General features: G+C 41.0%; 11 protein-coding genes across 18 annotated transcripts; 6 read left to right on the top strand and 5 right to left on the bottom strand.

Moving 5' to 3' along the window:
- Positions 1–586: 586 nt before the first annotated feature.
- Positions 587–3273, bottom strand: camk2n1a (calcium/calmodulin dependent protein kinase II inhibitor 1a). The gene is made up of 2 exons (XM_026168389.1): positions 2718–3273; positions 587–1902 (listed from the first exon to the last, which is right to left on the bottom strand). The coding sequence occupies exons 1-2, from the start codon at positions 2884–2886 to the stop codon at positions 1829–1831; spliced, it is 243 nt and encodes an 80-aa protein (XP_026024174.1). The 5' UTR covers positions 2887–3273; the 3' UTR covers positions 587–1828.
- A 2272-nt stretch (positions 3274–5545) lies between these two features.
- LOC113022701 (trypsin) lies at positions 5546–13653 on the bottom strand. Its single transcript, XM_026168385.1, has 5 exons — positions 13368–13653; positions 12101–12260; positions 10342–10483; positions 9957–10223; positions 5546–6046 (listed from the first exon to the last, which is right to left on the bottom strand). The coding sequence occupies exons 1-5, from the start codon at positions 13507–13509 to the stop codon at positions 5870–5872; spliced, it is 888 nt and encodes a 295-aa protein (XP_026024170.1). The 5' UTR covers positions 13510–13653; the 3' UTR covers positions 5546–5869.
- A 340-nt stretch (positions 13654–13993) lies between these two features.
- LOC113022702 (trypsin-like) lies at positions 13994–26050 on the top strand. 3 transcript variants are annotated; one of them, XM_026168386.1, is made up of 6 exons: positions 13994–14146; positions 20105–20173; positions 20814–20964; positions 21158–21299; positions 24947–25204; positions 25507–26050. In XM_026168386.1, exons 1-6 carry the CDS (start codon positions 14101–14103, stop codon positions 25654–25656), a joined length of 816 nt encoding a protein of 271 aa, XP_026024171.1. In that variant the 5' UTR covers positions 13994–14100; the 3' UTR covers positions 25657–26050. The 3 variants fall into 3 exon arrangements, with proteins under 3 accessions (XP_026024171.1, XP_026024172.1, XP_026024173.1); XM_026168387.1 differs by lacking the exon at positions 13994–14146 and adding an exon at positions 18787–18825; XM_026168388.1 differs by lacking the exon at positions 13994–14146 and adding an exon at positions 19081–19182.
- A 203-nt stretch (positions 26051–26253) lies between these two features.
- On the top strand, positions 26254–28745 carry LOC113022700 (cytidine deaminase). The gene is made up of 4 exons (XM_026168384.1): positions 26254–26593; positions 27412–27523; positions 27942–27999; positions 28239–28745. Exons 1-4 carry the CDS (start codon positions 26407–26409, stop codon positions 28377–28379), a joined length of 498 nt encoding a protein of 165 aa, XP_026024169.1. The 5' UTR covers positions 26254–26406; the 3' UTR covers positions 28380–28745.
- On the bottom strand, positions 28693–39863 carry LOC113022699 (dnaJ homolog subfamily C member 16-like). The gene is made up of 15 exons (XM_026168383.1): positions 39437–39863; positions 39185–39251; positions 38901–39046; positions 38401–38576; positions 33638–33822; positions 33393–33497; positions 32898–33056; positions 32679–32809; positions 32280–32457; positions 31737–31919; positions 31528–31604; positions 31183–31263; positions 30945–31040; positions 30210–30380; positions 28693–30087 (listed from the first exon to the last, which is right to left on the bottom strand). Exons 1-15 carry the CDS (start codon positions 39622–39624, stop codon positions 29607–29609), a joined length of 2424 nt encoding a protein of 807 aa, XP_026024168.1. The 5' UTR covers positions 39625–39863; the 3' UTR covers positions 28693–29606.
- Positions 39864–41100: 1237 nt separating this feature from the next.
- b3galt6 (UDP-Gal:betaGal beta 1,3-galactosyltransferase polypeptide 6) lies at positions 41101–44129 on the top strand. Its single transcript, XM_026166435.1, has 2 exons — positions 41101–41434; positions 41738–44129. The coding sequence occupies exon 2, from the start codon at positions 41748–41750 to the stop codon at positions 42765–42767; it is 1020 nt and encodes a 339-aa protein (XP_026022220.1). The 5' UTR covers positions 41101–41434; positions 41738–41747; the 3' UTR covers positions 42768–44129.
- Positions 44130–44193: 64 nt separating this feature from the next.
- LOC113021721 (protein FAM107B) lies at positions 44194–47961 on the bottom strand. The gene is made up of 5 exons (XM_026166433.1): positions 47851–47961; positions 46642–46675; positions 46301–46457; positions 45443–45584; positions 44194–45300 (listed from the first exon to the last, which is right to left on the bottom strand). Exons 1-5 carry the CDS (start codon positions 47872–47874, stop codon positions 45199–45201), a joined length of 459 nt encoding a protein of 152 aa, XP_026022218.1. The 5' UTR covers positions 47875–47961; the 3' UTR covers positions 44194–45198.
- Positions 47962–50033: 2072 nt separating this feature from the next.
- tmem167b (transmembrane protein 167B) lies at positions 50034–52839 on the top strand. The gene is made up of 3 exons (XM_026168382.1): positions 50034–50219; positions 50921–51052; positions 52147–52839. Exons 1-3 carry the CDS (start codon positions 50210–50212, stop codon positions 52227–52229), a joined length of 225 nt encoding a protein of 74 aa, XP_026024167.1. The 5' UTR covers positions 50034–50209; the 3' UTR covers positions 52230–52839.
- A 2820-nt stretch (positions 52840–55659) lies between these two features.
- On the top strand, positions 55660–79743 carry mapk14b (mitogen-activated protein kinase 14b). Of its 3 annotated transcripts, none has more exons than XM_026168379.1 (12): positions 55662–56128; positions 61586–61715; positions 67850–67908; positions 68777–68888; positions 70518–70547; positions 70902–70949; positions 71078–71192; positions 72026–72097; positions 75073–75152; positions 75682–75760; positions 77376–77549; positions 77630–79743. In XM_026168379.1, exons 1-12 carry the CDS (start codon positions 56010–56012, stop codon positions 77695–77697), a joined length of 1086 nt encoding a protein of 361 aa, XP_026024164.1. In that variant the 5' UTR covers positions 55662–56009; the 3' UTR covers positions 77698–79743. The 3 variants fall into 3 exon arrangements, with proteins under 3 accessions (XP_026024166.1, XP_026024164.1, XP_026024165.1); XM_026168380.1 differs by lacking the exon at positions 75073–75152 and adding an exon at positions 74484–74563; XM_026168381.1 differs by lacking the exons at positions 75073–75152; positions 75682–75760; positions 77376–77549; positions 77630–79743 and adding exons at positions 74484–74563; positions 74978–75064 and having other exon boundaries at positions 55660–56128.
- A 1858-nt stretch (positions 79744–81601) lies between these two features.
- On the top strand, positions 81602–105052 carry srpk1b (SRSF protein kinase 1b). 3 transcript variants are annotated; one of them, XM_026168375.1, is made up of 16 exons: positions 81602–81730; positions 82366–82420; positions 94722–94849; positions 95948–96056; positions 98676–98763; positions 98855–98942; positions 99607–99713; positions 99881–100046; positions 100598–100623; positions 100727–100949; positions 101088–101495; positions 102137–102231; positions 102374–102481; positions 103177–103246; positions 103412–103504; positions 104621–105052. In XM_026168375.1, exons 1-16 carry the CDS (start codon positions 81718–81720, stop codon positions 104803–104805), a joined length of 1962 nt encoding a protein of 653 aa, XP_026024160.1. In that variant the 5' UTR covers positions 81602–81717; the 3' UTR covers positions 104806–105052. The 3 variants fall into 3 exon arrangements, with proteins under 3 accessions (XP_026024160.1, XP_026024159.1, XP_026024161.1); XM_026168374.1 differs by lacking the exons at positions 81602–81730; positions 82366–82420 and adding an exon at positions 85545–85765; XM_026168376.1 differs by lacking the exons at positions 81602–81730; positions 82366–82420 and adding an exon at positions 88945–89498.
- A 583-nt stretch (positions 105053–105635) lies between these two features.
- Positions 105636–109268, bottom strand: lhfpl5a (LHFPL tetraspan subfamily member 5a). 2 transcript variants are annotated; one of them, XM_026168377.1, is made up of 3 exons: positions 108857–109259; positions 106971–107207; positions 105636–106808 (listed from the first exon to the last, which is right to left on the bottom strand). In XM_026168377.1, the coding sequence occupies exons 1-3, from the start codon at positions 109257–109259 to the stop codon at positions 106798–106800; spliced, it is 651 nt and encodes a 216-aa protein (XP_026024162.1). In that variant the 3' UTR covers positions 105636–106797. The 2 variants fall into 2 exon arrangements, with proteins under 2 accessions (XP_026024162.1, XP_026024163.1); XM_026168378.1 differs by lacking the exon at positions 105636–106808 and having other exon boundaries at positions 106918–107207; positions 108857–109268.
- Between the last annotated feature and the right edge of the window lie 3268 nt (positions 109269–112536).

The following is a 112536-nucleotide window of genomic DNA, read 5'->3' as shown; positions in this document are numbered from 1 at the left end:
GCTGGAAATGTCACGTCTCATCAGCATTGCTCACGCCTTGGTGCTCCTGCACCATTCACATCTCCGGCAGCGGAGTTGAGGGACGACTTGATTAAAGAGAGAAGCTGAGATTTTAAATGCAAACAGACATTTATTGCATTGGGAAGCAGTGGTGTACATTTTCCCCACAAATTAATTTGCAGTACTGTAGCACTTCATGAGATCAGAGTCTGTTGTGCAGTTGTCCAAGCAGTGTGTCAACTTTCCTTTTCGACAAATCGCTACAAAGTTTCGATTCCAGGCTCTTTGATGGGATTACTCGCTCATCATGCCGTCTCCTTCCATATCTGCTCTTTCCAAGGAGTAGGATGCTACTTTCTCACAGTGGAAAATGCTGACTTGCCAGATAGGCAATCCAATAACAGGAGAAACTGTACAAGGAACATATCCAAAATTTTAAGCCAAGCTATCTGCTAATGTCTCTCTTATACAAAACTATATTTTTTGTGTTTTTGCTACAGATTTAAAACAGTTTTAACAAAAAAAAAAGCAACATCAAGTACATCATTCCTTATTGTAAACCACAATCAACACTAACAGTAAATAGTACTTTGTCATAATCTTTATTACAAGATATTAGGCCACTGTACAAATCAGTGTGAATCGTACAGTACAACGCAGAGTTAAGACTGTTTCTCGAGGTTTGTCATTCAAAGCTGTATACGAGGTGCTTCAAGAATACACAAGATTTTCAGAATTTTCTGCCATGCATGCATGATTTTATATTTGCCATGCATGAGTCGGTATTTCAGTGTTTTAAGAAAGAGCCCTAAAAAATGGCAATCCAACAAAACAATTAAACTCAACGAGTAAATGTATAAAGCACGAAAAATAACAAGTTGTCCGGTACAGTATATCCCTCATGAGATTTGGCACACACAATAATGCACAATGCAATATAAATAGTCTTTTTTTTTTGTTATCAATAAGGTGTGTACAGTCAAGTTACAGTATCAACCAATCCAGGTGAAAGCCTGGGAAGCTTACAAACAGGTGGGAGGTACACGGTATATAAATGACTCGTTAGCTGCAAAGTATGGTAACAAAAAACACTCAGGCAACATCAAGAATTGTTAAGTGAAAAAAATATCACTCTCGTTTGCTCACAGTTTTCTCAACATACAAAAAAAAACACTCCCTCAGGCCTTAAGTCACTGCAAAAGACATGTTCCCAAGGATCAATAATAAATAAAGTCTTCAACACGAAACAAACCAGTTTACCAATTCCCACTTTGTGCAAGAAAATATGGGCTACCCTTTCCATATTTACAAACTGCTATTCATTTGCCCTCGCTCAAAATGAAGAGCAGAACAAATGGTACCACAGGTTTGATTGATAAGATATAGGAGAATTGTGTGCTTTAGGTTTTATATTAGATTTTTTTTTGTATCCTGTCCCTGATTTCTGCATTTCGACAGCATTGCCTCCTGCCTTAACCCCCCCCACCACTGCACCCCTTGCCCTCCCCCTTCCCCATTGCCTTCCCCTGCGTTTGTATTTATGGCAAAACCCTGTAGTTGAGGGTGTGTGTGTGTGTGTTAGTGTAAGTGTGTGTTGGGAGTGAGGGGGGAGGGTCCACTTGGGGGTCTCCTTTGCTGCCATCTCCCACCCCTGCCAGCATGTGTCATCCGGACAGCCATGACTGACTGGGAGAGGAGGGTGTGGAAGTGCTGCTTGCTGCCACATGAGAGAAAGTGCTTATATACAGTGTCTTTGGATTAAAACTGGTAAATATCGCCATAAAAAATTTAAAGAGTGTCTTTTGAGGGGGGTGGTGTGCTGACCACTCTAAGCCTCTGCCGGGGTCTTCTCTGTTCCATTTTTCTGCGCTTCGTCGTCGCCATTCTCATCCTCAATCACAACTGTGGATGACAGGGGAGAGAGTTAATGAGGGGAGGGGAAGGGGGGGGACTCATCTTGGTGTGGCGTCTTGAAAATTCAACATCGACACAAGGGTGTCAAAGCCCTGAATCGTTAGTGCTGCAACTGTATGAGCATAAGTGATTTGTGCATGCATGAGAGCGTAAGCCCATGCAAAAAGAGCGCGATAACCACGAATGTGCATCGGCGCCTCTGATGCATATTTGGGAATGTGCAGGTGTGACTGTGTACGAGTGTCGGCTGTGCACCCACAGGTGCAAGTCTTATGTGTCTTTGTGTTTGCCCATGTCTCTGTGCACTACTGTATATAGAACTATGTCTGTCTAAATGTCTGTGCCACCACAACTGAGCCTCAGTTTTCAAGGACTATCTACCTTGGTAGATATGCAGGAATGCAGGACACACAAAAGCACATACATGGCCAGCCTGACTTGATCATGCAAACACAAAAATCTCCATCACACTGCATAGAAAATTCGTTCAGCCATTCATCTGGGAGGGGACAATCAGCACAACTCTGTTGAGCAAGATTCAGGAGGCATTTAGCGGCACGCACTGCGCATCCAACTTGTGTAGCAATGCGAACAGAATAATTAAAAAAAAAAAAAAACAATACACACGCATGCAAACAGCAGACTGGTTCGCTGACCATACACTCGACTGAACATCTCGTCAAGGCAATAGTGTTGCCGATCTGGTTTCTCAGGCAAACATCCTTAAATATGGTGCACTAACAGCCGATGTGCGCATTCACCACATCACCATACAGGCGAAAACGCCTTAATTATATAATTACCCCGTTTGCTCCTGCCTATTTGCCCGAGTTTCGGCGGACGTTTGTTCTGTGAGCCGTTGAAGAAGTTGTTGGTGTCTTGAAGACGACAGGTGAAGGAAAGGTGTCCCTCGTCGCCCTCATTTCCATAATGACTCATATTTTCTTCGTTGAAAGGCAACACTTCCGACATCTCCAAATGCGTCTTTATCACCAAGGCGCACAAACTGAAATGTATAGCTCGTCGCCAAGCTTGAACCGGCTCCTTCGTAAAAAAAACAAAAAGGGAAAATAAACAATGAAATCTGCTGGCACGACCTAGCCCTTTCTGCGTGCCCAGAAGACACGTGTCTGTCTCCGTAGGTGCGCGACAGAAATATCAGTAACTCAAAATGTCCTCAGTTTCCCTGCTCGTGGAGGCTCGGCAACATTATTCAAAGAAAAAAGAAAATGGGGGGAGAAAAAATCCACGGGCTTTCTCTCTGTGCGTATTGCTTTGGAAATGGAGGCGCGCGTATAACCGAGCCGTGAAGCGCCCGCTGGTTTTGAGCGGCTGAACCCGTCGCACGGAAAATCTGAGGAAGAAATGCAAATTGAGGAGCGATGCAAAACACGGATCCCGGGGACACCTGGCGAGGGAGCTGTTCGGGGGTTTTCTGGTGCAGCCCAGAGAAGCCAAGTCCAGTTGGAGTGGTGGTGTAGTACTGCCAATGCTCCTCTCTCCTCGAATGTGGACGCAATAAAAACAAATGGCGATTTGAAATTCGAAGGTGGCACGTAAATGGAAATCGATTCATATCTTTATGTGTGGAGGGGGGGAAGCAATTCCGATTGCGCCACCAGTTGACGAGCACGAAATATTAAAAACTCGAGCCTCTTTTATTAATTTTCAGATTTTTATTATTAGGGTTCGTGGGGTTTACGAGACCGTCAAACCTCACCAGATGATGGCAGTCTTTTCACAGGCTGGGATGTGACTTTTGGCCCCGTGGCGCACTTTAAGTTCCCAGCTGAGGCCCTGGTGCTGTTTTCACGTTATCGCCCACAGTATCTCGGGAAACTGCACATCAGCATTTTGGAGTGAAAAGCACGAAGGTTAGCATAAAAAAGCAGTGACTGTGTTTGTTTAAAATATAATCCATGTTACAGAAACGATGGCTAAATATCAAGTAGACCCCCCAGAAAGAAAACAGTATGTATGAATTTTTTTCTTCATAACATAATTATTCCAAATACATATGCTGTAATAGTATAATAGGATCCACACTGAGAACATTTCGCCTCATGTTAGCAGAGAAAGCCTGAAAAGGTGTTTGGTTAAACTGATTCCTCTGGAACTTCTTTTACCACCCACTGCTGTCTACTGTTTGCATTAATCTCACTTCTATAGGTATGACAGTACAATGGACTGTCTTACAAAACAGACAGGGCATGGAGGAACGGACAGGTATTCAGTCTTGAGATAGACTATCCTTTCTCAGAGGAACTTCCCTAAATATCATTACACAGACAATGAAATGAAAAATGATATTGGAGCCTGCAGCAGAGCTAACTTTTATGTGCCGTCATGACACACCTCCTCCCTTCGGAGCTGAGGTTACAATGATTTTATCAGAGGATCCTTCTTTCATATGAGAACATCTCAAAGAACAATATTTTTCACAAAATGTGGTTACATCGCCATCAAGACTGTTTTTGGTCTTAAAGCTCCCAAGCAATGAAGACAAGTAACCTGATAAAATAGTAGCAGTAAACCCTTGAGAGTGTTGGATTGGGAAAGAGTGCATTTTCTTCTTGCAAATTCAATTTTTTTGTCTGCTAAATCAAGTATTTGTCATGTTTTCTTTCCTAAAGCTTCAGTGCAGCTGCTGAATAAGGTTTGATGCTAACACTATACTGAACTTGGCTCAAGTATGTCTTCATGGAATTAGAGCTTTATGACTAGTTAAATTAGATTTTCAAAAACAAAAAGAAAGAATAAACACTGCAGTAGTTAAAACTCAGATGAACTTCTCTTTCAGGCCTGTTTGGGTGTGGTTTGTTCAAATAAATGACTCCATATATTGTCATCAGATACTGACTCAAATGCTGCCTCAAATCCTTCATTGTTTTTGCTATCTTGCATTTATCAGAGTCACAGTGAGACAGGAAGGCAGGAGGGAAGATTGAGGGAGATGCCACGCAGCAAGGTGTAGAACCAAAGGGTGCTACACGTGGCTCTGAAGTGCGAGCTGTGGGGGAAGGATTTCAAAGTACAGACAGGCACGTGCCTGCTTTTAAACAGAAATGAAATAACAACTTGTTACAATCAAGGTACGCAGAAGAGCATTTCTGAATGCGCAACATATTACAGCGTAGCTGTATCAGTGATTCAGGCTACTGATGGTGATGTAATGGTGTGGGGGATATTTTCTTCGCACAGTTTAAGCCCCTTTTGTACCAGCTGAGCATGATTAAACACCACGGCCTACCTGATTATTGTTGCAGACCACATCCATCCCTTTATGATCACAATGTACTCATCTTCTGATAACTTGTTAAGGCAGAATAACTGGACATGTCACAAAACTCAGATGATCTCACTGTGGTTTCTTGAACGTGATAATGAGTTCTGCGTGGTCAGATGGCCTCCACAGTCACCAGAACTCAGTCCAGTAGAGCACCTTTAAGATGTGCCACGAAAAAATGGGGTCCAAGCAAGTTTTAGCATTTAATGAATTACTAGTTGAGTGTATACCACACGAGAAACTGATTAAAAATAAGTGTTTGTGTTTTTGTTTTTTTTTTAGAAAGTACATGATCAGATCTTTCTATTTATCTTTTTTGTACAAAAGTCAAACTATGACCAAAACTGATTTTTGTCATTCAGCATTCAGAGCTGACACAACTCCACACCAGCCCCAGAGTGTTTTATTGGCATCAAAAAACTTTCACAAATCTGTGAGCTCTATTACATTTACAGTAACTGTAAACGGTGCACATTCTAGTGAATCCTATAATCATAGTAATTATTTCAGAATATCCAGCGTTTAACTATATTCAAAAGGTGATCTGAATTATCACTGCAATGTTTTTCTCAACAGCCACTGCAGCTTCCAACAGAACCACTTCCTATCCATGCTAACTTAAATGTGTTTATGGGAATGTTTCCTTTCAGGCACAAATGGCTCCTTTCATTATCTCCACGGTTTGAAGCAACGCAGGTATGACCCGTAGATGGTTTGATCTATCCACCGGCGGAATCTGGACACGGCCGTGTAGACTCCAGGAAACTTAGCATCACCACAACCATTGCCCCAGGATACAACTCCATAGATCCGTCTGTCACACACCAGCGGTCCACCGGAGTCGCCCTGTAATAAATAACAATAAAACCCTTCTATTAGTTCCCATTTCACAATGTGACTCCTGGAAAAGTTTTTTGTTACCATAGTATTGATGTAAAGCTTCTTTAATTTCCCTGATGTTACATGATACACAAAGTAATACAAAGTGTCTGAACATGGGCGCCTCATAGGAGACTGTTTCAAAAAGCATTTACCGCCCAGGTGGGTCAGATATCCCAGGCATTGAAGGTTACTTGCTGTTGGTCTATTTTAGCTCAAAGAACAACATCAACTGATTCCCAAAATGCATAAATGTGAAAACTTTCTTATAAAAAAAAAAACAAGCAACAAAAACCTGAAATCGTGTAAAATGTGGCTATTGCTGTAAAAGGGACATGAAACAATACAGATATAACAGCTCATTTGCACCACTGAGCCCTGCTCCCTAAAACTAAAATAGCTGCAACACTGTCTGTGAAGCTGGATTTAAGAAATAAGTGCTTAAAGTGAAACTTTTAAAAACATGTTTAGTGCATCTTCTGTCAGTACGCGACGTCATGTGCTTGGTTGGTTGCGGCTAAAAGACTTACTTTAGTTTATGTTAGTTAACTAGCAACAGAATCAATAACCCACAGGAAAATAACAACACTAAAACTAAAAATCAGTTTAAGGGGTTCACTTTTGTGCTGCCCCTGGCTGCAACAATGAGTTTTATGTGAAGAAACCGAGGATACACTGTCTACTTTCACTCTCTCTCTTTAGCTGTGGCTGTTTGCTGTTTGGCTAGCTGCACTCAAATGGGAAAATCCACCTGTTAGCCGTAATGTTGAGGTTTGTAGAGCACTTTATAAATAAGAACAGCGAGGAGGAGTGTGAAGTCCAGAAATAAATAATGAGAAAACATGTTTTTATCTTGTGACTTTGGCCTATTGTTTCTTGGCTAATAACCAGGGGTGCACATAAGTGGTCCGCAGGTGCGGAAAATAAAATAAAAGGCGCGCACCAGATAAGAAGTTGCAACGCGCGTTTGCGTACATATAAAAGGCACTGTTTTTTGTCAGCTAGAGATGCACCACATCTCTGTGCGTTCATCATTTGTTTGAAGCAGGGTCGCCTCCTGCAACCACTTTTCCACCTTCTTTTGTGGTTCGGACTCCTTCTGACATTTCTTTGGAGGTGGAGGAGCACCAAAGTAATTGCTTAAAGGAGCTTGCTTCTTCGACATCTTTAAGAGTTCTAAACAAATGTCTGTCCTCCTCCAGAAAATCTTATGTACGCAAACGTGCGTTGCTACTTTTTATCTGGTGCACGTCTTTTATTTTGACAGCGAATGCGCACCTGCGGACTACTTATGTGCACCCCTGCTAATAACCCACATGATGTTATGCAGTTGTAGCTCCTGTAAAATTAAGTATAAGAAGGTGAAATTGTTGCCCTTCTTACAGTAAAAATTAGTTTACATGTTCCAATATTTAAATGTGCAGCATTGTGCAATAGTCTTGAGCCACCCATTGCATTTTCATGTTTTTCTTTCAAACATTTTTTCCAAGTTTTTGTTTGGGCATTGGCTGCTTTTTCACTCATTTGGGATGTGTCATTGGTTTTGGTCCCTGGGTTTTCAGTGTTTGTGAGTTCATATTTCCTTTGGATTGTGAGAATGTTTTATGTTTAGGTTTCATGTCTCCTTGGTGACTTCTTCGTTTTTTTAATTACCTTTCCTGCACCCTGTTTGGATTTTGCTTCTTTATTGGAAGAAGTCCTGCATTTAGGCTCCCCTCTGGGCTGAGTTTCTGTATTCCTTGTTTAGCCAGTATTCAGTTTCCAGTCTATTCAGTTGTCGTGTTATTTTCAAGTTGTGTTTAGCTCATGTTTTGTATAGACGCTTATGGTGTATAGCCGTGTTATTTGGGTCTGATCTATTCTTTTTTCCACTGATTGTCGAGCCTTCAGTTCTTGTTAGTTTCAGTTTCTGCTGACGTTCCGATTTGCTTTGAGTTAGTTTCTCTTTGTGTTTTTTTGTGTTCCAGTCTCATCTGCTTTTGACCTTTTTCTGTGCTCCCCCGTGTTAAGTTAACCATTGTTTCCCATTCAGATGTGTCTTTCTGTTTTATTTTGGTAACTGTTCTTCTCTTTGTCTGGCGTTGTGTTCACTTCCCCCACCTCATTATTCCTATAGCTTCCAGCTGTGCGTCCTACTTGTTGTGTATCTGCTTATTATCCTGTGTGTGTATATATTGTCTCTACCTCATTTCCTTGCCCCCCTCATCCCTATGAGTGTGTTAATGCCAGACCTGTTTTACAGAGAATCTTTTATTACTGAATGATTCAGTTCATGTTTGTGCCACAGTTTCATGAGAGAACTTTTTTTTTCTATGAATCATACAAGCTTTAAAGGGGCACCTAAGTCAAGATGTGAATAAGGGTTGTTTCTAACAGACAACTTAGCAAACAACCAATTTATCCTTAGCTAGATAAATTGGTTTTATCTGGCTAAAATGTAAACTTTTTGCAAGAGCTTAATCAGAAAAGGTTTCTGTGGAAGGGTGGCTGTCAAAAAGCCATTTTTAAGGTAAGGGAAGAGGGAGAAAAGACTGAGGAATGCCAGATTATACAAGAACTGGACTGAAAATCAGTGGTGACAGGCCTTATGGGCGATGAATCCAAATTTTGTCTACAGCTATCTTGGCGTCAACATGGTGGAAGCATTGCAGCCAGTGATCTTGTCAAAAGTGATGGAATTATGAACACAGACGTATCATGGGATACCATGTAGACAGCATCTGAATGGCAACAACTGTGTTTTTAAGGATGACAATGATCTCAAACAGCAAAACCATATCTGGATAGAAAAACACCTGAACACCGTCAGTCATTGCATCAGCCTCCCCAGAGCCTGGACCTCAACATTACTGAAGCAGTGTGGGATCATCTCGATAGAGACAAAGGCAGCCAACATCTAACAGGTGCTGTGTTTCAGTAATTCACTGCACCTGTTTCCCATTTCTTTTTAGCAAAATATAAAGAAATAATGGACGGCTTAAGACTTTTGCATAGTACCATATCTCATGTATAATGCACTGCATGTGTGAAATACTCACATGTGGCTTTTAGGATGTAGTGGTGAAGACAAATTCCAACTGGCCAACAAGGTATGGATTTAAACTTGACTGAGTACAGCAGGTCTGCTTTTCCTTTAGAAAAGTTCTTTCTGTTTTTTGTTTTAATACTTATCTTTGAATCATATTATTAAAAATCATTATTATTGCTTGAAAAAAAACCCAACACACAAGGACTTTGTCAAACACACAGGTTTTACATAGAGTTTATTTTAAACTAGTCATTCTCTACTTTGCCGAAGGTGAGACATAGCTTACTCACATACCACACGCTGAATTTCGTGTAAATTATTCTTTCACACCAACGACCGGGCTGAAACTCTTTCACGGTGCAAATAACCAAATCATAGGTTATTTTTGCTGCTATGTAAGCGTTTACAGCAAAACTCCAGGTTTTCAGTCGTGTTGCTACTTTAAGGGTTGCTTTTCTATCTCTTATGCGATTATTACAACTGCAGTAATGTTTCAGGACAAACAGGCATGTCTCCTTAATAAAAGCTTGTAGCTCGAACCAACACTGACATGATCAACTGTATCCTTACACTGTCGGGGGAAAGAGGTTTCCAGAACTGTGTTATTGTTTTGCTCTTAAGTGAGATGATAAAAGTAGGCTCAGCTTGTGCTGTGTGATCACCATGGATGGTACCTCTGAGAGTCTATTACTTCAAAATGAGTTTCTTGCCTTTTCAAAACATCAAATGAACATGCTTGGCACAGAGGGCCGCGGCGGTGTCCAACACTCACTTAGCTTGCAGCTGAAACTTTTAAAAACATGTTTTTTTTTCCTGATTAGTGAAAGGTGGTGTCTTTGTTCTTTGTACCTTGCATGCATCTTTGCCTCCAGTGCTGTAGCCAGCGCAGATCATGTTTGCTGTGATGTTTCCATTAAAGGAGTCGCTGCTGTTACACCTTGCAGTTGAGACAATGGGCACTGTGACTGTCCTGAGTGTGACAGGCACCTGGCCTCCTTCCAGACTATTGTAGCCCCACCCAGACACCCGACACACGTGGCCTTCAGCTACACCTGTCCCCTGCCTGGGAAGAGGCGCCAGCGACACGTATTTGTTCAGAACCATGGGAGCCCGCAGCTGGACAGAAAATTGTACAGTTTCCACGTGAACATGTTTTTCTTTTAAAAAAAGAAAGATGTAACAGATTAAACTTTAACAAACCACTGGTAACTTTTCTGCACCGATTCTGTGGCACCTTAATGAGCATGATGTCTGCGTTGTTGGTGCTCCTGTTGTACAGGGGATGGATGACCAAGATGCGGGGCTTAGCGTACTGCTCAGTACCCTCAAAGATGTTTACCTTGTAGTCGCCTGCCACTATCATCATTTGCTCTGCCCTAAAACACAGAAATCCATGTTGCATCACATTTGTTAACAGAGCACTAAAAAGATGTAATCGTGTAATCGTGATCTCTTTGAAAGAGGAAACAAAAGAAGCCTTTTCCCACAAATAATATAAGCTTAATTAACTATTTTTTTGTATTTTACTAAATGAATGAAAGACAAAGATAAAGTAAAACGACCTGAATACAAAGTCAAACTCGAAGTGTGCACAGGGCTTGATCGTGACCACCATGAACTGCTTGTCTGCCAGTGAACAATGGCTTACTGTGAGCAGGCGGGGATGGGGACAGTGTGACAGAAATATGGCCAATTTCCTACATCCAGACAAGATCACACTTCACCGTCTTTCTCAGTGATGCGCCAAGGTCAGCTGACTAAATCGCATCTGTGTGCTGTTTGACTTCCCACTGGCCCCCATAGAGGTTGAGTTTGTGTCCTGACGTTACCTACCCACAGCAGAATGAATGTTTGTGTTTAGGCATCTGTTGGGACCATCTGCTCGCAATAGAAAATCATGCCAAGTTAACTCTGAACCACAGTGTACTGAAAAAATGCCAGAGAAATGTTCCCGTCTGTGAAAGTGTTTCAGATTTATGGTGGAAGTGTACATATCCTCATCCTTGATTTGTGGCTGACAATCCATTCTTTTGATCAGCTACATCTGAGTTCACAAAAATGAAGGCTGTAGAGTATAGCCAGCCCACATTTGGAAATGATGCACACAACCTGCAGTGCCTAGTGGACATTCCAGGTTACGTAGATAACCCTCTGATGTATTTACCACCTTCGGTCAAGCAAACTGCACCCTTGGCTCCCATAACCTCTGAGCTTAAAGTTAACATACTTAGTTGCTGCTTACTTACTTCACTTGTTCTTGCTACAAGTTGCTGAATTTCTTGTACCTTTTGCAGTCCCTTGTTTGCTACGATGCTGTTACTCTCTTACTGTGTGGATGCCCATAAATATTACATCTATGGCCATGCTGGTGGCTCTCTGAGGCTCTCTTCTCTCACAGCGAGAAGGTCCTGCGTTCAAAATCCAAGCTGTGGCATTTCTGTGTGGAGTTCAGGTTACTGTGGCTTCCTCCAACAGTCTAAGACATCCATGGGCTTAAGTTAAATGGTGTTAAACTGGCTTTAGGTGTGAATGTGAGCCTGAATGGTTGTTTGTCTCTATGTGTTAGCTCAGGAAGATTGGCAACCTGCCTCTCATCCACCCCCCTTCGACCCTTAAGTAGATAAGTGGAAGAAAATCGATGCATGTTTACTATGACGTACTAAGATCCCCTTGTTACCATAGCACTATACCTCTTTGAAACGTCCAGCCACCAACTCTTATGAAATAATAAAACTGAGAGGAAGGCTGTGCTCAATGATATTTGTTACTTTCACATAAGCTTCTTCTTTTTTTTTTTTGGAGTTTAGAGGTATGCTACAGTATTTGAGTGCTAAAAGTTTGAACTTAGGAGATCGACCAAGTTATTGCAGTATATGCTGTTGTTTGTAGATTACTCAATTAACTAACTGATAAACCGTAGTTGGATTTTTTTAGACACATGAAACTTTAGAAGTCACAGATTGCTGCTAATGGCAGATCTTGAAGATTCTTACCCGATGTTGCAGTGCGCTGCAGTCAGGACCCAGTACCTGTGAACTAGTGATCCACCACAAAAGTGTTGGCCGCTGGTGCTCTTCAGTGACACGAGGTATTTGATGGAATTTGGTGCAGCGGTGTGACCACCTACTATACGGCTCTGCATGAGCACACGGCCTGTATGGAAACATTAGCAAGCCAAGAAAGGAACATAAGTTGCGCGTGTTCTGTTTAACTTATCTTTGAAAATGAATAGGATATGAGGAAGTGGACTTTGTGAAGATTAGACACAAACGAGACACGGACTAACTCTCAGTATCATCACGCTGAGACATAAATTGCCAAGAGTTTTTCGTAAGTACTAAGATACGTTTCTCAAGACCTTTGATTCTTCCCCCAAAACATTAAAAACACACAAAAAAAAATTCAAATAACATTTACAACATTTTCTGACAGTGGCTTAATTATAAAAGGAAACTGTACAATTTGTAAATTTTGAAAGATAGCTACAAAAATGTCAAAACAAGATGCAAAAAAGAGAAATGGACTCCCAGCCACCATCTCCCTCTCCAGACTCTTTTTTTGTTAACAAGGTGATGCACTGAAACATCAGCGTACACACCCATCAGAGCCTCTGCGCGGCGGCAACAGAGGATCTGATGACATTAGGTCTTTCACTTGTTACTGCTTCCCTCATTCACAAAAGAAAAAGAACAAATAGATTATATGTTATATATATTTTAGATTGCATAAGACTCATATTACATGTTCCTTCTTTTTTTTTTTTCAATTTCATCCACAGTATACTCTGTCTCAGTTGCTCACAGTCCATCTAACATTACTGAACTGAATTTGCTCTCCCTCCTCTGCCTCCCAGATTGCTGCCATCCAATGTTGGTATCAACCTTCAGCACACCCGTGCACCCATGTACACTCTACCTTTTATCAGTCCCCCCCCCCCCCCCCCCCATCATTAGCAACAAACTATGCACCGTTTTGAGCTGAGTTGAGAGTTTTAAACGATTTCTGTGCTTTAGGTGTGTTTAACTTCTGCCTCCTGAGGAAAATAAAAGTGCTTGCAGAAAGGTTAAATGATAATTTACCATTTAGGGTTTTGCTAAAAGAGTGATTGATTCAATAAATTAGCTTAGGCACACATCTGGGAGAATGGGAGCTAATGTTTTAGTAATGTGGAAAAACTCTGATTGGATATAATATTTTAAATCAAAGAAAGCTTGAATCTTTTGTTAGCAAAACTATAAAAACAAAACATTAGATACTCACTGTGGACTGCCATAAGCTCCAACAGCACACAACATAAACACATAAGCAGGCTCGTCATAGCAGAAGAGGTTTTTGAGCTGTTGCACCATACCAGCTGCTGAACCACTGCAGTGTCCTCTGCTCCTGTCTGCAGCCTGGTCATTCATTCCTCACAGGAAACAGTGGGTGTCAGCCCCACCAACCTTTATCCTCGAGTTTCCTTGAGGAGTTTTTAATTTCATTGTTGATCGTGCAGCAGCGCGAACCAACACTGTAACATTGATTGAGGAGGAAAAAGAGGCGAGAGAGCAACAAAGTTCACATTCAAAACGTATCTCCTATCACAACTCTTCCTTCTGACCCTCCTGACTTGTCGAAAGGCCTTACATTGTTACTATGGCAACACTGTGGTGAGCAGGTTCATCTATACTGTATCAGGGTGCTCTGTCTGTGTCATCATCCAGGCTTATCCCTGTTGAAATGTTTCAATAGTCTCTCTCTCTGTGAGTAAGAGTGTGTGTGTGTGTGTGTGTGTGTGTGTGTGTGTGTGTGTGTGTGTGTGTGTGTGTGTGTGTGTGTGTGTGTGTAGACTCGTAGCAAAGCCAAGACAACGCAGAGGTATTCTACGCACAAGTGTTTCTCTGTGTGAGTCATCATCCATCACTGAATCCGTGTCAGCAATGATAATAACATATTATCATCAGCCCGATGATGATCATCACCACCCTTCTGGCAAGTCAGCATCGTCCACAGCATGGAGGGAAGAATCTCGCCTGACCTCCTCTTGTCCCACATTTACAGTAAGCTGAATAATTGATGCTTCGCCTAGCAGAATAGGAGAGGGAGAGCTTTGTGTGGCCTCCAACTGTCAGGTGTTTCCTGGGCCAACACTAACCCGCCTTCATACAGTAATTTTCTTTCTCCCTTTCATAAATTGCTACAAAGCACATAATTTAAGTAAATGGTATGGAACTATTGTAATACAATGGTAATATAAATGCATTGTTAAGAGGTCAGTTCAACTAATGAGATAAAACCACTGACTGTATACAAAAGATGGACAAAGCCACCCTCATACCACACAGTTACTTAGTTTTAAAGCCTTGAATAGCTTTATGGTTCTTCCCACCTCCATAATTTGGAGCCAGTGACTGTGCTTAAATGAGAGGACAGAGTGTTAAGTTACCACACGTTACCTATCAGTTGATTTAATTAAAAAAGCATCAACGTCACAAACACAGTAAAGAGGTCCAGTTCAGCTCACTCAATGAAGCCTAGCAGACAGCTACCAAATACAGCTCCTTGTTGGGCCTCGGCTAACGTCAACTTTAAGCTTGTACAGGTGTTATGAAAGAGTAAATTAGCTCGTTCGTCATATAATTAGACATACATTTCATTCCCACTGGTTGTGTTTATCAGTTTTACAAAAAATTCAAGCAATGATCAGTTTTATATTGGGGCGTATTTCTTTTTCGTTAATAGAAAAAATCAGGGAATTGGTAGAAAATGTTTTGTTATAACCTTTTTCCCCCCAGTGTCTGATTTGCTAAATGTCAACTCTTTAAATTAAAACCAGGACATATGTTTTTGCATCATTATTTGTTTAAAATAATTATTAAAACATGAGAAATGTGTTTTTAAAACTATTTGATTCATTCATATGCTTTAAATTGCACTGTAAAAAAATGCGTGAAAAAGCAAAAAATGTTCTGGAAATTTTCTCCCAGTACATTTGACACTTTTTGTGACATTTTCCATAAATGATAAAAGTGTAAAATTGAATGTTTATACATAACAAACATCGAAAGATTTCATTTCCTTCATCTGAGGTGATTTTAAATTCAGTGTGGTAAGTTTCTTCCTCTCTAATTCAGTATTTCTCTAATGTCATTGTTGGTACAAATGCTGTTATATTCTTGGATACTTGTTTTATATATTAGTGTTTCAACAGTTTAGAGAAAATTTGTTTTAATTTATTTAAACATGAGTCCATTGTCATAGTTCATTATTATTATTAGTAGTAGTAGTAGCAGTGTTTATATTGTACAATATGAAAAAAGTGTTCTTACATAGTAATTACATAAAATCATGCAATTCACATGATATTTTTAGAAGTAATGGAACTAACCACTCTTATATTCTCTAGGTACAGTATATATTACACTGAGTATATAAATACACTTTTCTACCAGATTAACCATGTGCAATACTTGTATGAACAAAGCAATGATGTGATGGCTCGTTTTGATATGATTGAGTGGTTTGAAAGGATGGGTTCCTACTGAAGTTTGTGTCATTTGATCCATGACAATTACATTTGGAAAACTGCAAAGTGCTCCGTTCTCTTTTCATTGCTATTACAGCGTTACAACTGCAGTATTACATATAGTTATATATAGATAGTTTTTTTTTTAATCTTTTGGGAAGATAAGGTTATCCTCTACTGAGAAGCTGAAGAGAGAAAGGCTTCATATTTATAAAAACACCTACCTTTATCTTAAATACAGGATTCTCTTTTTCTCCTAATCCGTCCTGTCAACTGTGTGATTTTTGTGTCATAAATCTTTTAAATGTTGGCAGACATGCAATGAAAATTTCTAGAGAGGAGTCTTACATAAGGATGATTAGTAATTCCAAATTCAATGTAGTGTGGATTTATGGTGAAAAAAATATTTACCCTTGATGATATCAGCACACAGAAATCCATCAGACTTCATATTTTTAAATCAGATAGACATAAGACCTCAATGTGAAGCCTTTTTTTCAAGCATGTATAATCTTATCTGACTTCTATGACACGATTTGAGGGCATAGTACAGTTGTAAAACAACAACAACAACAACACTGAATTTGAATTGTTTGAAATTCAGTCTTAACTCTGACAGTTAATGGATCCATGGATTTCGCTGTGTAAGCGAGTTGAATATTTAGAGAAAAGTAACACTGGTCTTTTGGTTTTAGTTGATATGAAGTTTAAATTTAAAATCAATCAGTTATGGAAATAAAAGACAGGCTGTAAACAATTTTTATTTATGAAGCTGAACCTTTTAATGTGGAAGTCCGTGACAATTAACTACAGACGTTGTATGGGACCGACTCACTTTGGGAAACAGCCTCAAGTTGCCATTAAAGAAGCTCACCTTTCTCAGTACTTGAGCTTACTGATCATCACTTGTGCCTGGCAGTGTAGGCGAATTAGGTATTATTTTCACAAATATCTTTTTGCCATGTAAATTTATGCAGATGCTCCTCTTTAAGCTATCCATACTGTGCATGTACTTTTGCCAAAGTCATCTGTCCTGCTCTGTCGCAAACACACACAAAGAAACCCTGTTTGTCGCATCGGCTTTGCACCTGAGGGAGAGCTGAGCATGCTATCGCCTTTCACCCTCACAGTTACAATGACACCTTGGGGAGTGAAGACTATATGGAGGTTATGGCCTGCAAACGAAATGCTCCAACGTGTGGGAACTCAGAATGGAAAAAACCCTTCTGGGAACCTAAATGAGAATGACACCTGGGAAGAGAAAACTCAGGGAGGAGAGGAGAGGAAGGATACAGTGTATACCTGCTCGAGCAGGCTAATCAACACAGGCAGGCTGTGGCACTGATTTCTCAGCTATGACAGTGAACATTTCTACAACACTAAAAAACATTACCCATAAGCTGTTACGATGTTTTCAAGACAACATTTGAATCAACTGTTCAAAGGATGTTTGAAGGATGATGACGAAAATGAAAAAGTTTGTTTTTAATTATAAAACATTTGCAAAATGTTAGCGCGCTGTGAAAAAGTAATTGCCCCCTTCTTAATTTCTTCTTTTTTCAGATATTTGTCACACTTACGTGTTTCAGCTCATCAAACAACCATTAAATCACAAATTAACTGCATGTTTTGGAAAGCTAAGTTCAATTTCACAATCCACACCCAGGCCTAGTTACTGCCAGACCTGTTGGATCAAGAAATCACTTAAACAGAGCCTGTCTGATAAAGTGAAGCAGGGTAAAAGATCTCAAAAAGAAACTCATCACGCCACGATCAACAGAAAGTCAGGAACAAATGATAAACAAATTCATTGCCATCTATAAGCATGGAAAAAGCTTTGGGACTCTAGTGAATCACGGTGAGATCCGTTATCCACAAATGGCTAACCCTAAGCCGACCAGAATCCTGAAAGAGAATGTCCGACCATTGGTTCATGCCCTGAATGCACCAGCAACACACCACCAAGTCCAAACCCCCCCAAAATGAAACAAAAAGTAAAATGAAAAACTGTACGTTTATCCTGGAACAAAAAAAAAATATTATGCAAATAAGAGTGGGCTAAAATTCCTCCACATTGATGTGAGAGAGTCATTCTCAGTTATCGCAAATGCTTCATTCCAGTTTTTGCTGCTAAAGGTGGCACAAGTAGTGGTTTTTAATTTAGGGGGCAATTACTTTCACACAGGGTCATGTGGGTTTGGATATCTTTTTTTCCCCTTTAATAAATGAAATAATCTAAAATATGTTTTGTATTTACTGCGGTTATGTTTGTCTAATATTAAAATTTAAGATTTGCCAACAAAAACAGAACAGCCTGCAGTTTTTTACAGATGTGGTGTGGGGGAGCTGTTAAGGTAAGAAATTGTTCTTTTTAAGCTCGTCTGCTTGTCCATCCATAAACCCCTTTGGTAAACTTTAGTGACAATACTCACTGCATGCTTTATTTTCCCAGGTAATAAACTTTGCCATACTAGGACTGTACTGTAGTGGTGCTGTTACTTCACAGCAAAAAGGTTCTGGAAACCTGGTGGATACCTGGAGTTTGCATGTTCTCACTGTTCTCCACTACTTTGGCTTCCTCCCACATTCCAAAGACATGCATGTTCGCTTAATCTGTTAATCGCTTAATCTGATAATCTGTCAAAATTAAAACACTGTACGAATGTATGGCTAAAAGAGTGGTCAGTAGAAAAGGTTCTCCTCCAAGTACTCTGGCTTCCTCCCACAGACATCGATGTTAGGTTAATTCATTAGAAACTGGCCATATGTGCAAACACTTGACAATTACATAAGCTTACATAAGAGTCAGACTTGTTATTAAAAACATTTTGAGAATGTTGGGTCCTAATGGTTGAAAATGTGACACGTTTTAAAAGGTTTACCACCAAAACTTTTACATTTTCCTTTTTTAAGAAAACACCAGAAGAACAGTTTAGAGCAAACACTGAATCATATCGCTCTGCAAGTGTTTTAGAACAAAAAGATGACGATGGTGTCTTTTTATGTGGACCTGTGTGTGCAGGGGGAAGCAGACGGAAATGCTCTCACGCTCATCTCAGTTTAACGCAATTTCTGAGAATAAAATTTTCCTTGTCCAGGTAAAGAATAAATGCTGTTATATGTTCTGCCACATCTCAGGTTGATATCAGTCCTCATACTCGTGCTTTTGTCCTGCGCTCTCTAACACCACTGGATATACTAACAAGATGTCTGGTAGGTGTATTTTATCATCTCTCTGGCTTGTTGGGTTTCACCATTGCACAGCAATACTTTGTCTCCACCACTAGACAATAGGCTGAAGCTGTGAGAACAAAGGCCCCAGAAAGAAAGGTGTAATGAAAGACAAGGCTGGGGATGTCTTTTTTTTTCTTGTACTAGGTCAGACTCTCCTTTCTGTGTGTGAGAGAGAGACATTTAGATAAATGGTGTATCATGGAGGGGAATAATGAGAGTGACAGGTATGAACACAATATAAAAGAGGCCCAAGTTCTCAGACTTGTCTCGGTGTGAGAGGATTGTGTTAGAGCGTGTGTCCCAGGCTGTGCGGATTTATACTCGACTCCCAATAAGGTGAGGAAGCCTTGCTTATATAGTATTGCTCATTAGCAGCGCGGGTGTGGAATTAATGGCAGTGTACCAGCTGATTGTGTAATAAGAAAGTAAAGCTTAATCTGGATTTTCTTTATTTTTAATTAAAAGTTCAAATGACTCCATTTAAATGTAGAACTTGGACAAACTTTATGAATGACTTCTGTGTTAATGCCCATAACTTCACCGCACCATTGTATTCATAAAATTCTAACTTTGCAGGAGTTCATATTGCCACAGACGACATGTGTTGAGACTAGATTTCCCTTTGTGAGGTTTTGAGTACCTTGGCAGCTTTTTGTACGTGTGTGTTGTGTGTTTGTGTAGCGATTTTGTGTATTGATACTGTCACTACTATGCTACATAGATCACAAAACTCTGAGATAAAAGTTCTAAGATGTGATGAATAGTTAGTAAATGATGCTGGTAGTAAGAGTGCTAATGCAGCCTGTGTGAACAACTTTATTTGATGTATTGATACATATAATTTATTAGCTCTGGTATTTTTTTTAATTCGTGTGTGTGTGCGTGTGGAGTGGATACACTTACAATTTTAGGAACTTACAACAAATTGCGTTTATATGCGTTGGCATGTTTCTAATGTCTGCCTGTGCGTGGACTGATTTGGTCATTATGTTTGTGAAACCATCTTGCAACCTTGTTGTGTTTGGTTACAAATGATCGCACACGTCACATGAGTTTCCTATTTAGGGATTTTGGTTTTGTGCAAAATAATACCAGAATTTTTCAATCAAACTGATGATTTTACCTCATTAGTCTGTGCAGATTATAATTGACAGCGTATGAGATTAAAATGTCTGTTTTTTCCACTCTACAAAACATCTTCATGTATTTGTGATCTGTGATACTGACCATTGATGCTTATTTTTTCTTCTTGCACCAGTTACTATGATGAACCCGGCTCAGTCCTGCCACCTCTTAATGGCCTTCCTGTTTGTTGCTAAACTAACAGGTGAGTCGATGACACTGACTACACAGTTACGCAATATCTGACTTCAGGTATAATCTGGTTTCCAAAAAGTTGGATGTTTTGCAAAATTCAAATAAAAGCTCAGTGGGAAATGTGGGAAGGAAATTTCAAAGTATACGATTCAAAGACCATCTTCTAGATGCTGAAACTGAGAATTATCATTCGATGCCAGCAACAAAAGCTAAGGTAGTTGCAATTAAAGATTAAAAACAAAAGAGGCAGTGGGACACTGTACAACAATTTGAATTATTCAGTAATATGAGCGGTATAAACATCTTTAATTCTGAGAGGCTGAGCCTTTCAGAATTAAAGATGCAAAGGAGTTCACCTTTCTGTGAAAAACTGTACAAGTAAACGACTACAATTTAGGTTTAATGTCTTCTCAACATAAAAAATACTTACAGTACATTATATGATTAAAAAAATACAAAAACAATGCAAAATCCATATTAAATGGCCACAATTGTCAGGCAGTCTGACAGCACTGCATTGAAACAGGTCTGATTTTGCTCATGGACACTGGAGAAAGCCACTGTCTGTGAACATGGAGGGTCACTGCAAAGAAAATACCCCTATATGTATAGAAAATTTTGACATAATCCTTTGTCTCTGTGTATCTTAGGTGCATATGGGAACAGAATAATTGGGGGTACACTGGTAAACCCTTACACCATCAAATATCAAGCCTCCCTCTTGTACAGCAACTCCCATTTCTGTGGAGGCACCCTCATCCACCCGCAATGGGTGGTGTCTGCTGCCCACTGCTGGAGGGCGTAAGTTACTGCAGCTGTACATCAGGAGCACAGACACTGATCAAAACCTTGCATTCATATGTTAACACAGAGCACATCAATGTTTTGTGCTATCATTATAATTATTAATACATTTATTCCTTTTTAAATATTTGGACAACTTTTGTGTGTCTTTGATCAGCTGAACAATTATTCATGTCTTCCCCTCTTGTAGGAGTCACACGATTAAAGTGGTCCTGAGTCAGCACAGTCTCACCCAGTGGAATGGATTGGAGCAGATATTCAACGTCTCCTTGATCGTTAAAAACTCACAGTACAGCTACTGGATGCTTGACAATGATATCATGCTGCTTAAGGTAAGGGACAGCCATGACTAAGACCTCATGATTTATTGTTACTGTTTCTAGACATTTACCTTGGGATGGGAGGTACAGATAAGTGGCACACCCAGGTTGTAGTGTGCAAACAGAGCAGGATGCTTAAAGATGTTTAAATAGTTAAGAATATTTAGAATAATTAGAAAAGTACAGATTTTCTATTGTACCCGTGCATTAAAAAGTAGACATGTAACTTCCAATAAGTTAGTGCAAAAGTAGTTATAACAGTGGTAGTTGTTCAGTTGATTAGTGCAAGTTACAGCGCTGATGTAAACATCTATGTTTGTTGGGAGCAGTTTTGATTGTACAGCTGCAGGGAGGAAGGACCTGCGGAAACGCTCCTTCATGCATCTAGGATGCAGCAGTCTGCCACTGAAGTAGCTCTGCAGTTCAGCAACATTTACATGCATGGGGTGGGAGACTCTGTCCATCAGAAAGGTTATTTTGGCCAGAGTCCTGTCTCCCACCACCTGCACTGGATCTAGGGTGGATCCCAGAACAGAGCTGGCCTTCCTGATGAGTTTATCCAACCTCTTTCTCTCAGCTGTCGATAAACTGCTGCTCCAGCATACAACACTGTAAAAAATGATGGATTCCACCACAGAGTCATAAAAGGTCTTTAAAAGCGCTCCCTGGACTCCAAATGACCTGAGCCGCCTGAGCAGGTAGAGTCTGCTCTGACCCTTCCTGTAAAGAGCATCAGTGTTGTGGCTCAAGTCCAGTTTATTATTCAGGTGAACACCCAGGTACCTATACGAGTCCACTATCTCGATGTCCACTCCCTGGATGTTCACCGGTGTCAGTGTGGTGGGTCTGCGTCTCCGGAAGTCCACCACCAACTGCTTGGTTTTCCCGGCATTGATCAGCAGGTGGTTCTGCTGACACCAGTCCAGAGTTCACTGTCTGTACTCTGAGTCGTCCTCACCTATGATGAGGCCGACTATGGCAGAGTCGTCAGAGAACTTCTGTAGGTGGCAGCTTGGGGAGTTGATGGAGAAGTCTGCAGTGTAGAGGGTGAAGAGGAATGGTGCCAGCACAGTTCCCTGTGGGGCCCCCGTACTGCAGACCAGTGTATCAGAGACACAGCCCTGTGTCCTCACATACTGTGGGCGTTCTGTGAGGTAGTCCAGTATCCACTGGGACATGTGGTGGTCCACTCCTGATAGCTCCAGCTTGTCCCTCAGAAGTCGTGTCTGGATGGTGTTGAAAGCACTGGAGAAATCAAAGAACATGATCCTCACAGTGCTTCCAGGCTTCTCCAGGTGAGTCAGAGCTCGGTGCAGGAGGTAGATGATGGCATCCTCCACCCCAATGCCAGGCTGGTAAGCAAACTGCAGCGGATCCAATGAAGACCTCACCAGGGGGCGCAGATGGTTTAGAGACAACCTCTCGAGGGTCTTCATCAGATGTGATGTCAGGGCTACTGGCCTATAGCTGCTGAGGTCGTTGGGATGGGAGTTCTTTGGTACCGGTACCACACAGGAGGTCTTCCACAGCTGTGGTACTTTGCCCAGCAACAGGCTCAGGTTGAACAGATAACCTAGGATGCCACACAGTTCATCTGCACAGCACCTCCGGACCCTGGAGCTGATGCCATCTGGACCTGCAGCCTTCCGCACCTTGATCTTGCGAAGCTCGTTCCTCATTTGAAGTGCTGAGATAGATAGAGTGGATTTTGGGGGAGGGGTGGTGTATGTTGGAGTCCACAGAAGCCTGGGGTGAGTGTGATGGCTGGGAGGTGTGAGATGAAAGACAGGCAGTCACTGAAGATGAGGGAGATTGCAGCAGGGGGGACTATGCTGGGGGAGGTGTGGGTGGTTGATCAAACCTATTAAAATATTTGTTTAGGTCACCCACCCCAAATCTCCTGCAGCCTGGGGGGTTGGTTTTTGTCCTGAGCTTGTCTTCAGGCTGCTCCAAACCCCTCTGATGTTGTACTGTTGCAGCTGCTCTTCTGTCTTCCTGCTGTAGTTTTCCTTCCCTTCCCTTATCTTCCATTCTAGATAATAGATAGAAGAAAAGTCTTTAAGCTGGTAAACAAAATTACCTATGTAGTTTATTTAGTATTACATCTGTCCTTTATAGAGGATTGTGTAATTGTGTTGCTGAGCTCTATTAATAATTTCCTGACTGATGATGAATCCCTCATTGAGCCAACAATAAAATGTTTTCCAGCAGTCGCGGAAAGTCGATTCTGTTCGTCTGGACATAGCATTTCCCGAGGCAGAAACCTTTTGTCACTCATCCAAGTGACTTCTTCAATCTCAGCTGACTGCAGGTTTGATGACCGAAACTAGCCCCATTGAATAACAACGGACCAGGAGGTCACGATCTTTAATATTCACCCTCTTACAACGCTGTGAGTGCTGTCATTCCTCAACTCTCTGTGAATAGTATCCATGGACATTTATCAATGGTCATGACAATTTGCATATTAATGATCATGAAACTGACCTCACAGCCTGTTGTGCTAGTTTCGATAATTATAGGAATGTACTGTTTATAAGTTTGGGGAAACCTGCAGTCAGCTGAGACTGAAGAAGTCACTTGGATAACGTGACGAAACGTTTCTCTCACTGAAAATCCTACAGAACAGAATCTACTTTGTGGGATTTCCTTACCTGGATGATTGAGTATGCAAGTGTGTCAAACGGCATAAACTATTATGTGGCAACAAAACCCATAATAGTCATTAAACCTTATGTTTTAACTTTGCCACTTTGCTTCAGTTCGTTGAACTTTGTGGGCATTCCCTCTGCACAGCTCTCTTAAGGTCTTGCCATAACATTTCAGTCAGGCTAAGGTCTGAACTTTGACTGGCCAATCGATTCTTTTCATTTTCAGCCACTCTGTTGTATATGTTACTGCCCTTGGGATCATTGTCCTGGTACATAAGCCAGTGACTCTAGAATACTTTGCTATACAGAGGAATTCATGGTCGTTGTGCTGTCTTTGATTTTTGCAACACGTGGTGCTGTGAAATTATGGCCAAACATCTTCATTGTTGCAGGAAGTCTTGTTGTTTCCTCAGAGTCTATTTTGCAAACTTAAGTCATATGTATGACTTGGGTTGGGTATAAACAAGTATAGCTTGTTTGTCATGAACTTTAACATTTAACATGCTCACTGAGGCCTAGAGAGTCTAAAATGTAATGCTCCAGACATGCCTGCAACTTATCCTCTTAATTGCTATGGAAGCAGTGAGGGTGTACTCAGTTTTTACCAGAGAACTCTTTCCTTTTCACATTACTGTACCTCGCACTATGATTCCTTTAAGTTTTACCGAGTTTCAGTAAACGTTTCCACAAAGTTCATTTTAGTATCTAACATTGTTGGGATTCTATACCCACTATACCCTCTGTCTCCAAATCTATAAAACAGTAGTTATTAGCTAATAAAATGTGTTGTCATAATCTGAAGTTTTCACTAACTGTGATTTTATAATAATTGTGTTAACATGCTTTTGCATCTTTTTCTGAATCATTCTCTCAACCTGGCAGGGACTGCAGAAGAAAACTAGCTTTTATGGCTAAATATGGCACTGTTAAATGATAGACTGAACATTATATTATGTATGCTATGTAGACAATGTTGACTGACAGAAGGATTTGTTTTTTGTGGGTCAGCTGGACCGTCCAGCTATCATCAATGACATGGTCGAGCCAGCCTCGTTGCCAGACCCTAACTCTCTGCCACTGGAAAACCTGAATCTTTGCACAGTTAGTGGTTGGGGTGTTACCTGGATGTACAGCCAGAGTTTATCCCCCGAACTGAGGTCAGTGGAGGTGGAATTGTTCACCAGCTGCTGGAATTACTACCCCTTCAGGATCACAAACAACATGATCTGTGCTGGCTCTAGGAGTGGCGGGAGAGACTCCTGTCAGGTAACATATGTAAATACAAAAATTAAATACAAAAGAATGATACAAGACTTGGAAATGGACACTTCAGTTTGTCTATTTTACACTGATGACTTTGCATTTGTTTTTGCTTTTTAATGGAGTAATGCGGTAAACTTTAAATTGCCAAACAGCAGCAACAATGTCCCACTAACAAAAGCAATATCACTTCTAATGGTTGCTGGACTTTGCAGATTTTGTATTTCCTTTAAAAATAAACAAATAAAATTTGTCCTATCAGGTAACAAACACCCTGAAATCTTTTTTTTTTTCTTTTCCTTTTTCAGGGTGATTCTGGAGGACCTCTTATTTGTAACGGTAAATTTGAAGGCATTGTATCTTGGGGCATTGGCTGTGCGATTTCATACTACCCTGGTGTCTACACCAAGGTCAGAAACTACATTGGATGGATGAATCAGGTTATTGAGAACAGCTAATAACAATCCTTACCACTAGCTAACAGAAAATTCTACCTTGATTAAAAAAAAGAAGAAGAAAAAGAAACAAACTTGAATGGCTCCTGAAGGACCAAAAATGCTATGTTTATCTTTTATATAATTGTTTTTATATAATCACAGATATATTTGTTAAAGCTAAATTACCTGGAACCTACACCTGACTGACTTTTAGTCCCACTGACTGAATATCACCGTTATGATACAAACTGAACCAGGTTTTACAATTCATTCTGCTAAAAACACTTTTTTATGTTACAGTTATATTACAGTGTTATACAGAAATGAAAACATTGTCATAGATTTTGGATAACGTCTGTTTCAGGAATTGTTTTTGCTCCTTGAAACCTTCTATTGTCCACTGACTATAAACATATGGACCTTAAATAAACATTTTCTGAGAATAACCTGTGTTTTTTTCGGTCATTAAACTAAAACTAAAACTAAAACTAAAACTAAAACTCACTACGAAACTTCCTCAGAATCCGGTCAGGCAGGTGAGTCACACTTAAGTCAGAGTCTTGCCCAAACCCCGGTTTCATGTCACATCTGCACAAAAGTCACAAAGGGACAACACCTCCCTTTCTTTATGACAGCATGCTGACATTCTGGTGAGTGATTGGCTGCTTGTGCCCTCTCCCCTTTCCCTCGGTCCCATTCACATTTAAAGCTGAGCTGCAACAGGCTCACACACCAACTTTAAAAGAAATCTTAGAAAATACAACCGTAATCATGGCAGGAACCCAGTCCAACAGTGAGGTGATGCATATTGAGGATCGTGACATTAAACATGTTTCCAAAGAGACAGTTGCAAAACTGATTCAGCTCTCCCACGAGGCGAAGGAGCAAACCTACTGTCCTTACAGCAAATTCAGAGTCGGGGCTGCGCTGCTCACCCTTGACAACAGTGTGCATACAGGTAAGTCTCATGTGAAACTTGTTGTTTAGTAGATGCATGTATATCATATGAAGCTTTAAGGTAATGGTTTTAGGTTTGGGGTGAACACAAAAGCAAGTTATTGGCTACTATTTACTGAATGAATGCTGTTGCACCAAAACACAAAAGTAACTTTTAGCATAATTGTACCCTGAAAAGTATATAGTGAAAGACGGGAAGACGTGAGCTAAATTATTATGCTGTTTGTATCTGAGTCAAGTCAATTCTTGCTTCTTTATGGTGCAAGATCTCCACACACGAGTGAGAAATGACAAAACCTCCCAGCTCTTACCTTTGTTTTTGTTTTATCCAAATGAAATGCACAAGAAATTACACATTAGTTTGTTCTGAGTTGTCTTGATCCGCTGTGTTAATGATTACCTGACAGTTCAAATGTCTGGACTTGGTGCGGAAAGCTCAGATAAAGGTTTATTATTTATCGTGTGGCTCTACATCCTCAGCTTTTTATAATTCCACATGACTGAGTTAAATCACATTTCTGAGAAGGAACACATCTTAGCGTTCCCGCGAGCTAAGGGAGCCCTTCGGTTATCACTTGCTTCAACGGCACTGTGTGCACCGAGAGGGATGTCAGACCACTGTCTACAGTAAAGCAAAGACACAAAAGTCTGGTCAGTGTCACTGGACTGTACAAACCTTGGCAAGTGTCCCTCAGTGGGAATGTCTGGGGAGGGTAAAAGGCTGGTAAACAGCTGTGAATGTTTTTTACCATGTGAAGAACCCCGTTTATTGCTCATGTTGCCAAAAACAATCCCTTTCTATTCTTGTGTCTTCGGCAGGTTGTAATGTGGAGAATGCCTGTTACAATCTGGGAATGTGTGCTGAGAGGAACGTTATTGCAAAGGCAGTGTCAGAAGGGCACCGACGTTTCAAGGCCATTGCAATTGCCAGGTAAGGAGCACGTATAATTAACACACACACAGTAATCTGGAAAGTTCTCCATTTCCACAGATGCAGGCATCCTTCCTGCTGTTGCAAAGTCTGAGACTATGACTCACTCCTCATTGCATGTCTTTGTGCACGTCGCTAAACCTTAAGAAACACAGACAGACTACCAATGTTATTTCTTAAACCAGGTTAAGACTTTTTTTGTCTGTATATTGTTTGTTAGGGAAGAGTTAAGGCTGTAGGATACTTCTCCTTAGCAGTCACAAATCTTGAAAAAGCTGGAGAAGTGATACTATAACTAAGTATGTGAAATTCTGCCGTGAATCCTAATATTAAATAGAAGCCATGAGTTTTTCTTTCTACATTTCATATAAGTAAACAACTATTTGCCAATTCAAAACTCTTCTTCTCCTTTCCTCAGTGACATGAGTGACCAGTTCATTTCCCCATGTGGAGGCTGCAGGCAGTTCATGAGAGAGGTATTAACTCTGCTCATTTTGGTTTGGAACAGATTTGTTTAAAGGGGACCTTTAATCTCCAGTCAGTGATTGTATACAGTACACAGTGACAAGCTCACACGTCACTCTAGCCAATATTTATCCTGTTTGTGGCCTGTGTAACACATTAGAAGGTGCTAGTTTGTCATTAAACAAACATTTCAGTGTGAAACACTTGACTATCCTGTAAGACTCCAGCCCTTTGCTTTCCCCGTTTACAGTTTGGATCAAACTGGGATGTATACTTGTCAAAGCCTGATGGCTCGTATATGAAGATGACTGTGGAAGAGCTTCTGCCAGTTTCCTTTGGCCCCGAAGACCTGACCAAGAAGAAAGTGTCTTACATTCCTAATAACAACTGAGCCAGTCTTCTAGTACGAAAACACACGAGTGTCCGTGACACGCAGCGTACTTCAAGCACATGCTGATCATGCATTGATGTAATGTAGCAGAAGTTATATTTATGGTCAATATTTGTTCTTGTATTATTTGTTGAAATGTAAACAATGTCAAATATTTAAGTGTACTCTAAATACCAAGTGATGCTAAAAATATACTGTGGAAACAATGCATCTGACTCAATTAGTCAACCATTTGCCCGCTTGTATATGATGAGTACTGTGTAGATACATAAACAATGTGTGTCGGTTAAAAGAAGCACAAACAACAGAGATATCAAGGTCAAACATATTTGCACACTTTAATAAATAAACCGTTTTAAAAAGGAATTTAGTTACACTTCATTTTATACAGTTAGAATGACTTCCAAAAGACATAGAAGAATACAATTATTATTTGTTGAGCAGCAAATTATTCTATTACAGAGACAAGGGTGAGTTTTATGATGTGATTTTAGGTCTACTTATTCCATGCATTAACATCTGCTGTGGTTAAAGGGCCAAGTATTAAAATGGACAAATATACGGTTTGATTTATTGTTCCTGTTGATTGGAGGTAACAAACAAAACAGGTAAATCAGCCTCAAGCAGGTTAATCAATATGCATTTCACCCTGTTATTGGGTGTTCTGAGGCTGTGTAAGTTCTGTTTGTCTGAAAGCGATGTCAGCTATGAATAGCAAACTAAAGTACAAAATCAAATTCAATTGAAGGATCCTGCAATCCCACAGAGACAAATCATCTGTAACAGTGCAACAATTTCAGTTTGCATGCCATCATTAGCCTGCTCCCAAAGAAAGCCTCTGAAGTGTCAGATTTTTCCATCAGTGGGACATAACGTTAAAAGATCAAACTCTAGGGAGGTGTTAACAGTGGATGGAAAGTTCAGAGGTTCAATGTGGTTTTAAAGTCCTTGAGCAGACAGAAATAAACGCACATCTCCCATGCTGCATGAGTTTAACCTCATGAATGTAGATAAACATTTTTGCACTCACAGCTAGCTAGAGCTAACGTCTGAGCCGTAATGCATTGTGTGGATGTAAACACGTTAACAAAACAATTAAGAACGCGCATTCTGCTGTTGTAAAACACTGGGTTTCAACAGTTCAGTGGCAAACTACATCTGCAAAATAGAGCTTTTAAAAAAAAACAACAACAAACAAACCTGAAAACTAATTTTCTTAATTCAGCTTCAGCCCTCTGCAGTGTCGTCAAAAAGCGTGGGCCATGCTGGGACACGTATCCTGGGCAGGGTCCCTTCCATTAGCCTCTCCATCCACAGTCCCAGCCTGTCAAGCTTATGGTGGACTTCTATGCTAGTGGCCCTGCTGGAGCCTCTCCTGGAGCTGGATCCATCCTCCCTGGAACGGGATCGCGACCGCGAGTGTGAGCTAGACCTTGACTTGGAACGGGACTTCCTCCTGCTGTCTGAGGAGAATGAGGTATCAGAAGATGAATCGCTGCCATCGTCCCCTGTGAACACGGGTCTAAAGAGGCAGAAATATTTCTTGTGGCCATTCAGGGCCAGGACATAGCCCATGTAGTTGGAAGACTCCTCCTCGTCATCTGAATGGCTCTGGCTCTGCGCACCATCACGATCCAAGCGAAGGAGTGATGACATCCAGTGGCGATGCTTATCGGCGTTGAGGAAGGAGAAGTGGAGGGTCTCAGACCTGCAGATAGGCAGCAAAGAGATTTAGGATTTAGGATAGCCATTGGAGGATATTAGCAGGCCAGATCAATAGTATAGCAGATACCACTTTAGACTCATGAAAAGTAAAACCTCCACACTTACCCAGAGAAAGAGAAAACCTCCTTGGCAAATTTCCGGAGCAAAGCACTCTTGGAAGCATTGGTGAGCACCAGCAGGACATTGATGTGGCCAGGCCTCAGCTTGACAAGGTTGCTGGTGTATGTAATGCCTGTTAGCTCTGTCACCTCCACAAAGTCCTTTTTTGGAGGACGGCTACACAAACCAAAGAGGAAAAACTAATGAAATATGCTTTTGTAGTTCATGTCCATATACAGTACAGTGCAAAGGTTTTGAGTCATTATTCATTTCTTTATATTTTGCTTCCAAAGAGCCAAATGTTTTTGTGAGTTTCAAAGTTAGTCTTGAGCAGTAGCTCTCCAGGCTTTCTCGGAGGTCTTTCAAAGTTTTTCTTTGCACACTGCCTTCTTTTGCAATCCTTTTTAGTGCAGTTTCATGTTTCTCCTTGTTTGTTTGTTTTTTTGTTTTTGTTTTTTTACACCACTTCAAAGTGACCTAAGAATCCTTCAAGCATAAAAAAAGTATCTAACAAAAATGACCCATACCTGCACTCTCTTTTGACAAAGGTTTTTGGTGTATTGGACTGAGAAACTATTAACGCACAAACATTATTCTATTAGGTCACATGGAATCATCCATGATCCTGCCTGCTAGATAAAAACCTACAAAATTTCAAAATATGCTTTCAAAAGCATTATTTCCAATTAGAGTCGCTCATGGACGGTATGAGAGTGGCTCTTATACTTGTCATTACATTACCTGAAGGTACTTGCTCTGCTCGATGCATCATCCTCAGTTCGTGTTTGCTCCTTTGGCTTTGGTTTTGGTTTTTGGGGTTTGCTCTCACCCGGCTCACTGAAAATATACCAAAGAAAGAAAATCATCAGTCTTTTGAGATCATGATATTTTCCCAGAGTTTGACTCAGCTCAACATCTGCAAGCACCTGCCAACCAGTCAAGTTTCAGTGTGCATGTCTGCCAACAGGGTCTACCTCACCTGAACGCCTGGATGATGACGGTGCCAAAAACAATGAAGAGTGCTGAGAAGATCAAGGACAGAATAGGCATCATCTCTCGCCTTGCAGGAAAAAAATGAAGTAAAAAAAGGAGTTTCAGCTAATTTTGTCTCTACATGTTGATACACTTTAGAGGAGCAGCGTTACAGCTGTAATTAAAGACAGAACGTAAGAACATACAGAGCCACCTCAACGTTCATATTCATTCTGATACAGAATGATTCACTTACTTAATCATTTCAAAAATATCAGGAAAAACAAACATTGTTTGACTGTCTCTTTCTTACAGTGAACTCAGCAGATTCCCTGGATCAGTATTGTCTTACCAATTTGAGTAGAGAAGGTCATCGTATATTTGAAGCATGTAATCATAAGCAGCATTCATCCACCGAATGATAAAAATCTGGTAAGGGAAAAATAAGGACATTAATGCAAAAATATAATTCAATGAAGTTCACCCTCAGATGAATGTGTGAATGCCCATGCAGACCCAGCCTGGCAGGCTCTCGACTAAAGCATCTACGCTGGCACTTACGGGGGCCATCTCGTTGTTGAGTTCTGGTAAGGTGGCGTCTGAAGTCAGATAGGTGGGGTCCTTCTGAAGGAGCTCCAGCTGTTCATGAAGGTGGTACTTGTCTTCCTCGCTGCCATTCCAGCCACCGCTCACGGAGCGGTACAGGACTTTACCAGTCTGGCTCCGCCTCTCGAGAATCACCACCTGTCAGTGTTTAGGAGCACTGTGACTGTAATTTGAGGCGCTGCACCATCTTTAGTCTGCACATATCGGTAATGTGACACATCGTATCAGAGAGATCTTCCATTGCAAGTTGTTCTGGGTATATGAAGGTGGTTTGCCAAAAAGTGCAGGATGTCCTTGAGGTTTTGTTTTTTTTGTAGCAATAACAGACAGAAAAGTGATGATTGTTACAAAGCAGTGATTCCCAAAGCGTTGGCCGGGGTGGGCCGCAGTAATAACAGCCACTAAAAAAGATTTTCTGGTTTTTAAGCGGGCTGCAGAACTCTTGACTTTGGGGATTGCTTTTGTAAAGTATGGACTGTGTGTGTTTTGACCACTGACCTGAGCAGAGTGTGCTCCCTGATTTTGGAGCAATGCCTGGCAGAGAGGCTGCTGCTGACGCTGGTAGACATATGCAAACCGTAGCACATCTTTGCTGTTGGCTGAGGCGAAGTCCAGGAAGGCCTTATTGGCTGCGAGATAGGCTGGGTCATCGCCTGTGATCAGCAGCACACAGTACCTGCAACCCACTCACAATCAGCTCCCCAGCCACCGCAGTCAAATGTAGCTACACAACCTTTGCATTACCATCATGACAACTGTCCAACTATTCTGCTTCTTACAGTTATAAAAAAAATTATTTTTCTTCTAACAGTCTTGGCTAAGTTTACAAGAGGTCAATCTAAGTAGGATCATAAGTGCAGGACTATTGACTACTAATCTGTTCACAAAATGTCTTACTTCCTCCGCCGGTGGAACTGCTTGACAGGACATAGCTCATCAAAAAGCTGCTGGCTGACCAGTCGTGGCACCTGCAGGAACTTGTTGTTTGAGACAAACTCGTTCATCATCTGTCGCTTCATCCCTCTGGCCTGATAAAAAACAAAGATCCTTCTATGTAAAGTTTAAATCGATTACCATAAGGAACCGGCTTTAAGCTGCAGCATATTCCTGGTGTACCTGGATGATGTCAACAGGCTTCACCGTGTCTTCCTTAAAGAGCAGCATGGTGGGAGCATATGTGTTTATGTTGAACTGCAGCAGGAGCCTGGTGCTGCTTGTGCCACTCTGGTCCACAAAGCCGAAACGCACATAATCTCTGAAGGCGAATGCTGTCAACTGTGGGGTCGAATGGAAAGATTAGAGCCTGAAAGGGTGCTCAAGACAAAAATGACGCTGCTTTTGTATTAGTTTTTGATTGTTAACCATCTAAGGTGAAAATAAGTTAGCTAAAATTCTGTGCGGTATATAAATATAAAATTTATCTATTTGGAAAAAGGAACAATTTTAAGTGGAAGAGCTGCAAAAACAGAGACCTCTGCACTTGCTGTTGGGAGTCTATTTATGTGCCGTCATGCATTTTTGTTTTTTATAAGCAGGGGATGAGGCAGGCTGAACAACTCATTCTGTAATGAGTGATCTATTTGCTTGGAGCTGGATGTGTTCTTCTCCTACCTTGTAGAGCAGGGGAACAATGGGGACCTGATCAAACAACAGAACTCTGGGTTTATTTTCCACATGCCAGTTTTCAAGAAATGCCATGTAGTTATCGTCAGTGATCTACAAAAACAACAGAAATTAGCTGAAAAATATACTTCCTGCAACTTTATTAGCCATGATGACTAATCTATAAACACAGAAGAAAAACTGATGATGGCACACACATGCAGTAGCAGCACAATTGTGTCAGTTTTAGTTACCTTCATCACCAGTTTCTGGGGCAGCAAATCTTCAACAAACTGTCGCAGGAACTCCCGCACCACTGCCTGATGGAAGAAGGTCACTTTTCCGTTCACCACCCCGATGATGGAGGGAGCACGGTAAGCTCCCAGCTGCTTGGCCAAAGCCCGATCAAAGCCCAGGTCTACAATACCGATGCCTACACCTGGAGTAAAAATAACAACAGATTACAGTTGGACCTGGCATACTAGAGTAAAACAAATCCTCTGCCTCAGCAAGTTAAAAAGAAATAAATAAATCCTAAACAGTATTGGCAGATTTGTTATCATCCAATAATTTTACATGGTGAGTTAATGTCATTGAATGAAACCTTTTTTTTTCACTTACAACAAGCTGATGGCAAATTGCTCTGTATTCAAATATATCTATGGCTAAATCTGTTTATAATAATAAAGGATGCAAGTGATGTGAGTAAATCTTATTTCAGCTCTTTCCCCTTGGACACCTGGTAGTGCTAACCCTCGTTTCTCTTTTCTGAACTGAGTTTCAGGTTTCTGTCATATTTCGGCCTGCTTCCAGAAAAAAAATGACTGTGTGTGCATAAGAGGTTTAGCGAAGGAGGTCTATACAGCTTACTGGGGCTAGTCTTGGAACAAATATTCCAATGATCTTTACTTATATACACCGGAGAGGATTTTAAATGTCGTCTTTACGAGGTAAAGAGTTAAGATTGATTTTCACTTTCACTAAACAACTACTGTGAAGCTCAGGAATAAGAGACTCTTAAAGCGTCTAAGAAGAACTACTATTCCCCTAGTTTAAGTCATAAAATGACCTGAACAGCACAGTACTTAATACCGCTTTAGCATCAGAAGCTACACTAATTACCGAACCCGTCCAGACTCAAGCACCACTGTTAAGTTTGCAAATAATACAATCACGAGTAGCCTCCTAAATGACGCACACAGGGAAAAGGTTCAAATTATAATAGTATGGTGTGTGAACACAAAGACCAAAGAGATCATTGTAGACATCTGGGCTACAAAATAAACCACACATGCACCTCAAAAAAATCTATACATTAATGAAAGAAGCCATGGAGATAGTCCCCAACTTCAGGTTTCTGAAGCTGGGATTTCTTGGGATGGCAAAACCTCAGCAGTTGTAGGTGAGTCACAACAGCTGTTTGACAGACAAATAAAGGACCCTCCACACACCTTAGACGCTATTTATTATGCTCGCCCCATGAGGCAGGCACCTTCAGAGCTATGCTTCTTCTGTATCTCACGTACAGTCATGTTTTCATCCTTCAGATAGACATATTTATATGGGTACATGACTTATTTTATCAACATTTTAGAACTTGCATAATCATTTTGCACTCTGTCCAGTACTATCCATCCATCCATCTTCATCCGCTTTGTCCGGGGCCGGGTCGCGGGGGCAGCAGCCTAAGCAAAGAGGCCCAGACCTCCCTCTCCCCAGCCACCTCCTCCAGCTTATCCGGGGGAATACCAAGGCGTTCCCAGGCCAGCCGAGAGATATAATCTCTCCAGCGTGTCCTGGGTCTGCCCCGGGGCCTCCTCCCGGTGGGACATGCCTGGAACACCTCACCCAGGAGGCGCCCAGGGGGCATCCTTGTCAGATGCCCGAACCACCTCAGCTGGCTCCTTTCGATGTGGAGCAGCAGCTGCTCTACTCTGAGCCCCTCCTGGATGGCTGAACTTCTCACCCTAAGGTAGAGGCCAGCCACCCTTCGGAGGAAGCTCATTTCTGCCGCTTGTATCCGCGATCTCGTTCTTTCGGTCACTACCCACAGCTCGTGGCCATAGGTGAGGGTAGGGACGTAGATCGACCGGTAAATTGAGAGCTTCGCTTTTACACTCAGCTCCCTCTTCACCACGACGGACCGGTGCAGCGTCCGCATTACTGCAGCTGCAGCCCCAATCCGTCTGTCGATCTCCGGCTCCCTTCTCCCATCACTCGCGAACAAGACCCCGAGATACTTGAACTCCTCCACTTGTGGCAGGAACTCATCCCCGACCCGGAGTGGGCACTCCACCCTTTTCCGGCTGAGAACCATGGCCTCAGATTTGGAGGTGCTGATCCTCATTCCCGCTGCTTCACACTCGGCTGCGAACCGTTCCAGTGCGAGCTGGAGGCCTTCACCCGATGAAGCCAACAGAACCACATCATCTGCAAAAATCAGAGATGAGATTCTGAGGCCACCAAAGCGAAAGCCCTCCGCCACTTGGCTGCGCCTAGAAATCCTGTCCATAAAAATTATGAACAGAACCGGAGACAAAGGGCAGCCCTGGCGAAGCCCATCACCCACCGGGAACGAGTCCGACTTATTGCCGGCAATGCGAACCAAGCTCTTGCAACGGTTGTATAGGGATCGAATGGCCCGTAGCAATGGGCCAGACACCCCATATTCCCGCAACACCTCCCACAGGACACCCCGAGGGACACGGTCGAATGCCTTCTCCAAGTCCACAAAACACATGTAGACTGGTTGGGCAAACTCCCATGCACCCTCAAGTATCCTGGAGAGGATAAAGAGCTGGTCCAGTGTTCCGCGACCAGGACGAAAACCGCATTGTTCCTCCTGTATCCGAGGTTCGACTAACGGACGAACTCTCCTTTCCAGCACCCTGGCATAGACTTTCCCAGGGAGGCTGAGGAGTGTGATCCCCCTGTAGTTGGAACACACCCTCCGGTCCCCTTTCTTAAAGATGGGGACCACCACCCCGGTCTGCCAGTCCACAGGTACTGCCCCTGATCTCCACGCAACATTGCAGAGGCGTGTCAACCAGGACAGCCCTACAATGTCCAGAGCCTTCAGGAACTCGGGGCGGACCTCATCAACACCAGGGGCTCTGCCACCAAGGAGTTGTTTAACTGCCTCAGTGACCTTGCCCCCGGAAATTGGCGGGTCATTCCCCTCATCCCCAGACTCTGCTTCCTCCTCGGAAGACGTGTCAGTGGGATTAAGGAGGTCCTCGAAGTATTCCTTCCACCGCCTGACAATTTTCTCAGTCGACGTCAGCAGCGCTCCGCCAGCACTATACACAGTGCAGGTAGAGCACCGCTTTCCCCTCCTGAGACGTCTGACGGTTTGCCAGAATCTCTTCGAGGCAGTCCGAAAGTCTTTTTCCATGGCCTCTCCGAACTCCTCCCACACCCGAGTTTTTGCTTCAGCCACTGCCCGAGCCGCATTCCACTTGGCCTGTCGATACCTGTCGGCTGCCTCCGGAGTCCCACAGGCTAACCAAGCCCGATAGGACTCCTTCTTCAGCCTGGTGGCTCCCTTCACCTCTGGTGTCCACCATTTGGTTCGGGGATTACCACCACGGCAGGCACCCACCACCTTGCGGCCGCAGCTCAATGCAGCAGCTTCGGCAATGGAGACTCTGAACATGGTCCATTCGGACTCAATGTCCCCAGTCTCCCTCGGAATGCTGTCGAAGCTCTGCCGGAGGTGTGCGTTGAAGATCTCGCGGACTGGGGCCTCTGCTAGACGTTCCCAGCACACCCTCACTACGCGTTTAGGTGCACCAGGTCTGTCCAGCGTCCTCCCCCGCCACCTGATCCAACTCACCACCAGGTGGTGATCAGTTGACAGCTCAGCCCCTCTCTTTACCCGAGTGTCCAGAACATATGGTCGCAGGTCTGCTGATACGATTACAAAATCGATCATCGACCTACGGCCTAGAGCGTCCTGGTGCCACGTGCACTTATGGACACTCTTATGTTCGAACAGGGTGTTCGTTATGGCCAAACTGTGGTTAGCACAGAAGTCCAATAACAGAGCACCGCTCGGGTTCAGATCAGGGAGGCCGTTCCTCCCAATCACGCCCCTCCAGGTCTCGCTGTCGTTACCCACGTGAGCATTGAAGTCTCCCAGCAGGACAACAGAGTCTCCAGGTGGAGCACCCTCCAGCACCCCCCCCAGGGACTCTAAGAAGGCTGGATACTCTGAACTGCCACTCGGCGCATAAGCGCAGATGACAGTCAGGACCCGTTCCCCGACCCTAAGGCGCAGGGAACAAACCCTCTCGTCCACCGGGAAAAACCCCAACGTACCGGCAGCAAGCCGAGGGGATATTAGGATACCCACCCCAGCCCGCCGCCTCTCACCAGGGGCAACTCCAGACTGAGACAGAGTCCAGCCCCTCTCCAGGAGACTGTCCAGTACTATAAAACTGCTAACGCGCCCTCACTCTTGCTGTTCTTTTTAGCTTTGTTAGTGCAGAATTTTTAATCATTTGTACTTCTTACATTTTACTTGTTTTCTTTTTTATTTCTGTCACCATCTAAATGTTACGTGCCACGGGAGATTAGTATCGCTGTAATTTTGTTATGTTTGCATAGTGACAATAAAGGCCTTGAATCTTGAAGCAAAGCAAGAGACTTTTGTTAAACAGTTGTAACATCCACCTTGTGAAATTCTATGTAAATCCCAGTTGTTCTCACAGGTGACATCAGCTCGGTGCAAGAGGGTTGCATACACAGCAAGACGGCTGATACAGACTAACTGTGCTTCTAATAAGCCAAACTCTCAGCTATTCACAATCATTATATAGAGTTGAGTTCTCTTGTTTCACTCTTTGCTTCAAGAAACCAAGAACAACAAATAAACCATAATGAATAATTAAAGAAGTGCAAGGCTCTCAGTAAAGCATCTCAACACTGTTGCCCTAATGGGCAGTTGTGCAGACATTAATCTTGTGAGCTGATGCCTTTATCCCCAGATGGTGTTAGGACACACTGATATCCTTACCTAAAGGCTCCAGCTCCTGCACGGTCTCCTTCCACACTGGCTCGATATGGATGCATGCAAAGCACCACTCTGAGGTCACTTTTATTAGGTATGGCCTCTTGTGGCTGTCTGGAAGGACTTCGTTGTTAAACTGTGCAAGGCGAAGCATGTACTTGCTGTCTGAAAAGTCTCTGTTCCTGGAGAAAAGCAGGGAAAAACATGAAGTGTTTTAAGATCTAACCTCAAAGATGCTAACAGTACACAGCTTGAGTGTAAACTGCAACTGTAACTTTCATTTGTTTGCTTGGGTTGAATTAGTGTTCATGAGACAGAGAAGCTTCTCCAAAAAAAGAAAGAACAAGAATAACAGGATCAAGTCTAAATATGTGTAAAAGGCAAAATTGATGTATTCAGTGTATGAACTGATGTGTGATGTATGTAAGGAATCTGCTTATATATATATTTTTGTTTGGTTTGCAAACACAAAGAGGAGCCCAGATTACACTGACAGCAGAGGGTACCTGGGGAAATGGAAAAAGGACTCATCAAAGTAAAAGCTGCTGTGAAAGCTGCGGAAACCATGATGCTGTGACTGGCCAAAGTGCTGGTTTTCATCCTTCTGCCCAAACCGGTCAAAGTTGGACCTTCGCTCCTCATTAGATAGAATCTGTGTGCAAAACAGGAAACGGGAAACGATAAGGCTCTGACAGTAATGTCTGCAATATGGGGACGAGACTATGATAAAGAAAGTGAAAGTGAATTAAATGAACTATGTTAAAATGCCTAATGATCCCTTTTCACCCACCTCGTAAGACTTAGAAATCCTGATGAACATGTCCTCAGCATTAGGGTCCTTATTTTTATCTGGGTGCCTACAAAAGGGTGACATTACGGATTACCAGCAGATTCAAAGAGGGTTACATTTAAGGTTCTGAAACAGGCCTACACAGTGATGGGTTAAGCAAATACTAACAGCAGTTCATGCCAAATGTGAAATGCTGACTGTCAGCTAAGATATGATGGGCTGACATTAGGGGCCCGGTTGTCAGTCACTCACCATTCTCTGGCAAGCCTCTTGTATGCCCTTTTGATTTCGGCTTGACTGGCACTCCTGCTGACACCCAGGGTGTAATAGGGGTCATATTCAGAGGCTGTTTTCACCAGCTCTGCGCTCAAAATTAGCATAAAGATGGCGAGAAAAGCTGCACATTTCCCAGACTGTCGGCTGGTCCTCCAAACCCTCATGATCTGTCTGTCTCTGTCCTTGACCAACAGTAACGTCAGTTATCTACCGTACTGTCCAGATGAGTAACGCTACAAAGCTCTCCAGCAACAGACGGGCTTACATGATCACACATGCCGAACTCTTTGACTGCTATACATAACCACACACAACATTGTAGTATTTCACTAAGACGAAGCCATTATTTCCAGGAACTGATGGACATTAGCACAGTCGGTATCATGCCGGCGATGAAAACCAGCTTCCGGTTGAAACTTTCAAAGTAAATGAAAATTAGGCTAACTAAAGGAACAATAACTGAAAAAAAAAAGTATAATTCAAGAAAAATCCATAATTAATTACAAAGAAATAATAAAAACCACACGAGAGCTAATAAAGGCATTGTCGAAAGACTGATCAACTTATGATAAGATGACTGCCGATGATAGATTTTTATTTAAATAGCTTAGTGCAGACCTCACTTGTCTCAGTTAAGGCCAGAGTTCATGATTCAACAATAAGAAAGAGACTGGGCAAAAATGGCATGGCCTAGTTAAAGCCCTCACATAAATCCTTTTGAGATGTTTTGACATGACCTTAAACAGGCCGTTCATGCTCAAACCCTCCAATGTGGCTGAATTAAAACACTTCTGCAAAGAAGCGTGGGAGAAAATTCCTCCACAGTGATGTGAAAGACTTATTGCTGGTTATCACAGACTCATGACTGCAGTTCTTGCTGCGAAGGGTGACACAAACAGTTATTAAGTTTAGGGGGTAATTACGTTTTCACACAGGGTTTGGACAACCTTTTTCCTTTGAAATTATCATTCAAAACTGTATTTTGTATGTACTCGGGTAATCTTTGTCTAATACAATATATATATATATGGTCTGAATAGTGTACGTATAAACATGAAATACTTTTCACAGCAGTGTAGATGAAGGAACAACTAGCAGCAGTCTTTTAAAGCTGCATTGTTCAGTGGTTAATAACTGAGTGGTCAGGTCACCCATCACTGATAGCTCCTGGTATCCTCCCGAGCTCTACCTCACACAGACCCAATAATGACAGCCTTAGTATTTGAGGTTTGTGATTATCTTTAATTTGCCAAAGGACTTGCATGCTTATATTTTGAAGTAAACATAACAACATCCGGTCTGGGCTCCAAGCTGGAGAATGACTACTGCGCATGCTCTAGTTTACAGCTGTTCACAGCACTCAATTTTCTTCAGTCTGCTTTAATTTGAGATTTTTTCTTTATTATCACAAGTGGCAAAATTAGATCTCGCAGCTATTTTTTTTGTTGTTCTTTTTTGTGTTGTTTTATATTACTGTAATCATTGTGTTTTATCCGTTTTTGGCAAAAAAAAAACTGCAACATTGAGTTGTGGTGTTTGTCTATTTGCTTATGCTCATTTTTAAGAATAAAAATTAAATGAAATCTTTGTCAATATAAACCTATCTTTTCGCCATTTTAAAACCTCTATTTTGGGGGGCGGAGGTTCACTTCCGTTTCCCCTGCGTCACGAAGACCCGTAAGTGACACTACTTGGAGGTAGACAGTGATTGCATTGATACCTTGTGTGCGGATCTCTGAACGGTGAATGACAGAGGCTGCTTATTGTAACCCAGACTGACCCAGTGAAAAGACCAAGTTTCCATCCTTCCTTCCAATATGAGCTGTCTTTCTGCGTTTGCATACCGCGCAGTGAGCTTACAAAGTGCGCAGATGGTCTGGTCTCGGTAGCTAACGCTAGCTCTGCAAAGCTGCTATCAGTGGTCCGCTCCAGCTGTACCGTTCACACCACAGGCACACGCTTTCATTTGCTAAGGTAACTAACAAATTCTCTTCAATTCAGTTCATAACTGGTTACTGCATTTGTGTGTGTGTGTGTGTGTGTGTGTGTGTGTGTGTACTGTTAAGCTACTAAGCTTAGAAACCAGTTGGTGCTGCAGAATCATGGGTGAGTGAAAGAGCTGAGGTTACTTTGCTAAAGCATCTACGTGAAAACAGAAAGACGCAAAAGCTCTTTGCTCATTCCCCTTTAACTATACTTGTTCATATTTATGTTTGACAGTTATAATTCGTGATGATAAAGCTGATATATTTTGCCTCTTTTGTTTTTTCACCCCAGAGTCCGCATCATGAATCTCTTTCGTCTGGTGTGCCGCCACAAGACAGCGCTGGTCATTGGCACAGTTTGCAGCTTTGCTGTAGTTCTGGTCTTCTTAGCAAAATGCACATCAGAAACCCTAAAACAGGGTCACCCCGATCCTCCTGGCAGAGCCCCCCAAGCCATCGGTTTTCAGTCCCGCCCAGCGCAACAGAATCCTCCCTCCGCATCCAAAGACTTGTCAGCATTTCTCGTGGTCCTCATCACAACAGGACCGAAGTACACGGAGCGACGTAGTATTATCCGCAGCACCTGGCTTGCCAAGCGGGACTCTGATGTTCTGGCCATGTTTGTAGTAGGAACACAGGGCCTTTCCAGTGAGGACCTTCAGAATCTTAACACGGAGCAAGGGCGGCACAAGGACTTACTCTTACTGCCCGACCTGCGAGACTCTTACGAGAACCTGACCCTCAAACTGCTGCACATGTACACCTGGCTGGACCAGAACGTGGAGTTCACGTTTGTCCTGAAAGCAGATGACGACACATTCGCTCGCTTGGACCTCCTCAAAGAGGAGCTGAAGGGGAAGGAGCCCAACCGGTTGTACTGGGGCTTCTTCTCGGGCAGAGGCCGGGTGAAATCGGCGGGGAAGTGGCGCGAAAGCTCGTGGGAGCTGTGCGATTACTACCTCCCCTACGCGCTGGGCGGCGGCTACGTGCTCTCGGCCGATCTGGTGCATTATGTGCGTCTTAATGCAAGATACTTCAAGACGTGGCAGAGCGAGGACGTGTCGTTGGGTGCGTGGCTGGCACCGGTAGACATCCGGCGGACACATGACCCACGCTTTGACACAGAGTACAAATCACGTGGCTGCAACAACAAATACCTGGTGACGCATAAGCAGAGCTTGGAGGACATGTTGGAAAAACATCAGACTCTGCAGCGCGATGGCAAGCTCTGCAAGGAGGAAGTCAAGCTGCGTCTGTCCTACGTGTATGACTGGAGTGTGCCACCCTCACAGTGCTGCCAAAGAAAGGATGGGATCCCGTAATCATTGTTTTCTAAAAGGCTGAAGTTCGCTTTATATCTATAGTCATGTCGTCAAAGTCAGTAATGTTATCGGATTTTTCCTTTCCACCAAGTCTCCATTGTTAGACCGTTTAAAGTCACCTAACTGATACAAGACACACAAATTGTAGCATTTGTGAAAACACAAAAAGGGTGCAATTCACTGTTTTTTGATTTTATTTTTGTTTGCTCATGTTAAAGCAGCTTTAGGAGCTCTAAACCTACAATTAGTTTCATTTCCCTTTTGTGTGGGTTTGACATGTTATAGCTGTGGTTGTGAGGGTTTGGATGGAGAAAAAACCATGAACGAAGAGATTCACATTTTCACAAATCAAAAGCTGTGTTTCAAACACTCTTTTGGGGGCTCCACACATTAATACTCACTTTTATGTGGTTATAGAGCTAAAATCACCCATTTAAATCAGAGCGACAGCTTGAAGTACGATGTCGGGTATCAGTTTTACGGCTTGGCGTGAACCGTCAAGAGATATTGCTCCTCGAGTATTTTAACAGAAGCCATCTTCAATCCTGCTTCGTTGTTGAGCCCCTTCGGTTTTACTGTAAGTGCTTAACCTTATCACCTTCTGCCTACTTCTTTTCAGTGTCTGTATGTTCTCTTAACCTGTTGGACCTTTTTCTACATATATGAGATATGCTTTAAAGTTATTACAGTATAGTAGCTAGTACAAGAAAAACCCAGACAGGAGATCGTTACCCTTCTGTTGATTCTGTTGATGTCTACCTTTTTTCTTTTATTTTATTCTGCGGCAAACATGACACACTGGTATTGAGTTTGGACGGGCTTGCAGTGGGTGTGGTCGCTGCTCATGGATACAGTTTGTATTTAAAATATGTTTGAGAAAATTTGCAAAAGTCGTAGATTGACTTTTTGTTTACGATCGATGGCGCTCAAGATTTTGCGTGTCTCAGAGAAAATGGGCGAACATGTGGGATTCGGCAGGACTTCTTTTTTTTCCTCATGTTGGAACCTGTTTGAGAATTCCGTTATGGTACTTACATTTCTGATAGAGCACTAAAGTCCAGGCGTGGATATTTTACTGTACAGAGGCATAAATCTGAATGTTTTGTTTGCAACACAACACGGATGCGGGAGTCGACTACCGGCTGGCACTGAGTCACTTTTTTTAAGCATGAAGACTTGTTTTAATTTCTCTCAATCGTTATTTATCCGTTGTCTGTTTTCTCTGATGTTAGCCTCCCGAACGGAAACCCACCTTTGTGATGTCAGTGGCTGTTTCCCAAAACTTGTGAAATCTGTACAGCAGCTTTGATCAAAGGGGTAAGATACATTGGAGCGCTTAAAAATGAAGACTGCTGCACAAAGGGCAACATTTAAGCTCTTTTTTTTTTTTTTTTTTTTTTTTTTTATGACTGCTGTTACATTGTTGTGAATAATGACTCTTTCTCAGTGTTGTCAGTAGCAGATTTTAATTCAATGCAATTCAAGTGTTTGTCACTTTTTTTATATATATATATAAATATGTAAATGGTCAGCTGCCCCTGGATGTTTTATTAAAAAAAGAAATAAATTATTCTTGTCATGTAAATCTTTTACATCAGTTGTTTAAAGGGGCACATTACAGCCAAATGCATTCATAATGGAGAACTCTACAAAAGGCCGGTCCTGCTAAGATTTAAGAATATAATGCTGCTTTATTAATACTGAAAAACTGATGTGCCAACACGCCACGGCCCTCTCTCTTGCTACTAAAGTTGATCTGTTGTTATAGAGACATGGGACCTCTGGGAAGGTCGTGTGGCAGCAGCATATAGGACACATGTCCAGGATGCTCAGTTAAATTGGGATCTGGGGATTTTGGAGCCTGGGGCAACATCTTGGGCTTTTTGTTGTCGTCCTTCAACTGGTCCTTAGAAGTTCTTATACTGTGGCGGGCCTCGTCATCTCGCCATCCTGCTGTGTCAGCGTGTGCCAAGCAAAGAGACTGTGTGCTCAGTCTGCAACAATGCAAAGTTCGGTGGTGGTATATGTCAGAGTAACCTGAGCCGCATGTAACCACATGAAGTCTGCCCAAGGTAAGCAAAAGGCTGCATTTGCATCATAACAAAAGGATCAATGTGGCTGTGGTCCTTTACCTGGTAGCAGTGGTTCTATTGGCTGAAATCTTTACCCATGGCATTCATTTTAAAAGATTTTTTTCCCCGCTCAAATGTAAAATGTAGCAAAATTGATTTTTTTTTTTTCTCCCCACTGTGAAGCTTGGAGGAGCCTTTTTGCAACTCATAACTACTGTAGTTTATATGAGTCGGCACACTTGAACACTTCTGAAATACAAACAGTTCTCATTCAAGGATCGTGTTCCTTTCAATTTACAGTATCAACAAGAATCTGTCTGGACTTCACGTTAACGGTATGTGCAGATTTTCTCGAATCGTCACAGGGAAGGATTTGCGATGTGCTTCAGTGTTTGTCTCACACGAATAAATTCTGGCACATTCTTCAGACCTTCGCTCCTCTTCTTCTCCTCCAGCTCGTACTGCAAGACAGATATGTGTTGTTGGATGTCCTCTCTAACGATTCAATTTTAGTTGGCATGCAAATATTCAAAAAGTATACGCATTATTGTAGAATTCCCTGCATCTTTTTTTTTTCTTTTTAAAAAAAATCTGAGTACTTACAAATTGCATTCTCTGCTGCCGTATACGTAGCTTCACCTCCAAGTCAGAGGGAGGGTGGAGAGCCAGCTCCTGGTTTTTCTTCTGTCTCTGTTTTTGTTCGAGGACACACAGCAGCTCTGGCTTTTTTCTTGGCAGTACACCTCTGAGGGCACAATAAAAAAAAAAAAAACTGATAGAAGACGTGTCTCTAGATTAAGACAAACAAGAAGACCATAACATTGAATTCCTGATGTGGTTCTTATGAGTAAGTGCAGAAAGGTTACCATTAATGCAACAAATCCTTTGTTTTGTGTAGGTATATACAGTAGATGGGTGTCTATAGTTAATAAAACTTTTATTTTCTTCTACCTGCTCCTTTTCACGCATGGTTGCAGTGTTATATCAAGGGAAAGCATGGTTTGTGTGTATGAAAGGACAAAACTGTTGAAACTATTGAACCAAGTGTGAAATAAAGATATAAATGAAAGTTTAATAGAAATCTTGTTTAAGCACCACAAATGTCGTTGATTGTGTTACATTGATTATTTTGTTCTTTCTCAGACTTGAGAGCGAGAACACTCAGTGCTGATCCCTCAGCAGGGGTCAAATGGGCATTTAACTTTTGACTTGATCCACATTAAACGCCACCTAAGCATACTGCTAATCCACGGCTGCCACAACTCCAGCCAGCGGGAAAAAGGTTAAATAAGAGGATTCTCCAACGGACAAATCTTTGAACACTAATAAAATACTGCAACTCAGAGTGTTTTTAGTAAAGGTACTATAACATGAAGAACAATTCAGTGCAGAACTCTCAAGTAGACAATGCGGAGTAACATTTGTGAACAGCGCCTGCTACCTGTGTCAGTGTTTTCTCACCGTCTGTGGCAGAATAGCAGCTCTTGATGGAGAGCTCTGTGTTGGTGGGAAGCCAGGACGGGATTTGGCAGCTTTCTGGGTTTAATGAGGTCACTGTCCTCCTGTTGTTGATTTTCAGTCACCTGGTGAGATGGGACCATCCAGCACTGACGTCTGCCTGATACACATGATAACAAGCCAGTGCAATTTATTCAGTGTACACAATACTACAGCCTATGTTTACAGCAAGATATTCATGAAGTAAACTAAAACTAGTTTCTATCACGTGAAGTGAAGCTCGTTTGTTTCTTTAGATTCACTCAAACTCCATGAGCTTCACTTTCATCAAACTTTAATCTTACCTCTTTTATTGTGGATGCCCATTTTATGTGGTACCTGAATGAAAACCAGGGGTAATTATGTGAATTATGAAGTTCAACACAAACAAAACAAAATGTAAAAATGTGCATATGAGCATATTTAAACATTTGATAAAATAAAGTCAGACTGGTTATTAAATATTCTTAAATCACCAAAAAGGTAAATAGATTTCTCTAGTGTGAATCAATTGAAGCCTAAATTTAGGATGATTATTATTATGCAATCTAAACTGTAAAATCTAGTTGCGTGACACCTTTTTTAGCTAAGAATGCAAAAGCTCGACACCCTTCCTGTTAAAGGGAAAACAACCCCCCCAAAAACTCTTAAATACATATAAATTGTATAATATGGCATTTAAATATAAACATAATTGATAGATTCACTATTTAATTTCAAACACGTAAATAAATAAAAAAATTAAAAGAAAAAAACATTATGATGCCATGACTAACTTTATATATCACAAAATTTACATGATCAAAAAGGAGTAGGATGAAGTTCACACTTCTTTGATCCTACGCCGCTTAACTGTAGAATAATTTACAAACCAGTGTTCATCAGGCAGCAGACATGTATAACTGATAAATAATAAATTTTAATTTCAAATCCTGAACCTGAACTCGAGTTCGATTCAGTTGAATTCAATTTTCTTCACATAGGGCCGACTGACAACAACAGTCGCCTCCAGGCACTTTCTATTGTAAAGTAATGACCCTACAAAGATGTTGCCAAATTTAAATGATCACGTTTAGCTACATGAACTATGCAGCTGCCAAATGAATTATGAAGAAGTAAAGAAGTAACTGGTTAGTATTGATGCTTGCTTCTGCCAAATAAAGAAACATAATTTTCCATCCATTAGTGAAAATCTTAACTATCTAAATTTTTTGAGTTAGGTTTCTCAAAATTTAAGTAAGTCGATTTAATAAATTGAAATTTTGTGAATTTTGTGACTCCTAACTCAAAATAAGAAAAACTAATAGATATAATTATTTTATATCTCTATATATTTTATTTATTTATTTATTTGGCAGAAATATGCTTCCATACACCAGGGTGGTAACTCACATGCACTTACTTTTGATAGATATCTTTATCTATAATCCAAATAATTAATTCAGTTGTTCCTTATATGGTTTTCCATTTAATAAGAACTCACTAATCAAAAGCGATCAATGAAACCGCCTTACCTGGGTGGTCGGGTGGAGAAGCATTGATGAACAGATGCAAAGGAGAGACTGCTGAGCTGTGTTCCTCAGAGACGAATGCACCGGAGGAGGAGGACGGCTTTGTTTTTGAGAGCGGGGTGCCCCGTGCTCTGCAGCCGGAGCGCAGATGATCAAACAGGTGCCACGCTATCAAATCTCATTAACTGTCTTATGACTCTTTGTTTCCTTCAGGGGAGAAACTTCTGTTGTCTCAGAGCAGCAGCATATGCAGGGATTAGGGCAATTCATTATAGCAATAATGAAAAAACACTGCCAGCAAAATAAAGATGGCTTTTTGTGTCTTTTGCTCTGTTATTACACACAGTGATGGGAATATTCAACGCTCACATTAAATTGTTAAACCTATGAGTCTATAATGCATTTTTCTTTGTTGTTAAGGTGCATACTTTTACCCTACCCTCATTAAATATATTATTAAATATATAAGCATAAGACATTTAATTAAAGTAAAAAACAGGCTAATCTAAGACTGACACAATGAGCCAGTGAGTGTAGAAATGTAGGGATTACCCATCTGTGCAACACAAGTGTGTTTTTATAGGTGTCTATATGTTGTCACCGTGACAACATTTCTGTCTTTTCCATGTCTAGGATATTCAAACATCACCGAGTCTGGACTCATGGTTTTCTCATCAGTAAAGCCACACATTATGTGCTTCAGAGGCTGACTTGCACCTCTAATTCTCAACTAAGAATGTTTTTTAATGTTTTGTGTTATGTATTTTACATATATACATAATTTTTTATTTTTGTTCAGGTTTTCACATCATGTGTTAAGCACTGTGATGCCACTCTGCCTAAATCTGACTGAAGCTTTCTTGTAATTGATTTATTTGACGGGGGCAAATGATGTCAGCTCACTGTAGTGTGGGTGGAAGCTCACTTTAATCCTCATCCTTCCCTCTGCTGCTGCATAAGGTGCGTCCAGGTTTACAGCTGCAGCAAAGTCAGCCTTTTTCTCCAGCTTGTTCATTGTGCCTCGACATTCCACCCATATTATTTCCCTACAGGGAGCAGTGTGCTGGCCACAAGAAACAACCAATAAAAACCTGCCTTGTGCTGTGCTATAATAATTTATTACCTCTCTGTAGAAGCACAAGGTTAGAGCTTATCATGTTTACAAATATCTCTCAGCTTTGTTGCCTTGGTTGTGCTGCATTAAGAAGAGTTTATGAGAAAGTTTGTAGAATATTATTTAAGTGATTTTATCCCTACATCAAAGAACTAGAGAGGTACTCGGTAAGCACATGAAATTTTAATATTAGACAAAGGTCACCCAAGTAAATACAAAATACAGGACCCAAACTCTCACCAGGCCACAGAATATTTTTCTAGAGTCTTGGGGATCCTCAAGACCTTTGTTCTTACATGGTTGATATTTTTGCACAGTGTCGTTCTTACTGTTGAATCATGAACTCTGACCTTGAATCATGAACCCTGTAGTTCTTCAATGTTGTTCTGGATTATTTTATGACTTTCTGCACAAGGTGTTGATGTGATGTGGTCTTGGAGTAATTTTAATAGACCAGCCACATTTCATATTGCAACACAGCTCTCAGCATGGTTTGGTGGAGTTTCAAAGCCTTAGAAATTGATTGTCCAGATTGACTGTCAATGACTTTGTTTTCAAAGTCCTTGAAAGTTTCATCTTTTCTTGAGATCAGGGCATGATGTGAATCTGTTTAACTGATTTATTGATTCAGCAGGTTTGCCAATAATCAGGCCTGTGTGTGGCTTGTGAAACTGAACTCACCTTTCCAAAACATATGGGTAATCACAGTTAATTCACAATTTAACAATGGTGAGCAATTACTTTTTCACATAGGGTCAGCTTTGGATAGGGGTTTTCCCTTAAAAAATGAAATCATAATTTAAAAGCTCAATTTGAAAGTAGTTGCAGTGTTGTAGATGTTTCTCTTTGCATTACAGATATCAATCAAGAAATTCAATTGGGGATATCTAAATCTAATTTTAAGAAGTCGAACTTGATGGGTGAGTGAAATTGTAATTTTTCATTTCGTATTTTGAAAAATATAAATCCGATTTCCACAAGTAAAAACTTCTAGTTACATCCTAATTGATTACAAGTTTAAAGGGGCGTTTAAAACTGTAAATTTGAGCTCTTAATCAAATATGCCAGTAGGTGGCACTAACGCTAACTGAACAGCAACAGTGTGAAGCGTAGAAGAAGATTTTAAGTCAGGGAAACGGAAATGTCAGCCGAGTGACTGCATAATATCTCTACTTTAAAATTTAGGATGGAATGCTAGTTTAGAGGAACAAACCGTCATATAACATCGTCAAAGAGAAAGCTGCGAATATGACAAATGGTAGGTTTTCCGTGTTTTCCAACTCGCTAGAACTTGTCGACAACAAGCGGGACATGAAGTTAAGCTACTTCTTGGAATTGAGGCTAGTTGAGGCTAGGCTAGTTGTAGACGTGGCCCTGGGCAGCACTGCCACTCTGTTAGCACCAAAACAAACTCGTCACATATTACAGTGCTATAGTACTTGTCTTTCTATTAAATAACAGTACTGTCACAAAGCCTGCTGTGTTTAGTATGAACCTCTTCCTAGCTTCTATTTTTTTGTAAGGTTACACGTATCTATGCTATCAGGCTTTGACTTGTGTGTGGCTGTGGCTAATGCTACAAAAAAAATTCAGGATAGCCAGGTAGACAACAAGCAGCAACAGCACAGTTTGGTCAAAGGAAAAACATTCACTGTTAGGCAAAATATACATGTATGCTTCACCACTGGCATAAATATTTGTCTCAATGGTAACTACAGAGAGGAAATCAGACGGTGACATCCATAGTTTTGTTTTGCATACTATATTAATATGACGCTTGGAGTTAGTGGTTGATCAATGTCAATATTTGCTTCCTTATAAAGCAAACCTCTTTGGAGGCTGTGCTGCATTTAAGAGTGTATTTGGTTGTATCTGAACAGAAGTGAGTGATTGTTACTCTGTGCTCTTAGATTCTCTAATATAATAAGTGCATGCAATGCCACTTTTCCCTTTCCATAGTTTATTCATTCGATGGCATCCTTGTCTTCGGGCTGCTTTTTATCTGCACTTGTGCATACCTCAAAAAGGTGCCTCGCCTCAACAACTGGCTGCTGTCAGAGAAAAAAGGAGTGTGGGGTGTGTTCTACAAAGGTAAGTATGATGTAGTATGATTCAGACACAATGACTTCCCCCTTTTCTTTTTTATATGCTTAATATTAGCAGCCTGCTGCTTTCTTTTTTGTCTTGCACTCTTGTACATATATTATTTAAATTAAACAATGACAACACGCAAGGTTGGTTGATAATAAATAGATCACAAATACTGGTCCCTCTCTCTCAGAACTCCTCATCTTCTTACTATAATGATCATAGTGTATGTATGCATGTCCTCCTAGTAGCATCAATCAATCTGGATGAAATATACTACATAAACTGTCTAGGGTTACAGGATTATTAATATTTATATAGGTTTTGGGATTTATTTAACTCTTAAATCCTTCCAAATTATTGATTAAACTACATATTACGTATTACACTGCATATTAAAAATTATATGTAGTGGCTGATCTCAAAACAAATGGCAACATTACATCTTTGTTACAATGTATGATGTTGTTTGTATATGCATTTTTGTTAAACTAGTTTTAGTGGTGTGGCACATTGGAATATTGTCATACATATCTGTTAATAAGTATATCTCAAAGAATTACATTAATAGTGCATGCAATTGATTACTTTGTCTTATACAATGAATGTGTAGCTTATAAAGAACAACAATGAAAAATGTGTTTTTATTACTTATATGTTTGATATTAATGTACAGCCATTTTTGCCTTCTCACTATATACAGAGATATAATGGAGATTAAAAAAAAAAAGAATAATAACAAATTCGTACATGAACACACAAGCGCTGCAAATAGGACAAAAACTGCCTGTAGTTTAGGGTTTTGTTAGTAAAGGTAATAACAGTTCAGCTGTTTGGCATTTACAGTTTTATTATGTCATTATAAACAAAGGGAAATAAATGCAAGGCCAGCTTTATTGTACTATTTGACTGGAAGAACTTTTCCAGTTTGATGTAATACCTTCATTTCTCATGCACTTATATTGTCAGATTAAGCAAAAATGACTGAATTTCCAGATAATGTAGTATGTCACAATATCCACTGATATTTCAGCTCAAGATCTGACTTTATGTCTGATGCTTTCTTGTTGTTTTAACTCATCTTATCTCGTTCTCAGCTGCAGTAATTGGGACAAGGCTTCACATCGCTGTGGCAGTATCTTGCCTGGCCATGGCCTTCTACATTGTCTTCTTAAAATGATGGTGAGGCTAGATGGGAAAGGACAAACTTTTCAGAGAGGGGATGGACTCATCTCTGCGGTCACGTTTTAATCCTTGTTGTTGGGACACCTTTTGGATTCTATGACTGATGAACCCCCGCTGGACCTTTGGACCCATGTGAAAGTGAAGTCAGTGCTGCCCCCTTCTGATGACTGGGTACACAGCTTCTACCTTAATATTATGTATGCACTACAGATGTGAAGTACTCCACAGTTATTTCAGTGGAGGGAGAGTGCTGGGTCACATGGTAACATTCTGTTGTTGGGTAGTACTGTCTGACGTCTCCATCCACCCCACGTAATAATTAATACTGAAGGATGCAGAAGATTGAAGGGCTGTGTGTGCATTATACCTTACACCTGTATACAACTTAAAAATAGCCTACCTGTGTATATTTGGAAATAAACATAACGCTAGTTATTTGCTAGAGGTTACATGTGATCAAAGTGAAAATGATCAACTCTGCTCATGCCCAGCAACTCTTTTTTTGTTTTTGTTTGTTTGTTTCTTCTGTCAGTGGTGGAGGGAAAGATAAAAGCTAATATATAAAAATGTCCATGTGTACACTTTTATTTACTTTTTTGGATCTCCCATGTTAACATTTTTTAGGTTAGAAAAATACAGATTTTAAATAAGTGTATGTTGTATATACTTTGTTATCAAAATGTATACTGGAAAACATGTTTTAAATGTCACACATTAGACTGTAATTAAAATTCTGTCAAAACTCTGGAGAAACGAGTAGTACCTGCAACAGATGAGGCATATCTCAAAATTTTGCAAAAATGTGTTTGCCGTGTCTTGCTTGAAGACTTACAAGCAATGCCAAATAGGGATGGTGCTTCTCATGCCATTTTAAATGTATACTGCTGTTACGACTTCATTTCTGTCACATTATTTCTATTCTCAAAAGAAGAGATTGTTTTGGGAGGGAATGCAATGCAATTTTAAGTAAAATGTTGATCATACAATTTCTATGTATTGTTGTCTTTAAAAAAAGTTTATCTGCACGGATTAGCCACTTTATTAAATATGCCTGTTCAAATGTTAAATGTACATATCTAGTTGGCCAATCTCATGGCAACAGTTTAATGCATTGAAGCATGTCAAGGTGAACTGCTGAAGTTCAAACCCGCCATCTGAGTGAGAAGAAGTAGCATGGTATATGTTGCCAAATGGGTTGGTCTGAGTATTTCATAAACTTCTGATCTGCTAGGATTTTCCTCATGTTTCAGACTATTCTCTCTAAACGGTCTAAAGAATAACCAGTGAGTGGCAGTTCTCTGGGTGAACATGAATTGTTGATACCAGAGGTCAGAGGAGAATTACCAGACTGGACTGAGCTGGTGGCTAGTCAACAATAACTCAAAAAGCTACTCATTACAACCAACAGAAGATAATACATGGAGCCTTGAAGCAGATGAGCTACAGCACCAGAACACCACACCAGATGTTATAAGTTTGGCAATATAAGATTGGAAAGATGGCGCCTAGTATGAGGAATCATAGTTCCTGCTGCATTATTCAGATGGTACGGTCAGAATTTGATTTTAAAAATATAAGCAAAGATCCATCCTGCCTTGGACTTGTATTCCAGGCTGCTGGTGTTGTAATGTGGTGGGGTATATTTTCTTGGTTCACTTTGGGCTCCTTAATACCAAATGAGCATTGTTTAAACACTGTAGCCTACCTGTGTATTTCTGCTGATGATGTCCATATCCTTATGACCAGTGTATCCACCTTCTGATGACTGCTTCCATGTCACAAAGCTCAAATCATTTTCTTGAACGTGACAATTACTGTACTCAAATGGCCTCTTCCAAAACCTTGCTGAATCTGTACAATTGCAAATTAAACTAGTTCTGAAGAGAACAGGGGGTCCAGCCCAATACTATTAGGTTTTACCTAATAAAGTGACCAGTGAGTGTATTAAGTATATTCACCCCTGTCCTTGTGTTTTTTTTTCTTTTTGTTTTCCATTGTGATACAACTGTAGTTTACATCAGCTTTGCACATCTTGCAACCTACCTGAGTTTTGCCCTGACAACATTTGCATTTTTGACTCTGTTTTCTGTCACTCCTGTGGAGTAGCACGGTTCTTTTTAAAAATCTCTGTCGTCATATTTGGGATCTGAAGTCATTTCTCATGAGGTAAAGTGACTTTTCCCCCCTCAATATAGCAGTGTTTTTGCTGGTTTCATTTTTACCCACCAACGTCTGCTGCAGAAACCCCCCAGCAAAATCCCCCCAGCAGCATTGATGCCTTCAGCATGTGTCATGAGGGATAACTGTGTGCTGAGGCTAGTGTAAAAAGTTTGCACCGAGTTTGTAGATCATTCTGGTTCTGTAAGACCACTAACCCCCAGCTCAGCACCTAGTGAACCTTGTACCTCTTTACACGTGTCACACGCCTTTCAGTGTCTTTTGCCACCAATGCCCTCTCTGTGAACATTCTCTGTTATTAAAGGCAACCTTCAGCAGATAAGTTATTATCTGTAGGAATATGCCTTACTTTCTGTACTTTGAGGGACATGGAGTCCTTTGAGAGTTGTCTGATACATTTACTGTGATAGGAAGGAAAGCACAGGTGGAATTTGTATTTCCAATCCTGGCGTGGTCTATTCTGAGTTATGACAGTGTGAGTCAGCGTGTTCGTTAAAAGGGCACTAAAACAGAAGTTGACCATCATTCATGTTATTATTTGTGTGTCTGCTTTTCTTGTTATGAGTGATAGACCTTTAGTGACATGTGAACACTTAGAAATACCAAATTTGCTAATAAACAATCTTGGACTTTCCAGTGTAATTAAATTCAAGCAGCTGTCACACCTTATTGACATACAGGTGGTGTCAAGGTTCATTTGCAATCAGGTATGCAGCTAGTGAGAGCAAGCCAGGTTTTGCTTGGGGGCATTATATAAAGGGCCTAAATGCTGTGCTTGTTTAACCAGTCAGGACTCTATAATTAAGTAATGGTCTGGCATTAATACCACATTAATAAAGTATTATTAAAGTACCACAGTGTAAATGAGCTATGTAGCAGGGAAACGGTACTACTCAGCTAAAGATGTCCCCTGTGAGTGTTATATTGCTCATGTATATTATCAGATATTCCTATTGTTTTTAACTTGAAGCAGGATCTCTCTCAGATCTCTCTCAGATGGTTAAAACGGAGCTCATTTGCTCATCTGATAACTATTTTCATACTTGTATGTTCCACTGCCTGACGTAAACATTTAAAGAGGAGAAACGTGTCGCAATTAACATAACGGGAGGGGGAGATTCCCGCTCCTGTACACGGTGGGGATGGGATATCCCCTAGTTTCCCAATAGCGGCCAAATTCTCGCGAGATAAATTTATCGCTACGTGAGCGCGCACTGGCTGACGTAGGAGCGAAGAGACGTACGCGTACACGTTTCCGCGCGCCCAGCAAAGCGGGGACAGGGCGAAAAATCCAGCGAAAGCCAGACTGAGCTTCCTGACCCCAAAGAGCTTCGTAGGGGAAGTTATCTTCAGACGGCCCTCCCGGCGTGCACGGAGAAGTGGGATTTTACCTGCGCAACTGCACCGAAATTTGCACGACAAGGCGGCTGGAGTTTTTTGTTTTGGGTTTTCTTTGCTTTGTTCGGGGTCGGCTCCGTGTAGAGTTTTATTGCAGAGCAGCATCACTACCGCACGTCGTGCCGCACAGGGAGGAGAGGAGAGGGCAGAAGTTTCCGCTGGCTTGTTTTGTCACTGCGGGGCTGGTGAATCCGCAGGAATGTCGCAGAAGGAGAGACCCACGTTTTACCGACAGGAGCTCAACAAAACCGTGTGGGAAGTCCCGGAGCGCTACCAGAACTTATCTCCTGTCGGTTCCGGTGCTTACGGATCCGTGTGGTAAGTTGTTGTTGCACAGCAGAAGCGAGCGAGAGAGCTAGTGCACACACACAGCGCGATTGCACAACGACCAAACGACTTCCCACCAACCACAGTGGCCCGGGAGAGCTATCTGTCGCCGGGCTGCTTAACCAGCCTGCGCAGGGTGTCCGTGGAAGACACGGGGATATAACTTGTGTCCTTTGTTTACGTCCTAATACTCGGGCCGCGGTAGCTCAGCCGTGCACACTCCACACAGTAGCTCGCATTTTTTCGGCGGGTGGGGATTGTTTGTGATTTGTGCACGTTTTTTTCTGACTTTGTTGCTTTACTCTCTCGTGTCGCCTGAACAGCCTGGTGTAACTTGTAGCGTACGGTAAGCACAGTGATGGCCCCAGGGCGAAGTTTAACTGCTGCTTTGAAAAAAACAAATATTTTATCAACAGAAGGCTACATGTGCGACATGTCTATGCTTGCATCATCTGGTTTAAAGAAAAGGAAAAAAGGTGGTGGTGGGGGGTTCTTCCTTATCAGATCACATCTGTAACAATTACACAGTTTAAGGGTTAACCAGGACGTCACGAAGCACGCGTTTTCCACTTGAAATAATTGCCGTGTTGCTGTATGTGCTGCCTGGCACTTTACACATCCGCACATTGCATATATTATGCATTTCTAGTTGGGTGCAGCCTGCAGAGTACCAGAACGTCACGTGGTTTTCGGAAAGTAGGCCCCCCTCATGCACAGTGAGCGCTTTCTACAGGAGCCCATCCGACGACGTCGATGACTCTAGAATGATGTCATCCTTTCGCCCGCTGTGGTACACGCATGACTCACGGTCCCGAGGTTAGGTAGTGGCATCAGCCCTGACGCCTTCTAGTCAGTACAAAGTCATGGACAGCAGCGGGTCGTAATTACAACTTTACAACTCATTTTGGCCGCACTTTCATCTCTTCAGCTGTTGACTGTAAAGGTTGTTTTTTTTGTGCAGTTTTTAGTGGTGGATGGTGGATGACCTCATTTTGTCCTTAAGACAATAACTGGGTTTGGAAGCACCAGTGACAAAGCCAAATGCAAGGCATATGTTCATAGATGACCATTGAATGAGGCTTATTCTTGTTACGAATTTAAAATGCACCACTTCCAAGGCAAAATGTGAGCACTGCCATAAGCAGCTAGTTTTTGAAAATTCCTGTGGGGTTTTTTTTTTTTTGTGCTTTTTTTCTGTAAGGAGCTGTCAGCTTTTCTTGTGGAAAACCTTTTGCGTAATGCAACTTCCCAAAAACAAAAAAGAATAAAAAAATCTGCAACTAGAGTGGTCCAGAGAGCAGTGTGCCTCTAAAGCCCTTCAGATGGTATCTGGAAAAATATAAATAACCTCATAGCTCCTCCACCAACATGTCACGGCTGTTGGTTAGCTGGGCACATGCTCCCAGGCACTCAGCGGGCCAAGTCTTTGTTGTCTCCACCATAATGTTGCTTGAGTTCTCCACTCAGTAAAACAGCCACAGGCATTAACTGTGTGGATTTTTCATTTGAATTGCCTGATCAACTTTGCACTCGCATACACCAAAGATAATAACACTACTGATATCTACTTATATCTTGGCTGTACTATTTTTTGAATGACAGACTTGAATGGATAGCCAGGGCTGGTGTGGAGTAATAGCTGCTGGCTGGGATTTCAATGTGTCCTTGCACTTTTATTTGTAGGCTTCCCAGCTAAGGGTGTGTGTAGGTACTTTAACACAGGGCAGAAATATTCTTAGCCATAGATAAAAAGAAAAGACAGCCCAGTAAAGAGCACGCTGCTCAGTATCACAAAGCTTTTTAATTTTTTTACATATGTATGTTGTAATGTCAGTGTTGTGCAAAGACATACTCTCAGATCCGCAGATTCCCGTTTTCATGGGCACTCTTTCAAAGCATGCTGAGATTAACACTCGTTATTGACAGGCCTAAACTGTTTTTGGCAAATTTGCAACCTAAAGTTTACTCGGCACAGCTCCAGCTGATAATGCAGGGTAAACTCTGGCTCTGCTTACACACATTTCTTATTCATGAAGTTGAAATTCGACCTAAATGATTCTGTTTATATTTATTAAGCTGCAAGTTACAGCTTCAGAACTTCTTTACCTGGAATGATGGCTTTATGTGCTCCTGTTTTTTTTGTTTTGTTTGTTTGTATGTTTTTTTTTTTTTACATTGTCAGACAGCATTTAGTGTTTCATATTTTGCTGATGAAGAAAGAATTGCACAAGGCTCCTTGGGTTGTCACGTCAGAGAAAAGTGCAATGATTTTTCAGCTTGTGCCCAAAAGCAGCAATTTTGTGACTTTGGTTTTAGCAGCTGGTCATGTGAGGTCTATGACCAAATGCATCAGTGATGTCAGAAAAGTAAACCCCCTCATTTTGGTATAAAGTTATGGATTAGAGTTTGAATCCCTAAAACACAAATACGACTTTTTGCAGTTTTTGTTTTTTTCCCTCCGACAGCTTTAGCAAGCAAAATCATGGTCTGAATGTCCTGTTGTGCCAAATCTCTGTAGGTAACACTTGCTAGTCAATTTCTTTAGATTTTAAAAACATACTTAAGTTTTCCAACTTCTAAAATTACTTTGATTTGTGAGTGTGACTAGGTGATAGAGTAGACATAGGTGAGTCGACCTCATCTGTAGGTCTGTTAACTGAGCAGGTTTGTGTTAATAATGCCATTGATAAATCAATTAAACGATGATGATTGCTATTATTAGCTGGAATATGGCTCTAATGAGATTATTTCAAAGATCAAGTAAACACGATAAGCATGGTGTAACGTCACCAGATCATTAAGTCACCCCACTTTCCATATTTATTATATCATTTAATGTCTAACATTGATGTTTGAGTGGCCCAGAGGAAATTAAGCCTTATCGCAAGCACTGCTGTGCCTTATGTCATTGTGTGCGCATATTAAAACACTTCCTGCACCACAATGCACTCATCATGAACTGATGATTCGTCCCCAGCTACAGGAAAGCTTGATGATGACGATGATGATTGGGAGTGTGGCGTTGACTGCGTTGCTGCTCTGAAATTCAGAATCAATCATCAGAACTCACTCTGCTTCTCACCTATTGTTTTACTGGCTTTTCAGGACACGGTGTCCTGCATGACTCTGTCGTCTTACGGTTGCTTCCTTCCGTGACTGTGTACTGAGGATTATGATGCATTGTTGTTCCTAACAAACATACAGGTTAGATGAGGTTCTTTTTTGTTTTGCAGAAAGAGGTGTTACTACCATTTCTCGTTTGACCTGCGCTAAGGTGAAGTATGTGGCTCAAAGTGTAAATGCAACACAGAGAGTAAAAATTGTAATGTGTTCTGTTGCTATAATTCTGAGTTTAATCCGTGTCAATTATTTCACCAATAATGAACAGATCATACGTTATGGCTCGTTACTTAAAATGATACTGCGTGTGGTAAGATTTGGCAGTGCCGATCACGTTGATGGCGTACACGAACCCCGTCATGCTCTGATATGAAATCCAATGTATACATGTTTGTGCTCAGATAAAGAGTGCACAAATGCAGCGTTCCAGCTTTCTCGATGCACGTGCACGTCTTACGATTATAAGACAGTTACTACAGACATCTCGACGACTCATCTACAGCACATATTTGCCTGTTTGCTCACTCTGGCCTTCTGTTAGTCAGCGTGCTGCTTCTCTACTTCCCTGTGAAGCTGTTGCTCCTTTTTTAGTCTACGCTTTATGGCCATTTCTTATGGCAGTTCCATTTACTGCTGACTAATTGGATAGTGTATGCTTAGACCCATCTTGTTTGCCCTACAGATTAGCAGCAGTTTGAGTGCGTGTGCCTTTGTTTTGCCATTTAGGATTGGTACACTGTTTACTGACTATGGGTTTTCCCTCACTGCTGACACATTAAAGTTGTTCTGCAAGCCTCTAACATGGAGCACATTGGGTGTGGGAGATTATCTCAGCTTTACTGGAAAAAACACAGTGCTTATCTTAATGTTCTTATTATGGATGTGTTGCACTCTGGGTCATAGCTTTGTCACTCACACAGAATCAGTTTTAACACTTCTCCTGTGCGTGGCGTTGCACTCTCAGCTATAGGTGTGTGCAGTTAAAAGGTTGACAGTTTGAGCAAAGCATTTCAAGAGAAACTGACTCCCATATCCTTTTAAACTGAAAGGCAACAGAAAAACTGGCCCGCTAGTCTAGTTCTGGTGGTTTCCTTGTGTCACTCCATGCAGTTCCTGCTTTTTGTTTTAGTTGGTCTGCGGTGTAAAAATAACAACAAGAACAACAACGAACACACATATGGGAGCACAGATTTAAAGATGTTGCAATCATCTATGCACGATGTACCGTATCTGACTGACCTGGAAGGAATGTGGTTAATTGTAAGTAGGTTGCCTTCCCTCACAGATAAAGGAAATACAGCAATGTCAAGCTTCTCTTTCACATTGTCTGTCTAATAATCTTAAGAGTCAACCAGTGCTCAACTATTTGTTATTGTAAATAAGTAAAACACGTTCATTTCACTCATCTTTTTCGTGTCTATGCTTTTTGGCGTCTACATTAACCATTACCAGAATTGAAGAAAAATAAAGATCTGTGACATCTCCATCACATTTACCAGGCAGTTGCTAATTTTGAGTTTGCTCGAGTTAAATGAGATATCCAGCACATTGAACCGTTTTGAATTAATCAGCTGTTGAATGTTGACAGTTGTGTAGACAAAAGATGAAATTGAGGCCACACACTTAATTATAAGACCTTTTTCTTTTGTGTTTTTTTTGTGTGTGTTTTGTTCCTGTTACATAAAATGATCTGTTTTGCTGTCTTCCTGTGATAAAAATACTACTAATAATGTTTTGACAGATTGGGCCTTCAAAAAGACGTCAGCCGTGCTTTTCTTGAATGGGGGGAAAAAAGAACCAATTCTCCAAATAGAGCTGCAATAACAGACTTTCAGTGGTCAATCACAAGTGGTTGTGGACATCTTGTGCAAAGTCAGACAGTCAGCTGGGTTACATTAATGTTAGAACACTCTGTAGCATGTAAACAACAGTTTACAGCAGCTCTATAATAGATGAATGTTTTACTCTATCTGGAGACTGCTGATCATCAACCAGCATGTTGTGCAGTTAATTGTTTTTCAGTAATTAGCTGCTGTATTTTCACACTCCTGTGTCATTGCCCACCATGCTGCTGATATTTGAGAACAGGTTCAATCATGTTCCCTATTCAACTTTAGACTGTAGAGTGTAATAAGAACTGAAACCAAGCGCTCGGTGTTATGTAAGTATTTGCTTTGTTTACTGCGTTAGACACCTACGCAGTCTAATGAAGAATCTCATTGTCAGTTTGAGAAATGTTTGGGTTTTTTATGTGACAGCTGTTGGTAGCGATGCATTTTCTTTTTTCTGTTAAGAGCCCACCCGTTTCACAGGTTACCTTTCTTTCAGCTCGGCGTTTGATGTGAAGACGAACCTGAAGGTAGCAGTGAAGAAGTTGTCCAGACCTTTCCAGTCCATCATCCATGCAAAGAGGACCTACAGAGAGCTGCGACTGCTCAAACACATGAAGCATGAAAATGTAAGTCACCTACAACTGGGGAAACATCACCTCCACCTCTCAGCAAGCGGCAGTGATTGCTCGCCTCTTTTTCAGTATTTACACAACATTTATTGTGCATTTAACGTCTAAAGGAATTGTGGCATGCAAGTGGACATGGAAAAGCACACGAGGTTTACAAAAGGATCAGTCGCTTTCGTGACTTCTGACCATATCTTTGAGTTGGTGGATGTAACAAGCCTGATGGATTGATCAGGCTGGATTGATGGCGCTTGAGGGGTTAACTTGCTGAAAAATGACGATGAAAGAGTTGAAAAAACATGTAGCTCGTGCAGGAATTCAAAAAAGGAAAGCATGTAAAGACACATCTATAACATAGTGATAAGGTGATAAGTCTATGTGGTAGGATATTTCTGCTAGCGTCTGCATTGTTTTGACTTTGAGCCACCTACAAAGAAAGGATAGGTACTCTCAGTTTAACATCACAGCATCTGCATGTCAACTACCTGGAACTGACTAAAAAACAAGAGTTTAACTGTCATGTTTAAACCCCAGTGTTAGTCCTTCTGGTATTTTCGTGTGTCAGCATGAGCAGGCACGGGTACACTGTCCTCAGGCAATAACTGTGTATGCTAACAGGACATCACAACGGAGGTTTTCCCCTGCTAGCGTCTAACGCCTATTGCTTGATGTTGCTTGGTGAGGTATGAGTCACCAAACGGGTTTACATCTGCAGCCCCATCACCTACTGTGGTGTCTTTTTTTTAAATCTTATTTTGTAGCTGCAACTTTAAAAAGAAATCTTGCTAAGTATCTCAACTTTTTTGCCTTTGGTGTGAGTTTCCCGCCTATAATCACTGCTTTGGTGTGTGTGTGTGTGTGTAGATACTGCACATGCAGACACTTGCCCGCATACAAAACGCAAACATTGTTCCTGGTTTCTGTGCTGTTGCTTCATCCGGGGTTACGCTTTTGACCAGAGAGACAGGATCTTTATGTGTTTTGAAATGTGAGCAATTATTTCTCAAGCTGGCGTGCAGATGAAGGCTTTTTGAGTCCTGTGTGGAAACAAATCCACCTGGTGAATGTTGTATATGAGTTTAAATATTTCTAGAAAAGAGGGAAGTGTGCAGTGTGAGAAGAGGTAGAAATATTTAGATTGCCACAATATATGCAAGTGGACTTTATGAGATATCATCTGCCAGCAGCACCTGTGAAGTGAAAATTTTCAGAAGGCACGCTCACAGAGGGAAAAAAAAGAAACTTTAGCTGTAAGAAGCATGGAAAGTCTTAAAGGGGAAAACCCCCTAACAACAGTACAACAAACCTCACAGTTAAATGAAAGCCCATCTTGTAAAGTTACGGTTTAATGTAATATTAGCTGTATTCTGCACTGTTTAGTTAGCTTTAAGAACTCATTGCAGGCGCTCACAGAATTCATGCAATAAGTGTTGCGCAACTCTAGAAGCTATCACAACACACGTAGGGTAGTCTTTCTAATAAATGACAGCTATGAAGTCATTAAATGGAAGATCTGATTTGGGATTGTTGCTACTCAGAGTGTGCCTGTTTGCTCTGATTAGAAGCTGCTGTGCAGAAGTTATTCAAATCTTATGGAAATGTGAGAAAGAAGCGCACCTTTTAGCTTGCCTTACATGTATTTAGATGAAAGGCCACCTGGAAGAAATGTACACAAGAACATGCCAGATCACCGTAAAAAAAAATCCAGGTCTCCTTATGTTGTGAAAAAAGTTTAATATGAAACGTCATCGCCCATGCCAGAACTTGCTGTGGTTCAGTCCGAGCGCACTTGGCTCAGCATTCACACATTACTGTATTTTTTTAAAATTCTTTCTTAGATCCTGTTTTTTGCACAAGCCCTGATTTCACTTCTGTTACAACTCGAGCAGTTTTGGAATTAGTGTTGCGCTGTGCGCTGGCACTGTGGGGAAAAACACACCAGTGCATTTGAAAAACAGGTTTTACGTGGAATACGGATTATGGAGGATTATACAGAGTCTGTGCCTGTATTGCTGTGTTGAAGGCAAGACGGTAACGTCGCGTAGAAATGTCATTCTGATAAAGAATCTCACTTATCTCGGCGTGAACATGCTGCTGCCAGGTTTTTTGTTGTACTAACAGGAAGAAGAAAAAAAACATCAAGTTGCGGTGGTTTTCTGTTCATAAATCCTCTGTGCTTTAATACATATCTGTGGCTTACATAGGGAGGGATTCTGTGTTTTGCTCATGCTGTTGCCAGGAGACTCCCCGAGTTTTGAGTTTGGAAAGCCTGAGTGGACCAATCGGCTGTTTGTTGTGGCCGTGGCCCACCAATCAGCTGCAGATTTAGGTCTTGTGTGGGTGGGCCGCTCCAGTATTTTTACAATACCTATCTACCTCAGTTCCCCTGACTCCAGGGGGTGGGGGTAGCACTCAGGGCTACTCTCTGCCAGTATGTCTGCATGCATGTGTATATGCATGCCTGAAGTGTGTGTACAATACACGTACTGCTGAAAGACACATAAATAAGAAGACTTTCTGTTTTTTCTTTCTTTAGTTTATTTTGATGCAACGTGAAGCTGCAGATATTCAACTGTAGTGATTGTATGCATCCATATTTAGTCACTTTCACACATTACGTTGTTTTTTTTTCATACAATCACAAACTTATTGTGCAAGAGACTGTGGAAAGGGGATAAGGACCCTGCAAATACAGTGTATTCTAGGTTAAAGACTCCAGAACACACCCCATCTCTAAAAGCTTGTGTATTGCTAGAGGAAAAAAAGGAATAATGCATCCAGCATTTATAAGCCATTATAAATAACTTTGCATTGTTGGAACCAGCATAACCGGTTGCATGCAACTTTAACTACCTGAAAGGTGCCTGTGCTGTCAGCTTGGTGGATTATCCTAAATAATGCATCAACCAAATAATGTTCACTACTTCCTTTGAAGAGACGAGGTAACTTAAGCACAGCACCTAGTGCTAACACTAAATTGAACATAAATCAGCAACAAATTCTTTGCTTATTATTGTTGTTTTTTTGTTTTTTAATTATTATTATTGCTATACTGTGCAATATGCATTGTTTCCTATTAGGGTTTGGAATTGATAAGAATTTAGCGATTTGATTTCTTATCGATTCTCAATGGTTTCACTTTGAGACCATCTCTAAGCAGCATATCAAAGACATTACATTCATGCAAATGAATTACATGGATCTTAGAGGTATTTCCCCTCTTTGTTCTGATCGGTGTTGCGTCATTCGTCAAAAAAAGTAAAGTAAAAAAAAGCTTTTACACATATCACACAGAAGACTTTTATTAAAAGTAATGCAGTACGTTAATTACACCCAGGAGAAAGACATTCGTTATACTACTCATTACGTTACTTTCATTTTACTCTGTAAAATGAACTGAAACACACTGATACATAATTATAATTTAACAGTATAAACCTGCAGGCTAGCTATTCTAATGAGGACACGTGATCTTTCCCTTTAGTATTTAGTAGGGGTGCAACGATATTCGTATCGATATTGAACCGTTCGATACAGTGCTTTCGGTTCGGTACGCATATGTATCCAACAATACAAAATTTTTAATTTATTTTATCAACTTTCCTTCTGACGATGCTGTCTGTGTTGAGCGCTCAGTGAATCTGCGTTCGACTACTCCGCCTAGGCTCGACAGTGCAGCCTAGGCGGAGTAGTCTAACGCAGATCCACTGAGCGCTCAACACAGACAGCATCATCAGAAGGAAGAGCGCAGGGCAAGCTAGCGAGACAGAAGTTAAGCTCTCCTTACAACATGGACCTCCCGCACCCTCATTCAGATCTGGCGTTTGGAATTATTTTGGTTTTCATGTGACGTATGACCCTGAAGGTAAGCGAGTCATGGACTAAAGTAAAACAGTATGTTGGATGTGCCATGCAATGCTCAATTACATGGGTGGGAGCTAGTGTGTTAGCGCAGTTAGCTCGTTAACGTGTTGGCCGTCCAGCCCCATGCACGGAGCGATCGGCGGTAGCTCGTTAACGGAGATTTGCCATGTTGTGGCGTTAAGGTCATTTCAACGAGATTAACCTGAAAGCACTAGTGGGAACACGACGAATATGACTGCACATTTACGCTGACATCATCCTAGTGCAAAGACAAGTGGAAGCAGAAAAAAAACAACAAGCATGCTACTAACTTTAGCCGAGTCATTTAGACAGCTGTTAGCACATGATTCTCCTTATATGTTTAATATGCTGCTGAGAATATAGCCCAGAAGAAGCGGATAGTATAGCTTTTATTTTGGAAAGAGCCATTTCTCTGTAATAAACTCTCTTTTTCCAAAGATGAGTGATTCCTCAATCAGATACAGGGCTTGCAATATCGCTAGCCCGACGTCCCGGGGCTAGCGATCTTTTCAGTCGGGCTACCAAAATCTATCTCTGCCCTGCCAGTCGGGCTATTGTAGGAAGGAAAAATATATGTCAATGCTTTTGCATTCTTTCAGAAATGTAGCTGGGTAATTATGTCATTGGCATCGGTGAGCCACTGTCAATATGTGACATATTGAAATCGCGTTTGAATTTGCGCTTGTTTTTTTGCTTTCACTTTGCAATGACAGCACTGATCTGTGAGTGATGATAATTTGTGCACCAATTCCTCTGACATAGTCTTATTAATTGTTAGCTTACTATGCAAACATGACAAGTGAAATCTCCCGCAGCAAGCTTAAACATGTGAGAGGTTGATCGCGCAGAGAATCGCTGAGCTTATGTGAGTGCGTGTGTAAAAGCAGCAGGATTTATATTTGACTACGATAACCTGGATGACTGAGAACCTTCACAGACAGATATATATTTTAGTTCTGCTGAGCCAAATAAGACAGGTCAGGGTGAAGAAGTGACAGCCAAAGAAAAGCTTACCACAAAACTGAGAAGTTATGACAAATCAGACTATAAGGCAAAAAGAAAGTGCAGCTTTATGGTTTCATGGACAAAATAATTTCTGTGGCTGCAATATGACGAGCTAAATAACCAGGGCTGCACATAAGTGGTGCGCATTCGCTGTCAAAATAAAAAACACGCACAAGGGTTAGGGTTAAATTTAAAAACTGTACTTTTGAGTTAAAATATATATTTATAATTTTAATAAATGACAAATTAAAAAGGCATGAACATTTTTTTTGTATCGAAAAAATATCGAACCGTGACACCAAAGTATCGAACCGAACCGAACCGTGAATTTTGTGTATCGTTGCACCCCTAGTATTTAGGTATGAACACAAAGATGAAAACCAGCACAAAGAGACTGTTTGTGTTTCTACTTTAGAAACACAAACAGGTAGAAAAGGAAGCTGCTGTCTGGCTGCTCATTGGTTTGTTACCTGTTGATTTCAGCATCGGCTTCACCGCAAGTGACGGCTCACTTTATCACGGTGCTGGCCGGGTGTCAACATTTACTCAGCTTTAAAATCACTCTGGGTTCTTGGCTAGCTTAGCGTTAGCATTATGTCTGTGTAGGTGCTTGCGAAGAGCCAAAGCTTTGTTAGCAGTATAATGCAGTTGTTTATGCCCTGGAGCAGTCTCCACTTTCCCAACGCGCTCTTATCCTTTTGTGCAATAAAAATAAAAGTAATGTCCATGTCCAAACTGTAGACAACGCCACAATTTTCCTCCACACAAATCAGCTGATCATAGTGAGAGTGCAAGAACCGATATGCAGGCAGACACACAATTCCAAGGATCTTGACTACTTGGAACCGGTTCTCTACAAGAACCGTTCTCAATTTCCATCCCTATTTGCAATCCACATTGCACTGGACCCCTATGGCCCCTCCAGTAGTCTGTGGCCTTATGTGGCCTATTTACGGAGAGCACAGCCAAGGCCCTGTGCCAGGCCCTACCTCCTCTTGGCCAGTCTCCTGGCTGGGACCCCAGTTACCGTGATCAGCTGGGATAACATGATCTGTTATTTTGTTTTTTTGTCAGGCAAAATGGCGTTGACAGCCTAGGTGCTGAGATCACTACAGTGCTTAAACCTCTCTTATAATAAGATGGTGATTCAGGGTGGGGTGTTTGCTTATTTAACTAAATTAAACTTCACCCACCAACCAGTTGCTAACTGTCTCTAACCTCTGACCTCTCGGTTTTTCCTTCAGGTGATCGGCCTTTTAGATGTTTTCTCACCAGCGACAAGCTTAGAGGAATTTAACGATGTGTAAGTCACTCTTTCTTTCTTTTTTGCTCTCTGCTTTTCTCCTTCTCACTCGTTCAGTATGTTTATTTTCTTGCTTACTGTCTCAGCGTCTATAAGCTTCACTTTTTACACAATGAAAGCGTTCGTGCCAGCAGATAATCGCAAGATTACCTCGATAGCCAAAACTAGTTAGAGATGCACGAGGATTCTTAACATCATGAGAGAGCAGCATGTGGCGAGTGGTACCAAGGTGAATGTAGGGTGAACACGTGCTCCTAAGGAACATCACAGCTAGTCTCCATGGTAACAGCCATCTGGCAGTGTATGTGTGCAGAATAGTCAATCAGCGTCCTTGAATTCTCTGCATGGTGTAACGTCATCAGCATGTTGCACATTTGTGGAAATGTGAGATGAACCTCAACGCGATCTCATACACGAGGTGAAGTTTAGCCAAAGACGTGGTGCTTATCTTTTCACGTGACCATTAACGAACACCTCGTTCTTTGACAACGACCTTGGACTAGTGCTGTGTGATTAAAGAGGTCATATATATACTACAATCACTGCTGGCCTCCTTCAAGTGGTTTACTTTCTGTTTAAATATTTTGCTGTTGAGAAAAAAAAGTGTTGTTTTTTTTCTGTTGTGTTGTTTTTCTGTTATCATCACTTTAATCTTGCCAACTTTTAAGTTGCCACATTTAGAAATAATTCTTACAGAAAATGATGAATGATTTTTTTATCAAAAACACCGTTAGCTGCACTTTACACAGACCTGCTAATCTGCAAAAATTAAATCTTTAAAGTTTAAACTAAATAAAGCTGCAGGAGAAATCAAAGAGAGACTTTCCTGAATTATAAGATTACATCTGATTGGCTGTTTGATTTGCAGGTACTTGGTGACACACCTAATGGGTGCAGACCTCAACAACATCGTGAAGTGTCAGAAGCTCACGGATGACCACGTCCAGTTCCTCATATACCAGATCCTCAGAGGCTTAAAGGTCAGCGAGGCCCTCATTTTCAACTCAAAACTGGCTGCTCCTAAAAGTTGACTTGCATTCAATCTGTGCAAAAGCGGTGCCTTGTGGAACCAGGCAAAGCTAGCTCACTAGACCACAGATGCATCTGCATTGTTCTGCGTTTAGACCAGCTGAATTCTAGTTGGCAACGACGTTTCTGTGCCACTCTTGTGACTATTTTTTGTTTTTGTTTTGTTTTTTTAAATTTTCTGCAAACAGTGGCAACTGAAAGTGAATGGATAAAATTCAACAGTTCCTCTTTTGCAGATTGTTGCAATGCAGGAAAGAGCAAATGCTGCTCAGTTGAGTCTTAACACAGACTGTAAAAAGTTAACTGGATACAGCTACAGCTAGTAGTATTTGTAATGTGAGCAAACCATGTATGATTACAGCCTATTACACACTTGATTTTGTTGTTCCATGAAAGTGTTATCTTTGTCAATCACCTGTTTACGCCACTTGTTGAGAGCAAGCAGATATGTCAGAGTTGCTGTGATTGTGTTTCTTGTAGTTACATTTCAGAGGAGAGAACGGTTTTGAAACTTTGGCTTATATTTGTGGATCTAGACAAAGCATATGATAGGGTGCTAAGAGAGGAACTGTGGTACTGCATGAGGAAGTCATGATGGTGCACAACATGTATGAGGACAGTGGTGAGGTGTGCAGTACGAGTGACAGAAGTGTTCAAGATGGGGATCAGGGATCTGCTTCGTGTTTGCAGTGGTGATGGGTAGAATGGCAGATGAGGTGTGCAGCAGGGGTGTCCGCTGACTGTGATGTTTGCAGATGATAGTGTAGTCTGTAGTAAACATGGAGAGGTGGAGGTATGCTCTGGAGAAGAGGCATGAAACTCAGTAGAAATAAGACAGGATACATGTGTGTGTCAGTGAGGGAGAGACAGGTGTAATAGTGAAGATGTGTAGAGGCAGTAGAGTTAGTGAAGGTGGACAGATTCAAAAACCTGGGGCCAACAATCTAATGCAACAGACAGTGCACAAGAGAGGAGAAGAAGAGAGTGCAGGCAGGGTGGAGTGGGCGGAGACGTGTGTCATGGGTCATCTGTGACAGAAGGATAGCAGCAAGAGTGAAAGGGATGGTAAGACCTGCTGTACAGTTTTTAGACGGTTGCACTGACGAAAAGACGAGAGGCCGAGCTGAAGATGTTACAATTTTAACTGAGAGTGACCAGGATGGAGATAATGACCATATCACAAGGACAGTTTCAAGTTGAGCAGTTCGGAGACAAAGCTAGACAGGCAAGGCTAAGATGGTCTGAGCATTTGCAGAGGAGGTAAAGTGGATACACTGGGCGAAGAATGCTGAATATGGACCTCAGAGAAAATTTATGGACAGAAGAGGAGGCTGAGGCAGATGATTGGCTACGAAGGAAGATGTTAGTGGTATTTCTGAATGATTACTATTTAAAGAAATGTACACTAGTTATGTTGATGTTCTGCTCGTTTTATCGCTTGGGAGTTCAGCTGGTGTACATTTAAAATACCATAAGCTAATACACACTAATGTAAGTGAGGTGTTTTTTGTGACTGCATGCTTTCCATATGGATGGATGCATTAGCATTTAAATATTTTTATGTTCTTTCCCCCCTACAGTACATCCACTCTGCAGATATCATCCACAGAGTAAGTGATGGCCTCACTGAATGTGTCAGTGTCTGCAAAGAAAAACAGTCCAGTGCTGGTTAAACTGAACAGAACCATTAATGGCACTTTAGCTTTTCTGGATGGTGTTTTATTAAATCTATACACTAGAGCTTGAAGTAATCAGATTAACACGACAATAAAATAAAAATTTGGTTTGGAATGTTTTACGTTTCTGATTGTGGATTAAAAATATAATTGAAGGAATGAGTGCAAAAACAAAAAACATACACAAATGTTTGCAATATGATGACATGTGTAGCAATACCAGCAGGATGTCTCCCTGTTGTTTCTAAATTCTCATCTGGACTCTTTTTTTTCCCCCTCTCTCCTCAGGATTTGAAGCCCAGTAATCTGGCTGTGAATGAAGACTGTGAGCTTAAGGTGAGGAGACTGATTGTTTCAGATCCAAGCTTCACCATATGCGATATAACTTGCTGTCGAGCTAAAGGTGCTCAGTCATGTCTCATTTGGTTGTCTTTATGTCGCCTATGCATTGTTGCATCACTCAGATCCTGGACTTTGGTTTGGCACGGCACACGGATGATGAAATGACAGGATACGTAGCCACACGGTGGTACCGCGCCCCGGAGATCATGCTCAACTGGATGCACTACAACATGACCGGTACGCACACTGACATTCAATCATGTTTTGAGTGCAGTTTCATAAAAGTGTGTTGAAATAGCTTTTTGGACATCTGTTACAAGTCAAGAGTCATGCGTTTACAATGATGTGGGGGGTTATGTGTGCAGTGATCATACAAGGATACTAAGTTTTTTCTTCTCTATAAATAAGGAGACAACTTTAGAGAAACTAGGACAGCTTTTCAAGCTTTTCAATTTTCTTGTTTATTCAACATGATGTTTAGAGGCCTTTTCATCAGCCTAAATCATCCACAACAGACGTTTGCCTTGTTGAGTGCCATTTAGTTCTGCTTCACACTTTCTTTACAAAGCATTAAGTGTTGTTGGTGTAAATGGGCAAATAAACGAATGTGGACTTAAACTGTGCAAGCTGTTTAGCTGTGCTTTTGAGCTGTGCCTTCCCCAGCAGCTTTGAAACGTTTGGTTTGTGAAAAAAAATTGAATTTGTTGAAATTCTCTTCCTATTTAACAGTGAGAGTTATTGAATTAAACGTTGCCCATGTAACACAACGTAATGCAGCGCAGTTCGTTCACAGTTTGACAAATTGTCAGGATGCTGTCACAAAACTGCAGTCTCAGCTCTCATCAGGAAGCAGCGTTTAAATCTGAAAAGAACAAGGCAGACTTCATTGAATTCACCGCAAGTAGTGAAGATTACAGGATGATACCATTACATCGTTGCATTTGCATATGCATGTGCAGCATGCACGTACAGCTGTGTTGTTCTGCATTATGCTGAAAAGCTTGGATTTGTGTCATATCTAAAGGATTTGTTGAGATGCATGTTTGAAATGATTTCTTTTTATTTAATAGTGGATATCTGGTCGGTGGGCTGCATCATGGCTGAACTACTTACAGGACGGACACTCTTCCCTGGCACAGACCGTATCCTTCCACCTCTGCTGCTAAAATAAATGTCAGATTGTAGCCAGCCTGCAGGTCTGTGTTAGATTAGGAGGAGGTACTGGTTGAGTTCAATCTGCTTATATGCACACGGTTTACAAATATGTATTAGACTAGTTATATAAGAATTGTTGTCCAGTGCACTCACTGCCAGGCTCTCACAGAATCTATTGCTGCAGCACTGTTGCAAGCACAGACAAAAGCACCATTTTACCTAGTTGGGCTGACTTAAAAGCATTGCTGAGTATTGAATTCAGTGAGCTACATGCCAGAATAGCCAGGAAAGTGTGCGTGTGTGTGCATGATATGCACACACACACTCTCATATGGAGTTAATAGTGCCCTGTGGTCTATGACTCAGTGCTGCCCACTTTTATCTCCACTGCTTTTCCACGATACTTTTTACACTACCTTCCTGTTTCCCTCCCACAAAACCCTTACACACAGCAGAGCTGTCATGTGATTTGATATAAAAACATACCGGAAAACCCTGTAAATTAGCGCGCGCGCACACACACACACACACACACACACACACACACACACACACCTTTAAATATAGAAGGTAGCATACGCCACCAAGTTGGTGGTTTTGTTAAAGATCAAAATCTGTTTCATAACGTGTTCATAATTCCTGCTCTAACTAATCAATCAGCCGATCTACACCTTCTTCGCTGCATGCCTTGCAGGGGTATGTGTGCTTGAATGTGTCGAAACTGCTTTGTGATGTAGTGGAGCTACCAACCCACAGTGCTTGTTTGAATATACAGCAAGCAGTCTTTCTGGTCTGTCTCCTTTTACTTGTCTGAATGGAAGCTGATCTCTGCACATGAGTAGAATGGGAGGGATTGTGGATACAATGCATCTCATTAGCCTTTGTACAGTGTAAGTACAGGTGCACTCCCATAGCACCGGGATTAAAAATGTTAAATAGTAGACATACTACAACTGTATGTGGTTCATATTTTGGGTACTAGGTAGTAGTGTGTCAACAGTAGCATGAGCAAATCACTTCAAACTGCTCGTTAGATGTGATTTAGAGAATTCTTGTCATGCTTTCTGGTGACATTTTTGCAGAGTGGAGACGCAGTAGTTAGTTCATTTATTTTTGTTGATGGATCAAATGATTATCTGAAACTTTGTGGACAATTATTTTATAGTTTCAGCTTGTCTGCACTAAGAATTATAAACACTATTCCAGATTCTCAATTTTTTGTAGATTCAATAGTCTGTGATGGTTTTATCACTGTTCATAAGATTTACACGGTGAGTTATAATCACTAGTTGCACACCTAATTTTATGCATATTCATCTATCCATTTTCTACCGCCTGTCTGGGTTCGGGTCATGAGGTCAGCAGTCTGAGCGGAGATACCGGAACTACCCTTACCGCAGCCATTTCTTCCAGCTCATCTGGGGGGGGATACGAAGTCACAGGGTATGCCTAGGAAGGATTCAGGAGGCATCAGATGTGCAAATCACCAAACTGCCTCCTTTCGATGTGAAGGAGCAGCGTCTCTACTCCGAGCCTCTTAAATGGCCCCGCTCCTCACCCTGTCTCTAAGGGCGAGCCAGCCACCCTTTGGTTAATCAATAAAACAACAGTTTATCTTTTATTATGAGCCTTCTCTTCACAACAGGTCGATGCATCCGTATCACTAGAGACACTGCCCCAGTCCGTATGTCAATCTCACCCTCCAGTCTTCCCTCAATCGTGAGCAAGATCCCCAAGATACTTGAGCTCCTCCACCTAGAGTAGTATCTCATCCCTGACCCAGCAGACAGATGAGAAACAAAAACAAGGACTTCTTTAGACACTAACAAGAATTCAGGTAGAAAACAACAGGAATTACATTTATGAAAGAGCATGCCCAGAATAAAAGCAGCTTTTGAAAATGTCCATGTTCAACCTCCTTGAGTCTGAGGGATGAAAATTCCAGCCAGACTTTCTGTTTTGTTTGTGATGGGTGAAGTAGAAGTTTTGCTTTTCCTTTTCACCACAGCAGGCACAGAAACTACAGCACTGTAGCCTGTTAGCTCCACCAATGTCACCTCCAACTCTGATTGCTTCTGGTCTTTCATTTATAATTTGCTTTGATATTTTCTATTGCATCTACATTCAGTCATTTTTAAGTACTTTAATACTTCACACAGTCACAGTAAGTGATATAGTCATAGTCAACTCATCTGTGAATATTTATGCATCAGTGTGATGTTGTATGATTTTTAGTTGGTGCTTGATATCTTTTATTTTGAATAAGTGGACCTTTATCAGTTACAGGCTACAGCATCGACAGTTGTACCTCTCACCCCTCTGTCCCCGTTACGTCCTCCATCCTTTCTGTTTTCCTTCATGTGAGTGTGGTAGATATTGATCAGTTGAAGCTTATAATGATGCTCGTCGGAACGCCAGGGCCTGAGCTCTTGATGAAAATCTCTTCAGAGTCTGTGAGTGCCATCCCATCCAGTTTTGTTTTATTTATTTGTTTTTTCCTTTTCTTTTGCATTGCCCATCCTCCCTGTTGCCTTTGTGTTGCCCTGGCTCTTTATTTTACGACCTGGTGTCAATGCTACTACCTCTTAACTGCACCTGTTTTGCTCTTAACACTCTGCTTTTATCCCATTTGAGCACAGTGCTTTGATTTCTGCTTCTTTCCAGCATGTACTATGACTTTTTTCAGAGCCACGCTGATAACTTTTATGTGACAGTAAAAACGTTAGTGCCAAACTGGACCACAGTGTTCGTGATTATCTGAATATAGGTTGCAGACAATGAAGGTTTTCTTTATATTAAAGTTTAGAAACTGTCTTCCTTTCTTTCACATCCTCCTCATCCTCACCCCGTGTGTGTTCCCACCCCAGTCCCTATCCTTTCTATACATCCACCTTCCTAACTACACCCGCTCTTTGATGTGCTGACCTCCATGTTATGATACCCCTTGACTCAGAAGGTTTAGATATAAACCAGCTGCAGCAGATAATGCGCCTGACAGGGACGCCCCCAGCCTCCCTAATAAGCAGGATGCCCAGCCACGAGGTGAGACAAGTTCCCTTCGTCTTCCCACATGCCCCGTCTCTTCCCCACAGCCGGAATCAGGGCCATGCTGCAGTCATCCATCAGCTGATAGCTACATTACTGTTTAGAGATAAATGCAGCTAGACTTGATGTTTAAAATATATCCTACCAGTTCCTTTCTGCATACTGTCCTCTGCTCTCACGCCACACATTCCCTTTTTCCTCTTTGACTTGTCATGCTTTTCACAGCAAGGCTTATGAGAGTGCTCTGCCAGTGCAGCCAGCGTGTTCTGATCATCTATCCTATTTGACTATGAAAATAATACCACAGTGTTTATGTAATGCATGTGATTTGGGTGTTAGTTAAAATGCTTGGAACATGGCTTAATGGGAGGATGTACAGTTTGTCTTGCAACAGGCAAATTCAGTTTAGTATTGTAGTTCTATTGAAATATTGCACGTTTTTTGCAGTTTAAAAGCTGCCTTATTACTTGGAAATCTTCTGCAGTTTGCTTTTACAGTACACTTCTTTGTTTCTGTTTTCTCACAGGCGAGGAACTATATCAACTCACTTCCCCAGATGCCAAAGAGAAACTTTGCTGACGTGTTTATTGGTGCCAACCCTCTTGGTAAGTTCCTCTTTCAGAATGACACCATTGGGTTAGGCTGCTATTGGCTCACTGGCTCCCTCTAGTGGTGGTAGTTATAATAATGGGGGAGCGGTTTCATCTGTTTTGGCAAGATTTTTTTTTTTATCACAGTGGGGTTTTTTTTAGCTTTAGCTAGTGCAAAAGGAAAAACAATTAGCACTGGCATGAAATAACAGTGTCTCATTTGCTTTGCTTTACATGAAGCATTTGTGCTTGCATGTGTAGTTACTGCACAAAGACCAGCTCCACGCCAGGAAAAACCCTGATTGCTATGCATGTTAAATCAATCAAGTTAAAAAAAAAACACACAGAATGGATACAGGTGACAGCCGAGTTGGATTAGTGAAGGGTGCTTTCTCATGTGCATCTTGTACCACATCAGGAAATTATTTCACGTAACCAATGTCAAGTTATGTAACGTGAACAAGCTACATTAACTTTTGTCACCTCGAGTCATAAAGAGCTCTTCAGCAGATAATCTAGGGGATGTCATTGTAGGATTATTCCGTCACTGACTTGATGCATTTTACAGCACACAGTATTTGTATAAATGCTTTAGATAAAATGCTTTTAGACTGGGGATGTTCCTGGTGACTGATTTTCTAGTCGACTAAACGAGGGAAAAAAATTAGACTAACCAACTACTCTTAAACTAAGAGACTCTGTTATCAAGTTTTGGAAACTGTTTAATGTGAAAAACTCTGCAAAGCTGCATTATGAATGACGCACGCAGATAAAAAATTCATGACAACCACTTAAAAAAAACAAAGTCCTCCAGCTTGTCCGGGGAAAAATTGATGCATTTCCAGGCCGTATTATCTCCACTGGGTCCCGGGTCTCCTCTGGGCCTCCTCTCGGTAGAACATGCCCAGTCGGAACCCTTTACCCAGGGGTCGACATCATGAATGACTGAACTCCTCACCCTATCAAAAGCCCATCCACCCATCAGGGAAAACTTATTTCCCCCGTTTGTATGCATGATGTCACTTTTTCTCCTTTAAAAGAACTAACAGTAAAAGCGTTAACCCCCAAAATCGGGCCCAGATTAATAGATTTATGGTGTTTCTCAGCAACCGTGCTCCATCTGGTGGAAGACGGCTGCATAACATTAGGACAAAAGACTTTATTGGCATTGGGTATCAATTAAAATGTAAAACAATTGGATTAAACGACCCGTACATCTGGTACCGACTAGTGACAATGACAACAATCAGTTGTCACTGTCACGCTCAGTTTCTTCAAAGTCTTCACTGCATACAGTCATGTGAAAAAGAAGGTTTTCACAAGACTTTGTGCAGTGCTGTGAAAAACTAAGCACACCGATGATTCAGTAGTTTATAGAAGCTCTCCTAAGGTCCCAGCACAGCATTTTAATGGAGCTGGGATCACTGGAATCAAAGTGTTTAGTATAGGCTGACCTTTTTTCTTACACAAACAGAAGCTGATGCCATTATTTGAAAGGCTGCCGATAGTTAATATGAGCATCGACTGCAGTCACAGTACATATATTGACAGAAAAGTTAGCATTCTGGACCTTTTTGCTCTGACCTGTAGTTTTTCTCATACTCACCTTTGTCTCCTTTCTTTCTTTTAGCGGTGGATTTGCTGGAGAAAATGTTGGTGCTTGATACAGACAAGCGGATCACAGCATCTGAGGCTCTGGCCCACCCTTACTTTGCCCAGTATCACGATCCAGATGACGAGCCTGAAGCAGAGCCTTACGACCAGAGCTTTGAAAGCCGTGAGCTGGAAATTGAGGAATGGAAAGGTGAGTTGTTAGAAACCAAATAGATTTTAAAGGTTATTTATTCTGTATGTTGGAAAGTAATTTCAATTATCTGTTCTCAGCCTTAACCTACGACGAGGTCATCAGCTTCGTGCCACCATCTTTCGACGAAGACGACATGGAATCTTGAGGAGGAAGCGGCTCTCTTCCACGATTTGTTTTCCAAGAAACACTCTCTAAAGACTATCGGTCTCATGTGACTATCCGCCACTTTCCTCATACACGCGCACAGCGATGACATTCAAGTGCCTGCCGTCATTCATATGTGGGGGGGACGTTGCTCTATCAGGGAAACGAAAACAAAAAACTTGACATCGTGTTCATACCGTCCCCTGCTCTGCTGTTTTGTTTTTCTTAACATGAATCCCACCGTGCTGAGGTAGACTTTAACTCTCCTTATGCATTAGTAATTTTTTTATCTCAGACATATATTCTTTATATTCTGTCCCTTATTCTACATACACAGCAAAAAAAAAAAAAAAAAGAAAACATTACATGTCAGTATCTCCAGGCAAATTGTAATAACGGAACATGTATTATGTATTTTATTAAAAAAAAATATGGCTGAAAATAATGCTGTAGGACAACAATTCTGGAAAGTTTTAAACCATGCTGAGTGTGAAGTGTATCTTTTGGCACATTTTAAATTCTGTTATTTCTACGAGTACATAGAACTATGTAGATACTACAGAAACAGTATTTGTACATAAATCGTTCTGGGAAAAACGGCTACCACACGTGTAGTACTGAGGCTCGTCAGCCGCCCACATTGACAGTTTGTTCTAGAATGGCATATAAACCAATACTGTGTGTAATTTATTTAGAATATGTATAGGATACGCCAAAATATGTAAAATATTCAGCCCAGTATGGAAAATTCAAGGCTTCATATTTCTTAATGATTGAGTTTTACACATGGCAACCCCCCCTCCCAAGGAGAGCATTTCCCACGTGTTCATTTTCATCTATTACTTTAGTAAGCTTCTTCCGTCTTCTCGCACATGTGTTGTTTCACATGAATGTTTCAGCGAACAGCCACCAATCTTTGCAGTTTCACCACAGCATGTTAAAGCCAGAGTTTTTGGCTTACTAGTTTATTCAAATTTTAATGTTTTTCCATCACAACGTCAGCTGACAATGTAATTTAATCATATTGCATTTATGAAACAGTACTATTAATGTTTATGGAATGTTTGGAGCGCCAGTTTGCGCCGTATATTTATGATCTTTTCTTATATTGTTTGTATATTGATGTAAAAGAGAATATTATTTGTCAGAATTTAAGGTTGTTTGTATTATTTATGGAGAGCTTATTGTATTAGTATCCAAATGTGTCATCGATAATTTCATAGATCACTTGAGCCACAGTGGCTACAGCTTTCATATCAAGAGCCGACAATGTTATCAAGAGATCGTTTGGAATCAGTTTGATACATTCTGCTCAGTTTGCTAAATTACCGTTGCTGAGGTTGTGTTTACAGCGCGCCTTGATTCACGGCCCAACAAATTATCACAATTTTTAAAAAAAGAAACCCAAAACATATCCTTTAATGGTGGCATATTTGTCACCATTTATTGACTAACAAACCACTAAACTATTTCTTTAGTGTGAAGACTTTTATGACAAAATGCTTCCAATGTGAAGCGTTTGAAAAGTCAGACACGCAAGCTGTATCCACAGTTGCTCTGCCTTTGGCACCCAAACAATATCAGACATCAGTCATGTTTGATTTCAGCCGCTTGTTTTAAATGTAGTGATTTTTCTAATGTGTTATTTTACTCTTTGTGTGCTAAATCAAGATTTCATGTTATTCTGTGATTCTGTAATGATTGTTTTATAAGCAGCACCAGAAGCCTGTTAGAGTAATTTAGAGGAGGGGGGGGGGGGGGTGTCACATGTATGCAGGAAAGTGCATATGTTTACTCACTGGATGCTGAAGGGCAATGCCGAAGCCTCATATTTTATCATTTTTAAACAACTGCATTGATTTAGATAGGATATTTATTTTGTCCATATCCCGATGTCATTAGTAAATTTGGTTACACTTCGTCTGCCTGAAATATGTTTTTCTGGGTTTTTTTGTTTGTTTTTTTTGACCACATGTATCAAGATAGCAGGCCACGCCACCTGTAAATACCACCATTAGAAAATAAAGCCTACTATTTTTCAAAGCTGTAACAGAATTCATTCATTGGGTGAGCTTTTGCCTTGCCTTTTTAAGCATGTCACCATTGGATGGCAGCATAGCACAAGTAGAGCAGAGCTTGTCTGTCATCTGGTGTGTGACGGGTTGAAAGCCTGCTGGGCTTTTCAGAGAGACTCCAAGATTCCAGTGCACTTCAGACTCAGCAACACTCTCTCAGAAAAAATCTGCTTTATCTTAAAGATAAAACGCCTAAACACAAACAAAGCCACATAGATTAGGCTGTGCATGTGAGGAGTGATCTGACTTTTGCCCTCCAAACAGCCACTCCACAGATACACGGCACAACAATGACAGAGACGTTTTAACAGAACCAGGATCGGCTGCACATCTGCATTTAAGGTTAAAGGATGCCAGTGTTCACAGTTAGCTGTGCTTTGCTCATTTGACAACTCACACAATCGATAGTCCAAGACCCCTATGATGTAGATGCTGAAAGAAGTAGCAGGATGACTTCTGAAGTGCAGGGCTCTCCACTCCGATGCAGATGAATGCTGCAAAACTGATCACAGTTCTTCAGTTCAAAGGGATAATGAGCCGAAACAACTTGCAAAAGGAACCTAAGACCTTTTCAAGGCTGATTGTGATATTCTTCAATGGCCAAGTCAGTTACCTGGTCTCAACCAAACGGAGCATGAATTTCACTTACAAAATATTTTCACTTACAAAAAAAATACAAAACTGAAGTCAGAGAAACCCACAGAAAAGCAGCAAATGAAGGTGGCTGCAGTAAAAGCAAACACATTTGGTGACGTTCAAGAATTTTAGAGTTCAGGTAGTCATTGACTGCAAATGATTTAGATCCAACTATTTAACTTAATCCTTATAGTTTAGAAAAAGCTACAAGAGACCTTTCCAACTTGTGTAAATCTACAGTTCTCTTTCTTAGATCTTCACTCTGTTCTTATACCATTGTTCTGAGTACTGATCTGTCCATTGAGAAACTACCAGTTATCATAAATCATGATCACAGACGAGAATTGTATGTATGTATATATTTGATTTATATATATATTTATATATGAACCCTATGTATTCTTTTAGACTTTTAGACCCTGTATCGATTACAGAAAATAGTTTCCATCACATTTAACAAAATCTCCAAAGCTTGTGACTTTGTAGTGACTTTCCCTAATGAGTATGGCATTAGACGGGCTAACCTGCTACTAAGTACAACAGCAAAGCATTCCCACCATATCCACAGTGCAAAAGCCAGGATTTAAAAATTTGCCTGGCCTACAAAATCAGTCAAATTGTGGGACAAGGGATAAAAATGCAGTGCATTCATTCCCACATAAAAAGGACACCTGGTCACCCAAGCTGTGACACTTGTGAAGCATCAGAGTTAAATACCAAGTATAAGTCAGTTGAATGTTTTCCCAGTATTAAAGAAGCAAATAAATAATAATTATTAGTAAAAGGAGTACAAGACTTCAGTTTGTTACCCAGCTTGGCATTTTAGATAATTAAAAGTAAATGATGTTTTTTCACGCAAACAGAGTGCTGACTCAGTGCTCCTCTCAGGTTGATAGCTGCTTTGATGCTTCTCTCTGATGCTCTCAGCACTTTGTAGGCTCTCCCTGATTTATAAAAAGCCCAAACTTTAAGATGAAGGGGAAAAGTAATGATTAAAATCCAAAATACTCATGAGTATTTCCTCAGGGAAGCTTTTCTTCTTCATGGAAGAAGTGCGACTTTTCAGTGCAAAAATAAACAACAATAAACAGTAAAGCTAACAATCAAACTTAGCAAGGAATTCCAAAATGAAGTGCTGAGCGCTAAATTTATTTGACAAAAGATACTTAATACGATCGAAGGCGGTATCTACGGACACTGCCCCCAGGAACAAACGCATATCCGCTCTGTTTGGTCATTTTGGCGGACTTTAGAGTTTTCACTTTTCCAACAGTCCTCGAACGCAGCATATGCCCTGACTGGTTTTCAGCATGGAAAGAAAAGGTAACGTAGCTAACTGAAGCAAAATGCTTTTTATACGGATTCTTGTAGGAGATACGCTTTTCTTTTCGACATTTATCAGGCCAGTTGTCTGCTGAAACGATAGTAACAACTAATGTTATAACAAGAAACGTTAAGAACTGACAGAAAGTATAAGTGGACCATGCGCTCTGCTCTCTCTGTGTATGTGTTAACAGTATGCTAGCTATAGCCGTCATAGTAGATTAGATGGTGGACAAAGTATGCGGAAAGTGTCGATCCGAATTAGAGTATAAATGATACACACAGTCCCAAAAACTTTAAATAAAATTTACCAGGGGTCCACATGATAATGGAGAAAGGGGAAATATCACATTCACTGTGAAAAGCACCAAGTTGGCTATTAGCAGCTAACTTAAAATGCCTCTTTTATGTGAGGCAACACACCCCTGAGGCCGGTTTTCTGTCTATTTACGTACGCGGAGTAACCTGCTAGCCTCATTTGTTGCTAATATAAGTTTGAACTACGAGTTACACCAGCACTCCCTGGAATAAAAAGTCACGAAAACGGCTTTTGACATGGTGTCGTGTTATAAAGATACAGCTGCTATATTTGGAGCTGTGCTTTATGTTGTACCACTTTCCTCTCTGCTCTTTAGTACTAGCGATGCAAGCAAGGAAGAAGAGGACAAAGCCCCGGAAACCTGGCAAAAAGTAAGTGAAGATGGACCTTTCTCTTGTTTTTACACCACAAGTTAATTTATATTATTATAAAGACACAAAGCAGATGGTTCAGTCCTGAACACTGCTCGGCTGCTTTCTATCATTTGGCTCTTATTCGATCATTTGCAACGCAGACTGATAGTTGCAGCATCACATTGTAACGCTTTATAATTGAAGATAATTTTAAGTTAGTTCATAATTATAGAGAAAGGGCTTTGATATTTGAGGGTTTTTGAGTCAATTTTAAACATATTGATGCTTCAGATAGTTTGAGTGCATGGTTTGTCACAATTCGTGACAGTTTTATAAACTTTATCACCGTGGTTAAAGTGCATTATTTGACCTTTATAACATTAAGGGCAGAGGAGAATAGATTTTAAACAGCAACCTAATGAAGGCACAAAAAGGCAAATATATGTGTGTATGGAGTGTATAACATTTGCAAGCTATAGATGTTTACAGACAGTTGTGTATTCAGCTGTATATGTATGCATATGCACGTGTTATGTGTATACAAAACAAAACAGAACACACAAAATGTATTTGCATATATTTAACTAAAAATACCACTTGGAATACAGATGCTACTTTAAGACATATGTTAAACAATAAAAGCTACTTCTGGCTGCTCTCTTATTTACAAGGGGTCGTGACAGCGGATAGCGCCGCAGTTTGATCTGGCAGATTTTTTCATACAGTGGATACATGGCTGGATTCCTGATGCAACCACAGATGCATTTGTGTGTTTACACCTTCTATTTTCATTTTGAGACAGCTGTGCAAGACAATGCATCACATGTTGAAACGGAGACCTTTGGTTATTTATTTATTTAATTTTTTAAAATCCATACATGTGTTCATTATTTTGAATTGGTTGCCAGCAACACGTTGAAAAATTTACATTGTTATGCTGGAATAACCTTTCCTGAAATTGTCATGAAGATGGTAGCAAAAAGCTTGCATTCAGCATTAATGGTGCCTTCACATATGTACATGTTACTTCTGCACGTGTATACATAGTAAGGCTTTGATTATAATGGATTATGGACAGTTAGAGTACCGTTGGTCGAGTAGTCATTTCTGTTATAGTTCGTTGAAGTCCGCTGCTGGGACGCACGTGTAGTTGGTGCATTGCAATGTAAATTTTCCATAGTCGAGTCTCCACAGTCACAAAAAACAGGCAGGCACGAACCCTTGTCCTCACTGTCTGATGACAGAATCACTTGGAGGACCCTAGTGGACTCATTATCCAGTAGGGCTGCCACGATTAGTCGACTAGTCACGATTACGTCGACTATCAAAATCGTCGACGACTAATTTAATAGTCGACGCGTCGTTTGAAGCTTTGTAAGATCCCAAAAGACGCAGGAATTAGTAGGATTTAAGAGTGTAATAACGGACTGAAACAGAAGATGGCAGCACTGCATGTACAAGGATGCCAGCTGCCGTTAAACCCCGAAGAAGAAGAAGAAGCTCTGTCCCAGAATTCATAGCGCGGCCCAGCTCAGTTTCCAACAATGGCGGCAGCTAGTTAGTTTTAATGTTACTCTTATTATTTTTTCTGGGTCACAAAATAAACGTTTAACATATTTTCAGGCGAGAATGTAGATGTGTAAACCTCAAATATCTGCTCAGTTTATCAAGACACCGCATATTTTCAAAAGCGCGCCGACGTTTTCGGAGACGTCTGTTACCCACTAGCTCGATAGCTAGCCGGGGGCAAGGCTAACTAGAGCCGTGAGAACACCGGACTCCCGGCAGATCGTTTTCAAACCCACTGCCGTCTTTCGCTACTCAGGTTAAATATATATAAGTCACTTAGATATCTTAAAAATGTTATTGTTTGGCTTTTTTTAGTATTTTATTTGTTCCTGAGTAAATCGGTTTGGCTGAGATTAAAGTTATAGTTCTTACACAGCTGAATAAACGTCAAGCAGACAGCTGATTATCAGAAGTGTGAGATGCTGTAAAATTTACTCCGGTGTCCTGTTATATTTTAGATAGCAGGGAGTTGATTAAACTTCACCGAAACAATCTGCAGATTTCATTAAAATTTAATAAACTATCATCTTGTCTTTATTTTTAGTTAGCACAGACCTTAAACACTTAAAGCTTTAAGCTAATGATAGTTATATAAGAGCAGATGCTGCTGGTGCAATAAGCTGTACATTTTACGTCCAATGGATGATGATCTGATTAGTCGACTAATCGCAAAAATAATCGGTGACTAGTCGACTATCAAAATAATCGTTTGTGGCAGCCCTATTATCCAGCTTAATGTCCCCACACCATCACAGGTGCTTTTTTGAAATCTGTGCAGATCACAGGTTGAATGGTCCCTTTGTTCTTTAATCTGGAGGATGCATGGTTTCCACAGTCATTAAAATTTGCTACAACCCTTGAAAACTTTTTGCACATGAAACAATGATGCACTGCATGTATATTCAGCATAGACAGTGTAAAAGATGGAAGTAGCATCCGGTTGAAGAAAAATGAAGTCAGTGTGGAAAAGCCTTCAACCGACATTCTAGCAAAGAGTGATAGCAGAGGGAAGATGTTCCTCTGCCAGGAGATCTAGAAACACTTTCCCGACACTCAGTTGCCCATTTCACGTCCTACTGAATAAAACATTAGGTCAGTTTTGTAAATTTGGGTTATTCTAAATGCCAAAAAAGGAGGCTAACAACTTGGTTAATGATTGACAAGTGCTTAACCAATGAGCTTTTGGTTTCACCATCAGATCCACCACTCACTCGTTTCAAAGCACAGAGACAGTGAAAGCGTTCGTCTTGAAGCTTCTACACGGGACTTCAGAAACCAGTGCGTCATCATGGTGGCTACGTCCATCTTTTATACAGTGTAAGGTGTTCAGAAGAAAGTGCTTACTTGCTCACTTACCAACACACAAGTAGAAACCATTCAAGGATGGATCAAATCTTCTTTTTCCACTTTTTTCCTCTTACTCTGTCTCCCTTTTGCACTATCTGGCTCTTTTTGTCTCATCTCTCTCTCTCACTCTCTCTCTCTCACCCTTACTCCCATTGTGGTCCTTCCCTCCCGCTCTCTTGTGTCAGTCGCTCTGTTGGGGCTGCTGTGCTGAAAGGACACAGCAGCTAGTGTACAGTTAAAGAGCCAGCGGAGAGCACATGGACCTGGTCTCAGGTCACAAAAGTCTTAATCTAGCTTTAAAAAGACCTTTGCCAGCGCTTATTTTAGTTCATCATAGACTTGTGTAACAAAGCTTTAGGCTAGTGTCTTCTTAGTCATGTGGCTTCTGGACTGGATCTTCTCCATCAATTCAGCTGTAGTGAAGCTTGCCAGCGGTCTAACATGCAAGTGAGTAGCACTGCAGTTCTCTTGTGGGAAGCGAGTCAGACTTGGAGCTTGCATGTTCTGGTTCTTTAATCTGCCACGATGGGAGTCAGAGTAGTGTTTTAGTGTGTGTGTATGAGTTTGTGTTGCTAGTTTAGACAGAGCTTGGCTGACATACTGATGTTCTGATCCCATTTTTTCCCCTTTATTTTTGTTTTAAATTAGGGAGCACGTTCAGGCTTTTGCCTTACTAAGCACCTCACTGCCTGTTCATGTGTTTCACTTAGTCCTTTTACAAGTGACTGAGAACAGGATTGGAAGATTTATGCTTGTCACACAGGACCTTATTTCTGCTTCCCTTAAAATTTTATTTCTTGTTTCAGTTGCAGACTTGTTTTCTTGTTTGTTTGCATCACGTTAGACAGGAAACATTTTTTTTCCCTGCAAATTTCTGTGCCTCAGATTTTAATTTTAGGACTGCGGTCCTCTCAGGCGACTGAACACGAATAGCCATTATTATATTTTCCAGCACCATTGCTCTCTGTTATATTTTGCTTTCATTGCTCTCTTTTCTCTTCTAGCCATTGCTGCAGTTCATTACATAACACATCAAATCTTTCATCATCTGCAGCTGACTACAGCTCTGTGTTGCTCTGTTTCTCTCTCTCTTGCTTTCTTTTTGTCCTCATGCTGTAGGTTAACCACTGTTCTTTCTTCCGTCTTGTCAGAAGCAGAATAAATACACATAAACACGAGTATTTTTTGTGTGTGTGTGTGTGTGTGTGTGTGTGTGTGTGTGTGTGTGTGTGTGTGTGTGTGTGTGTGTGTGTGTGTGTTGGGTGTCATGGGGAGGCGGGTCACATCAGGCCTCAAAAATGTCGGGGTTTCAGCTGTTTTTATGGAGGGATTTGTTTTTGTGAACCATGGAAATCTGCAGTGGTTTAAGTAGTGGTGTGCTGGCCTCTCCCTCCCTCTGTGTCTTTCTCAGGCTGCTTGGAAACCTGGTTTGTACAAAAAAACTCTGCGTGTAACATAAAACACTGTCTCTATTAAGACAAATTTCTGTAAAGTTAACCCACATAGCTCTGAATATCGGAAAGAACATATTATATAAAGTTGGTGCTTACACAGCAGGTAGATGTAAATCATTTCTGTGAGGAAGATTTGAAGACGTTAACAAGCATCCTTTGCTTCACTCGTATGCCTTCAGTAGGTGTTCGAGTGCTTAAGGCAAAATGCTGCACCACACACATTTAGACTTTGTTTGCACTGCACCCTGAGGCCTTCGGCACAGATACCTATTGCTGCTGTTTCATTTTGCTGCCGAGGCATTTTGCATTGATTTCATTTCGAAGGAGCAAGTAGGGAAGCTAAACTTCTTGGCCATACTCCATCCTCACAAGCTCCACTGCTTCTGTGTGCCCTTGTTTGTTTTGCTCTAACGATCTGATAGGGCTGGATGGGTGGAAAAAGTTTGGCTAGGAGAAAGCAGGAGATGCTAACACATTCTGTCAGATCAGATGTGTGCTCAGAAGTGACGGGCATGTAAAGTGATTGCAGTTTTTTATAGATTTTGTCTCTCTGACGGACAATAACGGAATAACACATTTACAGACTATTTATTGGGTCTTTGTGTACAAAAGAGTTAAACAGTCAGCTCAGGGTGACCAGTTTTGTTGAAGCTGTGGCTGTTCAAATTTTGGCATGTGGTTATGTTTGCTTTAATCCCTAAAAACAGGAGTGTAGATAAGAGTTTTGGTTCCAGAGGCTTTCTAGACCAAGTAGTTTAGACCTAATATATTTAAGCAGGCTTTGGCATGAACACGAAAGGTCTGCAGGGAGAACAACACAGGGAATGCACTGGCTGCAGCGTGATCTCAAGATAATCAGTTATTTCATGACCACAGTTTAGCTTTTTATTATTTATTTATTTTTTAGATATCAGCTATCCTGACAATTGCTTACCCCACCAAAAGGATTAACCATTGTGGCCTAGAGGGTTAAGTTATTAGATGGCAGTCAGTGGGTTCCTGAATTGGTTGTTGTTGTTGTTGGATAAAAACACTATCTGATTATTTTTCAATGTATAATAAAAACTGGCAGCAGTCACTGAAACACAGAAAACTGTTTTGAACTTCAAAGTGACTGCGCAAAGTTTATAGAGCTCTTTTTTTCACAGCTTCTCATTGTAATTGACCAGGTTGCATTCAAGTGTGTGCACACGATAACAAATCTGAAACTGCAGCAGAGAAATGAGATTCAGTTATCACACATTTCTCTATTGACACATATGCTTTTACTTCTACTAGATTTTCATGTGTGTTCTGGGGACGAGTACAAACCAAGTAACTCTCATATATAGAACGAAGGTGGATTTGCTGCATTGTCCAGATTTTGTATTATTCTGTAGTTGTATCTAATTTACTGTCTCAGATATCTTCAACAACACAAACATGGTACTCATAACTGTCTGCTTTTGTAGAGATAACTTTTATTTTGTACTTTTGTATAATTTTATCTTGCTAATTTAGATAATTGGCTGTAAAGCAACATTACTGAATTGTTTCGTTGACTCATAGTTTGTAACTACGATTGCAATGCACTGGAGACCTGTTAAATACTGTTGGGTTCTGAGGTATCCCAGAGCCCATACAGTGTACGTTATCTTTATTTTAAAAGGTTTTCTTTAGTAACTTCAGTACGTGTTACACGTTGTACAACATGTTGATCATTTATCCCTATGTGTATGTTAGAAGTTGGAAAGAAGTTGCTAAATCATTCATGTCCCTCAGGTTGCTTGTTGGTATTCATTTTCACTGTGAGCAAGTATATGTGTGGAGGGAGAAGAAGGTTCAGCAATCTCATTGTGCGCTGTTGGAAAATGTTAAATGGCCAATCACAAAAAAATGGCCCCAAGTCATGCAAAGCTATTCCAATACAGCTCCAGAAACTTGTGAAGTGCAGTAGCATTTCAAGTTGCGGATACCTAGCTGATTCCTTCCCCATTGCATGAATCGTCCAACAGTTTGAAAGTCTGCCTTTCTATGAGTAAGGTCTGATGATTGCACAATAAACTGCAGCATTGATGTTTCCGTGCAAATATGAGTAAGTGAAGCATTGTTGAATAACAGGCAAGCGCGATGGTGATCGACAGACAGAGAGGGGGAATAGAGAACAGTGTTGTTTTGGTCAGATTGGTTTGTGTATGTGTGTGTGTGGGGGGTTGATGTCGTCCCTCACCTGCAATGCAGTGCTGGGCTGTATCATCCAATCATGTCCCAGCTGTCGGCGAAAGAGGGCTGGGCCAGAGGCTGACGACAGCCAAGGAGAGTTCTCGGTCAGACGGAGAGAAAGAGAGACGTGAATGTGTGAGAGAAAAAAGTGAGCGAGAGAGTCGGGGAGTGTGCAGTGGTACCCTGCGCTCCAGGACTCAGCCTCAGTGCTCAGCCTGCAGTTGAGCCTCTACATTTCTCCTCTCTTCGCTCGTATTCCCCATCACTGCTCTGATCCATCCTCTCTCCTCTTCTCTGCTCTCTTCTGTTATAATCACTGCTTTTCAGTTGTCAGCACTGATCGCTTTCTCCTCCTTCTCCTCCACTTGTACTTTTTTTTAACTCTCTCCATCCCTTTTCTGAACCTCTAATACCTCTTTCTTTTCCTCCTGTTGGATGGAGTAAGAGGCTTTTTCAACACCTACACCCTCTCTTCTCTGGGTCTCCTCCCTGCATCATCCCATGGGTATCCGTGCATCTTGCAGGTAAGAGTAGGATGAGTGTGTATGCGTTTGTTGACAGCTCCAGACGAGATATGACTCACGTCCAGGTGTTTCCAGTGCTGCAGAAGTCCTTGATGTATCCAGGTTTTTGTCGTGTGATCTGAGGTCATTGAACTGTCTCGGTCCAAGTGTCGTCGTACCGCAGTTAAAGGGGGGGGGACCAAACAAACTTAGATACGTGATCTGGAAAAGCATGATTGCCTGCTGTGTTTTGGCTTCAAATGTGTGAATGCTCTTGATCGGTTGGAGGTCGTGCTACATTTTTTTTTCTTCTCCTGGTTTACATGCAGGCATTGGTTTCTAACCTCCACATTTCTTTCCCCCTTTCTGTCCTAATGCTGTCAGCTATTTTTAGTTGTCTTTGGATTCAATGTCCAAAAAAACTTTGTGGCTGATTTAAAAACTGTCAGCATAAATATGTTGATGTAGTTCTCTTTATTGACATGTCATGGATCTACATATAAAAATCCCTTCATTGTGTTTAAACATTACAAAAGAAGCTTAGAAACTTGGAATCGGTTCTTTCTTTTCTTTTTTCTGTTTTTGTTCATTGTCGTTGTCACTTTAGCACTTTCCTCCATAAAGATGACATTTATTGACATCCCCTGTACCCTTATTCACTAGCTTTGACATGTCCAAATATAAAGATGTTGTTTCAGGACTATTAGAATAATATCCAGGTTTTTCCATGAGTAGCTGCATAGGCAGAGACCACCCTCACCTATTTTTGATACAAATCTGTTTTGCTTTTCATCATTTGTATATTAGGAATGAAAGGAGTTAGGCCTTTTGAATGGTTTCGCTCAATGACTGTGCTCTGTTTGCTCTGAGTAAGCAAGCAAATTTAGTTTTGTTTTGCCTTCATCAGACTGTTTGTGTTCATATTTCTTGCAGTAATGTGCACAAAGTCTGGAGGCAGGAACGCTTCTGTTAGTCATAATAGAAATTCACCTTGTAGGAGTTGTCAGCTCTAAAAGTAGTGCGGTTTTGGTGTTTATTCACTTGAATACTGCAATCAAATCTAAGGGGACCCAAAAATTTTCAGGGGTGCATACAGTCCAATCAGAGGGCAGGAAAAAATGCGCGTATGCCCATTTCAGTGACACCTTTTCAGGAGGAATTCTCACCGCAGGCGGGTGAATGTGTAATGCAGACGCAGAACGAGTAATGATACAAAACCTTTTTGTCTTATTCTTTTTTCCTTTGAGGATACCTCCCACACACAGCAGCTAGACTGATATCAGCAGGCCTGTAGTGTTATTGTGATATTTAAAATATCACAGATCTGTTGTACTGTGTTGGCAGATATGCAAATAGAAAGTGCACTGGGTACATGTTTCACTGGCTGCATTTGTATCTTCTCCTCTCTTATACACCTGCATCATAAAGGCAGAAGTGGTCAGGTTCCAAGCAGAAAGCCTATTTTAATTTCACCTACTTGAACTCCAAGCTACTTTTTGTCACTGTAGAAAAGGACTTTGGTTAATTAGTTAATCTCTGCAGTTCTGACTTAAGCTCAACATTATAATTGCCTTCCTCCCCTAAGGAGCAGTAATAAACAGCTGAGTTGAACAAACAACTAAACGTGACACAGCTTTGCGGGCACATTTTGTTAAGATGCATCCACAGTGGTCATCCTGCTCTGACCCAAGCCAATGAACTGATTAGCTATGCACACTAATCCTAATTACTTTAAAATTGATCGCAACTGGAACACGATAAAGTACCGACCGAAGCAAATTTAGCATCTCCACACATTTTCTTTTTCAGAGGGTGCACAGTAATGTCAGCTGCTTATTACCCTGTCACTTCCTTTAATTAGCTGCAAATCTATGTGAACAACATGCTGTTATGCTTTAGCTCCAACATTGTACATTAGCTGGATAAATGAATCTGCTTAGACCTGAGATCATAAGAGATTTTATATGTGAGATTGGAACATCTATTCAAGGCTGGAAGTATTATAAAGAAAGAATCTGTCAGCTGTGAGGAAAAGCATCTGCCTGCACTGCATACAGAAAACATTTCTTGCTGGAAGCAGTGAGCTTTTATCTTACTTACCTCCACAGTGTACCGTCACCAGGGGGAAATAGGGTAGCCCATTATAAGCACTTTGGTTTTATTGATGCTCTTATTTCTGGAGGAATGGTTACTTAGATTTAGCTGATTATTTAATTTATTCTGATTTTAGATTTTGTTGAGGCTTGACTTTATATAACCATTTACATAGTCAGTAGTCAAACATTGTGCCGCTCTTGGAAAAGCAAGAGAATTGTTTTTGTTTTCAGCAGCTGAAGCTTAAAGAAACTGTGACATGCTGTTAAATCATTCTTCAGGGGCCTTCAAACATGTTTGTTTGACAAAATAAACACTGTGTCTCTTTCACTTTGAATTTTCCAGTATGAGCACCTGTAGACTTCATTTTTAATATGCAGTTAGTCATTTTTAGATAACCACTGCACATCTTGCTCAGTTAACCATCGTGAGCCTAAATCATATATTTAACTACATGGTATTTCTCTTTGGTGATATTATATATTAGTGCAGTACATCACTACATTGTTTTTGGTGATGCTCTACAACCTGACACTATGGATTCAAATTGTAGGTAATTACGTCAAAAGTATTGAAGTAGATTATTATTATAATTCATATTTAAATAAAGATAAAATCGCATTAGAAATGGTGACATTATGAAGACCCATAATGGTTGTTACCTTATTGGCCTGCAGTTTCTTGTTGCACACTTTGGTATAAATACACACACGTAGCTCAAAGCTTAGAAAGTTCATGATCTTGTAAATCTTGCGAGAATCCAGTTGCCATGCAAAGTAAGATGCTTCAGTCTCTGTGTGGTGTTTTTCAGGAAACACAAGTCACGCACCTCTTCTCTTTTTCTGCTTTACATCCTGTGTGTAGCTAAAAAACAAAATAGATTCTGGAGCTTAAGAGCTTACATCAGTTTCTCTCATTGATGCTGGCACTTGCTTTCATGCTGTTATTATTTTTTTCAAATGCTACTCCAGAAATGTGCTACAGTGGAGTTGAGTAAATTATGTCTAATATTACTTGAAAGGAGAAGGATGACAAACTGAATTAAGGGAAGCCTGTGGAAGATTAGATATTAAAATGGAGCCAAATAATAATAATAATAAATATATTAAATAACTGAAAATAACAGTAATATAATAAAGTAAAGCACGGGAATAATTTAAAGCATGTTTTTTTGGGGGGGGAAATATGTTTTTGTGGAAAAATACATGTTTTGCTCTTTTAATGTAATTTTTTCTAATTGTTAAAAAGGCTTTGGACTCTCAGGAGGTAAAATAAGAAAGAATTTATAAGTTGAAAATGCCCCGCTTGGCAGCAGCTCTGCTAACCAGGCCACTTGGCTTCTCTGATCCAATTTTGTACTGCATTGTTCTTGTCCTGACCGACGTCTCTGTACACCTACAGTGTGATGAAAAAACTGCTCAAAAACAAAATACTACTGCATTTAGATTTTTTAAAAACATTTTCACTTTGCGTTATTGTTTTTTGTTTTTTTTTAAAAATGTGTATAACCTAATATTTAAATGAAGTCACTTTGACCCAAATTCCTCGAACTCTCAGGAGTGAGTAAATATCTGTGATGCGCTTGTCAGACCTCCTAGGGCGGGGAGAAATGGTTTTGGCATGTAAACGTATGTATAAAGTCACCACTTTAGAAAAAAGTGCCCCATGTTACTTTTAAAAATACACAATCCTATAAATAAATAAAGTATTTTCTTTGTAACTTGTAGATTTAATGATGATTTTGAATATCCATTTCCTTTTCCAACCATCTATTTCTTCTGTTTATCCAGTTCAGTGTTAAGAGGGTGCTGGAGACTACCCCGGCTATCATAGGCTAGAAGGTGGGGTACAGCCTGGAGAGGTCGCCAGTCTTTTAGAAGCCTAAGGCCTTCTTACCGTCAGTTTTTTTCCACCATTTTATTGATATTTCAGAGCAGAAGTTCAGAAGTTTACAGATTTTATTGGGGCGGATGTTGCAATAGTTTGAAAAGATGAGACTTTGTGGAAAAGCATTCGGCAATGTGCTAGCTTGTGGTTTTGAGTTTTTCTCTTCATATGTCAGCGCTGATGTTGCTATATTGTCTGAGTGGGGACACCTATTATTCAGGTGAATACTGCAGTGGCTGTCTCCACCTTAATACCGAGCATAAATAGAAGTGATTGCATGATCATCTTTGCGGCAGCCCATGAAGTGACCAATGCAAAGGGTATGCCTGCACCTTAATGCTGCGTTCCAGATACCTCGGAACTTGGATGTTGGATTTGGCGTGTACCAGGAAAAGCAAGGAAAAACAATTTTTTTTAATTCCAACTGGGAACTCGAATTTTAACTTCCAACTTATTCCGGGATGCACCATGACACATAGAGGGAGTTCCCAAAGTAGAACCTGCACAGGCACGGGGAGAACATTCACTTGCCACACAGAATAGTCGGCGGATACAAACCCAGGACCACGATCTGCTAACCACTGCAGCATTGTGTTGCCGGCTACTGGAAATTAAGGAGCTTAACGTGACATCATTTCACTTTAACTTATTCTTTCTCAAAATACACGCTAACTGTGGTTACTTGTTATTCAGTTGATAACAAGTAACCAAGTAGAGTCAGATGATTACTACCGATGTATAGTTGTTCTCAGAGGTTTACATCCACTCACCTTGGATATGAATTTCATGCTAATTTTAATGATTTCCTTTAATTGATTGGAATGATTGTACAGCATACATCTTTAATGATTTTAAAAAACAAGAATTGGGTGCACAAGTCTGAATTTGTTTTGAATCTTCTCTGATCCAGACAGGGTCAAAAGTATCCTGGCTTACATATATACATCAATATTAATACATTGAAGCTCAGACCCTTTCCATAATGGCTGTCATCACAGAAACATTACACTTGTACTTTTTAGTGGATTGAGAATTTATCCTGATCCTTGATATTGTTCATGAGTTTACAGCACGGTTTTATCCAAAATAAACTCTTTGACATCCATCTTTGTGAGCCAGTCTGACATCATCTTTCACCAGCTTTTCAGCCATCAATGTTTTTTCTTTCACACTTCCCTTTCTTCCTGTCATTTATGTTCCTGAATTTCACACTTTCCTGTCTGTTTTACCACCCCTGTCTCTCTGGTTCTCTTCTTCACCCAGACCAGAGCCTCATGGCCGTGGAGGCGGCTCTCAGCCAGGTCAGGCAGAGTCTCCGTTACCAGAGCAGGATGAAGAGATCTTGGGCTCTGATGACGATGAACAGGAGGACCCCAACGACTACTGCAGGGGTACGATCTCTCTTACTCTTTACAATGAAATGTGTGTTTTTGTGTGAGGGGTGTCATTTTTTTCTTTCTTTTCTTTTCTTTTTTTTTAAAATGCATGAAGGAACTCAACAAGCAGGCAAACTAAAGTGTCCCAAGAAAAAACTGGGTCTCAGCTAACACATCCTCAGAAATATCTTCAACACCTCTCTCAGACAGGCTGTCGTCTTCTCATGCTTCAAAGCCACCACTATACTGGAGCCAAAACAAAGTTCCAGTGTTGTCCAGTATAGATGTAAAGCTGGTGAACATGCCACCCAGGCTTTCTGTAACACTTAAAATGTTACATGTTTTAAACTCTGTAAACCTTTTTACTGATGATGATGATAATATATTATCAACACTTCACCTCAGGGAGGAGAAACAGGGGGACAAGGGAGGGCGGGAACAACTGAGTTGTAGGGGCTTTTCTACACGGTGCAATATTTGCAATATTTGTTTTTTGTTTTTTGTCTCTTTCTTATATTTGACTGTGCAATAATCACTGTGCAATATACTCACTCAAATGAGCAATCCTATTCATCCATATTGTATATTCTGTATCTATATATGTGTATATATGGTGTATTTATGCTTATATCCCTACTCTCATCCCCCTTAATGTATCTGTAACATGCAACTTCTTTCGGTGCTTTGCTACTGGAAACTGAATTTCCCGGAGGAACCCACCCGAGGGATTAATAAAGTTTCATCTAACCATCCCAGTCATATCATATCTGGATGCTCTCAGTCTTCATTCAACCTTCAACACCTGCAATTAGGACTTGCTTCTGTTATGCGTGTCTGTACCCACCAGTTTTGTGTCCTCACATCACTGACATTAACTGACCAAGAAGAAATGAACCAACTTGCTGGTCTTTGAATGCCCCCCCCCCCAAAAAAAAAAAGCAAAAAAAAAAGCTCTTTGCATATTTGCATAGAAACAAACAGAAAACACCACCCCACTTTAGTTTAGTTTCACCCATTTCAGGCTAATTGCATGAACAGTAAAACCTTTAAGCGAAATCCTCCTGCAGGATATTCTGTATAAAATTGTTTGACAATGCATGTGCCTTTGGTCAGGTGGATATCACCATGTGAGGATTGGAGATCTGTTCAATGGGAGATACCATGTGATCCGTAAGCTTGGCTGGGGTCACTTCTCCACTGTGTGGCTGGCCTGGGATATCCAGTAAGTTTGCTTTCACAAAATATTATTAATTTTTCTGTGTTTAGAATTAATCACCTGACAACCTGATTTATTTATTAAAGAGATTTTACTTTTAGAGATCAATGCGCGTTTCTGTAATTCAGACACCAGTGTGGCTAACATTTGATCAGACTTATGTAAGTTGAGATGCTGAATTTCAGACAGAAATATTACCAGATAAATGGAAGGAAATATGCACTATAGCACTTCAGATTGAAGGTTGTATTTCGATTCGTTCAGAATTCCAGAAATGATGGCAAAAATCTGCCCAGGTTACCCGAATATTAGGGGTGCAACGATATTCGTATCGATATTGAACCGTTCGATACAGTGCTTTCAGTTCGGTACGCATATGTATCGAACAATACAACATTTGTAATTTATTTTATCAATTTTCCTTCTGACGATGCTGTCTGTGTTGAGCGCTCAGTGAATCTGTGTTCGACTACTCCGCCTAGGCTGCACTGTCGAGCGCAGATCCACTGAGCGCTCAACACAGACAGCATAGTCAGAAGGAAGAGCGCAGGGCAAGCTAGCGAGACAGAAGTTAAGCTCTCCTTGCAACAGGCAAATTGAACGTCATTCAGATCTGGCCTTTGGAATTATTTTGGTTTTCATGTGACGTATGACCCTGAAGGTAAGCGAGTCATGGACTAAAGTAAAACAGTATGTTGGATGTGCCATGCAATGCTCAATTACATGGGTGGGAACTAGTGTGTTAGCGCAGTTAGCTCGTTAACGTGTTGGCCGTCTAGCCCCATGCACGGAGCGATCGGCGGTAGCTCGTTAACGGAGATTTGCCGTGTTGTGGCGTTAAGGTCATTTCAACGAGATTAACCTGAAAGCACTAGCGGGAACACAACGAATATGACTGCACATTTACGCCGACATCATCGTAGTGCAAAGACAAGTGGAAGCACAAAAAAAAGCAAGCATGCTACTAACTTTAGCCGAGTCATTTAGACAGCTGTTAGCACATGATTCTCCTTATATGTTTAATATGCTGCTGAGAATATAGCCCAGAAGAAGCGGATAGTATAGATTTTATTTTGGAAAGAGACATTTCTCTGTAATAAACTCTCTTTTCCAAAGATGAGTGATTCCTCAATCAGACACAGGGCTTGCAATATCGCTAGCCCGACGTCCCGGAGCTAGCGATTTTTTCAGTCGGGCTACCAAAATCTATCTCTTCCCTGCCCGTCGGGCTATTGTAGGAAGGAAAAATATATGTCAATGCTTTTGCATTCTTTCAGAAATGTAGCTGGGTAATTATGTCATTGGCATCGGTGAGCCACTGTCAATATGTGACATATTGAAGTCGCGTTTGAATTTGCGCTTGTTTTTTTGCTTTCACTTTGCAATCGTGCGAACTGTGTATAGAGAGCGACAGCACTGATTGGTGAGTGATGATAATTTGTGCACCAATTCCTCTGACATCGTCTTATCAATCGTTAGCTTACTATGCAAACATGACGCAGCAAGCTTAAACATGTGAGAGGTTGATCGCGCAGAGAATCGCTGAGCTTATGTGAGTGCGTGTGTAAAAGCATTTCAGTTCTGCTGAGCCAAATAAGACAGGTCAGGGTGAAGAAGTGACAGCCAAAGAAAAGCTTACCACAAAACGGAGAAGTTATGACAAATCAGACTATGAGGCAAAAAGAAAGTGCAGCTTTATGGTTTCATGGACAAAAGAATTTCTGTGGCTGCAATATGACAAACTAAATAACCAGGGCTGCACATAAGTGGTCCGCAGGTGCGCATTCGCTGTCAAAATAAAAAACACGCACAAGGGTTAGGGTTAAATTTAAAAACTGTACTTTTGCGTTAAAATATATATTTATAATTTTAATAAATGACAAATTAAAAATGCATGAACATTTTTTTGTATCGAAAAAATATCGAACCGTGACACCAAAGTATCGAACCGAACCGAACCGTGAATTTTGTGTATCGTTGCACCCCTACCGAATAGATATTGGAAAAACATGGTACACGAATTGGGACTCATTTGCACTTACCCTGCTTCTGTCCAAGAAGCTATTTCACCAAAATCTTGCAAGAGAGTCAAAGGTTGCATTGATCCGGTTGATACCGCAGGGTCTGAGAGGTCAGCTGGTAAATATCTGTTACAATTACTATTGACAGCAGTAATAAATGCATTATGATTAGGTTGAAACATGATGCTCCTACATATCATATGTTGTTGGATATGGTCTGGGAGATCTCTTAAGGCTTCAGAAAGATTTATTCATCAGGAGTTGGAGACCTGTTTTTACAATATTTTAAACATCAAAGAGAGAATTTTAGAAATCTGTGTTTTAGATGGGGGCATGACATTTTATTTTATTTTATTTTATTTTAGTTTAATTGTTTATTTTCTTTTTAAAAACTTATTATTATTGTTTAAAAAACGCGTTAGTGTCATACATCATTATATGAATGATGATGTACAAAATGTGTAAGAGTAATTTTACTAGTAGACAGAATAGGTATAAGATGGTGATAGAATTCTAGCACAGCCCCAGTCTTTTTAAGCAAATGCAGCATACACTGAACTGTATAATGTGTTTTACTCACTGATTTTGTCCATGTAATTTCCAGGGAAAAGCGCTTCGTGGCCATGAAGGTTGTAAAAAGTGCTGAACATTACACTGAGACTGCTCTGGATGAAATCAAGCTGCTGAAATCAGTAAGGCACAGCACTTTACTTCACACAGACTCATAATGTAGATATCCCACAGCTCACATCACCGATTGTATCTCTTTTTTTATTTCTCCAGGTGAGAAATACAGATCCCAGTGACCCTTACAGAGAGAAAGTAGTGCAGCTGCTAGATGACTTCAAAATTTCTGGCATGAATGGAACTCGTATCCTATATTTTTACTCTGTCACAAATGAAACATTATCCTTTAAGTGGTGCAAACTAACCAGTTTTCTGACTCTATCAGCTGATGCCTGATCATTCTGTTAAGGAAGGCATTAGTGGCTTGACAGCAGCTTAATTGCTAACTGCCCTTGTCCCTCCTGCTGTTGTTGTCTCAGTTTGATGGCATGGGCATAATGATTACATTCATTTCCAGGCCAATTAACTACAGTAGTGATGAACGTCCAAGGGTAAGACCACACCACCTCAGGCTGGATGTGAATTTAGCTCATCTGTGTTGTTGTGCTTCAGTGCAGACATGCTGACAAGATGCATTTAGACTGACAGTCATTGGAAAGTCAGGATATCGCAGTTTAATTACACTCCATATTTACATTTGTTGTTCAGACATTCATTTGAACTTTGTCTTTTCAGTGTGACAGTGTTTGATATAGTGAAGCTCATGCTATCTCCATCTGTCTTAGAGCTCTGTGCTGTATCCTGTCTAGACATCCTTTAAATTAGTAGTGAAGCAGTAGATGGAGATTGTGTTTGTGATGTGAAGAAAACATGGGATTGTGTGTGTGTGTGTGTTCGTGTGCACTAGTTGATATAGAAAAACTCTAATTTGCAAACACTATTTCAGTCCTTGACTTCCATTTCTCCAGATGTGTGTATGGTCTTTGAAGTACTTGGGTACCACCTGCTTAAGTGGATTATTAAGTCGAATTATCAAGGGCTGCCTTCGCCCTGTGTTAAAAGCATCATACGACAGGTACTGAACAGCAAAACACAGACAGGTTCTAGTGGGAGAAAAGTGTTTGTCTTTCAGTGAAGAAGATGGTTATATCAAAACTATCTGCCATCATGAATGATGCACTTTAATTGATATTATGGGAGACGTTCACCTTTAACCCTGAATCTGACTTTTCTGAACTACAGGTTCTGCAGGGTTTAGACTATCTCCACACCAAGTGTAAGATCATACACACAGACATCAAACCGGAGAACATTCTGCTCACTGTGAATGAGCCCTACATCAAGAAGATGGCTGCTGAAGCTACTCAGTGGCAGAAGACTGGCACCGCACCTCCCTCGGGTTCTGCAGGTCGCAACCTTTCTCATTCAGATCTTTGTGGTTTGATTGACTTGCTGCGTACAACTAGGAGATTTGCTGTTTAGGTTTGTCACCAGGTGCTGTGACTTGAGGTGTTTCAGATGTATTTATGTGGCGGTGAGCCATAATCTTCCAAATAATGCCATTAGAGAACTGTCACTGCAAGTAGTTTATTTTAAGATTGTGTGAAGAAGCACAAACAAGAAGTTCAGAATAAAATGTTTTTCCAACCCTATGATATAATCCAGTGTATGCCATGTACGTATTCAGAGACTAGAGTGTTTGTGGATGTTTTTAATAAAAGTGGAGAGCTTAGCTGTGTGCTGCTATGAGTCACCGCTGGATTGGTTATGGAAATTACCAGCTTGCTTAGAGGAGTGTGACCCTCACTGAGCAGGGTGCCACTGCAGACAGTCTATTAGTACAGCACTGGTATGAATCAGCTCAGCCACTCGAACAGAATACTAATAATAGAGGGACTGAGGATGTGCCACATGTCATTCAGCAACATAAATCTCTATTTTTTTTTCTCTTTCCTGCAGTGAGTACAGCCCCAACTTCCAAACCAGTAAGTTTTCTTTTTGTGTTAAGCAGATCTTGTGCAGGACTTTGTACAAATTTACATTTGAATGAATTCAAAATGCAAACTATCCTTTTTCTCCCTCTCCCAGACGGCCAAAATGTCAAAGAACAAAAAGAAGAAGATGAAGAAGAAGCAAAAAAAGCAGGCCGAGATGCAGGAAAAGAGGATACATGAGATGGAGGGAGGAGCATTACCCGACACCCGAGAAGAGGAGGATGACGAGGAGACTACGGAGAACACTGAAGATACGTCCTCAGCCACTCTTTCTACGTCTGCCACGCAGCAGGACATCACTAACCATACTAACGCAGGTAAATGAGAGGATAGACCCTGGTCAGGGTCATGAAGGGCAGCCGATAAGTTTTAGTTTTATTTGCAGATTGAATTCATGTTTGATCGCACAAGATATATTTTTCTTTACAAAATAAATTATTCTCTTTTTGCTCCAGACTTGACTCCCGAAGAGCAGTCTGCTCATACGTCAGGGCTAAATGAACAGAGGGAGGTTACGGCCGATGACGAGAACAGAATGGAGGTCAACTGCAACGGCCACGCCGCCACACCGGAGAATGAGACCAGTCTAGAGGTTCGAGGGACCGAGCAATGTACAGAGGAACAGGAGGATCAACAGGATGCAAAGCAACCAGAAAGCAATAAAGAGACCGACAATGCATTTTGTGACAAAGAAGAGCGGCCATCCTGTAACGGAAACTCTGATACCGAGCTGCAACGTCCCCCTGCTTCACTCAGTCCAGACTCTGTCACTGTAGAGCTAAAAGAGGGAGACAAGATAGAGGAGCAGATGGACACTCTAAAGGAGACCAAAAGAGAAAATGAGGAAGAGAACAGCCAGGATGGTTAGTTTGGGGGGGGGGGGTATTAATGTGTATTAATTAAGAAACTGATATCTAAAATACAGTGTTTACAGCAGCTGAGACCAGAGGAATCATGTCTTTTAGTTGTCAGATATGTATACGTCCATTTAGAATATTCTTCAAATTAGGGTGAAAGTTCACTTAATGATGAACTGATGAACTGGTGGTCAGACATCATTATCACATCTTTAAACACGATTTCTGACTTTAATGATGGGTTCAAATAAAGTGGCGACATCTTTTCTAAAAGGAGACGTCTGGACAGAGTACAACTTAACTGGTTGGCAGAGACATACCTCATGTTTATAAGGCGGTAATACTCTTGGATATGCAAAGCCTCTTGATCAATGCATTGCTCGTGAAATTGGTACAATATTTTGCATGGCTACTACCACACTGCAGTATTAAGGATGGTAACCCATAAGAAGACTGGGAGAATGATTTGGAGTACACCAAATCACTTTTACCAGTGTGGCGCAATGAATATGGGTTGTAAGGTTTGTTTTTGTTTTTCTGTAGTGCGCATTGCTAATGCCCTCCAATAATTAATTATCTTGACAATATCCTGCAAAGAATTGCTCTGCAGACACACCAGCTTCACTTTCTTCTCCTCTCTTTAACAGGAGCAACAGGAAGCATGTTAGTAAACCCCCTGGACCCTCTCAATGCTGACAAATTGCAGGTTAAGATTGCTGACCTCGGCAATGCCTGCTGGGTGGTGAGTATAATATTCAATAAAACTTTTTCTGTAAAAAACGTTTAAGCAGAACTTGAAACATTCACTGTGTCTTTTTACTGTAAATCTTCCAAGTTCATGTTTTTCATTTTGTGACCCAGTCTTCACTTTTCTGTTTTTATAGCACAAACATTTCACAGATGACATCCAGACACGGCAGTACCGCTCTCTTGAGGTGTTGATAGGAGCCGGCTATAGCACACCAGCAGACATCTGGAGCACAGCCTGCATGGTAAAACAGACTCACACACAGTACACCTGTATGCAAATGAACTGATCCCACAAACCCCCACTGAAAAGCAAACTTAACATAACTTATGTTATGCAGAAGCTTTCAGTGTGACGAGGAACATATGTGTCAAAACCCCTGGTTGAAGGAAAAGAGAACATGGAAAAGAGGAATATAGAGACACCATGGACAACAAACCGGACAAAACACAAACTGTCCAAGAGAGCAGGCAACAGGTTTTGATATAAATTAATGGAGAGTGGAGAAGATCTTAGGTCATTGTGAGAAGTCTCCAAGCAACCTTAACCTGAAGCAGCAGATCTAAAAAGATGGTCTAAGATTCCCTAATTCAGCCCTAATTATAAACTTTATCAAAAAGAAAAAATTAGACTTAACCTTGCAAGAAAGAGGCATCTTATCTCCTGAATCCAAACTGAGAGGGCTGATAGCTGAAGATACTGCTTCCCATTCTACTTCTGAAAACTAGGAACTGAAAGAAATCCTCTCCTCAGAGATCAAAGTGCTGTATGGCAATATTGTCTCATTATTAGGTTTATGATGGAGCTTTGTCATTCAGGATTTTGTATTTTAGGAGAAGGATTTTAAATTGTAGTTTGGGTTTAGAAGGGAGCCAGTGGGAGAGTATGATCTCTCTTTTTTTTTTTTGTATTCGAGTTCTTATGTACTTCTTTCCTCAGGCCTTTGAGCTGGCTACTGGAGATTACCTGTTTGAACCCCACTCTGGAGAAGACTACTCCAGAGATGAAGGTTGGTGTGGTCCAAACATCCATATATCTAAGTTTAACTAGAGAGCAGTTCCAGCAAAGACGAGCTTCCTCCTACACCTCGTTTCGACATATTGTGACTTATGTCTTATACTGAAGAAACAATAGTGAAGTCCATCTGCTTTTGTGTTTTTCCGCCTCACTGTAGATCACATAGCGCTGGTCATCGAGCTGCTAGGCAAAGTCCCTCGGAAGCTGATCTTGGCAGGCAAATACTCAAAGGAGTTTTTCACCAAGAAAGGTAAACATGGCCGCCTGCTACCACCCCTGCAGCAGCTACATCCAGTTCAACCTTAATATACTCTCAGGTATTTGGTGCAGAATTTCTATTTTAGGCCCAACACCTGATGGCTCAAGGGAACAGCCATCTGCTCGGTTTGAACTAGCAAATTATAATCAGTGCAGCTATTTCAAGTTTATAGAGGTGGTGCGGTGGATTTATCCCCACAAAGTCTACAGAGAAAGTGCAGCATGAGCAGCAGTAAGAGATCCCACTGCGTGTTTACTCAAGAGATACTCAGGCTTGTTATAGAATCACTAAGAGTACAATACCAGGATAATTATAGTTATGAATATGAAATGGAGATAAATAGATTTGAAGCCTATGAATTCACTTCAGATGGTTCCTACATGCTCTGTGACATGTGATCCCACATAGTCATGTTCAGTTACATGGGTGGTGAATAGATTCAAGATTCATTTAAATGTCATTATTCAACACATGCTTGTATAATAAACTTTAAGATGTAGCCCGTTACATTAGAAATCAAATATTAAAAAAATGTATTTTAGTCTTTATGTTAATAAATGGAACATGATTTTTGTGGTGACGCGAGGAGGATCAGTTCAGTAGTCTCACAGCCTGAAGGAAGAAACTGCAGCAAAGTCGCAGTGGATATTTCTGCATTGCTATGGGCTCTGCAGACACTTCATGACATCAGGATCAGTGATGCTCTGTCGATTGGTGCTGGTGATGTTCTGGGTGGTTTTAATCACCCGCCTGCAGAGCCTTCTGCTGGTGGGTGTGCATAATTTATACTGGGTTGCGATTCCTTCAGACAAGATGTTGTCTGTTGCTCTTCTGTGCAAACAAGAGCTTTAGACGGGAATGTATCCTTGTTGAAGTTTGTTAAGTAGTATACTTTGTGAGCTGTCTTTATGCTGTGGTTGTGTGTGTGAGTGGTTTCCAGGTAACTGAACCTGTTCACCTGCTTCACTTTGCTCATGTAAACAGGGACGTGTTTGTCTAGTTGTTGGCTAAAATGTGGAGGTGTATTGTTGTGATTGACGACTGCGAAAAGTGATTGTTTGTGTCGATGAAGCAGCAGATTGAATTTTAAATGTGTTTTCCTCCCAGGTGATCTCCGGCACATCACCAAGTTGAAGCCTTGGGGTCTGTTTGATGTCCTGGTAGAAAAGTATGAGTGGTCCAAAGAGGAGGCCCACTCTTTCAGCAGCTTCCTGCTTCCCATGCTGGACCTGGTGCCTGAAAGAAGAGCCACCGCAGCCCAGTGCCTCTCCCACCCATGGCTCTCATCCTAGAGGATGCCTGCACACACAGCTGCATATTGTGAAAAGGATAAGATGGGTTTGAAGGGCTTAAGCTTGAAAACGTACAGTAAACAAATACTTCCATTTCTGTGAGAGCCTGTGATTCCATCGTGCCTGTAGCCTGTTGTCACGGCTCTCACGGGTCTACTTACATTCATCGGGAAGCATTGAGACGATAGACAGACTGCTGCTGAATCTCTGTTCTGTTAGGGAAGGAGAATAAAACAGGCTCAAAGTACTCTCTCAGTATTTATGACTTTTTGTTACTGGCTGAATAGAACTTATTGATCTTATTTTCCCTTTTTTGCCAGCTCCAGATTTTTCTCTTCTGCTCATTATTCTCTGTATTTTAGACACAAGAGATCATCAGGTTTAAAAGGACATTTTTCTACAAACGCAGAAAGGTACAGGATGCTAACAGAGTTGTAACAGTAACCATCAGAGCCACTTTCGATTATCATATAGGTCACTTAGAAGTCAAATTTGTCTGTTTGCTCGTCATCATGTTAGGTGTACCAGCTTTTAAGCCTTTAAAGAGAGTGCAGAGAGCTCAAAAGTGATAACTACATATTGCTTACTGGAATGAAGAGCAGCTAGTAGCTTTCAAAGCACCGTTATCAGAGAACTTTTTACATTTGTATACAGGTGCAGGTCATACATCGGGAGTTCAGAATCACACTGATAGCCAAACTGTTGTGTCGGTTTCTTGTGTAAGTAAAGATTTTTAGCTTCAGCATTAGTTTATGTTGACTTAAGAGAAGTACTTGACACATTATAATGTGAAGAAAAAAAAATCAGAGCCCTTCTCTTTTTCATGCATGAGTTGGCCAAATGCTCTTTTACACCCGGGTTGCTTTTTTTTACCTGATAAGTTTAATTCCCACATTCACAGTCAAATCCAGCGATAGGTGGATTCACATCAAGTGTACAGTACAGTGTACCAAAGAGTCGGACTTTGATTTCTCCTTTTTTTGAGCTTGAAGCTGGAACAGAGTGAGGGCACAGTCAGTTCTTTTACACGTTCTTTCTTTTTTTTTTATCTTTAAAGGTGTGTATTCAGGTGTATAAGAAGGTGCTGGATGTGAAAATCATAGATTGTACTTAAAGTTATTGTAATATTCCTTTCAGTCCTATCAGAAACATGTTGCTTGTTTTTCTATAAAGGCTCGACTGTCCATGTCTCATCATTTGATTTTTTTTTTCTTTAGGCAGTAAGAATAAATAATTTTCAAAGTTTCTCTGGGTTGTTTATGTCATTGCTTTCCACAGTTTTTTTCCACTTAAATATTCTCTCCATCACTGAACACAGATGCATGTGAAAACACAAATGTCCAACAGAAGTAGCACAAAATGGTCTTTGAGCTGGCAGCAGCGTAGTGCAGGGTATGTGCAGGGATTGGAACCCATGTGAGAGTATCACACGTAATGGGTGGAGTCAAATGAAGACACTTAGGCAACATCTTCCTAAACTTAACAGTATTTACAGATGTGAAATCATCCCTTAAGTCAAATATCTACTGTATATGCATATGGAAATATGTCTCTTAAGAGAGCATGAATGCTAAAAATAAATTACAGAAGCACAAAACCAAACGTTATCAGCTTGGGTATCATTTTATTGTTAGCGCCATTAGATTTCTCACATAGAGAGAAGGCAACAGTGGCTAATACTGTCAGGCTCAAAACTCAAAATGATAATAACATTTCAGCAATTAACATTTATTTTAAAAAATCAAAATGCTTAAAAAATGTAAAGCAGCAAATAAAAGTGAGAGCTAAATCTGATGTAATAAGTGGCTTTTACTGACGGCAATCTGAAGCTGTAGCCTTGGAGATGAGGATGGACAGTGACTCTGATGAGCTCATTTTGAGGCAGAGATGGACTCTTATTTCTTCAAAGTGACTCGAAGCCTCGGGATATCCTCTGAAGTCAGTGGCACTCTTCATAAAATCTCATCCATTCATGCCAGTGTCCACTGGGCTCTATGCGTTATCTGTAGTCAAGAAGAGACATGGCTGGTGTAAATATAAGCCAATAATAACTGAAGAAGGATACAAATACATCCTCATATAGTATTGTTCTCACCATACACACAGCTAAGATTTAAGGAAAAGCATTCCCTCACTATCCTTCCCCACCCCTCACTTCCCCTCACCTTTTTCCTCCACCTGGAAGTCTTCGGGCAGCAGCTTGTCCTGTCTATTGCCCAGGCTGAAGGCCAAAAAGGAGAGGATGAGGGAGTCCATGATGCTGATGATGGCCAGGATGTAGGCCCAGCGCACTGTGCAGTTGCCCAGTGTGTACTTGTCAGTCCGCTGGCCGCACATGCGCTTCACCTCATCAGAGTCCCAGCCGTCAGGATAGATCATGCAGCCGATCACCATGCACGTACCTGAGAGGAGAGAAGACACAGGCTGACGAGTGCTGGACTTCAGCTCTGTCTGTGTGATGGTTTTACTTTTATCTTACTAGTGTTTTGAAATTTTTTTATTCAAAGTCCAAAAACATGCATTGATTTGTGGTGGGAAACCTGTAAAAATGAATAGATGTGCTCACTGTGACAGACCATCTTGCTGCTTTTGACAGGCTCGGGCAACAAATGACAGCGAAACCACCAGAGAAATTAAATATACACTGTGTTCATTCAGGTAGATACACACACACCTACAGAGTTTAGTTGCCTAGCAACTCCAGAGCATCTCAACTCAATAAAGATGAACTTGTTCATCTATTATTGACTCCACTGACAGACAGCTAAGACCTCTTGCCGTCCCACCTCAGCACAAGGAGGTGCAGCACAGCACACACTTGCCTCGCATCTCGCTCTCACTTTCTGATCCTCACAAAACCTCATCTTCATGCATTTCTGAGACTCACTTTATCAAGTCCTCTTTAAAATTCACTAAATATTTGAATACATTAGAAAGACCCTTTCAGTTAAACTAATACAGCAAAATTCTTTCCTTAAACTGACTTTATTAAGCTCACACCTCAGGGGCCTCTGGTTCAGCGAATTAATGATCCCATCCTCGTAACAGACCCGATAAGTTCTGCATCCACTCACTCCAAAGAAGGCCCTCAAAACAGCAATTTTCAATCAGCCCTCTCAAAGCCTGCATCCAAATATCCTTAAAAATGAACTTGGTGTCAGAGCCAAAATGACATTGCTTCTCATGAAGATGGATTTACAAGAACACGTGCGAAAGGGGGAGAGGAGAAAGTGTAACAGCACACCTTCGGGTTAATCTCATTACTTGGTTCATTACAGGCCTCTCCTTTCACTCGCAGGTACATCTGCTCACAAACTGCTTCATGTTTCAAACAGAATCATGTTTCAGCTCTGTCTGTGTCTGCGAGTCTGCAGGGAACTACAGAAATGTCACCAAATGCTTAAATTCATAGCTTTTCGTTTCAGCTTTGGGCTTTCGTACATGTTTCAGACTCTGAGTTTACAGCTGTGAGCCACCATTATCCTTCACAACCTTCTTACAGATCTGTTCCTAAATCTTAGTTTAATGGGTATTCATTTAGTTTCCACTTTGACTGTTTATTAGCTGGATTCATTACTTTCCTTGGCTTTTTTAAATACTTACATGAAGACTTGCATGAATAAATACATTTTTAAAATACATAAACAAGATATAACCGTACAATAGCAAAATTATGAAAATAATATCTACATGCAAGCTCTACGGGTAGTGGAAGTCTTCTCCAATTCATCTATTCTAACTAACTGCATTCTACATCTGTATGATCAATACATCATATAAAACTGTTAAGCCTCTTAATATTGCTCGATTAGTGCCAGTCTTTATCTGCAAAATACTAATATAGTGGAGTAGACTAAATGTACTGTATACATAGGCTATTTTCAGTTTTAAAATGATGTTTCTCTTAATTGGAGCCTACATGGTGATGCTGGTAACACCATGATGATGGTGTTACTTTCCAATAATGTAAACTCTTACTGTGACATCTACCCTGTAATTTAAACACACTTAAAAACTCTTGAAACTTTTTTAGTCACAGCCTGAAGCTCACTGGAAGCCAGCTGCATCCAGGCACAGATCTTGTAGACGCTCCCCGCGTTGCAGAAGAAGAAGAGGCTGAGGCAGACGATGCTGCCCACCACCAGCAGCATGGAGATCCCCACGAAGAACATGGCCGTCTTGAAGGCGCCGGACGGGATGGAGCCAAAGTCCAGCGCGCTCCCTTTGCAGGTGAGCTCCGAGGTGAGCGCGTTCCCGATGCAGTAGTGGAAGAGGCCGAAGTATCCGGCCTGCGGTGTGTTGACGCTGTCGCCGATCCAATAGGGCTGGATGAACACCACCACGGTGATGACGGCGAAGGTGATGGTGAAAACGATCCAGAGCACCCCCATGGCTCGGGCGTTACGCACATAGTTGGTGTGGTAGATTTTGGCTGCCTCCTGAGCAGGAAGCATGGCGAGAGGTGGAAGAGCTTCTCAAAAGAAGGAAAGAAAGAAAGAAAAAAATGAGAATTTAAGTGAAGGAGTTAAAAAACGAACAAGTGAGCACCTTCAGTGTCCTGCTCAAAAACATCCGCTGACAAAGTCCTCATTCTTTAGTAAGCGCTTGCTCCAGTGAGATGGGAATAGCTCCAGTGGTTCTCTTTGCAATTCAAAACCACGGACAGCTCCCGGTACTGAAAACACACCTGTATGAGAGACACGCTCCCAGTGTCTTAGTGGGCCCTGCAGAGGTGAACAGTCCCAGAAACCACTGCATACCACGGCAGCACTGACTCCACCGCATTCAATGAGGGGATGTTTGTTCTGGATTTCACCTGGCAGGGGAGGTTCCTCTAGGAAGGCTGAGGTAGTCAGGTAATAAATGATTAATGGTTAAAAGATCCGCTGGATAGAACAACACAGGATGGCAAGCAAGGCTGTTTCACATGTAACAGCATGTGTTACTTAATCAGCTTTCTTTTTTTCTAATATCTATCTATCTATCTATCTATCTATCTATCTATCTATCTATCTATCTATCTATCTATCTATCTATCTATCTATCTATCTATCTATCTATCTATCTATCTATCTATCTATCTATCTATCTATCTATCTATCTATCTATATTACTGCTGTAAACCTGCTGTACTCATATAACACGAAAAAAGCAAAGTAGGCTACTGAATACAGAAAAACATCCAATTTGAATTGTGTATTTGTTAATATATTCATTTGCTCTTAAACAAATGTACTAAAAATGTTAAACAGTTCAATATTAGTGTTTATTTGTAGCAATGTTTTAGCATAAAGGAGCATGAGAAATTAAAATAAAGATGCATTTAAGCACTGTAGGCTTAGAATACTGTGCAAAAATAGTGAGCCACTCCTCATTTCGTGTAATGTGGCAAACCTCAGCCTATTCTTCCTGTTTCCCTTCATTAAGAATGACTTTTATCACAGCCACCCCTTTACTGAGACCCCTTCTGATGAAACTTCAGGAAAACATAGATGGGTCAGATGCATTTCTCAGGTCTTATGTCAGGTCTATGCTGGATTTGTAAAATTTCTTAATAATGTTCACCTGCTGTAAATATTTGTTTAAGCCTACTACTTCTTCTTTTGCCCTCAACTTGTCCAGATTTCTCTTTATTTGCTGTTTTTTAACGACACACTGCATAGTTGTCCTGATATGCCAGAACAGCTAATAACTATTTATGAATAGCCATGTTGATGCAAAAATACTGTATTAGACTGCATTGTATTTGACATTTTTTGATTAACAAGAAACAAACAACAACAACAAACAAACAAACAAATTCTTTTAAAATGGTCAGGTACAAGCACTGAACTGAAAATAAAAAAGGACCAGAAAACATAGAAATGAGGGGCTTTTGCACAGTCCTGTGCACTGTGATCGTCACCTTCACACTAGACAGCATAGCAGGGGCGGCACCAAGGGGGAGCACTGAGGGGGAGCACTGGCCACCCCCAAAATTTGCCCACTTTGTGTGTCTCTTACAATTTCCCGTCGTCAGCCCCTCCCCTCCGCTGTGCCCCTGCACTGCTCTGTTTTTGGTGTTCCACCCCAGTATTTTTAGTGGCCTTCATATGACCACCCCTATGAAACAGTTCTGGAGGCGCCCCTGCAGCGTGGGCACAAATCCACAAAAACCCTTCCACATTGTTATAACCACACCTAGCATCACTTTTCAATAGATTCAAAATAGCTATTGAATATTGTCCCACCACCTCGATGGGACAAGACTCGGCTGCCCGTCTGCATGTAAAAGACAAAGGACACTCTTTCAAGGACGCCAGTGTTCACATTTTGGACAGAGAGGACAGATGGTTTGAAAGAGAAGTAAAAGAAGCCATTTATGTCCACTGTGAACGACCATCTTTGAACAGAGGCGGTGGTTTACGACACCAACTGTCTGCCATCTATAATCCAGTTTTGTGAGCCCTTCCCACTTTAACGCCCACTCACACCCTGGGCCATTTGACCTCAGTAAAACACATGATAGGGTGGAGCTAGGTTTCACTTTGGGTTCACCCGAACCGACCTTGGCTGATTGTGACCCACACCTTTTCGCAACTTGGCTTGTGTGATTAGGTAGAGGATCCATAGTCGGTCCACGACCCTCTTGGGGACACTCCCATAGAGCTTAAAATCTGGGACTCCCCATCAGTTGCTCTTAGAAGTGAAGAAGGTTCTCGGATGAGAGGTGAAATGTCTTCAAGGAAACTTAAAGAAGTCCAACCTCCTTAGACAGCAACATCGTATGCTTACCCTAACAACTCTGAGATTTTATAATGTAATCCTGCTATTCTGTGCCGAAGTTCTCCTAACATCCCTCAGACAAACATCCGGAGTTTAAGGAGGGACATGGTGACTCCAGCTTTCTTTGCACGTGCTATTGATGGAGCGATTGAACGAGACGCTGTGACGTCTGCAAGCTATTTCTGGATGTACTACAATCAAACACTAGATGGAGCTACAGAGCTGCAGTCTCATCTAGCGGCCTCACCTTGGCACTTAAGTCAATCTTCCTGTTTTTGTCTCAAATGATTTCTCAGACAAATTCCAAGCTGCAAGATTTTTTCAGAACATATTCTAACATAAAGTTAAAAAAGGGAGTGAGGTAGCTTTTTCTGATAACTACACATTGAAAAGCATTAGGGAAGTATTAATAAATACTTCATTATTTCTAAAGCATGACTTTTCCTTAGCATGCCATTCATATACACTAATGTTAGTGGTTTATTAATGATGAAATAGCTTGTATATAACATCATATATAACTTTAGCAAGTTCTTTCAGAACACTTTTGGCTTTTCCTGCCACAAATCCTTGTCACGCCCTTCGGAAAGTGTACTGTGAAGCTTCCACAGGATAGGCTCTCCAGCCTCTCTCCAAGCATTATTTCATTCTATAAATGCTTTGTAAGACATAGATCGTCCTAACTTTAGATGATGTACACACAAAAGAGTTAACTAGCAACTCGTAACTGTATGAATTAACCATGAATTACCATATGAAATAAACAGCTATGGAAACGTTTCTATTATCACACTCACAAACAACTAGCTCATTTTATAAGCTGTGTCTGTATTAATGTGCATCTAAATACACTGTTAATAGTTTATGTCACTTTTAAATGATGTCATTAACAGCTCCCAAAAAACAGGACCTGATGTAAAACTTTCTTTAGTAATGTAGGAGTAATGTTTTCTAAATGATGAACTA

This window comes from Astatotilapia calliptera, chromosome 5, assembly GCF_900246225.1.
Source record: "Astatotilapia calliptera chromosome 5, fAstCal1.2, whole genome shotgun sequence".
NCBI classification, from domain to species: Eukaryota; Metazoa; Chordata; class Actinopteri; order Cichliformes; family Cichlidae; genus Astatotilapia; species Astatotilapia calliptera.
The sequence above is the reverse complement of the archived record's forward strand: the minus strand, read 5'-3'. Positions and strand labels throughout refer to the sequence as shown.

Coding starts and splice junctions, on each gene's coding strand:
- camk2n1a (XM_026168389.1), bottom strand. CDS start 2,886: ATGTCGGAAGTGTTGCCTTTCAACGAAGAAAATATGAGTCATTATGGA. Junction 1,903..2,717: donor AATAGGCAGGAGCAAACGGG/GTAATTATATAA, acceptor TGTCATCCACAG/TTGTGATTGAGGATGAGAAT.
- LOC113022701 (XM_026168385.1), bottom strand. CDS start 13,509: ATGACCAGGCTGCAGACAGGAGCAGAGGACACTGCAGTGGTTCAGCAG. Junction 12,261..13,367: donor GGAGCTTATGGCAGTCCACA/GTGAGTATCTAA, acceptor GTTTCCATACAG/GCCGTGTGCTCATGCAGAGC. Junction 10,484..12,100: donor GCAGCGCACTGCAACATCGG/GTAAGAATCTTC, acceptor TCTGTGTTTTAG/GGCAGAGCAAATGATGATAG.
- LOC113022702 (XM_026168386.1), top strand. CDS start 14,101: ATGGAGGGAAGAATCTCGCCTGACCTCCTCTTGTCCCACATTTACA. Junction 20,174..20,813: donor GTTTGTTGCTAAACTAACAG/GTGAGTCGATGA, acceptor TGTGTATCTTAG/GTGCATATGGGAACAGAATA. Junction 20,965..21,157: donor GCTGCCCACTGCTGGAGGGC/GTAAGTTACTGC, acceptor CCCCTCTTGTAG/GAGTCACACGATTAAAGTGG.
- LOC113022700 (XM_026168384.1), top strand. CDS start 26,407: ATGGCAGGAACCCAGTCCAACAGTGAGGTGATGCATATTGAGGATCGT. Junction 26,594..27,411: donor TGACAACAGTGTGCATACAG/GTAAGTCTCATG, acceptor TGTCTTCGGCAG/GTTGTAATGTGGAGAATGCC. Junction 28,000..28,238: donor GCAGGCAGTTCATGAGAGAG/GTATTAACTCTG, acceptor CCCCGTTTACAG/TTTGGATCAAACTGGGATGT.
- LOC113022699 (XM_026168383.1), bottom strand. CDS start 39,624: ATGAGGGTTTGGAGGACCAGCCGACAGTCTGGGAAATGTGCAGCTTTT. Junction 39,252..39,436: donor AAGAGGCTTGCCAGAGAATG/GTGAGTGACTGA, acceptor ACCCTTTTGTAG/GCACCCAGATAAAAATAAGG. Junction 31,264..31,527: donor GACCTTCTCTACTCAAATTG/GTAAGACAATAC, acceptor TTTTCCTGCAAG/GCGAGAGATGATGCCTATTC.
- b3galt6 (XM_026166435.1), top strand. CDS start 41,748: ATGAATCTCTTTCGTCTGGTGTGCCGCCACAAGACAGCGCTGGTCATT.
- LOC113021721 (XM_026166433.1), bottom strand. CDS start 47,874: ATGCTTCTCCACCCGACCACCCAG. Junction 45,585..46,300: donor CTGCTATTCTGCCACAGACG/GTGAGAAAACAC, acceptor TTGTGCCCTCAG/AGGTGTACTGCCAAGAAAAA. Junction 45,301..45,442: donor GGCAGCAGAGAATGCAATTT/GTAAGTACTCAG, acceptor TCTGTCTTGCAG/TACGAGCTGGAGGAGAAGAA.
- tmem167b (XM_026168382.1), top strand. Junction 51,053..52,146: donor GTGGGGTGTGTTCTACAAAG/GTAAGTATGATG, acceptor TCTCGTTCTCAG/CTGCAGTAATTGGGACAAGG.
- mapk14b (XM_026168379.1), top strand. CDS start 56,010: ATGTCGCAGAAGGAGAGACCCACGTTTTACCGACAGGAGCTCAACAAA. Junction 70,950..71,077: donor ATGAAGACTGTGAGCTTAAG/GTGAGGAGACTG, acceptor TGCATCACTCAG/ATCCTGGACTTTGGTTTGGC. Junction 77,550..77,629: donor GGAAATTGAGGAATGGAAAG/GTGAGTTGTTAG, acceptor ATCTGTTCTCAG/CCTTAACCTACGACGAGGTC.
- srpk1b (XM_026168374.1), top strand. CDS start 85,695: ATGTGGCTTCTGGACTGGATCTTCTCCATCAATTCAGCTGTAGTGAAG. Junction 99,714..99,880: donor TTAAAAGCATCATACGACAG/GTACTGAACAGC, acceptor TCTGAACTACAG/GTTCTGCAGGGTTTAGACTA. Junction 102,232..102,373: donor TCGGCAATGCCTGCTGGGTG/GTGAGTATAATA, acceptor CTGTTTTTATAG/CACAAACATTTCACAGATGA.
- lhfpl5a (XM_026168378.1), bottom strand. CDS start 109,259: ATGCTTCCTGCTCAGGAGGCAGCCAAAATCTACCACACCAACTATGTG. Junction 107,208..108,856: donor CTGGATGCAGCTGGCTTCCA/GTGAGCTTCAGG, acceptor CTCTCCTCTCAG/GTACGTGCATGGTGATCGGC.